The following is a 143,687-nucleotide window of genomic DNA, read 5'->3' as shown; positions in this document are numbered from 1 at the left end:
ATTTGCTCCTTTTAAAAATATAATTTTTATTTCTTTGTTGATATCTTCTATAGGGAGAAACATTGCCATCATACTTCTTTAGCTTCTTTAACCAGTTTTTTTTCTTTAGGCCTTTGAACATATTTATAATGGCTGCTTTGAAGCCTATGCCTGTTAAATGTGACTTCAGTCTCTATCTTGTGCTTTTTCTGTCATGTATGGGTCATAGTTCTTGTTTCTTTGCATGTCTGATAATATTTCACTGAGAACTAAACATTTTAGGTGTTATATGGTACACCACTCCTAGGGTTTATTATTGCAGTTTGCTTGCTGAATTATTTAGTGTCCTGCCTAGACTATTTTAATAAAGTCCAATTTCCTTGGCATGTGCACCCTCAATGTCACTCCTCAGAGACCAAATTCTTAGGGAAACACACAATCACCTTGAAGTGACACTGGTTTTAACAGGGCTCTCTTTGTCTCTTCCCCTGATTACACCCACTTGTTAAGATCCACTAATTACTAGATAACTGTTCTATTATTTTTGACAATGTCCTCGGGCATAAGTTGCTTCAAAGTCTTATCCAATTATATTTGGTTTCCTTTACAGAGATATTCTTTAAGGTAAGAATTTGAGGTTTATTCCGACCTCAGGAAGGTATTTCTTAGTTCTCTCTTTAATCCTCCCGTTAAGTTAACTGGCCCATAGTTTGCCTTGTATCTGTCATGAAGTTACCAGCCTCCTCCTTTGCTCACCACCAAAATCTTCACTGTTATCAAGAGTACCCTTCCCCACACTCTGTTTCAAATAAAGTCACTTCTTTCAGAGCTGGCTCTCCTCTTGGGAAAAATATCTGAGCCATGACTCTGGAGCTGGGGATGGGGACAGTGGTACAATTCCATGCGATAACTCTGCTTTAGTTGCCGGGCACTGGGCACTGGCAGTAGCCTTTGAACTTCTTGACTTGCCTCTCCTGCTGTGGAACCTTCATCCTACATGAGCTTGATGAAGGGTGATTAGCATTCTCAGGGTGCCACTCATAAGTAGCACTTCTGTTCTACAGATGGAAACTGAGTATTATAGAAGCAGGAAGACCCAGACCCCTTGTCTGCACTCTCCTGGAAATTAGCTTCTGCAGCTTAGAGTTGTGCAAGAGGGATGAGAAATGCTGACCACCTGCTTTTTATGGGAATTTATCATTGCCCTTGAGTTGAAGCTGGGGGAAAACAACCAGCTGTACCTGCTTGGACTGGGTTTCCATCACACTGAGTTGGGAGGAGAAGAGGAAGCTAGTGGGTCATGATTCAAGTGCCACAGACTCTTGCTGTTTAAAGCAAATTTTAGTAGATTTTCTTGATAAATATTTCTTCATTTGTATATGCCTTTAATGTAATTTCCAGAGATATTAAATGTTTTTTAAAATGATGATTCCCGTGAATTATGCCTGTCCAAGGAGCCAGTCAGTCTGAGGAGATTCCCTGAAAGTCACAGTTGTATTAGAGTCCCTCACTGATAGTTGCAGTATCTGGATCTGCTCTGAGTTTAGTTCTGTTGTTTTTTCTCTTGAAAATGGGTTGCTGTGTGTGCGTTTGAATGAGTCTCATAAGGTTTTTTAACTTTATTTTTTTTTAATTGGAGGATAATTGCCTTACAATATTGTGTTGGTTTCTGCCTTACATTAATATGAATCAGCCACAAGTATATATATATCCCCTCCCTCTTGAACCTCCCTCCCACCTCCCACCCCGTTCTACCCCTCTAGGTTGTCACAGAGTCCTGGTTTGAGCTCCCTGAGTCATACAGCAAATTGCCACTGGCTATCTGTTTTACATATGGTAATGCAGACATCTTCATGCTACTTTCTCAATTTGTGCAACCCTCAAGTTTTTATATTAAATTCTGTACATGGTATATAGAACAGTTGAGACTGAGGTTGATAGCATTTATTCCTCAAAATTGACAAGCGTTTTTTTGGAGGACAATCCACTTGTAAGTTCGAGGGGTCCAGTTAATCTGATGAGGAAGCTGAGCTGGATTGGGGGTATTTTGTTATCTTTAGTGAACTGTGCTGGAGAAGACTCTTGAGAGCCCCTTGGCCTGCAATGAGATCAAATCAGTCAATCCTAAAGGAAATCAACCCTGAATATTTATTGGAAGGACTGATGCAGAAGCTGAAGCTTCAATAAAAGACCCTGATGTTGGGAAAGATTGAGGGCATGAGGAGAAGTAGGAGACAGAGAATGAGATGTTTGGATGGCATGATTGACTCAATGGGCATGAGTTTGAGCAAACTCTGGGAGATAGTGCAGGACAAGGAAGCCTGACATGCTGCAGTCCATGGGGTTGCAAAGAGTCGGACATGACTAAGTAACTGAATAACAACAAGAACAAATACTTCAGATTTCTTTAGTGGTGGGCTGTGGGCTTGACCTTAGCGTTTCTAGAAGGGGTGTATGCATTATATAGATTTAACACAAAACAATGATTGCTTTAATACTTTACATTTGTGAAATATTAAAAATCCTCAAGTGTTATCACAGCTCTTATTGACACTGTTGATGTTTTCTTGCTCTGGCCAGATAGATATGTTTGTATGAGCAATAGTTCTGTATACCCTGGTCATTATTCTCAAACAATTGTTGCCGAGGCAGTCTGGTCTTGGTGAAACAATATTTTTATTTCCCTTTCTCTGAAATTTATTTTCTCTTGTTTCCAAGGCCACAAATGTGCTAAGGCTGCTAAGAGAAAAGAGAATAATATACATCAAAGCTGCTGTAAAAACTGTATAACACACACTAGCAGGCACTGCCTGGAGTGAATCTGTTGTTGTCTAGTCACTAAGTCATGTCTGACTCTTTTGCAACCCCAAGGGCTGTAGCCTGCCAGGCTCCTCTGTCCATGGGATTTCCCAGGCAAGAATACTGGAGTGGGTTGCTATTTCCTTCTCCAGGGGATCTTCCTTGCCCAGGGATTGAACCCATGTCTCCTGCACTGGCAGGTGGATTCTTTATCACTGAGTCACAAGGGAATCCCAGGAGTGAATCTAGAGGATGGTGAATCAGGAGATAGTTGGAATGTAGAGTTAAATAAGGGAGAGCTTGTCAATTTGGAGCTACTCATTCATCATACAGGATTAATACCTTGGCAAGTGTCCTGGGAAATGGGTCTGATAAAAGCTATTTCCTGACTCATGAAATTTTGAAAAAAAGTTACAGCCTTCATTAAGTTAATTGGTGTTGTTGTTGAGTTGCTAAGTTGTGTCCAAATCTGCAACCATATGGACTACAGCATGCCTGGCTTTCCTGTCCTTCACTGTCTCCTGGAGCTTGCTCAAACTCATGATCGCTGATTCAGTGATGTCATCCAACCATCTCATCCTCTGTCATACCCTTCTCCTCCCGTCTTCAATCTTTCCCAGCATCAGGGTCTTTTCCAGTGAGTCAACTCTTCACATCAAGTGACCGAAGTATTGGAGTGTCAGCTTCAACATCAGTCCTTCCAATGAATATTCAGCATTGATTTCCTTTAGGATTGACTGGCTTGATCTCCTTGCAGTCCAAGGGACTCTCAAGAATCTTCTCCAGCACCAATTTGAAAGCATCAATTCTTCAGTTCTCAACCTTCTTAATGGTACAACTCTCACATCCATACATGTCTACTGGAAAAACCATGACTTTGACTTTATGGACCTTTGTTGGCAAAGTGATATCTCTGATTTTTAATATGCTGTCTAGGTTTACCATAGCTGTTCTTCCAAGGAGCATGTTGTCTTTTAATTCTGCGGCTGCAGTCAATTCCCACAGTGATATTGGAGCCCTAATTAAGTTAATTCAGTTAAGTTCAGTTCAGTCGCTCAGTCGTGTCTGACTCTTTGCGACCCCATGAATTGCAGCACGCCAGGCCTCCCCGTCCATCACCAACTCCCGGAGTTCACTCAGACTCACGTCCATTGAGTCCGTGATGCCATCCAGCCACCTCATCCTCAGTCGTCCCCTTCTCCTCCTGCCCCCAATCCCTCCCAGCATTAGAATCTTTTCCAATAAGTCAACTCTTTGCATGAGGTGGCCAAAGTACTGGAGCTTCAGCTTTAGCATCATTCCTTCCAAAGAAATCCCAGGGCTGATCTCCTTCAGAATGGACTGGTTGGATCTCCTTGAAGTCCAAGGGACTCTCAAGAGTTTTCTCCAACACCACAGTTCAAAAGCATCAATTCTTCGGTGCTCAGCCTTCTTCACAGTCCAACTCTCACATCCATACATGACCACTGGAATAACCATAGTCTTGACTAGACAGACCTTAGTCGGCAGAGTAACGTCTCTGCTTTTGAATATGCTGTGTAGGTTGGTCATAACTTTTCTTCCAAGGAGTAAGCGTCTTTTAATTTCATGGCTGCAGTTACCATCTGCAGTGATTTAGAGATGCCTAGAATTTTCTCATAAGACTCCGAAGGAAGGGAGAAAAGGCATATAAAAGTGGAACTACTACTATGGAGTGTTACATAGGACCAAAAAACCCACCAGTTGGCCATGTTCTTTGGGAGCAAGGCCTGTTTGGCACTCTGCTAGCAAGTTGGTAAAAATGCATGGCTAAGGTAAACATCAGCTGAACCTGTTGTGAGGAGATGCTTTTACCAAACTGGGCTTCACAGTGGCAGTGGGAATGCAAGTAACTGGGATGCAGAGGCCCGGGGGAAGCACTTAAATTAACTGTCAGCGGCACAGTATGCCTAGGTGCTGTATTAGTCAGCAAAGTTGAAGTGGCAAGCACGAGGAGCCTGGATTTCATGGACCTTTGGGCATGGCGAGTGGTATTCATGGAGAAAGAGATAAGAGCAACCAACACAAATACTGCCTGGTGTACAAAGTTGAAAGAAACCAGTAATGAATGAGAAGAAAGCTCAGACCACCAATCCCAGTGAAGTCACGATCCCTTTGATCAGTCTTCAGGTTGGAACGAGTCCTCAGACCCAGTAACATCCAATGTAAGAATCTGAGGTGCCAAAAGCTGGGCCCCGAAATAACACGACAAGTACATCTGGTAGATTTCTCAGATTTGCTCCCAAAACCTGCAACCATTCACTTGAGGAACCATCACTGAGGAAAGGGGAATATTCATATATTTTAAGAGCTGTGGGATAGAGTATGTGAGCTGAAGCTCATACTCGGGGATCTAAAATACCGCCTATGCTCCCCTTATTAGGGAAACTTGTGGGATCTAGGTAATTAATGAAATATGGGACCAGATTCATCTCACAGTGATTCCACAGGACCCATCCATTTTTAACATTCTTTCTCCTTCTCTCTTTTCTTCTCCATTTCCCCCCTCTCTACCTCTTCTTTCCTTTCCTCTTCTACTTTTCCAGATTCCTCCCACCACCCCTGGCCCCCCACCTCTTACACACACACAAGCACACACACACAGTAACAATGAACACTCATTCTGCAGCAGCCACTGTGCTAGGTACTGAGAGAGAGATGAAATCTATATTCTTCCATCAGATCCCTCATCATGAAGGAAGGGAGAAGGCTGCATTGGTGAGCAGCACATTGTAGTAAGCTCCCCCAGAGTCATGCAAAGCAGGTATGGCAGGACAGGAGGGAAGCTCCAACTCAGCCAGGAGGGGATAGCTAAAGAGGTGCTTCTCAGATCAATCATGTCTGGCTTCATTCTTGAAAGAAAAGTGAACATTATCAGGCAGAAAATGAGGAATACTCTGTTCTTAGGGCTTCCCTGGTGGCTCAGACAGTAAAGAATCTGCCTGCATTGCAGGAGGCTCAGGTTTGATTCCTGGGTTGGGAAAATCCCCTAAAGAAGGGAATGGCAACCCAATCCAGTATTCTTGCCTGGAAATTCTCATGGACAGAGGAGCCTGGCAGGCTGCAGTCCATGGGGTCACAAAGAGTTGGACACAGCTGAGCAACTAACACTTTTACCTTCACCTGTTCCGCTGATGTTCCACTAGAACCTAACGGATTTCAAGGTTCACCTCTTGGCATGTATTTCTAATCACGGAAATAGACATTTCATGGAAGATGCAGCTGGTTTTCAACCAACAATAAGAACACTGAAAAAGACATCTTTAAGCAGGGAATTCTCTCCAGGAACTTGGATTCTAGAAAATAACTGGCTTCTACCAGGTTTTTAAAATTTCATTCTCACAGATGAACTACCTTCTTGAGGCCTCCCAGAGTATTCGATGATTTGAGCAGAAAACTACTGCTGTTCAAGAATCCATAAATGCAGAAGAGTAGCTTCCTAGTAGCCCAGATTCTTTCTCCTGAATTCCGTCTTGCCTTTGGAAGATGATTAATTGAAAACCATGGAACAGGTCCAAGCTCTGACATTACTGAGAATCTGATATGGACCTGTTCCTTCATGTATTGTACTTAATTTTTCTCCAACTGTCTAAGAGTCTGACCCCACAATACTCAGAGAGAGGCTGAATAATGCCCTAGAATCATACAACTCAGAGATGCTGGAACAAAGACTTGAGCATGAGTTTGGTTATAAGTTCCATGTTTTTCCATCCACACTTTCCTTGTACACAAATCACTGTCCAAATCTATATGGTTAGTCAGTGTCCATGATACAAATTAAACCTGGATCTTTGGGCTACAAGGCAGAAGGCAAACTGGAAACAAAAGTTATATACTCACTTATTATGCAAGTTCAGGGTAAGAAACACTATGAATTGATTAAGTTCCTTAGGGAACCAGTAGAAAACAGGAAAGATTCGTGTTCAGATCCTGAAATTTTTCCGGGGAACAGAAGCGGAGCTACAACAGGAAAAAAAGCAAAAGGGATGAATGGTGATAGACAAAGGGGTCGATTGACTACTCTCTAGACAAGAGTACAGACTCAGAGTAAGATGACTCTTCTCTCAGATCACAGATAGACATGATGGGAGCAGACAGCTGGAGTCCACGGTGCAGAGACGATGTTTACTGGTAAGCCTGGTGACGGCTGTTCTCTTCCTACGTGTCCTGAGATTTCTTTCTTTATAAGCAAGACGCTCAAGGCCCAAACCATGCTAAAAGGACAGGGAACCAACAATGTTTTCTTTTCGTTTTTAAGTTTAATTTTATTTCTTTTTGTTGAGGTATAATCAATATGTAACATTTTACTGGCTTCTGATGTGCAATGTGGGCTTCCCTTGTGGCTCAGCTGGTAAAGAATCCGCCTGCAATGCGGGAGACCTGGGTTCCATCCCTGGGTTGGGAAGATCCCCTGGAGAAGGGAAAGGCTATCCACTCCAGTATTCTGGCCTGGAGAATTCCATGGACCATATAGTCCATGGGGTCGCAAAGAGTTGGACATGACTGAGCAATGTACAATATAATGATTTGATATTTGTATATATTGCGATATGATTACCACAACAAGCTTAGTTAATATCTGCCACCATACATAATTAGGTTTTTTTCTTTTTAAAATTTATTTTAATTGGAGGCTAATTACTTTACAATATTGTGGTGGTTTTTGCCAAACATTGGCATGAATCAGCCACGTGTGTACATGTGTCCCCCATCCTGAAGCCACCTGCCACCTCCCTTCCCACCCCACCCCTCAGGTTGTCCCAGTGCACCAGCTTTGAGCACCCTGTCTCATGCATCGAACCTGGACTGGCAATCTATTTCCCATATGGTAATATACATGTTTCAATGCTATTCTCTCAAATCATCCCACCCTCGCCTTCTCCCACAGAGTCTAAAAGTCTGTTCTTTATATCTGTGTCTCTTTTGCTGTCTCGCATATAGGGTTGCCATTACCATCTTTCTAAATTCCATATATATATGCGTTAATATACTATATAAGTCAGAAAGAAAAACACCAAAAATGTTTTCTACCATGACTTGGTGACCTCTTAAGGAAGAGAGGTGGTAGTGATGGTGAGCAATGCTTCTAGAACATTGTATGTATGAGAGACAGAGTGTAAGCTGTCTAGATAGACTTCAATGAATTATGGGATGAATTATCCAAATAAGCATTATGAAAGAAGTTGGGGTACAGAAATAATGGGTTAGAAGTTTAGGGAAATTAAAAAAAAATAGAGAAATGTGATCTATGTCTATTGGCATGATAAATTGACCAATCTCTTACTTATATGTAGATTAAAATTATAATTCTTTTTCTTGAGTTAAAGTATTATGTGTGGGTATAAATTTGAATAGGAAACTGGAGAGTCAAGGAAGAGATCTGATAGTGACTAGATATCATCACTTAAGGCCATGAAATGTGTTGAGTGAACAAATAATATGGCTATGTTTAATGTATGGACTCAGTGGTCAGATAAATGAAAGTGAAAGTCACTCAGTAGTGTCCGACTCTGCGACCCCGTGGACTGTAGTTCATGGAATTCTCCAGGACAAAATACTGGAGTGGGTAGCAGTTCCTTGCTTCCCAACCCAGGGATCAAACCCTGGTTTTCCGCATTGCAGGTGGATTCTTTACCAGCTGAGCCCCAAGGGAAGCCCAAGATTACTAGAGTGGGTGCCCGATTCCTTCTCCAGCAGACCTTCCTGGCCCAGAAATCAAATGGGGTCTCTTGCGGATTCTTTGCAGGTATATTCTTTACCAACTGAGCTGTGAGGGAAGCCCCAGATAAATGAAATACCCATCTATTGAAAAACATTGATGATTTTGCTTTTTAGTATTGTAAACATTTTCTCAATTTGTAGTTGTTCAGTCGCATGAACTCCAGGGATTCTCAAGTAGGGGATATTAAAATGACCTGCTTTATAATTTTTAGTGTCAAGTGGGGGATTTTCATAATTTTTACCATTTCAAAGGGAGTCTCATAACATAAGGGCTGCATCTGCCTTTCCCAAGTCAGCCACGTTAGCCCAGGTTGTGCATAACCTGCAGACCGATAACAGGCACAGAGCATACACCCTTTTTGTGTGCAAAAAAATGTGTTGTATTCTTTACACAGGTGTGTGACTATGTGGTGCATGAGGAACACATTATGGAATAAATGACAAAGAAAGGCAAGTGGGCTGAGTCTCGATTGTTTAACTAGAACCCGAATGCTGTTAATAATAGTGACCAGAGATGATTTGAGATGTGTTTGGCTTGAAATAGTTTCTGCTTGATTATAGGCATCTTCATTATTGTTGTTGTTTAAGCTCAACATTCAGAAAACTAAAATCATGGGATCTGGTCCCATCCTTCATGGGAAATAGATGTGGAAACAGCGGCAGACTTTATTTTTTTGGGCTCCAAAATCACTGTAGATGGTGACTGCAGCCATAAAATTAAAAGACATTACTTACTCCTTGGAAGGAAAGTTATGACCAACCTAGATGGCATATTCAAAAGCAGAGACATTACTTTGCCAGCAAAGGTCCGTCTAGTCAAAGCTATGGTTTTCCAGTGGTCATGTATGGATGTGAGAGTTGGACTGTGAAGAAAGTTGAGCGCCGAAGAATTGATGCTTTTGAACTGTAGTGCTGGAGAAGACTCTTGAGAGTCCCTTGGACTGCAAGGAGATCCAACCAGTCCATTCTAAAGGAGATCAGCCCTGGGTGTTCTTTGGAAGGACTGATGCTAAAGCTGAAACTCTGATACTTTGGCCACCTCATGAGAAGAGTTGACTCATTGGAAAAGATTCATGCTGGGAGGGATTGGGGGCAGGAGGAGAAAGGGACGACAGAGGATGAGATGGCTGGATGACATCACCGACTCGATGGACATGAGTTTGAGTGAACTCCGGGAGTTGGTGATGGACAGGGAGGCCTGGCGTGCTGCGATTCATGGGGTCGCAAAGAGTCGGACCCGACTGAGCGACTGAACTGGACTGAATCGCTAAGTCAAATCCAACTCTTTGCGACCCCTTGAACTGTAGCCTGCCAGGCTCCTCTGTCCATGGGATTCTCCAGGCCAGAATACTGGAGTGGGTTGCCACGCCCTTCTCCAGGGGATCTTACCCACCCAGGGATCAAACCCAGGTCTCCTGCGCTGGCAGGCAGATTCTTTACCACCGAGCCACCTGGGGAGCCCCATATTCATATTTATCTCGTTTTGTCCAAGTTAATTAATGTTAATAAACTATTACTGTTACTGCCTATCTTCTGAATTAAGAACCTGAATCTTCAGAGATCGAGTCCAAGTATCACAGGCGTGTACCTTCTCAGAAATGTGTGTACACTCCCACCTAGTGGCGGCTCTAAATAATGCAGCGCCAGTGCTGATCTCTCAGGCAATCTTCTGCAAAGTGGGGTCCAGGGATGACGTCATAGGAAAAGCGAGAACCAGAACATATGCTCTTTTTCCGGAGTAGGGAAGGGAGCGAAGAAAAGAAAGACAATTTTATTTTTTTTTTTTTTAATTTTTTTTTATTTTTAAATTTTAAAATCTTTAATTCTTACATGCATTCCCAAACATGAACCCCCTCCACCTCCTCCCCATAACATCTTTCTGGGTCATCCCCATGCACCAGCCCCAAGCATGCTGCATCCTGCGTCAGACATAGACTGGTGATTCAATTCACATGATAGTATACATGTTAGAATGTCATTCTCCCAAATCATCCCACCCTCTCCTCTCCCTCTGAGTCCAAAAGTCCGTTATACACATCTGTGTCTCTTTCCTGTCTTGCATACAGGGTTGTCGTTGCCATCTTCCTAAATTCCATATATATGTGTTAGTATACTGTATTGGTGTTTTTCTGGCTTACTTCACTCAGTATAATCGGCTCCAGTTTCATCCATCTCATCAGAACTGATTCAAATGAATTCTTTTAACGGCTGAGTAATACTCCATTGTGTATATGTACCACAGCTTTCTTATCCATTCATCTGCTGATGGACATCTAGGTTGTTTCCATGTCCTGGCTATTATAAACAGTGCTGCGATGAACATTGGGGTACATGTGTCTCTTTCAATTCTGGTTTCTCGGTGTATGCCCAGCAGTGGGATTGCTGGGTCATAAGGTAGTTCTATTTGCAATTTTTAAGGAATCTCCACTGTTTTCCATAGTGGCTGTACTAGTTTGCATTCCCACCAACAGTGTAGGAGGGTTCCTTTCTCCACACCCTCGCCAGCATTTATTGCTTGCAGATTTTTGGATCGCAGCCATTCTGACTGGTGTGAAGTGGTACCTCATTGTGGTTTTGATTTGCATTTCTCTAATAATGAGTGATGTTGAGCATCTTTTCATGTGTTTGTTAGCCATCCGTATGTCTTCTTTGGAGAAATGTCTATTTAGTTCTTTGGCCCATTTTTTGATTGGGTCGTTTATTTTCTGGAGTTGAGCTGCAGAAGTTGCTTGTATATTTTTGAGATTAGTTGTTTGTCAGTTGCTTCATTTGCTATTATTTTCTCCCATTCCGAAGGCTGTCTTTTCACCTTGCTTATATTTTCCTTTGTTGTGCAGAAGCTTTTAATTTTAATTAGATCCCATTTGTTTATTTTTGCTTTTATTTCCAGCATTCTGGGAGGTGGATCATAGAGGATCCTGCTGTGATTTATGTCTGAGAGTGTTTTGCCTATGTTCTCCTCTAGGAGTTTTATAGTTTCTGGTCTTACATTTAGATCTTTAATCCATTTTGAGTTTATTTTTGTGTGTGGTGTTAGAAAGTGATCTAGTTTCATTCTTTTACAAGTGGTTGACCAGTTTTCAAGAAAGACAATTTTAGAAACGGTTTTTTGAAAACTTGATAATAAACTAGTTATTTCTGACATAAATTAGATTTTCAGAAATTGAGGGAGATTTATGAGCAGAGAGACTGCCTGAGAAGAACGGGTTATTTCCATGAACAGGAAAACACAATTGAACGACTTGTGGCAGCTGGACTGAACGATGGTTAAGAAAGTAGAATAACTGAAGGCGATTCTGTGCTGTTTTGATTCCCTCCAGATGAGCGGAAGAATTAGGGACTCATGTCGGTGAAATGGTTACAACTGCAAAACCCCGGGTGCTATGTCTGGGAAAATCAGCTTCTCAGACACGTACTTAACTGGGCTGGTTATAAACATGGGACTGTGGGGAGTAGAGAGCAGACTGTTTTTACTGAGCATGTTGCCCCATGTTAAGGACGAGACATGTGGAGTTAAACGGGTTCTGAACTACTTGCCTACACTCTTCTAAGTACTCAGAGGTCAACATGGGGTTCAAATTCAGGTCTGTAATACCAGATCCCATTCTCTCCACCACATCATGTTGCTTTTCCTTGAACCATATGCATTTTAATGTTTATTTTAAATTGTACTTCTTTGTTGAATTATCAATAAGCTCAGTTGGTATAAAGTTCAAAATGTCTAAAAGTATAAGAGCAAGTGAAAATCAAATGAAAACAAAAAGGGCAAGTGAAAGCAATCTCTTTCCTACCCCAACCTTCATTTCCTCCTCCTAAGGCATTCCTCTCTTGCCAGCCTGCTGTATACCTTTCCAGAGTATTTTATCCACGTATGTAATTAAGAAATGGTAACATCAAAATGATTGAGTCTTCAGTGTTAGAGCAAATTTTATGATTAATGCAGAAAGTCAGGAGGTTAATTAATTTAAGCCTCAAAATCAAAACTCCCTTGCCTGCTCCAATAGACTTTAGAATTCAATCAAAATTAAGTATAGAGTATTTTAAAAATAAAATGTAACATCATTTCATTCACTCACTTGAATAGTTTTGATTGACAACTAATGTAAGGCTTTAAAATGATTGCTTAATTTTTCACTAAAGCTTATATACATTCTCAACACCCTCTTGCAAAGCTTCCAAATCACCCAGAGTCTGTATCCCTTCTCTTTCTTTTATCAAAAATGTTCTTATTCCTGAATCCTTTTCTTGGTTATTAGATAGACCCTTATCCAATCAAGTTGATTTTGGCTAACGACACTCTCATCAAGGAATCTGAGCCCAAAATGAAGTCTGATTTTATTTCTGGATTATATTATGAGTCAGCTAGCTGGTCATTTCTCCAACCAAATGTCTTAAAGTTTTTAAGATGCTCTAAAACTCTTTTCCCACATGTTGTTTTGTCAGTATGAGTCCAGTTTTCACATGCAAAGTGAATCAGATCCACCACACTCGGCTTTACAGTACATTTTTGCAAGATCTCCCATTTTTAGCTAAGTCACAGCTGAGCTTCACTTTCAGCTAATTAGTGCTTGTTCTCAAATCGGGCAGTTCTAACCCAAGCCAGGAGATGAGATGCAATTTACTTCCCCTCTCCTCTCCTAAAATTAACTAAGCTGTAAAATGTGAGCTTCCCTTGCTTTTCCCTTTGAGCCAAGGTTTGGTTCCATCAGAAAGCATCCGACAGAACTCAGAATGTTCCAAAGCAATCTTGCCGTTCCAATTTGAGCAAGAATGGAGTGTTTCTTTTCTAAATCTCAGCTCCTTGGTTGCCAAGCAACCATTAATTTATTTTAACCAGCTAATATTTAACATAACACATGATGATTAACTAGAACAGTATGCTTTTTCATATTCCTGACTGTATACAGCTCCAGCCAGATTGGAATGAATATGGTTGGTCTTACAGAATCAAAAAACAAACCACAAAGAATTCTTGAGTTTAAAAATGAACTCTGCTCATCGTTGCCTGAGCCCTGTTCTTAGAGAACGCAGTGTATGTGGGGATTATGCAATCCAATGTCCACAAAATTGAAGGAGGCCCTGGTTCTGGAAGACCCTTGTCCCTAAAGAGGAATGACATGGACTATGAATAAGATATAAGACTCCCTCCAGAGGCCCTGACAACACTTCCATTAACTCGGTTAGGCTGGATCTTTTAATCTATGCTTTTTTTAATGCAAGGACATTTCAAGGTGTGTGTAGCTGATTTATTAACTTAACTAAACTTAATGGAATAGGAAAAGGAAATGGCTTTATTTTTCCCCCAACGTTTATTTCCTTCAGATCTCCCTTCCCTTCTGTGTGACATTATGGTAGCTTCTGCAATTTTCTAGTCACTTCGCTTATAACGACAGCTTCATATTATTCCTGAAGATCCATTATCTGGTGTTAAACCATGCGCCCCAGTCTATGTTAGAATTTCAGTGTTGCATCTCATTTAAAGTGTTTCTTCTCCCTTGGTCATGCTTGACCTGTGACTTGGAGCCTTGCAGGTGGAGAGCAGGAACAGTTTGCTCGTTCTCTCCTCCTTGCTGATCTACTTCTATTCTCCATCTCTGCCCTGAGTCTTCTGATGTCAGGACAGGGAAGAAGAGGTTAGGGGGAAGGGGACTGGAGGTTTTTTTTTTTTCACTTGTTTGGAGCTGTTTGTCCTTTCCTAAGCTACTGAAGCTGAAACTCCAATACGCTGGCCATCTGATGTGAAGAACTGACTCATTGGAAAAGACCCTGATGCTGGGAAAGATTGAAGGCAGGAGATGGGCACGACAGAGAATGACAGAGGAGGAGATGGTTGGATGGCATCACTGACCAGATGGACATCCAGTTGGTGAGTAAACTCCAGGAGTAAGCTCCAGGAGCTGGTGATGGACAGGGAAGCCTGGTGTGCTGCAGTCCATAGGGTCACAAAAAGTCGGACATGACTGAGCAACTGAACTGAACTGAAGCTACTAATTCCCTTTGTGGGGTAGGGGCCCAAATAATATGTCTTTCTTGGGCACATTTGTGGATTTTTAAATATCCCTAAAGGACATCTGCATTTCACATTGCTTAGTGATCCTCTCTGCTTCTTGTGTGGCTTGTTCAATTTACAGCCTTTCAATGCCAGGAGCTCCTCATCCCAGGAGGTAGCCCTTTTAGACCAGGAAACTTGAAGATGGTTCATATTTTCTGCAGTATCTACTTGGCCCTTTTTGCCATATCAGTGATAGGAATGAAGGCTTGCTTTCATTGCCATATTTGATGAGGCAAGAGTTTTCCCTGCTGTCTCAAACTCTGAGGATAGTTGTTCATTCTGTCAGCTACAAATTGGCATTTGCCATCTTCCTCTACAAGGATTAAATCTTGTGCTGCTGCAGCTGCTGATTTTCAACAACCCCTAAAAGGAGTTCAGGGTGGAGGGCAGAAATAAAGCACTCTGCTCGCAGAAAAACTGGCAGAACAGGTCTTCAGATAGTTAGGTATTTCCAGGAGCCGATTTTATGATCTCGGTTCTTGTATCTCCTCATATCTAGAAAAGCACTAAAGTCCTTCATGGTGACAGCTGCTCCTTGTAACTAGCAAAAACCTGCAAAAAATATATGCTTGATCGCACAAACTCTTTGCCTTCACCAAAATCACATAGACACTGACCTTCCCCTCTTTGCCTCTTTGAAACAGTTTCTCAGAGCTATCTGAGATGCTGTCCCCCAGGCTATAGTCCTCGTTTTGCCCCCAATAAAACTCAACATGCAACTCTCATGGTGCCCATTTTTTTAAGTCAGCAGTTTCTTTCTAAAACTGTCACCATGCTGTTCTAATGGCACCAGAGTGGGCCCATGAAGTTTTGCATGCAACCAGGCAGTGGGATAAATAATAGACCATGCCTGCATTTCTAATCTCCACAGTGGTTTTATCTTGGAGATTGCCTCTACTTGCCTAGGGCATGAGGGACAAGGGTGGGGGATGAACTGTAGAGCTCTATCCCTATAGATCTCTTCCCTCTAGTATAGCCTTCTCTTTATAGCCTGGATGGATGGTGAAATGAAGGTCAATGGATTGTCATTCCATTTTTAGTAAGCCTTACAGAGTTGCATCAGGCATTTCTCCTTTAAAATTTGTGATATTTAGCAACTCTTTGCTGCACATTGGCCTTTGAAACTCTGTGGAAATGACATGTCCATTCAATATGTCATTATATGGACAATCAGAAAATGAGCAACGTTTCCATAAAAGAAACAAAACTGCAGGATGGTATGATAGTTGCCACCTTAGAGTCCACTGATTGTACTCGATGCCTTTGGTTTACTTGGGCTTCCCAGGTGGTGCTAGTGGTAATGAACCTGTCCACCAGTGCAGGAGATGTTAGAGATGTTGGTTTTATCCCTGGGTCGGGAAGATCCCCTGGAGGAGGGCATGGAAACCCGCTCCAGTATTCTTGCTAGAGAATCCCATGGACAGAAAGGCCTGCTGAGTTTCTCTGAAGTGCAATTCATTATTATTTCCCCCATACTTTTCATTCATTCATTTACTCACAGCAAGATGGACCCATCACCCCACTGCATTCAAACTGCTCCAACCAAGGCAATCATTGTCTTCTGGACTGCTCTATTTCAATAATTGTGTGTGTTAGGAGCTCAGAAGTAAAGTCAACCAGGGATGATAGTTGTGGATACAGGAATGTGGGAACAGCCAAAAATCTAAGGGAGAAAAGGAGGAGATAAAAAATATGAAAATTTTACAAAAGTAAGGGAAGAAAGAGGCAGAGAAGTTAAAGAAAAGGGTAGAATTTAAAAATAGCTTTCAGGATATTGAAAAATCTTTTCAGACAGGCAGGCCAGGAAAATGTAGTTACTTCTTGGAGAAAATATTCAAACATGCCATCTTCTGAGTGATTTCATATTTTCCAGAAGAGGTCAGCAAAGACAGTGATATCAGTCTTCCCCGTCCCCTAGAGGCAAAGCAGTTGGCTAGGAAGGGATGTTTACCTTTCACCCAGCATTTACACAGGTCTTTACTTTCAGGACTTGTGTCTTTCTCTGGCCCTCTTCCCAGAGTTTCACAGCTGCCTGTGCTCCTGGTGAAGGGATGGATCAGAGGTTACATGTCTCATGAAATGACAGGCCTTAAATTAAAATTTATATACTTCCCTTGTAAGTGAGTAAGTTAATGAAAAGTTCTGGCAAGTTAGCCAATGCAATTAGACAAGAGGAAAAAATGCAGGTATAAAATACTAAAAAGGAGAGGACAAAGTTAACCTTAATTTCAAATAATTTGATTGGCTATCTGAAAAACTCAAGAAAAGAAACTAAAAACTAGTAAGATGACTCAGTGATATGGCAGGATACAAAATTGATATTCAGAAATAAAATCTTTCACATAAACCAAAAGAAAAAAAAATCTAATTAGGTGACAGGATGAAGGAAAAGGACCTCATTTACAAAAGAAACAACAACAAAGAAATATAACGATTATATAAATTTTATAATTTAAGTTCAAGGTCTACATAAAGAAATTTGCTCCTGAGAGACACAAGAAGGCTTGAACAAAGGGAAAGATGAACTCAAAATGAAAAAATATCAATTCTCCCTTAAAAGTTTATCCATAAGAATTATAAAGTTTCAATTAAAATGACAGCAATTTTTAAGCTAGAGATCTGATTAAAGTTTGTATATGATTATATAAAGAAAAAATAGCCAAAAATGTTCAGAAAGAGAGTGATGAGGAAGAACTCCTGTAGAAGAAGAGCATGTAATTATAACTAAAACACTCAACTATGATCATTTGAAAAAAGTGGATTATTCAGTATATGGTGAGGCAACTAAGTGGCCATCTAGGAAAAAAAAATAGGTTAAATCCATTCCTGCATACATAATACCAGAATGAATTTCAAATGAATCAAAGGTGTAAATATAAAAGATAAACCATAAAGTTAGCTTAAGGAATTAAAGAATGCTTATAGGAATGGACAAGCCCTTTCTAAGTGTGACATAAAACATAGAAGTCGAAAAAGAAAAGATCAACAAATCTGATTTTAAGAATTTTTAAAAATATGATTGTTGTTTTTCAGTCACCCAGTCATGTCTGACTATGCAACACCAGGAACTACAGCACGCTAGGCCTCCCTGTCCCTCATCATCTCCCAAAGTTTGCCCAAATTCATATCTGTTGTATCAGTGATGCCTTCCAGCCATCTCATCCTCTAATGCCCTTTCTCCTTCTGCCTTCAATCTTTCCCGGCATCAGGGACCTTTCTGATAAGTTGGCTGTTCACATCAGATGACCAAAATACTGGAGCTTCAGCTTAAGAATCAGTCCTTTCAGTGAGTATGCAGGACTGATTTCCCTTAAGATTGACCAATTTGATCTCCTTGCTGTCCAAGCGACTTTAGGGCGTCTTCTCCAGCACCACAATTTGAAAGCATCAATTCTTTGGTGCTCTGCCTCTTTTACCATCCCGTTCTCACAACCATTCATGACCACTGGGAAGACCATAGCCTTGACTATACAGACCGTCATTGGCAAAGTAATGTCTCTGGTTTTCAATACCCTGTCTAGGTTTGTCATAGCTTTCCTGCCAAGAAGCATCTGATTTCATGGCTTCAGTCACCATCTGCAGTGGTGTTAGAGCCTAAGATGAGGAAATCTGTCACTACTTCCACCATTTCCCCTTCTATTTGCCATGTAGGGATTACATGGGAAGTAAAGGATCCCCTGGTAGCTCAGCTGGTAAAGAATCCGCCTGCAATGCAGGAGAACCTAGTTTGACTCCTGGGCCAGGAAGATCCACTGGAGAAGGGATAGGCTACCCACTCCAGTATTCTTGGGCTTCCCTTGTGGCTCAGCGGATAAAGAACCCACCTGCAATGTGGAAGACCAGGATTTGATCCCTGGGTTGGGAAGCTCCCCTCAAGAAGGGAACAGCTACCTGCTTCAGTATTCTGACCTGGAGAATTCCAAGGATTGTATACTCCTTGGGCCTCAAACATTGGACTTGACTAAGGGGCTTTCACTTTCACTTTCAATGGGGGGGGCGGATCCCATGATCTTAGTTTTTTTAATATTTAGTTTTAAGCCAGCTCTTTCATTCTCCTTTTTCACTCTCATCAAGAGGCTCTTTAGTTCCTCTTCACTTTCTGCCATTAAAGTGATATCAACCTCATATCTGAGGTTGTTAATGTTTCTCCCACCTGTCTTAATTCCAGCTTGTAACTCATTCAGCCATCTCTCCTAACGTGCTCAGTTCAGTTCAGTCGCTCATTCGTGTCCGACTCTTTGTGACCCCATGGACCACAGCATACCAGGCCTCCCTGTCTGTCACCAACTCCCAGGGTTTACCCAAACTCATGTCCATTGAGTCAGTGATGCCATCCAACCATCTCATCCTCTGTCGTCCCCTTCTCCTCCTGCCCTCAATCTTTCCCAGAATCAGGGTCTTTTCAAATGAGTCAGTGCTCCCCATCAGGTGGCCAAAGTATTGGAGTTTTAGCTTCAACATCAGTCCTTCCAATGGACACCCAAGACTGATTTTTAGGATGGACTGGTTGGATCTCCTTGCAGTCCAAGAGACTCTCAAGAGTCTTCTCCGGCACCACATTTCAAAACCATCAATTCTTCAGCACTTAGCTGCAGGGAGCCAGCTTGAAGAACTCCGCCATGGCAAAGGTCATGAGGAAGGAGGCTTTGGCATACGCAAAGGTGGGATCGAGCCTCAGGAAACCCCCTGTTCCCGAGCATCTACCCCCAAAATCAGAGTCTACCTACTTTACTGTTTCATGCTCTCACCTATACCTCTGACTTTACAGGGGGTAAACCCCCACTACCTCTCTCGGAGAAGGAGTTAACTTACAGCTCCAAGTCAATAAAAATTTCTGGGCGTGACAAGAGTGTTTCAACTTACGAACTCCTCTGAAGGCTATCTAGCCTGCCTGTACAGGTTCGTCCGGCCACATGTGATTGTTTACAGCCTCCCAATTGTGAGAGGCATGAGATGTTTTAGACTTACTAAAGGCAGATTCTTTTGGGAAGTTAGAAATTATTAGTATAGTGGGTTGGTTAGGAATTATATTGGTGAAGGGTTTTTCATTTGTTGTGCCAATAATTGCTGCTAATTCCCTGCCCTGGGTGTGACGAGGGTGTCTCAGGCCAAACCTCTCCACCGCAGACTAGCTTGTGTGACGGGATTATCCGCGCTCCTGCCATGATTGTTTACTACCTCTCAACCATAAACAACACAGAGAGTTTGGAGTATTTTGAAAGTCTTAATTAGCATAGGGCTTTTCTCATTTTTGAGTCAATGATTGCCGCCAGGCCTCCATATCCTTAGGCACCTGGGAATATATTAATCAATGTATTTGGAATATAGAAAAGGAAATATAGTAGTTTTTGATGTTAGCAATACTAGACTTTTTGAATTAATGAATTTTCTCTTTTGTTATAGATCACTGTATTTTGTTATAAATCACTGTGTCCTTGCTATGTAAAAATGTAACTTTATCCACTATCTTAAGACTAAATAGATCTTAAGGGGAACATTGGGGAAGGGTTTTCATTTGTTGGGCTGATGTTTGCTGCTAAATCTCCACATTCCCTGCCCTTATAATGAATATAACTAGCATATAGGAGAAATAAGTATTAACCTTTAAGATTAATCATGTTAACCTTAGGTTAAATAAATTCTTTTCATAGTTATAACCCACTACACCCTCACCCTATAGGAATGCAACTTTATTTGGAGGGTGCTGCCTGGTTTAAGAAAAAACACCCTTGGAAAAAATAAGTTTTCTGGTTAACTGACCGTTATCAGAAAGAAAGGGTCGTAAAATGTCAGCAGGCCTCATGGCCAGAAGATGATGTAAAACCCTTAAGACCTTTTTTTTTATACATTTATGTGAAGCACTTGATTTTGATAACGGTCAGGACTGCTGACCCCCACATGACTCTGTATTCATCCCTATGTATAACAAAAGGTATATAAGCAAACCTAAAAAATAAAGAAATGGGATCAGTTTCTGGAAAGACTGATTCCCCCGTGTCTTTCTTTCTCTGTTTTTCTGGCTGAATTCCCTTCTGAAGCGTGGGTACTCTTGATTGGTGTTCCACATAAACCGAGTTATTCAGCCTCTTTTTCTCCACTAATATTTCCTACTACACTATCCATTTCTAATCTCTCTATATATCTGTAATTAAATAAGTTTTTTCCTAGGACACCTACTCCATCTCCCCTTCGAATTACCCTGGATCCACCAGAGCTGGACCCCAACACTTAGCTTTCTTTATAGTCCTACTCTCACATCCATACATGACCACTGGAAAAACCATAGCCTTGACTAGATGGATCTTTGTTGGCAAAGTAATGTCTGTGCTTTTTAATATGCTGTCTAGGTTAGCATATAGGAAAAAATAAACGGTGACAGCAGATAGCCCTGTCACACTCCTTTCTCAATCTGAATCAGTCAGTCCTTCCGTACAGGGTTCTAACTGTTGCTTTTCCACCCACATGCAGGTTTCTCGGGAGACAGGTGAAATGGTCTGCTATTCCCTTCTCTTTAAGAGCTTTCCTTAGTTTGTTGTGATCCACACAGTCAAAGGCTTTAGTGTAATCACCTTTGTAGACCGCCAAAAATAAAGTGAATAGGTGATGACAAACCAAAAAACATGACAAACCAAGAAACCATATCATAGGTTAATTTGCCTGATAGATAAAGAGGTCCTACAAATAAACAAGAAACTGTATAACAATCTAGTAGAAAAAAGTATTCAAAAAATAAGAACATGCAAGAATAACTTCATCTTCACTTAAAAAGGTACAGTGAAAATTAAAGCCACACTGGGATACCATTTCTACTTATTCAATTGGCAAATATCAAGGGTTCATAACACGCTGTGGGAATATAGGTAATGTAAAGTGAAATAACCTGCAAAAGGGGCAGTTTTGTAATTTGTAATCTATCAAAGTTACAAATGTACCCTGTGACTTAGCAATTCCTCTTCTAGGAATTGTCATTCAGCTGTTCTGACATGAGGACGTGAATTCTATATTTGATTATTAAATGCATTGGTTGTAAAGGCAACAAATTGAAAACAACTTAAATATTGATCAGTAGGGAAATAAATAATGGCACATCCATATGATGGAATGGTTTGGAACCATTGATAAAGCAAAAAGAAAAAGAGGGATCCTTCCATGTATGAATATATAGTAATTTGCAAGATATGTAGCCAGACGTTTGTGCATGTGTGCTAAGTCGCTTCAGTTGTGTTTGACTCTTTGCGACCCTACAGACTGTAGCCCACCAGGCTCCTCTGTCCATCGAATTCTCCAGGCAAGAATACTGATGTGGGTTGCCATGCCCTCCTCCAGTGGATCTTCCTGATCCAGGGATAGAACTCGTGTCTGATATGTCTCCTGCATTGGCAGGTGGGTTCTTTACCAAAAGCACCACCTGGGAAGCCCATAGCCAGGTGTAGGACTATGTTTAATATACTGCCATTTATACAAGAAAGGAAAATGTGTTTGCATGTATTTGCATATATATCCTTAAAATATTTCTATAAATGTACACTAGAACCTTGATAACACTGACTGACTGTGGGGGATGAGGAGTCAAATGGATAGGGACAGATGGAAGAAAAATGTTTCAAAATATTTTCTGAATTTTGAACCATGTGAATATATTATACTCTGATGCTTTAATAGTTGAATATGGTTATATCTTCCTTTGATATTCTGACAGTTAAAAATTCTATGTTTGGTATATCATGTAACCCTAGTTCTGTAGGTTTGCTAATTTATATGTATCAGTTCAGTTCAGTTCAGTCGCTCAGTCGTGTCCGACTCTTTGCGACCCCATGAATAGCAGCATGCCAGGCCTCCCTGTCCGTCACCAACTCTTGGAGTTCACTCAGATTCATGTCCATTGAGTCCGTGATGCCATCCGGCCGTCTCATCCTCGGTCGTCCCCTTCTCCTCCTGCCCCCAATCCCTCCCAGCATCAGAGTCTTTTCCAGTGAGTCAACTCTTCGCATGAAGTGGCCAAAGTACTGGAGCTTCAGCTTTAGCATCATTACTTTATAGGTATAGTAAGATCTTATTCATCCAAAATTCAACTACAGCTTCACCTCTCCTTTCTAGATTTGAGCTATGATCAGGAAATGGACAAATAAGCCATCAAGCAGGCAAATTAGATGTCTGAGTCCATATACGAAATAAAACTGAGGCATGTCACTCACCAGAAGTCTACTGGGATTCCTTCATTCTATCAGTTTAATGTATTTCGTCAAGATAATTATATCAAGCTTGATAATATGCTTTACTCATGGAAAATCAATAGAAAGGGACAGGGTCTACTGAAAGCCCTGAGATTGTTAGCTCACAGTCCAAGAGGCATGTTGAAAGGAAAAGCTCTACAAAGCTAATCTCAGGACTTAAGACCACAACATACTGGTTCATTCTGTGCAGGGACAAACCTTGGAGATCAAATCTTTGTGATAATGAGCTTCTAATGGTGGTCATGAGGGACCAAATCACATTCAGGTACTCTTAGCAGGATCTGCTGAGACTGGTTTTCATACCTGCAGTTTAAGTGAAATAGAAAAGCTTTTGACAATAAAGAGTTTAAAAGTTAGGCTCTTTGGAAAATGAGATGGCAGATTTCATATTGATGGTGTTTGGAGTATATTATTTAAAAATGCTTATTCTGTCATCAGAATGGCATAATAACTGGTCAGAGATTCCTTTCTCTAATGAACACAAGAAAATCCCAACACAAATTCTCAACAAATGAAAACATCAACATCTAAAATTCACAGTGGCTGGGTTTCCCTAGTGGCTCAGCTGGTAAAGAGTCTGCCTGCATTGTGGCAGACCTGGATATGATCCTTGGATTGGGAAGATCCTCTGGAGAAGGGAATGGCTACCCACTACGGTATTCTGGCCTGGAGAATTCCATGGACCTTAAAGTCCATGGGGTAGCAGAGAATCGGACGCAATAGAGCGACTTTCATGCAAAAATGAGACAAGATCAATATTCTAGCACAGTAAAACAGTCACATAATATGTGATAGCCCAGAAGAAATTCTAATTTCTTTGTAATGGAATGACTTCAAAAATCATGAAAGAGTGTAAGGAATGGAAACCTGTGAGCAAAGATATGAGAGGAGTTGCAGCAGTCATGAAACCGGGGCAGGTTAGAGATAAGAAGCAGAAACATAATTATTAACTATCATAGGGTAATTAAGAATATTACTGGCATACTCTTTGACCTAACTATCCATTTCTAAGAATTGCTGTTTTAGATATACTTAAACAAGGGTGCAGACATATGGTCACAAAGATATGTGTACCCTTGTTGGAAACATACTTATCCTTTGCTTTGGAATAATGAATCTAGGATAAGTCGGCTAGTAACTGAAAAGGGGCTTTACACAAGTTATGCTTTACAATAACTTTCAATATGCAATACAGTGAAATTGTATACAATACAATATATACAATAAAATAAAATTATACAATAAAATTCTGTGTAGTCATTAAATGGAATACTGTATTTACGCTGATGTATAAAACTGAGCACTTTAAAATCAAAAGATAAGTTGCAGAATATTATGTAAAACAGTATTATGTTAAAAAGGTATATCTCTGTGTGTGTATTGTGTGTGTGTGTGTATGTCCATACACTTGTGTGTTGGGATATGAATGGGAAAAAAACTTAGAAAGATACATACCACACTGTTACATCAATTGATTGGAGATTTGGGAGAATGGGCAACATACCAGAAACTGTATTTTATTTTACCCATAGCAATACTATTTGATTTTAAAAAATTATTTTTAAGTGTTTAGAAAGAAGGATGGTGTTGTTAACTCTTAAAAGTTCAATTGATGGAATAGATTAGGAAATTAAACCTGAACTATAATTGTAGTAAGATGAAGTAATAAAAGCAACTGAGCTTGAGAATGGTGTATAGTAATAAGTCTTGGCTTTAAAAAGAATTCCTGAATAGGTGGTTTTAAATCAGTTATTGTCGTTGTTCAGTCACTCAGTCATGTCTGACTCTTTGCAACCCCATGAACTGCAGCACACCAGGCTTCCCTGTCCTTCACTATCTCCCAGAGTTTGCTCAAACTCATGTCCACTGAGTCAATGATGCCATCCAACCATCTCATCCTCTGTCATCCCTTTCTCCTCCTTCCCTTAATCTTTCCCAGCATCAGGGTCTTTTCCAATGAATCGACTCTTCACATTAGGTGGCCAAAGTATTGGAGCTTCAGCTTCAACACCAATCTTTCCGAAGAATATTCAGGGTTGATTTCCTGAATTTCCAGGTTGAATTGACTGGTTCGATCTCCTTGCAGTCCAAGGGACTCTCAAGAGTCTTCTCCAGGATAATGACTTCTCCTTTAAATCAGTAGAAGTTATTATCATGAATAGGATTGTTTTGTCTGCCTAAAACTCCTCCCTCCTTTCTCTGAGGCAGCACCTCTTTCTCTTGGTAAATGTTTCTTTCCCCTTTGCAAACATTTGGCTTAAAAAATAGGCAATTTTCTTTCCAACTTCAAGCTCCCCACAAACATAATAGTCAGTCCAAAAGGCAGGTATCTAATCCAAACTGAGTCAGTCATGTAACCAACCACCTCACTCCAATTATAATTGATCATATAGGTATCTGGCTGACCCTGGCAAGGCCAATCACATGTCTTTTTCATCACTTCAAACTGGACTTGGAGGAGGAGAGTCCCTCCTTCTTTGACAGTGAGAATTAAGAGACATGCATCCTTGGAACTGTAACTACCCATGTGAAGGAGGCCAGGCCAGACAAGATCACAGAGCCAATATTAGAAAGAAGCCATGAAGAAAGATGGAGAGCAAAGTAATCCAGCTATAACTACTGCTTTGCATTCCTTCTCGCTGTTACATGGGGGAAAATTTTTCCTTTTTGATTAAGTTGGTTCAAGCTGAGTTTCTGTCCTTCACAACCAAAAACATACCATTTAACTAAAACAAAACAAAACAAAAAAGGATGGGCACAGTAATACATTTATTTGCTTCCAACTTCATTTCATTGACAATGTAGTAATGCTAAGTTGCTTCAGTCATGTCCGACTCTTTGCGACGCCATGGACTGTAGCCCGCCAGGCTCCTCTGACCACGGTGTTTCCCAGGCAAGGATACTAGAGTGGGCTGCTATTTCCTACTCCCAGGGATCTTCCCAGCCCAGGAATCAAACCCATATCTCTTATGTTTCCTGCATTGGCAGGTGGGTTCTTTACCACTATGTGAATCTAAAAAGGAGCCGATAATATTCACAACTCTACAGATTAGGATAACTATAACTTTTAGAATCTAAATCATAAAATTCTGGAATAGGAGAGTATTTGTATATTCTTAAAGAATATCTGTTTCCCCAAAGGCCATTTTTCTAGTTGAGTAATCAATCATTTGATGAAAAATAGTAGGATGAATATTCACAGGTTCAAAGACCAGAGAGCGATCTGACCACATATCTCATCTATAAATAAATTTAGAAGTTATTTTCAGCAGCTTACTGTGTGAAAAAACTAATTTGAAAACAACTTCTAGGTGAATCTCATAATTGCTACAATGCTGAGCTTGAAAGAATGTATGAGATAAAAAAAAAAAAAGGAATAAGCGAAACACACATTTAGACACGGCACAGTTAGTGCAAAGCTTCATGTCAGAGAATGGAGTCCAAAGTTCCTGTTTCTGGTGTCTACTGTGAATAGAGATAAGAATGTTTTTGTTGTTTAACCTTTTAGAATTGAATTAAATAAAGCTATTTTCAACCCATTTTAGAAAATAGTACATGTAAATGCAGTCCGTGTATAAAAAGGCATAATTGTTAAAGCAAAACAAAATGACAAGTAGAGAAGGGAGAAAAACAATTTAGTCGAGTAGATTTCAGGCTTAACTACTAATTTTCAAAAAGATAGAATTCACTTTTCAAGAAAAGTCTCATTCTATATTTAAAAGCTAAGCCAATTTATAAAGTTTAGAAATAGAAAATGGACTAAGACCTCACTACTAATTTATAGAAAAAGTGTAAATGGCATTCAATATACTAGAAGACAATGCATAAATTATTAATCATAATAGTCACTGAATACACAGTGAAAAGGCACAATAAAAGCAGAACATTTTAACAATTTTACATTCAGTCAATGTAAGCCTTAAACATGTTGTTGTTGTTCAGTTGCTAAGTTGCATCCAACTCTTTGCAACCTCATGGACTGAAGCATGCCAGGCTTCCCTGTCCTTCACTATCTCCCAGAGTTTGCTCAAACTCATGTCCACTGAGTTGGTGATGCTCTCCAAACATCTCATTCTCTGTCACCCGCTTCTCCTCATGCCCTCACTCTTTCACAGCATCAAGATCTTTTACTGGAACTTCAGTTTCAACATCAGTTCTTCCGATAAATATTCAGGGTTATTTCCTTTAGGATTGACTTGTTTGATCTCGTTGCAGGGCAAGGGACTCTTACGAGTCTTCTCCAGCACAGTTTCACTAAAGGTAACAAACTACCTCCAATCCAGCTCAGCTTCCTTATCAGATTAACTGGACCCCTCAAACTTACAAGTGGATCCCCCTCCAAAAAAGGCTTGCCAATTTCAAGGAATAAATGCTATCAACCTCAGTCTCAACTGTTCTATATATAATGTGCATAGTTTAATTTCAAAACTTGAGTGGGACAAATTGAGAGAGTAACATGGAAATGTATACATTCAGCCTTGGTGTATTCCTTTCCCTATTTGAAACCAGTCTATTTTTCCATGTCAAATTCTAACTATTGCTAGAACAAGAAGACCTGCATACAGCTTTCTCAGGAGGCAGGTCAGGTGGTCTGATATTCCCACCTCTTTCAGAGTCTGCCATGATCCACAGTCAAAGGCTTTGGTGTAGTCAATAAAGCAGAAGTAGGTGTTTTTCTGGAACTCTCTTGCGTTTTCCATGATTCAGCAGATGCTGGCAATTTGATCTCTGATTCCTCTGTCTTTTCTAAATCCAGCTTGAACATCTGGAAGTTCATGGTTCACGTACTGTTGAAGTCTGGCTTGGAGAATTTTGAGCATTACTTTATTAGCATGTGAGATGAGTGCAATTGTGTGGTAGTTTGAGCATTCTTTGGCATTGCCTTTTTTTGGGGATTGAAATGAAAATTGACCTCTTCCAGTCCTGTGGCCACTGCTGAGTTTTCCAAATTTGCTGGCATATTGAGTGCAACACTTTCACAGCACCATCTTTCAGGATTTGAAATAGCTCAACTGGAATTCCATCACCTCCACTAGCTTTGTTCATAGTGATGTTTCCTAAGGCCACTTGACCACATTCCAGGATGCCTAGCCCTATGAGAGTGATCACACCATCGTGATGATCTGGGTCATGAAGGTCTTTTTTGTATAGTTTCTTTGTATATTCTTGCCACCTCTTAATATCTTCTGCTTCTGTTAGGTCCATACTATTTCTGTCCTTTATTGTGCCCATCTTTGCATGAAATGTTCCCTTGGTATCTCTAATTTTCTTGAAGAGATCGCTAGTCTTTCCCATTCTATTATTTTCCTTTATTTCGTTGCACTGATCACTGAGAAAGGCTTTCTTATCTCTCCTTACTAGTCTTTGGAACTCTGCACTCAGATGAGTATGTCTTTTCTTTTCTCCTTTGCCTTTCACTTCTCTTCTTTTCACAGCTATTTATAAGGCCTCCTCAGACAACCATTTTGCCTTTTTGCATTTCTTTTTCTGGAAGATGGTCTTGATCGCTGCTTCCTGTACAATGTCATGAACCTCTGTCCATAGTTCTTCAGGCACTCTATCAGATCTAATCCCTTGAATCTATTTGTCACTTCCACTGTATAATTGTAAGGGGTTTAATTTAGGTCATACCCGAATGGTCTAGTGGTTTTCCCTACTTCAATTTAAGTCTGAAATTGGCACTAAGGAGTTCATGATCTGAGCCACAGTCCAGTCCTGGTCTTGTTTTTGCTGACTGTATAGAGCTTCTCCATCTTTGGATGCAAAGAATATAATCAATCTGATTTCAGTATTGGCCATCTGGTGACGTTCATGTGTAGTCTTCTCTTGTGTTGTTGGAAGAGGGTGTTTGCTATGACCAGTGCGTTCTCTTGGCAAAACTCTGTTAGCCTTTGACCTGCTTCATTTTGTACTCCAAGGCCAAATTTGCCAGTTACTCCCGGTAACTCTTGACTTCCTATTTTTGCATTCCAGGGCCCTACGATGAAAAGGACATCTTTTGGGGGTTGTTAGTTCTAGAAGGTCTTATAGGTCTTCATAGAACCATTCAACTTCAGCTTCTTCAGCATTACTGGTCCAGGCATAGACTTGGGTTACTGTGATATTGAATGGTTTACCTTGGAAACAAACAGAGATCATTCTGTTGTTTTTGAGATTGCATCCAAGTACTGCATTTGGACTCTTTTGTTGACTATGGAGCTACTCTATTTCTTCTAACGGATTCTTGTCTGCAGTAGTAGATATAATTGTCATCTGAGTTAAATTCACCCATTCCAGTCCATTTTAGTCCACTGATTCCTAAAATGTTGATGTTCACTCTTGCCATCTCCTGTTTGACCACTTCCCAATTTGCCTTGATTCATGGACCCAGCATTCCAGGTTCCTTTGCAATATTGCTGTTTACAGCATCAGACTTTACTTCCATCACCAGTCACATCCACAACTGAGTGTTGTTTTTGCTTTGGCTCCATCCCTTCATTCTTTCTGGAGTTATTTCTCCACTGATCTCCTGTAGCATTTTGGGCACCTACCAACCTGGGGAGTTCATCTTTCAGTGTCCTATCTTTTTGCCTTTCATACTGTTCATGGGGTTCTCAAGACAAGAATACTGAAGTGGTTTGCCATTCCCTTCTCCAGTGGACCATGTTTTGTCAGAACTCTCCACCATGACCCGTCCATCTTGGGTGGCCCTACACAGCGTGGCTCATAGTTTCATTGAGTGAGACAAGGCTGTGGTCCATGTGATCAGATTGGTTAGTTTTCTGTGATTGTGGTTTTCAGTCTCTCTGTCTTCTGATGGAGAAGGATAAGAGGCAGAGAGGGTGACAAAACAATGCATTTGAATCATATTTTATATTCAGCCAGTACTCAGTACTGTCAGAGTGCATAGTATCAGGACACAGGTGACTGGCAAGTTCAGTAGCAGGCATGCTAGAAGCTTCACATGTTAGATGTGGCAGCAGAAGGCAGCGCGAATTAGACTTACCAACCTAGTGACTTTCCAAGGTGAGTAGATCCCAGGGCAAACATAGATTTGGGGGAAGCAGAGTTCAGCACTTTGAGAAGGTCCCAAATGGGGCCTCAAATGCACGACATGTCAGCACCAGGTAGTAACCAGGGACACATAATGGTAATTGGCTCATCTATTCATTGGGAGCTGAGCGTTCAGGGAGCAGGATCAAGCTTCCCAGGGAACAGCTGTCCTAGTGGGTGGGGGTCACAGGCAGAAATGGACACCGAAGTTCTATGGTATTGGTCATTGTAGAGGTCCCACTAGGAAAGTGATGACCCAGGAAGCTCATCCAGCCACCACAAACCATCTGTTAGGAGCACTCCTTGAAAACTCTCATAGTACAAACACCTGTATGTAATCTTATTGGTTAGGATTACTCCACAGGATGGTGATTCTTAGAGACAGGAAAGGCAGAGATGGACAATACCAACATTATAAAATAATGAATGAAAATATTAAAGATGTAGAGGGTCCAATTATTCAGGCAATTTAAATAAATCCTTATGAAATTAGATGAGAAAATGCAGAATATACTTGAATATACTGTCACCGAAAAAATTATAAACAAGCCATAGATGTATTTTTAAAATATCAGCCACCAACCTCCTAACAGTGGGAATTCTGCTAAGAAATTCTCTAACCATAATCCATTTGAAGAAGAAATGAATAATAAAAATATTAACAAATTGTTTAATTTCTTGGTATATTAAAAAAATACTTTTAGTAAGTAGTAATTAGCTTAGGAAAGAAATTAAGAATGCAATAAAAACTATTTTAAAGTAATAATAAACATATTATTCTATATATCAAAATGTGCTGGGATGTGGCCAGAACAGTGTTTAGAAGAAAATGTACTCATTTCAAGGTCTTTAATAAGAAGAAATGTTTAAAAAGAGATATTAAAGAAAAAACACAATATGGAATTCTAGAACAGAATGAAGTTTACATTTAAAGCAAGATAGAAAAATAATGTAAAAGTATAAATGAATAACATGGAAAAAACTGGTGTAAATTATTTATAAAATTAAGAACTAGCTATTTGAAGAGGGGAAAATTAATAAACTTCTGATAAATTAAGGCATAGACTAATTCTAGTGCATAGAGAAATCTGGATAGATGCCCACACGTCTCCTGTCCCATCTCTGAGATTGTTGCAACACCTACCTATTAAAAATATCAAAGCACACACACACGAGGGCACAAGCGCACATACAGATGAAGAGTCATAACCTCCCCCCGATTAACCTTCTTTGTTGGCTTCTTCTCTTTCTGGTCACCAAGTATTGGAGAGGCCGTGCTCTCCCCTCTTAGATAGATCCCTGTGTGATGTCCTCTAGGCTCTTGGCATTAAAGGTAGTCTTTTAAAAGTCAAATTTCCAATGTGTTATCTCTATCTTTGACTTTTCTGTAGGTCTCTAGATGCTTATATTTAATTCCCTACTCAACATCTCAGCTTCTGCTCCTAATATCTTTCTCCAGGCACCCACTCACAGTTTGTTCCTCTCTCAATGCTCTTTCCCTTAGGAAATGACACCACGATCATCCAGCTATTCTGGTATCAAACTTAGGCGTTATGCTTGATACAGCTCTCTCTCTCTCTCATTTCGTTGCACATGGAATCCATCAATTCATCTTATTGGCACTGTCTTAGAATATATCTAGGTTTCAGCTGCTTCTTACCACCTCCATTGCTATCACTTTAATCCATATCTTCATCATCTCTTGCCTGGATTTTGCAATGATTCTAACAGCCTCCTGTTTCTATTCAGCACTACCTCCCCCAGGAGACTGGGTGACTCTTTAAAAAAACTTTCCAATGTCTTCCCATCAGACATAAAGGAAAGTCCAAAGTCTTCCTTCCAGTTGCACAGCTGACTGACTCCTTCAATCTAATGCCAGAACACATTATCAAAAAATGGAACTTCATCATCACCAGCCTCCCCATCTCTCCCCAATCCCTTTTCCTGCTTTATTTTTTCTCACAGTTATAGCTACCAAAAACAGTTATAGCAGTTATAACTACCTAAAAGTGAAGTATTTACTTGTATATTGTTTATTGTCTGCTTGTCTGTCCCTCTGGGTGCCATAGCATTGCACACACCCTGCCCCTGCCCCACCTTTAATACGTAAAAAAATAAAAAATCTAGGAACAGCAATTTCCAAAAACAGGCAGAAAGGTGGCATGGAAATCTAGAAGGCAGTATACGGTCTGAGGCTGTGGGAAGCCTCCATGTGTCGTGGTCAGAGGCAGGTAAAATGAGCAGTACTTTCAACACACTCTAGAGGTTAGAGTTTTTACACAAAATTAAGAAGCTATGACCTCAGTTGAAAACAAGTGTAGTAATAAATACCTCCTAGAAATATAGGCAAGCCTTGGAAGTGCTCCCTGCAATCCATAAATAAGAGAACTGGAGCTGAAGGTCATCGGCTTAGATTTTCTAGTTCCTAGGTCACTTCATGGTAAATAGATGGGGAAACAATGGAAATAGTGAGAGATTTTATTTTGGGGGGCTCCAAAATCACTGCAGATGGTGACTGAAGCCATGAAATTAAAAGATACTTACTCCTTGGAAGAAAAGCTATAACCAACATAGACAGCATATTAAAAAGCAGAGACATTACTTTGTGGACAAAGGTTCATCTAGTCAAAGCTATGATTTCTCTAGTAGTTATGTATGGAGAGAGAGTGAGAGTTGGACTATAAAGAAAGCTGAGAGCCAAAGAATTGATGCCTTTGAACCGTGGTGTTGGAGAAGAGTCTTAAGAGTCCCTTGAACTGCAAGGAGATCCAACCAGCCCATCCTAAAGGAAATTAGGGTCATTGGATAGTCACTGGAATAGTCATTGGAAGGACTGATACTGAAGCTGAAACTCCAATATTTTGGCCACCTGATGCGAAGAACTGACTCATTGGAAAAGACCCTGATGTTGGGAAAGGTTGAAGGCAGGAAGCGAAGGGGACGACAGAGAATGAGATGGCTGGATGGCATCACTGACTCGATGGGCATGAGTTTGAGCGAGCTCTGAAAGTCAGTGATGGACAAGGAAGTCTGGTGTGCTGCAGTCCATGGGCCCGCAAAGAGTCGGACACGACTGAGCAACTAAACTGACTGAGGTGGAGCTAGAATGGGTATATTTCTCTAAGTGCATCTCAAGATGTTAACAAAGTGTACCAGCTTTAACCCACCTTTCAGGGGAGAAACTTAGATCAAAGAAAGGATGAGAGAATTATTTTATGACTTCTCAGTACTCCAGGGACAGACAATATATGGAAGTGCTGGGAGAGAAGTTTGGGGGTCATCATCTTGATGGTCTGCACGCCCTCAAGGAAGTTGGCTGTATGTTTCACGAACCTCAGGAAGCTCAGGAGTAGTAGCCTGCACAGAGGTGCATGTCCCGTGGCTTCAAATATCCACAGACAGGTAGCCTCTGGATCACCTCTTTTTAGGAGAACCACAGAGTGTGGTTCTGACCCTTAGCAAGAGTGGCTAAGCATTCCAAGCACAGTTTAACTCACTAGTCTTTTAAATATAGACTGTAAAAATCCAGCAACACTCTTGCATTTCAAACATAGCATTGGCACCAAAACCCAAACTGCTGTACTAAAATCAAGCTGTATCCGCCAGTTCTATATTTATGGACCACAGGCTTTAGAAAATGTAGAGGACAATCTGGAAAGCAAAGTAAGAGAATTTTATGTCAGAATAGCATTTGGTTGGGCGACTCCAGTCCCCAGGAAAGAGCTGTCCTGAAGAGCCCTTACCAAGATAATTGATCACACACGGAGGTCTAAAGCAGGGATGGACGCAAAATACACATTTTCTTGTTGTCACATGACAAAGCTGAAAATCTTATTTTGTTGAGAAGTAAAAACCACCTGGGAGTAGACTTATGAGAATCTGGTCAAATGGTGGGATGAGGACACTTTTTATCTCTCTACTTTTAACTCCATCTCCTGAATATAAGCTCTATTTTCATATGGGCTTCCTACAGCTCTGGCTCTTTCTCCATTACACTAGTCAGACCTGGATGGTAGTAGAAGGAAAAAACTTAAAACTGGACCAACTTAGGGCATATGCTCACTCTTGAACCAATCTGTGGCCAGCACAGCACAGGTCATATGCGCTGTTGAACCAATCTGTGGCCAGAAGAATGTCTAGCACTGTTTGATTAGAACTGAAATAATCACCTTGGCGAGGCTTTGGAGTGTGTGTGTCTGTGTGTCTGTCTGTGTGTGTGTGAAAACACTCTGATTGCCTTAGGTCAAATAGTATGGTGGTAGAATTAATTTCACCTAAACTGCATTTACCGTGGGATATGAGTAGAATAGGTATTGAGGAATTCATTGAAGTTATTGCTGAATGCTAAATTTCAAATGATTTTTGTCTTCTTTCTTAGGGCCTTTTTTCTTATTTTCAAACTGGCTCCAATGACCTTGTATTTTGTAATTTAAAAAAGAGCTGAAATAAAAAATAAAACTAGAAGTAAAGAGAATCTGTAGCAATGGAAGAAATGTTGAAACTAAGAAATGTTAGGCACACTGAAATCAATCGAAAAGTTCAGTGAAATGAATGACTTGTTAATTAAAATACAATATATCAATACTGAATCAGGATATAAGGAATAAAAAGAAATGAAAGGTACAATATGTAACTTCCTCCCTCCATCTACCCTGTTCAACAGAATTTGAAAATTTTCTTTAAAATTTCAAAAAGTAAATGATCCCTTTTTGGCAGAACATGGTGTTATGATCGGGGTAGACATTTGCCATGTTTGGGTCTGACAAGTATCTTTTGAACGCCTTACTATTCAGGGAGAGTTTCCCGTATTATAAACCCCTCTTTTCTAGGGTAGAACCGAGGTCATGCTCCCCGAGACTCTCCTGCAGTCAGGCACAGCAGAGACACCTGTACCAGATATTAGTGGTAAAATAAACAATAGGAGAAGGAGTGTAGAGTGTGGATCAATTTTGGGCAAACGTTGTGAAGAGCTTCTGCTGTCTGTCCCCAGCGTCGCTCAAGGTGACCACAGGATCCTGGCAGGAGGGTGGCAGGAGCGGGTACTTTGGCCAGAGCATGGTGACCCTAGTGTCTTTGCTGCATAGACTCTGACTCTGCCTATCTCTGGTATCTCAATATCTTTGAATAGATTTTCTTTCTGACTAAATGATCTAGAATAAATTCTGTTGCTTGTAATAAGGAATCAAATTGCTTCATTAGCCAGTTTGTTCTATGGGACAACTTTGGACCTATCTTGCAACTTGGCAATCATCTTAAAATTAAATTTTGTATTTTAAGATATCTCAAGATCCACAGGTAGTTGTATGAAACAGTATAGAGAAATCCATGTACCCTTTACTTAGTTTCCCACAATGGTAACATCTTGCAAAACTGTAATAAAATTTCACAGCCAGGAGATTGATGTTGGTATGACATTGATACAATCAACATGTATAACACATCCATCACCACAGTTCAGTTCAGTTCAATCGATCAGTCGTGTCTGACTCTGTGACCCCATGGACTGCAGCACGCCAGGCTTTACTGTCCATCACCAACTCCCAGAGCTTGCTCAAACTCATGTCCATTGAGTTGATGATGCTATCTAACCATCTCATCCTCTGTTGTCCCCTTCTCCTGCCTTCAATCTTTCCCAGGATCAGGGACTTTTCCAATGAATCAGTTCTTCACGTCAGGTGGCCAAAGCATTGGAGTTTCAGCTTCAGCATCAGTCCTGCCAAAGAATACTCGGGACTGATTTCCTTTAAGATTGACAGGTTTGAGCTCCTTGAAGTCCAAGGGATTCTTAAGCCTCTTCTCCAACACCACAGTTTAAAAGCATCAATTCTTCGGCACTCAGCTTTCTTTACGGTCCAGCTCTCACATCCATACATGACTACTGGAAAAGCCATTGCTTTGACAAGATGGACTTTTGTTGGTAAAGTAATGTCTTTGCTTTTTAATATGTTGTCTAGGTTGGTCATAACTTTTCTTCCAAGGAGTAAGTGTCTTTTCATTTCATGGCTGCAGTCACCATCTGCAGTGATTTTGGAGCCCAGAAAAATAGTCTCTCACTGTTTTTATTGTTTCCCCGTCTATTTGTCATGAAGTGATGGGACCAGATGCCATGATCTTAGTTTTCTGAATGTTGAGCTTTAAGCCAAATTTTTCACTCTACTCTTTCACTTTGATTAAGAGACTCTTCAGTTCTTCTTCGCTTTCTACCATAAGGGTGGTGTCATCTGCGTACCTGAGGTTATTGATATTTCTCCTGGAAATCTTGATTCCAGCTTATGCTTCATCCAGTCCAGCATTTCTCATTATGTGCTCTGCGTATAAATTAAATAAACAGGGTGACAATATATAGCCTTGATGTACTCCTTTCCTGATTTGAAACCAGTCTGTTCCATGTCCAGTTCTAACTACTGCTTCATGACCTACATACAGATTTCTCAGGAGGCAGGTCAGGTGGTCTGGTACACTTATCTCTTTAAGGATTTCCCACAGTTTTCTGCGATCCACACAGTCAAAGGCGTTGGCATAGTCAATAAAGCAGAAGTAGATCTTTTTCGGAAACTCTCTTGTTTTTTTGATGATCCAATGGATGTTGGCAATTTGATCGCTGGTTCCTCTGTCTTTTCTAAATCAAGTTTGAAGATCTGAAAGTTCACGGTTCATGTATTGCTGAAGCCTGGTTTGGAGAATTTTAGCATTACTTTGCTAGCATGTGAGATGAGTGCCATTGTGTGGTAGTTTAAGCATTCTTTGGCATTACCTTTCTTTGGGATTGAAATGAAAACTGACCTTTTCCAGTCCTGTGGCCACTGCTGAATTTTCCAAATTTGCTGGCATGTTGAGTGCAGCACTTTACAGCATCATCTTTTAGGATTTGAAATAGCTCAACTGGAACTCCATCACCTTCACTAGCTTTGTTCATAGTGAAGCTTCCTAAGGTCCACTTAATTTTGAATTCCAAGATATCTGGCTCTAGGTGAGTGATCACAGCATAGTGATTGTCTGGGTCATGAAGATCTTTTTTGTATAGTTATATGTATTGCCACCTTTTCTTAATATCTTCTGCTTCTGTTAGGTCCATACCATTTCCATTCTTTATTGTGTCCATATTTACGTGAAATGTTCCCTTGGTATCTCTAATTTTCTTGAAGAGATCTCTAGTCTTCATGTTCCACTTTTACAGCTGTGCCCACTTCCATACTATGTCTACCCTCCTTAACTCCTGGAAATTTGCTCTTCTTTGCTATAGTTTTGGCCTGTAAAGTGTGTTATGTAAATGGAATGATATAGTATGTAATCTCTTGGGATTGACTTTTTCCACTAAGCATAATTCTTTGGAGATTTATCCAGCATGTTGTATGTATTGATAGTTTGTTGCTTTTCATTGTTGATAAAATTTCCATGGTGTGGGTTACTATAGTTTGTTTCATCATCCACCCATTGAAGGACATCTGAGTTGTTTCCAGTTTATCTATTATGAATAATGCAGCCACAAGTATTTGAATACAGGTTTTGTGTGAATATAAACTTTTATTTCTCTGAGATCCATGCCCAGGAGTACAATTGATGTGTCATTTAGGAGTTGCATATTTAATTTTTTTATAAACTGCCAACTGCTTTCTAGAATTGCTATACCGTCTTACATTCATGGGTAACGTAAGAGTGATATGATTTCTCTTCGTGCTCACTAGTGTTTGCTTGTTTTAGCCACTCTGATATGTAGTACTGATATCTCATTTAAGTTTTAATTTGCATTTCTTAAATGACTAATGATATTGAACATCTTTTGATGTGTTTGTCATCCTTATATTCTCTTTGAAGAAATGCCTTTTCATGTCTACCGCCCATTTTCTTTTTTCAAATTAATTAATTCTTTCTTTCTTTTGTTTCAAATTATGAAAGTATGATAACACACTTACAGGAGACTTGGAAAATACAGAACAAAGTTACATATAGTTCCACTATGGGTGTGTGCATGTGTGGCTAAGTTGCTTTAGTCATGTCTGACTCTGCGATCCTATGGACTGTAGCCTTTCAGGCTCCTCCATCCATGGGATTCTCTAGGCAAGAATACTGAAGTGGGTTGCTACAGCATCCTCCAGGGGATCTCCCTGACCCAGGGATATAACCCCCACCTCTTACATCACCAACATTGGCAGGGAGTTCTTTACAACTAGCATTACCTGGGAAGCCTGGTTCCAGGTATTGGAACCGGGTATGGGTATATATTGCCCATTTGCTAACTGGCTTGTTTATCTTTTTAAGGTTGAGCTTTGAGAAGTTTTTCAATGTGTGTGTATGTGTGTGTGTGTGTGTGTGTGTGTGTGTGTGATGTACAGATGACTTCCCTGGTGGTTCAGATGGTAAAGAATCTGCCTGAAATGCAGGAGTTCAGTCCTTGGGTCCTTGGGTCCAGAAGATTCCCTGGAGAAGGAAATGGCAATCCACTCCATGACTTAGCGACTAAAACAACAACAAACAAAGGACATTTAAATCTACTCTCAACAACTTTCAAATATTTAATACAGTATTGTTAACTGTAGTCACTATAATAGATCCCCTGCATTTATTCATATTATAACTGGAAGCTTTTACCCTTTGACCAACATCAATCCATTTTTCCCACCCTTTGTCACTGGCAACCACCATTCTAATCTCTGTCTCTGTGTGTTCGACTGTTTTTAGCATCCACATGCAAGTGGTACCGTATAATATCTGTACTTCTCTGACTTACTGCTCTTGCCATAATACCCTCAGTGTCTATACATGTTCTCACAAATGGCAGAATTATCTCATTTCTTACAGCAGAATAGTATTCCACATATATTCTACCACATTAATATATACTATGTATATATTTATAGGCTGCCCAGATGGTGAAGAATCTGCCTGAAATGCAGGAGCCGTGGATTGGGTCTGTCTTGTTGGTCATCGCCATTCTAACAGGTGTGAGATGATATCTCACTGTGAGTTTGACTTTCTTTTCTCTGATGATTGCTGTTGTAGAACAACTTCTCACGCATCTGATGTCCTTTTGTGTGCCTTCTTTGGAAAACTGTCTATTCCATTCCTCTGCCCATTTTTCATGAAATTATTTATTTCCTTGGTAATGAGTCACATGAGTTCCTCACGCATTTTGCATATTAACCCTTTATCTGATATACCTTGGTGGCTCAGACCATAACGAATCCACCTGCAATGCAGGAGACCCAGGTTTGATGCCAGGGTTGGGAAGATCCCCTGGAGAAGGGAATGGAAACCCACGCCAGTATACTTGCCTGGAAAATGCCATGGACAGAGGATCCTGGTGGGCTACAGTCCACGGGGTTACAGAAAGTTGAACACAACTGCGCAGCTAACACTTCCACTTTGAAAATATTTCACCCATTCTATAGGTTGTCTTTTCATCTTGTTGATTGTTTCTATTGCTGTGCAGAAGCATTTTAGGTTGATGTAGTCCCATTCACTTATTTTTGCTATTATTGCCTGTGTTTTTGGTGAAATATCCATGAAATCTTTGCTGAGACCAATGTCAAGAAGCTTCTAACTTACATTTTCTTCTGAAAGTTTCACAGTTTTAGGTGTAAGACCTGAAATTAAATTTTTAACTCATTTTACATTGATTTTTGTATGTAGTTTAAGATAAAGATCTCATTTCATTTCTTTGGTTTGCTTGTGGATATCCCATTTGTTGAAGATACTATCTTTTTCCCATTGTGAATTTTAGACTCCATTGTCTATGATCAGTTGACTATATATGTGTGGGTTAATTTCTGGCTTGGCTATTCCAGCCCATTAGTCTGCATGTCTGTCTTTATGCCAGTATCAAACTTTTTTTTTTAAGATTGTATTTTGTTAGAGCAGTTTTAGTTTTAAGTTCGCAGCAAAATTGAAACTAAAGTACAGAGATTTCCTATAGTTCCCTACCCGATCCAAGCAAAGCTTCTCCATTTTCGACATCCCCTACCAGAGTGATATGTTACCATTGATTAATCTACATTGATACATCACAATCACCTAAAATCTGCAGTTTACAAGAGTTCACTCATTGTATATTATATGTGTTTGGACAAAATTGTAATGACATGTATTCATCAGGGTTGTTTCACTGTCCCCAAATTTCTCTTTGTTCCACGTATTAATCCTACCTTCCTCTTCTGAAACCCCTGGCAACCACCGATCCTTTTACCATCTACATAGTTTTGCCTTGTCCAGAATATCACATAGTTGGAATCATACAGAGTGAAGCCTTTTCAGATTGACTTCTTTCACTTAGTAGTATACATTGAAGGTTTCTCTATGGTTTTTCATGACTTGCTAGCTCATTTCTTTTTGGCACTGAATAATATTCCATTGACTGGGTGCACTACAGCTTTTTAATCCGTTCTCCTACTGAAGAACATCTTGGCTGCTTCCATGCTTTGTCAATTATGAATAGAACTGTTATAAACATATGTTGTTCAGGCTTTTGTGTAGACATAAGTTTCACTGACTCAATGGACATAAATTTGAGCAAATGCTGGGAGGTAGTGAAGGACAGAGGAGTCTGGCGTGCTGCAGTCCATGGTGTCACAAAGAGCTGGACACGACTTAGCAACTGAACAACCACAAAAGTTTTCAACTCCTGTGAGTAAATACCAAGGAGCACGATTGCTGGATCATATAGTAAGAGTACATTTAGTGTTGTAAGAAACTGCCAAACTGTCTTCCAAAGGGGCTGTGCCCTTCCCACCAGCAGTGAACGAGAGTTCCTGCTGCTTGGCATCCTCACGAGCACTCAATGTGGTCAGTGTTCTGGATTTGGGCCATTCTACTAGGTGTGTGGTGGTATCTCACTATTGTTTCAATTTGTATTGCCCTAATGACATGTAGTCAATAAAGGAGACCAGTCCTTCGTTGGAAAGACTGATGCTGAGGCTGAAACTCCAATACTTTGGCCACCTCATGTGAAGAGTTGACTCATTGGAAAAGACTCATGCTGGGAGGGATTGGGGCAGGAGGAGAAGGGGATGACAGAGGATGAGATGGCTGGATGTGCCACTCAAATGCACATGAGTCTGAGTGAACTCCGGGAGATGGTGATGGACAGAGAGGCCTCGCGTGCTGCGATTCATGGGGTCACAAATAGTCAGACACGACTGAGCAACTGAACTGAACTGAACTGAATGATATGTAATGTGAAGTATCTTTTCAAATGCTTGTTCGCCATTTGTATATATTCTTTGGTGAAATGTCTTTTAAGATTTTGGAACCATATTTTGATCAGGTTGCTTGTTTTCTTAAGCATTATATGTACATTTTGGATAACAGTTATTTGTTGGATGTGTCTTTGGCAAGTATTTACTCCTAGTCTTTGGCATATCTTTCCATCCCATTGACATTGTCTTGCACAGAACAGAACTTTTAAATTTTAATGAACTCTGGCTTAGTCAACTATTTCTTTCATGGATCATGCATGCCTTTGGTGTTTTAGCTAAAAAGCTTCTGCAAGGCCATAGTCTAGGTCATCTAGGTTTTCTCCTATGTTATCTTCTAGGAGTTTTATAGCTTTAAATTCGATATTTAGGTCTGTGATTTGGTGTTAACATTTGTGAAGAGTATAAGGTCTGTATCTAGATTCTTTTTTGTTCTTTTGCACTTGGATATCTACTAGTTTTATCATGATTTGTTGAAAAGACTCTCTACTATATAACATAGGGAACTCTGCTCAATATTCTGTAATAACCTAAATGGGAAAAGAATTTGAAAAGAATAGATACTTGTGTATGTATAGCTGAATCACTTTGCTGTATACCTCAAAGTAACATAAAGTTGTTAATCAACTATTTCAATATAAAATACAAATTAAAAAAATTCTCTTGCTACATTCTCTTGCCTTTGCTACTTCATCAAACATCAATTGGCTATATTTATGTAGGTCTTTTTCTGGGCTGTCTATTCTGTTCCATTGATTTATTTGTCTATTCTTTCACCAATACCACACTGTCTTAATTATTGTAGCTATATACTAAGTCTTGAATTGTGTCAATCCTCTAACTTTATTTTTTTCCTTCAATATTATGATGGTGAGTATTTTGCTTCTCCATGTAAATTTAAAATCAATTTGTCTTTTTATTTTTAATTTTTATTTTTACTTTATTTTACTTTACAATACTGTATTGGTTTTACCATACATTGACATGAATCCACCACGGGTGTACATGAGTTCCCAAACATGAACCCCTCTCCCACCTCCCACCCCATATCATCTCTCTGGATCATCCCTGTGCACTCGCCCCAAGCATCCTGTATCCTGCATTGAACATAGACTGGCGATTCATTACTTACATGATAGTATACATGTTTCAATGCCATTCTCCCAAATCATCCCACCCTCTCCCTCTCCCTCAGAGTCCAAAAGTCCGCTCTACACATCTGTGTCTCTTTTGCTGTCTCACATACACGGTTATCATTACCATCTTTCTAAATTCCATATATATGTGTTAGTATACTGTATTAGCGTTTTTCTTTCTGGCTTACTTCACTCTGTATAATCGGCTCCAGTTTCATCCATCTCATTAGAACTGATTCAAATGTATTCTTTTTCATGGCTGAGTAATACACCATTGTGTGTATGTACCACAGCTTTCTTATCCATTCATCTGCTGATGGACATCTAGGTTGCTTCCATGTCCTGGCTATTATAAACAGTGCTGCGATGAATCCACGAATAAGTTGCTGGGATTTTGATTGAGATTGCACTGAATTTATAGATCAGTTGGAAAGAACTTATGTCTTGACAATGTTGAGTTTTTCTCTCCATGAAAATGGAATGCATTTTCATTTATTTAGTTCTTCTCTGATTTTACTCATCAAAGTTTTATAGCTTTCCTTATATAGATCTTGTACATATTTTGTTCTATTTATACCTATGTATTTATGGAGGCGGGGTAGTACTGATGTAAATGTTATTGCATTTTTAATTCCAAATCCCGCTTGTCCAATGATGGAGTGCCATGATGTTTTGAATATATTTTGAAGTCAGGAAGCATGATGCCTCTAGTTTAGTTTTTCTTTCTCAAGATCACTTTGATACTCTGGGTCTTTTGTAGTTCCATATGAAATTTAGGATTGTTTTTTCTATTTCTGTAAAAGAAAATGTCATTGGAATTTTGATAGAGATTGTATCTAATCTGTAGATTGCAGAGTATCAGAGGAATAACCATGTTCATCCGAAGGACACTGTTTCTAGATGATGAAAAACGTCTAAATCTCAAGATACACGTGAGATTTGTATAAGAGAAGATAGAATGTTCTTCCCAGCTTTGAGTCAACATTGACTATCTGGGCCTTGAAGCAACAATGCGTCTGCCCAGTGCCTTGCAAAGCCAATCACTTGATTCTGTTTGCAGATCAGTTACCTGACCTCTTCTGTCATTCTCTGTGTCATAAGGATCTAAGTTTCCCAAGCCTCCCTCCTCTGTGAATTTTAGGGACATTCAGCCAAGAGGAAGAGGGTGGAGGTGGAGTTAAAGCCAGGGTATTTACCTTTCTCTCTCTGCTTCAGGTATCACCTCCAGAGCCAGTTACAGCTCCCACTGGACTGCTCTTTCTCCTACTGTCCAAGCTTGCTGAGCAGATCCAACATGAATCCATTTTGCTGGGCAGCCCCAACTCCAAATCTCTGGTAACTTTCATCCCTTTGTTCTCCAAGCCTAAAGGATCGTAGTAACTTCTTGATGTTAATTTTTGGGCTGTCTCTTCCCTCCCCCACACCCTCCATTTGACTTCTTATTTCTTGCATCATCTGTGCATCCATTTACATGTATCAAATTTCCTGTTTGGAATATCTAGAGTGGTTTCTGTTTTCCTGGGAGGACTCCAAATATTAAAGGCTCTTATAAAAATAATGCCAAGTTGAACAGTTTGAACAAGGACATCAAGGTCTCTTGGTGAACCATGAAGCAGTATAGGAATAACACAGCAATATGAGAGCTACTCTCTTTCACATTATGTTAGTTGTTAAGTATAGGGTTGCTTTGTGACACAATGATATGAAAAAACATTCTATTCCATATACCTGGCATTCCCTAGCGTTGTGCAGTTCACAGCATGGTCACCTGTGTCTAACAAGCTTGGGTAGGTAGATACTACCCAAACATCATTTTTCTTGGTTAGTGACATTTGGTTATTAGTAGGACTAAAGTCAACTCTGAGAGATAGATAGAAAAAAAAAGTAATCTAAATAAAACTAATTTTCTCACATATAAAAGTGTGTAGGGTGAAGGATGCAAATGGAAAGTGCATGTCATATTATAAATGTATCCAGTAGGCAGTATGAAGACAGATTGTGAGGACCCATGGGAACAAAGAGCTGTTGAAGACGAACAAACAAGTTGTGTTTTTAAGTAGTTGTGAAACGGAAGTGGATTATTTCATTAACTGAAGTTAAACGGCAGCAACTAAAACCTCATAATGGAGCATTTTTCAAAATTATCAACTACTTTGGTGATTTCAACATATTTCTTTTAAGATTTGACCGGTTTTTAAATTTTTATTTATTTGTCTATGGCTGTGCTGGGTCTTTGCTGCTGCGTGGGTTTATCTCCCACTGTGGCAAGCAGGGGCTACACTCTAGTTGCGGTGTGCGGGCTTCTCATTGCAGAGCACAGGCTTTAGGGCAGGCAGGCTTTGGTATTTGCAGCCCCGGGTTCTAGAGCACAGGCTCAGTAGTTGTGGTGCATGGGCTTAGCTGCTCCACAGCATGTGGGATCTTCCTGGATCAGGGACTGATCGGGGACTGAACCAGTGTCTCCTGCATTGGCAGGTAGATTCTTCTCCACTGAGTCACCAGAGAAGCCCCTAAACAATTTTTAAAGTAAAGTAAAGTAAAGTAAAAAAAAAAATATATATATATATATATATATATATAAATAAACCAATGTGCCTACAGACCCGTAGCCCACCGGGCTCCTCTGTCCTTGGGATTCTCCAGGCAAGAATACTGGAGTGGGTTGCCATGCCCTCCTCCAGGGGATCTTCCAGGCCCAGGGATCAAACCAGCATCTCCTATGTCTCCTGCATTAGCAGGCAGTTCTTTACCACTAGAGTCACCTGGGAAGCCTCAAATAAACCAATATTCAGTATTAAAAAATAAGTCTGTCGGGATGCAGTTCAGGGCTGGTATGGATCGTCATCTCCACAAAGTCCACAGCCACCCAGACACTGGGTTCCTTCTAGTTCACCGATTTGCTGTGTCTCAAGTGTGAAACTTATTCCTATCCATGAAGCATGTCACTTCCAGACAGCAGACTGGAAGGAAAGACCAAAAAAAGCAGGAGGAGGGGCTAGGCAATGGGAAAATGCCAAATATCTCCTAAAGAAGATTTCAAATAGCTACCACATGGCACTTCTGCTTGGGTAACCTTTGGCCAGAACTTCCAAGAGTCGGGGTGAGAGGGCCTAGCTTGTTCCCTCTCTGGTTTCTGCTTATTTTTAAGGGGAAAAGAGAAACAGTTCCCATAAGCTGATGCTGATGCTCTGACCTTGTATCTATAGAGACGTCTAAGACCTCCAAAGAAGGAAGAAATAGAGACTAAAACAGAAACCTAAACTCACAAACTTTGAGTATTAGATTTTACAGTTGTGGAAATTTAGGTAAAAATCACACAGATAGTTTATAAGAAATGTAAGATTGAAAGCCAGGTTTTTTGATCCCTAGTTCAGTGATCTCTTTATGATGTATCACCTCACGGGGAAGACTGTTCTTTGTTTTCCCTGTGGCATGTCGTTCCGCCGCTCATTCGTGTCTGACTCTTTGGGATCCCATGACTGTAGCCTGGCAGGCTTCTCTACCCATGGAATTTTCTAGGCAAGAATACTGCAGTGGGTTGTCATTTCCTCCTCCAGGGGATCTCCCAACCCAGAGATAGAACCTGTGTCTCCTGTGGCTCCTGCCTTGGGCAGGTGGATTCTTTATCACTCAACCACCTGGGAAGCCCATAGCCACAAACTCAGCTGCAGGTCCTTTCCTCAGCTGGTGGGGTTTACTTTTCTATTCCTTGAGTCTGGGCAGGCATTGAACTTGCATTGGCCAAGAGAATACGGCAGAAGTGATACATGAATTCTAAGCCTAGGTCTTTGGAGACTTGCAGCTTCCCCTCTAGTTTTCTTGGAATCCAGTTGCCATGGGGCCTCTAGACGGGTCCCATGGAGGAGATTAAAGATGCCTTGGTCAACAACCCCAGCCAACCACCAAATAGGTTAGTGAGACCATCCTGGACAAGGCAGCCTTGAGCTGCCATTTGAAACCAAACACATAAATGAACACAGCTGACACTCTAACTGTACCTAATTTACCAAGCCGATGAATGGAGAGACAATACATTTTTTTAAGGTACCAAATTTGGACATTGTTTACTATGGAACAACAAATAACTGGTATATTCCTTAATGAGCTAATCAATCATATTTCTTGTGGATTTTTTTTTTAAGCTTCACAAAGGAAGACCACATAATATGTTCCATTCTCCTATTCTCTGTTGTTCCAAGTGGGAAAATCATTGTTCACCAATCCTTTAAGCAAAACAGAATACTCACTGAGCATTAAATAGGACTAGTCCATGCTAAATGCTTTATAGCGTTCATGTTATTAAGACAGATCAATGCATAAGTGTGTGCTTCCCTGGTAGCTCAGCTGGAAAGGAATCTGCCTGCAATGTGGGAGACCTGGGTTCAATCCCTGGGTTGGGAAGATCCCCTGGAGAAGGGAAAGGCTACCCACTCCAGTATTCTGGCCTGGAGAATTCCAGTCCATGGGGTCGCAAAGAGTTGGACACAACTGAGTGACTTTTACTTTCACTTTTCATGTATAAGTATACTTCTCTCATTCTTCACATGATAAGAAAAGTCAAGTTCCTTGTCCTTGATCATGCAGCTAATGCAGTTGGTTTAATAAAGGAACTAGACTCCAAGTACCAAGACCAATTGCCTTTATTCTCTCTTACAACTGTTCCCATAAAATCTGCTCTGTTTAGCTTTTTCATAACAACTGGGTGAAAATTTTCTCTTCTGGGTAAAATCTTGGGGAAGTCCAGTAGCTTTTCAGTTACTTTAGGTAATAAGAAGCACTCCAGTTATTTCTAGCTAATAACGAGGGCATTCTTGTCTACCCCCAAAACTTTGGACTGTTGTTGCTTTCAAAATTTTTCCCCTTCCCAAGTTTGCACTTGCCTTGAGCTTCATGGCTACAGTGGCAAAAGCAGGTCATGACCAGGCCTCTCTCTCTGCCTGTCTCCTTTCTAGCTTGAAGCTGCAGCTTTGGTTCCTTGCAGGCTGATGCTTGGGAAGGAAGGAGAAGTAAGGGATGGAAAAGGATTCACTTTTAATCTGGTGCTAGAGCCCTCTGGATGAGGCTGTTATCCAAAGCTGTCTCTCTTATGGACTCCTTTGTGGGCTCTTCAGAGTTATTTTCACTAAAACCACATGTCTTAAATCATCCAAACTGAGGACCTCCCTGGTGGCTCAGATGGTAAAGCGCCTATTTACAATGCGGGAGACCCGGGTTCATGCCCTGGGTTGGGAAGATCCCCTGGAGAAGGAAATGGCAATCCACTCCAGTACTATTGCCTGGAAAATCCCATGGACAGAGGAGCCTGGTAGGCTATAGTCTATGGGATCGCAAAGAGTCGGTCACGACTTCACGACTTCATGACCTGGCTTAAGTAAGTAAGTCTAAGTGAAAGTCGTTCAGTCGTGTCCAACTCTTTGCGACCCCATGGAGTATAAAGTCCATGAAATTCTCCAGGCCAGAATACTGGAGTGGGCAGCCTTTCCCTTCTCCAGGGGATCTTCCCAACCCAGGGATTGAACCCAGGTCTCCCGTATTTCATATGGTCTCTTTACCAGCTGAGCCACCAGAGAAGCCCCAGAATAATGGAGTGGGTAGCCTATCCCTTCCCCAGTGGATCTTCCCAACCCAGGAATTGTACTTGGGTCTCCTGCATTGCAGGTGGATTCTTTACCAACTGAGCTTCCTGCCCTTCCTGCCCTTTATTTTTAATTCCAAAGGTGCCTTTCCATCCTCTTCCTTCTGGGTGGGCCCTCTTCTTGCAGGAAGTCCTGCATCACGTACATTCCATATCAGCTCCTGGCCAGCTCCTTTCCACGGCATCCGCAGAGCACAGATGGTGCCCTGAGTCTGTAACAGTGCGCCTGTGTCCACGGCAGTGTTCTTTGCTGTACAGGCATCCAGACAAATTCTTTTGTCTTTATAATGTTCAGACACATTGTTTGCTACTTCCTGACATTTCAAGTTCTTCAAATCATTCTCTGTTATCTCCATATTTGGCTCAAAGTGAGTGGTAAACATGATTCATGGTGAGGCAAGGAAAAACCCACAGTGCCTCCAAACTCTTTTTAGAGAAGACATTCTCGAATGCCTTCAATCTCTCAGCAAATTCTTAGCCTTGTCTGATATTCCATCAGGATCTGAGACAAACCAGAAGTGGAACAATCAGGTTCAGAATCTTTTATCCCTTACTGCACAGATGATCTGATATGATTGCATTGCTCTTGGAAACTCTGAAATGATATAAACAAACACACGCAAGTGGTGATAGCAGTCATTGGTTGTTGGTCTACAATTTGCAAAGCGGTGTACAAAACAGACCTTTCTTTATTTAGTCCTTATGGGAATCTATCATGAAAGGTGTTGTTGTTAAATTGCTAAGTCCTGTCCAACTCTTCGTGACCTCATGGACCGCAGCATACTAGGTTTCTTTGTCCTTCACTATCTCCTGGAGTTTGCTCAAACTCACATCCATTTTATTCAGTGATGCTATCAACCATCTCATCCTCTGTCATCCCCTTCTCTTCCTGCTCTCAATCTTTCCCAGCAACAGGGTCTTTTCAAATGAGTCAGTTCTTCACATCAGGTGAAGTATTGGAGCTTCAGCTTCCGCCTTCTCCTTCCTTCCCATGACAGCTCCAGCCCCAATCATGGAAGGTAAGATGATTTACAGGAATTAGAGGTACGGATTTATTAAGAGATTTTCCCAAGGTTGCATGACTGTAACCAGTAGAACCCAGATTCAAATCAACTCCTGCGTGTCTAGAGCTAAAATTCCTGCTTTACAGTAGACCGCATCATTTTTATTGCAAAATACACTGAATGTATTTACTAAGGCTGTCAGGTGAAGAATGATAGAAGCAAGACAAACAGGGAGATGGGGAAGGTTAGACGACAGGAAAGATGTGACATATTGAGATGTCAACCTCGCTGCCCTGCTGCTGGGAAGGAAAAAGGGAGAGAAGATCTAAACAGTCTGTCAACAGTTCCAGCTAAAGGCAGATCTTTAAAAATAAAGGAAACAGAAAGTTACAATCCAGGAAGCGATATTTTTTAGATGATGTTCTATGTGTGTGCATGTATGTGTTTCAATAGACATAAAGGGATTAACTGAATTTTAGGGAGAAACAAAGGAAGAAAAAGAGTAAAGGGAATAGCTTCCCAGGTTGGAGATATGACTGTGATTCTCAATTTCAATTCAGAGTAAACTTCCCCTTTTGGGTGACAATGCAGGTAATCAACAGCTAGTAAATGATATTGGTAGCAGATGCTCTAACTTAAGAATCAGGTGTCAGTGAAAAAAGATGCAGCCCACACATGCACATATGAGGCTGTAGCTGTATATAGACAGATATATCTACATGTATATCAACACACGCACACACAATTGGGCATTACTCAGCCATTAAAAGGGCTTCCCTGGTGGCTCAGTGGTAAAGAATCGCCTGCAATACAGGAGACATGGCTTTGATCCCTGGGTCAGGAAGATCCACTGGAGAAGCAACCTACTCCTGTATTCTTAACTTGGGAAATGCCACGGACAGAGGAGCCTGCTGGGGTTGCAAAAAGGTCGGATAAAACTTAGGGACTAAACAACAACAAAACAGCCATAAAAAACAGTGAAATATTGCCACTTGTGACAACATGGATGGAGGGTATCATGCTGAGTGAAATAAGTCAAAGAGAGAAAGGTAAATACTGTATGATGTCGTCTATATGCAGAATCTAAGAAACAAAACTAATGAAACAAACTTAACAAAACGGAAGAGTTATAAATGCAGAGAACAAACAGGTGCTTACCAGAGGAGAGGGGTTGGGAGGAAGAAAAAAGGTAGGTGAGGGAGATTAAAACATGCAAACTTCTGGCATGAGTCATGGTATGAAATGTACACTGTAGGGAATATAGTAAATACCAATGGAATGTCTTTGTGTGGTGGCAGGTGGTAACTAGACTTGTCATGGTGATCATTTTTAAATGCATAGAAATATTGAATTATTATGTTGTAGAAAAGGAGCGAACATCGTGTTGCAGGTCAATTATACTTCAAAAACAAACTAATTTCAAAAGAGACTGAATTTCTGGTTACCAGAGGCTGAAGTGGGGGAGGGGAAACTGGATGAAAGTAGTCGAAAGGAACACACTTCCAGTTATAAGGTAGATAAGTATGAAAGGATGAGAAATATAATTAACACTGCTGCATGTTATATATAAAAATTGTTAGAATAAAAAATCCTAAGAGTTCACCTCACAAGGCAAAATTTTGTTTCCAATTTCTGTATTTTTTCCTTGTCCTTTTATTTATTTTTAAAAAACTTTTTATTTTGTATTGGGGTATAGCTGATTAATAATGTGACAGTTTCGAGTGAACAGAGAAGGGACTCAGCCATAGGTATAAACGTATCCATTCTCCCCCAACTCCCCTCCTGTCCAGGCTGCCACGTCACACTGAGCAGAGTTCCGTGCGCGATACTGCAGTTTCCTGTTGTTTTCATTCTGTATCTGCGACGTGAAATATTTTCTGCGCTATGCTCTACCAGTAAAGAAGGCTTTTCAAAATGCAGATTTCTGAACCCAGATTAAAAGAAGCCAGCTACTTTGGAAGCCACCAGCTTCTTCCTCTTCAATAAGTGCTGAGAGTTGGGGGGATTCAAGTCTCAGCCATCTGCTGCACCAGCCATCTTTCACAGCAAACAAGGAATTAGGAAGTGAACAATGAAGCAGAAATGGTCCCAGATAGCTAGATGCATACAAAAGAATGATTTCACCAAGCCTGGACACTTATCTTCCCATACATAGAAGATCGCTAAATCTCTTCACGTGAGAGATTTAGGTTTTCTTACTTAACCTTTCAATATTCAGATTACCTGCCCCTTGCTGCAAACTTGTATATAACCTGGCTTCTCCCTTGCCTCCTCCGAGTCAGCTGTCTCAGGGTCACCTGAGATACTGTCTCCTGGGCCCAAGTCCTAACATTCCCACCGAATAAAACCAAACTCTCAGCTTTTAGGTTGTGCGTATCTTTTTCCAGTTGACATATCTATATGAGATGATGGATATTTACTAAACTTGTTGTGATAATCATTTCATGACATACTTCAGTCCAATCATTATATTATACATCCTAAACTTAAGAGAGTACTATATGTCAGTTATGTATCAATAAAAACAAAACAAAACAAAACTGGAAGTGGGGCTGCAGTGGGAACCAAGTTAGGGCATCCGACCAGACAAAGGGGGTTGTTTGGACACCAAAGACACCACACACAGCTGACTGCTATCTATGCAAATTTTTCCAGGCTCTAAAGTTAGACACTGTTTTGTGTTGTCCCAGCCTATCAATAACTAATGTGGTTAAACCAGCTCTTGTGGTGCTTACTATGATGGCAAGATACTTTTTAGCAATAACTACCAGGAAGCTCTGAACAAAATAAAGGTTTATTACTTACAAGAACTGGAAATTACATAGCACACCTGGGGCCACACGGTGAGGTTGAGATTAGGAAGAGAGAGAATGCAGAAGCTTGGGGTTCTGCTTTTATTGGGGTCAAGGGCGGGGGCTCGCTCCTTGTTCTGGCTTGCTCTTTATTTGGTGAAGTTAAAACATAAAAGGGAGAATCTAAAGCATGGGAAGAGGAATAAAACAAGTAGCCCAAACGGTCAGTTACTGAAACCAACCAGGATCTCTAATACAAAGTGTCCTCAGTAGGGGAGGCGGCCTGGCCCTTTATCTATGGTTGGTGATGGTTGGCTTTGAAGTGGACATAACTTAAAATGGACACCTAGGCAATGTTAAGTCAGGCACTTGCACCACAAAAAAGGAATTACAAAAACCAAGAACTGCCTGTCAGGATACCTTCTTCTGGAGCCTAGTTTCCTTGCCAACCCCTGGCAGCTTCATTCCATCTCTAGTTCTTGAACTCAACACAGCTTACTGATGACTTGGCCTCGATTTTGGAGTTTTTCTACTCATGTTTTCCAAAGGATCTCCACCATCTGTAATCCCCACTTATGGTCCACATGGGGTATTATCCAACCAGGGCTGCAGACTGAGAATAAAGCTGTCTGGGTGTGGAATAGACTATAGGACCTTTCCTGATTCTGCCGGCAATTGAAGATCCAAGGCATGAGTGTAAGCCTAAATTCTCACAGTTTGTACAAGTTTAAATCTGCATAATCAAGCTCAGTCAACCCTGAATACTCATTGGAAGGACCGATGCTGAAGCTGGGACTCCAACACTTGACCCACCTGATGTGAAAAGCCAACTCATTGGAAAAGACCTGATGCTGGGAAAGATTGAGGGCAGGAGGAGAAGGGGGCGACAGAGGAGGTGATGGTTAGATAGCATCGCCAACTCAATGGACATGAACTTGAGCAAACTCTGGGAGATAGAGAAGGACAGGGAAGCCTGGCATGCTACATCCATGGGGTCACACAGTTAGATATAACTTAGTGACTGAACAACAAGAACAGCAAATCAGGATCAGGGATCAGCGGTGAAGGATGTGTGCTACACCCAAAAGAGGGGACAGAGCCAGGAGTCAGCAGAGAACCAGACAGAAATTAAGTGATCCAGGTCTAAATGAAATTGGGAAGTTTTGAAGAAAATGTTTTCTGCGGAAGTAGGGTGGCGTTTGCATGAGTGGACATGCTGGTGTAAAGTCTCACGGATGAAGGCATGCCACGTCACCACATGTCCTGAGATGCCCTGCAGTGCCTGAGGGCAGAACAAGAGCCACCATTTACATGGCATAGAGTCTGTAGGCTTTCCTCACGTAGAAGGCTGACCCATTTAGATTCCTGCCATTTCTTTCCTGGATAGTTTTTGCTGGTTTCACTTAGGTGTTAATATTTCTGCTACCACACAAGTGAACCAAACCCTCTCACACCAGCTAGAAAGTATGTGAGGTTTTCAATAAAGTAGGTGCAATGGTTTGGATTATTATTTGCTGCTGCTGCTGCTGCTAAGTCACTTCAGTCATGTCCGACTCTGGGCGACCCCTGGACTGCAGCCCACAAGACTCCTCCATCCATGGGATTTTCTAGGCAAGAGTACTGGAGTGGGGTGCCATTGCCTTCTCCAGTGGATTATTATTTAGCTGATATTAATTATTCTCCCTCTCCTGTGGACAAAGTATTCTCCTTCCTGGTCCATTGATGTTGACTCTGATCATATGATTAACTTTGACCAAATGCAGTTCAGTTCATTTCAGTCACTAGTCGTGTCCGACCTTTGCGACCCCATGAATCGCAGCATGCCAGGCCTCCCTGTCCATCACCAACTCCCGGAGTTCACTCAGACTCATATCCGTTGAGTCAGTGATGCCATCCAGCCATCTCATCCTCCGTTGTCCCCTTCTCCTCCTGCCCCCAATTCCTCCCAGCATCAAAGTCTTTTCCAGTGAGTCAACTCTTCGCATGATATGGCCAAAGTACTGGAGTTTCAGTTTTAGCATCAGTCCTTCCAAAGAAATCCCAGGGTTGATCTCCTTCAGAATGGACTGGTTGGATCTCCTTTCAGTCTAAGGGACTCTCAAGAGTCTTCTCCAACATCACACTTCAAAAGCATCAATTCTTCAGTGCTCAGCCTTCTTCACAGTCCAACTCTCACATCCATACATGACCACTGGAAAAACCATAGCCTTGACTAGACGGACCTTAGTCGGCAAAGTAATGTCTCTGCTTTTGAATATGCTATCTAGGTTGGTCACAACTTTTCTTCCAAGGAGTAAGTGTCTTTTAATTTCATGGCTGCAGTCACAATCTGTGGTGATTTTGGCGCCCCCCCAAAATAAAGTCTGACACTGTTTCCACTGTTTCCCCATCTATTTCCCATGAAGTGATGGGACCGGATGCCATGATCTTAGTTTTCTGAATGTTGAGCTTTAAGCCAACTTTTTCACTCTCCTCTTTCACTTTCATCTAGAGGCTTTTTAGTTCCTCTTCACTTTCTGCCATAAGGGTGCTGTCATCTCATATCTGAGGTTATTGATACTTCTCCCAGCAATCTTGATTCCAGCTTTTGTTTCTTCCATTCCACCATTTCTCATGATGTACTCTGCATATAAGTTAAATAAGCAGAGTGACAATATACACCCTTGATGTACTCCTTTTCCTATTGGGAACCAGTCTGTTGTTCCATGTCCAGTTCTAACTGTTGCTTCCTGACCTGCATACAGATTTCTCAAGAGGCAGGTCAGGTGGTCTGGTATTCCCATCTCTCTCAGAATTTTCCACAGTTTATTGTGATCCACACAGTCAAAGGCTTTGGCATAGTCAATAAAGCAGAAATAGATGTTTTTCTGGAACTCTCTTGCTTTTTCCATGATCCAGCGGATGTTGGCAATTTGATCTCTGGTTCCTCTGCCTTTTCTAAAAACAACTTGAACATCAGAGAGTTCACGGTTCACATATTGCTGAAACCTGGCTTGGAGAATTTTGAGCATTACTTTACTAGCATGTGAGATGAGTGCAATTGTGTGGTAGTTTGAGCATTCTTTGGCATTGCCTTTCTTTGGGATTGGAATGAAAACTGACTTTTTCCAGTCCTGTGGCCACTGCTGACTTTTCCAAATCTGCTGGTATATTGAGTGCAGCACTTTCACAGCATCATCTTTCAGGATTTGAAACAGCTCCACTGGAATTCCGTCACCTCCACTAGCTTTGTTCGTAGCGATGTTTTCCAAGGCCCACTTGACTTCACATTCCAGGATGTCTGGTTCTAGATTAGTGATCACACCGTCATGATTATCTTGGTCGTAATGATCTTTTTTGTACAGTTCTTCTGTGTATTCTTGCCACCTCTTCTTAATATCTTCTACTTCTGTTAGGTCCAGACAATTTCTGTTCTTTATCGAGCCCATCTTTACAAAAAATGTTCCCTTGGTATCCATAATTTTCTTGAAGAGATCTCTAGTCTTTCCCATTCTGTTGTTTTCCTCTATTTCTTTGCATTGATCACTGAAGAAGGCTTTCTTATCTCTTCTTGCTATTCTCTGGAACTCTGCATTCAGATGCTTATATCTTTCCTTTTCTCCTTGGCTTTTTGCTTCTCTTCTTTTCACAGCTATTTGTAAAGCCTCCCCAGACAGCCATTTTGCTTTTTTGCATTTCTTTTCCATGTGGATGGTCTTGATCCCTGTCTCATGTACAATATCATGAACCTCATTCCATAGTTCATCAGGCACTCTATCTATCAGATCTAGGCCCTTAAATCTATTTCTCACTTCCACTGTATAATCATAAGGAATTTGATTGAGGTCATACCTGAATGGTCTAATGGTTTTTCCTACTTTCTTCAATTTGAGTCTGAATTTCATATTAAGGAGTTCATAATCTGAGCCACAGTCAGCTCCTGGTCTTGTTTTTGTTGACTGTATAGAGCTTCTCCATCTTTGGCTGCAAAGAATATAATCAATCTGATTTTGGTGTTGACCATCTGGTGATGCCCATGTGTAGAGTCTTCTCTTGTGTTGTTGGAAGAGGATGTTTGCTATGACCAGTGCATTTTCTTGGCAAAACTCTATTAGTCTTTGCCCTGCTTCATTCCGCATTCCAAGTCCAAATTTGCCTGTTACTCCAGGTGTTTCTTGGCTTGCTATTTTTGCATGCCAGTCCCCTATAATGAAAAGGACATCTTCTTTGGGTGTTAGTTCTAAAAGGTCTTGTAGGTCTTCATAAAACCGTTCAACTTCAGCTTCTTCAGCATTACTGGTTGGGGCATAGACTAGGATAACTGTGACATTGAATGGTTTGCCTTGGAGACAAACAGAGATCATTCTGTCATTTTGAGATTGCATCCAAGTACTGCATTTCGGACTCTTTTGTTGACCATGATGGCTACTCCATTTCTTCTGAGGGATTCCTGCCCACAGTAGTAGATATAATGGTCATCTGAATTAAATTCACCCATTCCAGTCCATTTTAGTTCACTGAGTCCTAGAATGTCAGTGTTCACCCTTGCCATCTGTTGTTTGACCACTTCCAATTTGTCTTGATTCGTGGACCTGACATTCCAGGTTCCTGTGCAATATTGCTCTTTACAGCATCGGACCTTGCTTCTATCACCAGTCACATTCACAGCTGGGTATTGTTTTTGCTTTGGCTTCATCCCTTCATTCTTTCTGGAGTTATTTCTCCACTGATCACCAGTAGCATATTGGGCACCTACTGATCTGGGGAGTTCCTCTTTCAGTATCCTATCATTTTGCCTTTTCATACTGTTCATGGGGTTCTCAAGGCAAGAATACTGAAGTGGTTTGCCATTCCCTTCTCCAGTGGACCACATTCTGTCGGACCTCTCCACCATGACCCGCCCGTCTTGGGTTGCCCCACGTGCATGGCTTAGTTTCATTGAGTTAGACAAGGCTGTGCTCCTAGTGTAATTAGATTGACTAGTTTTCTGTGAGTATGGTTTCAGTGTGTCTGCCCTCTGATGCCTTCTTGCAACACCTACCATCTTACTTGGGTTTCTCTTACCTGGGTGTGTGGTGTCTCTACACGGCTGCTCCAGCAAAGCACAGCTGCTGCTCTTTACCTTGGACGAGGGGTATCTCCTTACTGCCGCCCTTCCTGACCTTCAACGTGGGATAGCTCCTCTAAGCCCTCCTACGCCCGAGCAGCCACCGCTCCTCGGGTTCCTCCTCCCGGCCGCTGCCCCTGGCTTCTGGTGAAGGGTGGCTCCTCAGGGCCACCGCCCCTGGCCTCGGGTGCGAGGTGGCTTCTCCCGGCCACCCCTGACCTCGGACATGGGGTAGCTCTTCCCGGCTGCCGCCCCTGACCTCGGACTTGGGTAGCTCCTCTCAGCCAAAGGAACCCTGATAAACCTGAGTCTTAATTGTTGTTATTGTTTAGTCATTAAGCCGTGCATTGTAACCCCCATGGACTGTAGCCCACCAGGCTCCTCTGTCCTTGGGATTTCTCAGGCAAGAATACCGGAGTGGGTTGCCATTGTCTTCTCTAAGATCCCTGCAATCTTCCCAACCTAGGGATTGAACCACATCTCCTGCATTACAGGCATATTCTTTACCACTGAGCCACCCACCTGGGATGCCCGAGTCTTAATTGCTTGTGTGGTTTGGCTTGAACCTTGCACTCCAGTGATTCTTTATGGGAAAACATGGCCTGCTTAGCTTCTGCCCCTTCAGCCTGGGCCCTGGAAGAAACACACGCAGCAGACTTACAGAAACATTTAGCCTAGATCCAGGCCCTTCCCTAATGCAGCCCAAAGCACAGATGAGCATGGCTTACATCAGTGGAGACACACTAGATCTTTGAACATGAGGACAAATGCTTGTTTTTGCAACCACTGAATTTTGCATGATTTGTTATCAGGCATTATTATAGTGTTAGTTGACTAAGACAGTAGACTTAGCAAGATCTTATGCAAATTCTTTTTGAGGACACATATATTGAATTGAAACCTGTGTTCATTAGAGTCTCCTACATCCAGAGTATTGCCCTGGACATCTGTTGAACTGCGAAGAAGAGAGTGGTGCACACGTGCTAAGTCACTTCAGTCATGTCCGACTCTTTCTGAACCCATGGACTGTAGCCTACCAGGCTCCTCTGTCCATGGGATTCTCCAGGCAAGGATACTGGTGTCGGTTGCCATTTCCTTCTCCAGGGGATCTTCCTGACCCAAGGATCGAGCCTGCATCTCTTTTGTCTCCTGCACTGGGAGGCAGGTTCTTTACCACTAGTGCCACTAAAAAGCCTGAAGAGAGTGGCAGCTTGGAGTAGATACCAAGAAAAGTGAGGATGAGGATCCCCCTTTTGAGGTGTGTCAACTTACACATTACAAACTTCAGGCTTTGGGGTGTTACCTTCAAGTTTTTGCCATATTCAATACCAACCAAACTATTACTGTTAAATATATTTTGGTTGATTTACCATTTTATTTGAATAGGGATTATGTATTCTAAAGTGAAAAGTGAAAGTGAAAGTTGCTCAGTCATGTCCAACTCTTTGCAACACCATGGACTATACAGTCCATAGAATTCTCCAGGCCAGAATACTGGAGTAAGTAGCTGTTCCCTTCTCTGGGGAATCTTCCCAACCCAGGGATCAAACCCAGGTCTCCTGCATTGCAGGTGGGTTCTTTACCAGCTGAGCCACCAGGGAAGCTATGTATTCTGCTGCTGCTGCTGCTAAGTCGCTTCAGTCGTGTCCGACTCTGTGCGACCCTGTAGATGGCAGCCCACCAGGCTCCCCCGTCCCTGGGATTCTCCAGGCAAGAACACTGGAGTGGGTTGCCGTTTCCTTCTCCAATGCATGAAAGTGAAAAGTGAAAGTAAAGTCGCTCAGTCATGTCCAACTCTTTGCGACCCCATGGACTGTGGCCTACCAGACTCCTCTGTCCATGGGATTTTCCAGGCAAGAGTACTGGAGTGGGTCACCATTGCCTTCTCCATATGTATTCTAATCATACCTATAAAAGAAAAAATATGTATACAAATTAAAATACTAACAGCATTCCATCTACTTGCCACTTAAATTGTTTTAAAAGCCATAAATTCTTCTTTACCAAATGTGATCCTCAACTCTCAATAATGGCTTTTTTTTTGAAAGAGCAGTTCAAAATGCTCCAAACTGACCCAGGAATGTGTTTCTTCCTTGTCTTATCAAACTCCTCAGCATTGCCTACAACAAGTCTTTCTCTGGCTCATTCAGAAACAAGTTTATTGCCCCTTAGGAGGTAGCTTCTCAGTTGCTAGTACCAAAATCAAGCAGTCTTAGGAAATAATTGCCACTGATGGATACACCTGAGAGTGCCATCGTGTGTAGACAAATGGCACATTCCTGATTTTGATACCTTAACCACTGTGGATGGTGGCTGATTGCATACACACAACAAAGACCACGGTTTTCCAAAGATTAGATGTTTGAGTGTTTGGAGAATAACATCCCTCAAGGCAGTCACAGAATAAAGTCAGGTCAGCAAGGATAGATAGTTCAAAGAGTTTAAACAAAAGACTGACTAGGAAGAGATTTCCAAACACTAAATCTTAGTGACTAAGAGATTTAATTGTTAAGGCTTTGGTTCCATTCCCAGCTCTGATAATTATTGACTTTACAACTCTGGGTAAGTTTATTGTACTGGATAAGGGAATGGCAAACCACTTCAGTATTCTTGCCTTGAGACCCCATGAACAGTATGAAAAGGCAAAAGATAGGACACTGAAAGATGAACTCTCCTGGTCAGTAGGTCCCTTATGATTATACAGTGGAAGTGAGAAATAGATTTAAGGGACTAGATCTGATAGACAGAGTACCAGATGAACTATGGATGGAGGCTTGTGACATTACACAGGAGACAGGGATCAAGATCACCCCCCAAAAAAAGAAATGCAAAAAAGCAAAATGGCTATCTGAGGAGGCCTTACAAATAGCTGTGAAAAGAAGAGAAACGAAAGGCAAAGGAAAGAAGGAAAGACACACCCATCTGTGTGCAGAGTTCCAAAGAACAGCCAAGGACCGGTAAGAAAGCCTTCCTCAGTGATCAACGCCAAGAAATAGAGGGAAACAATAAAATGGGAAAGACTAGAGATCTCTTCAAGAAAATTAGAGATACCAAGGGAACATTTCATGCAAAGATGGGCTCGATAAAGGACAGAAGTAGTATGGACCTAACAGAAGCAGAAGATCTTAAGAAGAGGTGGCAAGAATACACAGAAGAACTGTACAAAAAAGATCTTCACGACCCAGATAATCACAACAGTGTGATCAATCACCTAGACCCAGACATCCTGGAATGTGAAATCAAGTGGACCTTAGGAAGCATCACTACAAGCAAAGCTAGTGGAGGTGATGGAATTCCAGTGGAGCTGTTTCAAATCCTGAAAGATGATGCTGTGAAAGTGCTGCACTCAATATGCCAGCAAATTTGGAAAAGTCAGCAGTGGCCACAGGACTGGAAAAGGTCCATTTTCATTCCAATCCCAAAGAAAGGCAATGCCAAAGAATGCTCAAACTGCTGCACAATTGCACTCATCTCACATGCTAGTAAAGTAATGCTCAAAATTCTCCAAGCCAGATTTCAACAGTATATGAGCTGTGAACTTCCAGATGTTCCAGCTGGTTTTAGAAAAGGCAGAGGAACCAGAGATCAAATTGCCAACATCCCCTGGATCATCGAAAAAGCAGGAGAGTTCCAGAAAAACATCCATTTCTGCTTTATTGACTATGCCAAAGCCTTTGACTGTATGGATCACAACAGACTGTGGAAAATTCTGAAAGAGATGGGAATACCAGACCACCTGACCTGCCTCTTGAGAAATCTGTATGCAGGTCAGGAAGCAACAGTTAGAACTGGACATGGAACAACAGACTGGTTCCCAATAGGAAAAGGAGTACGTCAAGGCTGTATATTGTCACCCTGCTTAATTAACTTATATGCAGAGTATATCATGAGAAATGCTGGGCTGGATGAAGCACAGGCTGGAGTCAAGATTGCCGGGAGAAATACCAATAACCTCAGATATGCAGATGATAGCACCCCTATGGCAGAAAGTGGAGAACTAAAGAGTCTCTTGATGAAAGTGAAGGAGGAGAGTGAAAAAGCTGGCTTAAAGCTCAACATTCAGAAAATTCGGTTCATGGCATCTGGTCCCATCACTTCATATCAAGTAAATGGGGAAACAGTGGAAACAGTGGCAGACTTTATTTTTCTGGGCTTGAAAATCACGGCAGATGGTGACTGAAGCCATGAAATGAAAAGACACTTACTCCTTGGAAGAAAAGTTATAACCAGTCTAGACAGTATATTAAAAAGCAGAGACATTACTTTGCCAGCAAATGTCCTAGTCAAGGGCTGGTTTTTTCCATCAGTTATGTATGGATGTGAGAGTTGGACTATAAAGAAAGCTGAGCACTGAAAAATTGATGCTTTTGAACTGTGGTGTTGGAGAAGTCTTGAGAGTCCCTTGGACTGCAAGGAGATCCAACCAGTCCATCCTAAAGGAAATCAGTCCTGAATATTCATTGGAAGGACTGATGCTGAAGCTGTTGCTGCTGCTGCTGCTGCTAAGTTGCTTCAGTTGTGTCCAACTCTGTGTGACCCCATAGATGGCAGCCCACCAGGCTCCTCTGTCCCTGGGATTCTCCAGGCAAGAATACTGGAGTGGGTTGCCATTTCCTTCTCCAATGCATGCATGCATGCTAAGTCACTGATGCTGAAGCTGAAGCTCCAGTATTTTGGCCACTTGATGTGAAGAACTGACTCATTTGAAAAGACCCTGATGTTTGGAAAGATTGAGGGCGGGAAGAGAAGGGGATGACAGAGGATGAGATGGTTGGATGGCATCCCCGACTCAATGGACATGAGTTTGAGTAAAGTCCGGGAGTGGTGATGGACAGGGAGACCTGGTGTGCTGCAGTCCATGAGGTCACAAAGAGTTGGACACAACTGAGCGACTGAACTGAACTGACCAAAGTTTACTGTACTTCCATGTAGCTCAGTTTTCTCATCTATAAGATGCAGGGTTGGGCTGGGGGGAGATCTTATCTCCCTCATGGAATTACTGTGAAGACTGAATGGGAACATATATGGAAACAAAGCGTTCATTGTAGCCCCTAAACGATAGGAAGTGCTCAGTAAAAACTGTTCTGAATGTGGCTGCTATGATTTTTGACATCATTATAGTATCAAACAAAAGATCCTGGGATTGAAATGCACAGAACCATGAAAGCAATCCAGAGGTAGTGTCAGTGAAGATAAGTGAGCGTCTGCTCCCTGGGCTTTGCGTTGGTTGTGAGCTGGAGCTGCCTTGCCTTGGAGTTCAGTCGGGGGTGTGGAGGGAGGGGGCGTGGCCAGGGAGGCGTGGATGCTGGTGATGATGCAAGGTGGAAGATAAGGTGCTTTAGACTCCAGAGGCAGCAGCCAGAACAGAGGCTTCTCCGCCTTCACTAAGGCAGCGGGATGGGGAGGGCTGGCCTGGCAGCCTTATCTCTGAGGTTGGCCCGAAGCCTAAGTGGCTGTTTACAGGGCTGGTTATAGGGCACGCTTGTGCCTCAGCTTGCTCTTATCTAATCTGAATTGTCCTTGTTATCATTTCCTCGAGAAACTGCAGCCCAGAGGACTTGGTTGGTGGAAAAAGATCGGGGAGGGGGGTAGGTGTGAAAGAAGCTAGAAGTCCATCTGTAGAGAATCGGATTTGGGGGGAAGGGAACAAAGAAAGCATGGTGGATTTGTATCTAAACAGACCAAAACCTCTCAAAGTCCTGAGTCATCATTTTGTTCTCAATCCTGAACCTGCTGGCATGACTGTTCTGCAGGTGTGCTCAGGCCCTCAGTTGTCTGACTGTGAACCCACGGACTATAAGAGCCAGCCAGGCTCCTCTGTCTGTGGGATTTTCCAGGCAAGCGTACAGCAGTGGGTTGCAATTTCCTCCTCCAGGGGATCTTCCTAACCCAGGGATTGAACCTGCATCTTGCGTCTCCTTGCATTGGCAGGCTAATTCTTCACCACTGAGCCAGCTAGGAAGCCCCCTAACGTAGACAGATGAATTTTAAGACTCAACTCAGTGGATCACTGTTCTCTTAGACATTCAGAAAAAAAAATGGGGAAGCTCATATGTGGCTGCTATGCACTGATTCCCACCCCTTTCCACCCCACCCCACCCCCATTTAATTGGTTTCCATGACTTTGTTTTCCTCTGTAGATGTTTTCTTTCCATGTGTTCTCCCCTCTGCCCTCACCCAGCGCTAGGCCTCTCTATATCACTCCTGTTCCATAGCACCAGCACTGTGTCTCTTGTCTTTTATCAATCCAGAATCCTAGCACCAGCCATTTGTAGGGGTTATTTTCATCATGTCATACTCTTCCTCAAAAGCCTTTGGTCACTTTTTTTCTGACGTTGAAGTTGTGACTTTTCTTCAAAGCTTTCATGATGCTTTACAATATGGTGTCCGTCAATATAGGAACTTTATTCCTCATCTCCAGCCATGGAGCTGACCGTCCACATTCCAACAAATATACCATAACACAGTACTGGTCAGGAAATACTGCCGAGGTATCATTAGTGTGACTGTCCTAGTGAATCCCATTTTGCCTGAGATGGGGAAACAAAGAATGATGATGAAATACTTTCTTTCAGAAATGTGCTAAGACCCCAGGTGAGGACTCAGTACGATGTGGGAAAGAGAATTTCTGGCTTAGAATGCGGTTCATTCCTACAAGTCTTCACAAAACATCTTATGAGGGTATGAAAGAGAAAGGAACCTTGTTCCTGTTACCAAAAAGTTTGTAATCAATAGAGAGATGATATACAAGTTTGCAAAGTCACTTCAGTCATATCAGACTATTTGCAACCCTATGGACTGTAGCCCACCAGGCTCCTCTGTGTGTGGGATTCTCCAGGCAAGAATATTGGAGTGGGTTGCCATACAAGACAACTGGGTAATAGCATAAGAGGGTCAGTCATGCCTCTCTCAACTGGGAAAAAAAATGCACACCTCGAAAGTTGAGAATTATGTATTATCTGGTGGACTTAATGAGGACTTAAGTCCAGGGTACAGCCTCTTAGATAGTTCTGAGGGACTGTTCCAAAGACGTAATGGAGGAGCCAGGTTATATAAGAGTTATTGCAAAAATAGCAACAACAAAAAAGGTAGTAGAATATCAAAAGTATCTTAGTCACCCAGTTGTGCCTGACTCATTGTGACCCTGTGGACTGTAGCTCGCCAGGCTCCTCTGTCCATGGAATTCTCCAGATAAGAATACAGGAGTGGGTAGCCATTCTTTCTCTAGCGGATCTTCCCGACCCAGGGATCGAACCTAGGTCTCCTGCATTGCAGGTGGATTCTTTACCACTGAGCTACCTGGGAAGCCCATCAAAAGACTACTGCTAATTAAAGAAAAAACCATACATCTCAAGTTCATGACTTTAATGCTTGTCTATGTATGGGAAGATGCAGTCGTCAGGACTTATTGACATTATTCCTTTGATATGTACTGTGCTATCTAGGGCCAGTATCCTATTTTTCCTCCATCCTGAATCCTCTCAGCATGCACCATTGGGGCAGCTGCAGTGGCTGATGGCTTGATGGCTGAAGCATCCTTTGCTTACCGATATGACAGGTGACATTCTTTGTCCACACTTCATTCTTTGTGGAAGGATGTGAGACCAGGTGAGGTATTCAAAGGGAAATATCATCCTCATTTTCCAAATGGTGAAACTTACCTGCCTGAGAGTTTAAGTGGTCATTCACAGGCACAGAGCTAGTAATGAGCAGGTTAGGGTCTCCTGGCTTGTTGTTCTTTTTCCTGGACTGTCCTGCCTGCATCCTGCAGGGCTGTGATACTCCCAGGGAAGCCACTAAGCATGCTTGGGAGCAGAGGGAATGGGCATGGAGCTGGAAGGCCTCCCAGGGGAGGGGACATTTGACCTGAGAATTAAAAGGCTCAAGATGTTTCCATCATATTAGAAAGGAGAGAAGAAAGAATATTCCAGAAATAAAGAAAGTCTGTGAGCAGAGGCATAGAGCAAGGCAAGAGGAGCCGCCTAGGGCAGGATTGCTTGGGGAATGGAGACTGCCTCCTTTTGCCTCCCCTGAGAGGCTGAGATAAAGGAGCCAGGAGAGGCTGGGGTGTCTCCAGACCGATAAACAGGCTCCACCCAGAGGCCAGTAGCATGTGTGTGGGGTCAGGGACTGCGGGTGGCACATGCGCCCTTTCTCCAGGAAAAAGGAACTGGGGTGGGGGTCAGAGCGAGGTTATTTCCTGAATCCCCGTGCTCAGACTCAGCACCTAGAGCAGAAGCGGGACGGATTCTGAGAGCAAGAGAGACGGCCAGACAGACGGCAAGTCCCCTGGAGAAGCCCATTCCCTTTGGGAGTCAGATGCCTAGGGTGGGAGGTGGAGCCAGCTGGTGTGTGTGTGTGTGCGTGTGTGTGTGTGTGTGCGCGCGCGCGTGTGTGTGTGTGTGTGTGCATTCTCTGTCCCCCTCCAGAGAGGAGGGATGTGGGGACTTGGAGAGTAGGAACCGGGGAGGAGAGGCAGGTGATGGGAGATCGAGGGATGGGGGGAAGCCTCAGGAAGAGAATTTCATTCTGAAGCCCGCCTAGGAGCACTGCTCTGGGATGAACATACATGTATGTGTGGCGGGGGGGGAGGGGGGGTGCAGGTAGGGGGGTAGGTGGGCAAGAGAAGGTCTCAAAATGACCTGATATAACTTTCTGTGATGTACCCCCTTCCTGAACCAGCTTCACTGTCCTGCCTCCTCCTCATCCAGTTCAGGAGGGTGGACACAAAGAGTTGGTGGGCAAAGCCATGTGGACTGAGCAAGCGAGTGGATCGGGGACAGGCAGGAGACGGGAGGTAAGTGCGCAGGGCAGCATTCTGACAACTCTTCCAGCTCCCAGGGGTCCAAAGAAGGCTGGATTTGGGAGAATAAGGGGCATTATCTCTGTATCAGGGGGTCCCAGCACCAACTAGCCGGGCAGAGCTCTGACAACCCTTCCAGCTCCCAGGGGTCCAAAAAAGACTGGGTTCAGGAGAATAAGAGGTGTTATCTCTGTACCAGGGGGCCCCAGCACCAAGTAACTGTTCCTTCTTCCTCCTTTCCCCTTCCCTCCCCCATCCCAATTCTCTCCATTGTGTGTTTTTTATTTCCCGGTTCTCGGCACAGAGATCTCCAGAAGAGGAGCCACCCACCGCACAGTATGGATGGTGGCAAAAGACCTTGCGGGCGCTAAAGACCCTTCTGCTCTTCAGTATAATCCTTGGTCTTTCTCTGCTGCTTTGGGGCTACGTGTTCCAGGGCTGTGGTCCTTGTAAGCAAGATCCTAGATCCCCCCACAGCCCACTCTCCGTCCACCCATCCATCCTCCCAAGATCCACCATACATCCTGACCCCTGGGGGCCCTGGGTTCCCAGCCTCGTGCCCCGTGAATCCCTCTCCTGCCCATCAGTCAGACCATTTCCTCCTCATCAGGGTCTCTGTCCCTTTCCCTAACCAGACACTTCTTTGCTTAGCCCCTTGGGGGGAGTCCTCATTGCTTCCTCTTTCGCAGCTCTGAGCTTTTCCCCACAGCCCCTTGCAAGACGTCTGTGTGTCAGGACATCCTGGATCTCTACCTGGCTTCTGGGAACACCAGCGTGGCCCCCTGCACTGATTTCTTTAGCTTTGCCTGTGGAAACATCAACAGGACTGGCAGTCCTTTTCAGGCTCTTGCAGAGGAGAACAGGCGCCTAGTTCGAAGAATCCTGGGTAAGGGAATCAGGATGGAAGGTTCTCGTGCTGGAGGTGCCGTGGAGCCTGGAATGATCATGACTGTCCCTCCCAAGCCTGTGTGGCTGGGGAACAGCCTGCCTGTGCCGTGCTCCACTGGCTCCTAGGGAACTTCTGGGTTTGCCTCTCCATCCCCATGCATTTCACGGCAGATCCTGCCTCTCTTCCATCTCTTCTGGTCCCTCTCCTCCTCATTTCTTTACCTGGTCCCTACCCCCTCACCTTTCCCATGCATCCACAGATATCTGTGTTATCTCCCTTAAAATTTCAGTCTCTACCCTGTGCCCGATGTCTTCCCACACTGGCGTCTCCCCACCACCTACTGCACTTTAATCCTTCTCCCCATCGCCCTCATTCTCCAGCCTTCAAATCCTTCTGTCCTCAATGCTCCCTTGTGGGTGTTACCCTCTCACTCCCATCATCCCCCAGATCCCCACTCTCACAGTTATCTCCTGTCCTCCCTGAAATCTTAGACCATGGCATGCCAGTTGAACTGGAAGGAAGCTGAAACTGGGGTGCCAGAGATGGGTGATTGGAGATGATGGTGGGAGGAAAGAAGGGGCAGAGTGGGTGAGACGTGATGGAGGGGCTTCATCTGATTGTGTGTAAGGGAAGGAATATCAGTTCAGTTCAGTTCAGTTCAGTGGCTCAGTCGTGTCCGACTCTTTGCGACCCCATGAATCACAGCACGCCAGGCCTCCCTGTCCATCACTAACTCCCGGAGTTCACTCAGACTCACATCCATCGAGTCCGTGATGCCATCCAGCCATCTCATCCTCAGTTGTCCCCTTCTCCTCCTGCCCCCAATCCCTCCCAGCATCAGAGTCTTTTCCAATGAGTCAACTCTTCGCATGAGGTGGCCAAAGTACTGGAGCTTCAGCTTTAGCATCATTTCTTCCAAAGAAATCCCAGGGCTGATCTCCTTCAGAATGGACTGGTTGGATCTCCTTGCAGTCCAAGGGACTCTCAAGAGTCTTCTCCAACACCACAGTTCGAAAGCATCAATTCTTCAGCACTCAGCCTTCTTCACAGTCCAACTCTCTATAGAAGGACACAAAAGACATGCTGGAGGAAGGGGAGGACCAAGTTAGAAACCCTGGAGGTAGGAAGATTTCTGTAGCTGGTGGTTCTTTTGAAAAGAACTGAGAGGCGAACCGTCAGGCAGGAACCCAGGCCACCAGGAAGTAGGAAGGTGATCTCAGGATGTTGGTGGATGGTGATGCGGACTGAGGAATGACAATGCAACCAAGGAGATGCATTTTCTCTATAAAGGAGCCCAGAGACCCTGTTGAGAGTATCAGTTGGAATTTGGAAGAAATAAATGTATCCCTTTGCCCTCCTTCTTCTGATGGAAAAGAGTGGAGGTGGGTGTTCCCCGCATAGCAGAGGGCCAGGCTTTCAGGTAAGGTACAGAGATAAAAAGAAAACGTACCCTTCAGACAGATTCTGTGGCCCACAATAGAACAAAAAGATTTCAGGGGGCCTGAGTGAGTAGGGTTAGATAGGAGAGGGTGGAGGGTTCCAGTGGTGTGTGTTTGGGTAATTGTCACGTGTGTGTTTGTTTCCTGGGATCAGAGAGAGGGGAGAGTCTGGACTAGGGGAGCCCGCACTGGTCTCTTGGCTTTGCCAAACCCTTCCTTATGCTCTTCCGCTCCAAGCCCTTGAAAGTTCTCTGATTTCCCTGATTTTTCTAATTCCTTCATTCATCTCCCTCTTGCCTCTCGTTTCTACTCTTTCTGCTTTTTCCATACTCCAGTTATTCCATCTCTTCCCCCAACACCCTTGTCTCTTCCTCTTTATTGCCCTTCTTACATTTCCTTTCCTTTCCTTTTTTTTTCTTTTTCTTATGGTAGCCATTCCACTCGTCTTGTGGAGTATGAGATCTATCTTACTCACACCCACCCCCCAAACCGAGGATTGAACCTGGGCCCTTGGCAGTAATAATGCAGAGTCCTTACCAGGGAATTTCCTCACCTTTCCTTTATCTTCCTCTTTTTCTTCTCCATGTTCTTATTCTTCCAACAAATTGATCCAGCTCATGACTTGCCTGGTGGTGCAGTGGTAAAGAATCTGCCTCCCAAGGCAGGGAACGTGGGTTCAATCCCTGGTTTGGGAACCAAGATCCCATATGCCATGGAGCAACTAAAGAAGCTTACACACCTCACGAACTCAGCAGAGCAAAAAAGGAAAAAAAGAAGTTGTTCCCCTCATCCCTGGGTTCCTCCCCTTCCTTCCTTTTCCCTGAGAATCCTCCCTTCCTTTCCTATAACCTTTCCATCTCCCACCTTCCCTGCTTGTTTCCAAGCTGCCTCAGTCCTTTAATTCCCCCCCACTTCCTTTCTAGAAACCCCGGGTTCCTGGCACCTGGCCCCTGGGGAGGAGAAAGCCTTCGGATTCTACAACTCCTGCATGAACACGGATGCCATTGAGGCAGCAGGGGCCGGTCCCCTCAGACAGGTTATTGAGGAGGTGAGACTGGCACGTCTACTTTTCCGGATGCAGAAAGCACGCAAGACCAATGTGTGCTCAGGGCTGCCATTGTTTCTTCCCCATAGAGGATGGATCTCTTTCCTAGGGGTTTGGGAGGGGGGTGGACATGGCAGTGATCTGTGGACATATCAAGACCTTGGCTGAGGGTAGGAAAAGGGGGACAAAGCTGGAGCCCCAGAAGGAACAGGGGACTCGGGGTAGAAGTCAGGATGCAGCAATGGTGGTGAGGGCTGTGTTGTGAGAGACTGTATCCCTGTGTTGAGCGCTGTTTCTTTTCTTCCCAGCTTGGCGGCTGGCCGATCTCCGGTAACTGGACTGTCTCCGGTAACTCGACTCCGTTAGATTTTAACCAAACTCTGAGCCTTCTGATGAGTCAATATGGTCACTTCCCATTCTTCAGAGCCTATTTGCAGCCTCTTCCCACCCCTCCATACCTGCCAGTCATCCAGGTGAGGGATGCGCTGGCAAAAATGCAGGCCCGCCTCAGATTTGTTCTAGGACCAAAAAAATGTGCAATCCAGGAAAGCGACTTAACTTTGTTGTTACTGTTCAGTCACCATGTCCTGTCTGACTCTTGAGACCCCATGGGCTGCAGCACACCAAGCTTCCCTGTCCTTCACCATCTCCTGGAGTTTGCTCAAACTCATGTCCATTAAGTCAGTGACGCCATCCAACCATCTCATCCTCTGTCATCCCCTTCTGCTGCCCTCAATCTTTCCCAGCATCAGGGTCTTTTCCAATGAGTCAGCTCTTCCCATTAGGTGGTCAAGGTATCAGAGCTTCAGCTTCAACATCATCCTTCCAATGAATATTCAGGATTGATTTCCTTTAGGATTGACAGGTTTGGCCTCCGGGCTGCCCAAGGGACCCTCAAGAATCATCAGCACTGCAATTCAAAAGCGTCAATTCTTCGGCATTCAGCCTTCTTTATGGTCCAACTCTCACATCCATACATGACTACTGGAAAAACCATAGCTTTGACTATATGGACCTTTGTTGGCAAAGTGATGTCTCTCCTTTTTAATACACTATCTAGGTTTGGCAAAGCTTTTCTTCCAAGGAGCAAGAGTCTTTTAATTTTGTGGCTGTAGTCACTGTCCACAGTGATTTCAGAGCCCAAGAAAATAAAACCGGTCACTATTTCCACTTTTCCCCTTTCTATATCCCATGAAGTGATGGGGCCAGATGCCATGATCTTAGTTTCTTGAATATTGATTTTTAAGCCAGCTTTTTTACTCTCCTTTTTTACCCTCACCAAGATACTCTTTAGTTCCTCTTCACTTTCTGCCATTAGAGTGGTATCATCTGCATATCTGAGGTTATTGATATTTCTCTCGGCAATCTTGATTTCAGCCTGTGATTCACCAAGTCCAGCATTTTGCATGACGTACTCTGCACATAGTGAAAGCAGCAGGGTGACAATATATAGCCTTGACATATTCCTTTCCCAATTTTGAACCAGTCAGTTGTTCCATGTAAGGTTCTAACTGTTGCTTCTTGACTTGCATACAGGTTTCTCAGGAGATAGGTTAGGTGGTCTGGTATCCCCATCTCTGAGAATTTTCCAGTTTATTGTGATCCACACAGTCAAAGGCTTTACCACAGTCAATGAAGCAGATGTTTTTGTGAATTCTCTTGCTTTCTCTATGATCCAATGAATGTTGGCAATTTGATGTCTGATTTTTCTGCCTTTTCTAAATCCAGCTTGTACACCTGGAAGTTCTCAGTTCTTATACTGTTCAAGCCTAGCTTGAAGGATTTTGAGAATTACCTAGCTAGCATGTGAAATAAGCACAATTGTGCAGTAGTTTGAGCATTCTTTGGCATTGCCCTTCTTTGGGATTGGAATGAAAACTGACCTTTTCCAGTCCTGTGGCCACTGCTGAGTTTTCCAAATTTGCTGGCACATTGAGGGCAGCACGTTAATGGCCTCACCTTTTAGGATTTTAAATAGCTCAGCTGGATTTCCATCACCTCCACTAGCTTTGTTGGTAGTAATGCTTTCTAAGGCCTACCTGACTTCACATTCCAGGATGTCTGGCTCTAGGTGAGTGACTGCACCATTATCTTTAGAGACATTAATTAATGTTGGAACCAGGGACCTGAGGTGAGATTAGGTAAGAGAGCAGCAGGGCCAGTTCTGGGAAGACCATCTTTCTGGTCTTCCTGGTTGCTTATCTGAATCATCCCTGGAACACTGGACTCGTTCCTCCTGTGGCTTGTACTGCTCTTCTCTTATTTACTTTCAGTTTCCCCAGAGGGAGCTTTTTAAACCAAGAGCTAATTATGCTATTGTCTCTGTTTAAATGCCTTAAATGGCTCACTGGGTCATCAGGATCTGGTTCTTAATCCTTAAGGAAGCCTTGCAAGTCTCCCTCTTACAAACTCCTCCAGCCTTATTTCCTCCTTATGCCCAAAGGCAAGTTCGTGCACTTATAGCTCCGAGGATAGTTCTCAGTTCTTTGCGTGTGTGGCTCCCTTTGACTGCAACACCACTCCTCAATTTGTACACTCAGCCTGGAAAATGCCTATTTTTCACATTTTGGTTTTAATGACTATCCCTTCCAGGATGTCCTCACCCTTCCCCTGACTGCAGTGGAGGTGGGCCTCTCTGTTCTCCCATTTCACATGTTCTCAGCCTTGAACCCTGTGTTGAAGACTAAGCCTCTTAAGGACAGGTTCACACTTTATTCATCTCTGGCCCTCGAGGCCTGGCACAGGGCCAGACATCTGGAGGCCCATGCCGGGTGTTTGTTGAGTGGGTTAATAAAACCTTGGAGGCAGCGGTATTGTGGGAGGCAGTGTGATGCTATATATTTGGCCCCTACTTTCCAAAATTCCACAAAATTACACTAGCATGGATATACAAGAACTGATAATCCTTGTGAGGTATTCTCAAGTTCAGCTCTCAGGGCGTGCTGAGGAGTGTAACTGGTGCAGCCTTGAGAAATTAGCTAAGATCTGAAATGGTTAAGGAGAAGCTCAGAGTGGAGAACTGGGCTGAGCCCTGAAGCCTGGTTGATTCACCTAGGTGACAGTGAAGCTAAAGGGACTTAAAAGGGCTGTAGGGAAGTCCTGAGGCTAGGGAGGAGCCAGGAACAGTGTGACCCCTCCGCGGGTCAGCGAGGAGACTGGTCTCTTAAATAGAGGATTTGGGGTTGTGGGGTGCGGGGGGAGGCAAAAGTAAAGCTGAAGACAGGAGGTTGAACCTGACTCTTCCCAGCCTACAACATCAGACTGAGGTGATAACTTTTGACATAATAAGCAGGGGCCGGGGGTTGGGGGGGGGGGGGAGAGAGTTATGGAGTCCTTTCAAATGTGATGGTTTTACATAATGCCCAGGTAGAGTCAGCGGTTTTTGAGGTCAGCCCGGAGGTGCTGAGGAATCTAGTTGAGCAACCTTGATTCCAAATGGAGATGATTATGACAGAAATGGAAACTGGGGCCAGGAGGATGTAGACAACTTCATCCTAGTGGTGACTGACGGTCCATGGTGATTCAAGAGGACCTGGTGACTGGCTGAAAATCAATAAAAGAAGTGGAGAAATTAGAAAAGGACTCCACAGAGTTGGTTTGGTGTGCATGGAAGGAGGGTGGCTCCCGTAACCTTGAGACTAGGTGGTCTCTGAGGGGAAATGCAGGTGGAGAAAATGACTTGAAGAGGGACACCCCAGTGAGGTGGGGTCAGACAGGAGGAAGAAGGGCCAGAAAGTGGGAGTCAAACCAGTTCCACTGAGTCACAAAGAACAGGGGAGAGGACAGTTCGGGAGGGAGGAGTTATCTTTGATTCCAGACACTTCTGAGCTCAGAAAAGTAAGGAATGAGGAGACGCCACCGGAAACCTTGTGGTTGCTGTCGTTCAGTCCCTAAGTCTTGTCTGACTCTTTGAGACCCCGTGAACTGCAGCCCACCAGGCTTCCCTGTCCTTCCCCATCTTCCAGAGCTTGCTTAAACTCATGTCCATCGAGTCGATGATGCCATCCAACCATCTCATCTTCTGTTGCCTGCTTTTCTCCTGCCCTCAGTCTTTCCCAGCATCAGGGACTTTTCCAATAAGTTGGCTCTTCCCATCAGGTGGCCAGAGCATTAGAGCTTCAGCTTCAGCCCTAGTCCTTCCAGTGAATATGCAGGGTTGATTTCCTTTAGGATTGGCTGGTTTGATTTTCTAGACATAACATCAAAACAATCATGGAAATGGATTCAGCTTGTATGGAGTTAGGAAGGAGGAAAGTTGAAGTAGCCACATAGATGACTTTTAGTTTTTTAAAGTTTGGACATGAAATGTGACAAAGGAGTCAAGTGAAAGCTTTTTTCAAGATAGCAGAAAAGTTTATAGCTCCAGGTAGAAGTAGGGGATTGAAGTCAGATAAGACAAGCCAAAAACATGGGAGAAAAAACCTTCAGGACAGAGATAAGGACACACCAGTGCCAGAACTAGGGTGAGGCACACAAGGGGAGTGGGCTATCATCCTGGGGTGCAGAATTTAAGACAGTATCAAAAACTCACTAATCAAATAGTATTTCAATAAATATTTTTAAAATGTCAAAATCAATGCAAAACCACAATGAAAAAAAATCGCATTTTTGTTCATTGTGAATTTAAAAAAAAATTTTTTTTTCTTCCCCAAATGGATCAAAACTCTATTGCAGACTTTTGGGGAGATATCAATGATTTTTAAAAATGATCAAAAATACATTGTGGATTTTAGGGGGAAACGCATGATGAGTAAAGTTTTGCTGTTACATTCTGTATTTTTTTTAAGCATTAATTTAGATTTTAAAAATTTCAATGAAAATATGATTGATCTTGATTACTGAGTTTTCAGTGCCTCTCTTTTTTTATGGAGCATAATTGCTTTACAATGTTGCGTTAACTTCTGCTGTACAACAAAGTGAATCAGCTGAATGTAGACATATATCCCCTCCCACGTGAGTCTCTCTCCCACGGCCCCCATCCCACTCCTACAGGTCATCACAGAGCACCGAGATGAGCTCTCTGTGCTGTGCAGCAGGTGCCCAATAGCTATCTGTGCTACGCATGGTAGTGTAATCATGTCAATGCCAGTCTCTCCATTTGTCCCCATCCTCCCCTTCCCGCGCCCCCACCAGTATCTGCTTGTCCATTCTCTATGTCTGCGTCTCTGTTCCTGCCCTGAAAACAGATTCATCTATAACAGTTTTCTAGGTTCCATATATATGTGTTCATAGATGATATATATTTTTTTCTTTCTGATTTACTTCACTCTGTATGACAGACTCTAGGTCCATCTACATCACTACACATGACCCCATTCCATTCCATTTTTGTGGCTGAGTAATATTCCATTGTATATATGTACCACTTCTTTATCCAGTCCTCTGTCGATGGACATTTAGCTTGCTTCCGTGTCCTGGCTATTTGCACCCAATATGGGCATCTCACACCATTTGTCCTAGACCTGGCTCTGGCACAGGCAACAGTTCCCTATAGGACATGGGTTATTATGCTTCTCTCTTGCTGAGCACCCCCAAGCTGGTTGAAATACCTTCTTTGTACATTTGCATGTTGGTACATTTGCATGTTGGTCCCTTAGCCCCAGTCTCTCTCTTTTTTGGCTTTCCCACTCCTCCTCTTGGCCCCCTGCAGTCCATTACCTGAGTCTCCCTTCCTGGTCCATCCCCATAGCCCCACACCTGGCCTCTCCTTCCTCCACATTCCCCACTTCTCTCAGCCTCTCTTGTGTCCAGATAGACCAGCCAGAGTTTGACGTTCTCCTCGAGCAAAAACAGGAAACAAACTATGCCCAGGTAAGATGGTGCCGCAGACCAAGGTCCTGACCTCTGATGCTGGAGAAAGGCAGGGGTCGATGGTGTCTGTGACTGAGGTTGCCTTTCCCCCAGATCCTGCGGGAATACCTGAATTACCTGAATCGCCTGGTAACCTTGCTGGGAAGAGACCCAAGCCAAGTGCATGACGACGCCTCCTTTTTCATCTTCATTAACTCACAGCTGAACCAGATGCTGAAGTCTGGGGAGCAGCAGCGGGCCCAGGGCAAAGTCTTCAAGATGGTCACGATTGACCAGTTGCAGGTGCCGCGAGCCCGGGGCTGAGGGAAAATGGGCATGAGGGTCTCACTCCCAAACTTTTTGATCTTCATGTCTTCTTTCTCCTCACTTCTTTAATTCTTGTCCACCCCTAACTTTCCTGACTCCATCCTTTCCCCAGCAGCTCCCCTTCCCAATCCCTCTTCTATCCCAAGGGAGGGGAACCCCCCTCTCTTTTCCGGTCCCCCCTCAACCTCTGTCTCTCTCCTTTAAGAGAGTGGCCCCTGCCATCGACTGGTTGTCCTGCTTGCAAGCAACGTTCGCACCGATGTCCCTGAGCCCCTCTTATCGCGTCGCAGTCCATGACCTGGAGTATTTGAAAAACATGTCACAACTGCTTGAGAAGCAGCTGTTGAAGCACAGGTTTGCCCCACGTCGGGGGTGGTGATGGAAAGAAGGTCTGAGGACCTGGAGGTCTCAGAGACAAAGGACACTGGAGGAGGCAGGCTAGTAAGGGCCTTGCAGGAAGATAGGAGCAATCCAGGGCCGTGTGAGGGCAGGGAGTGGGTGGGTTGGACAGCCTAGGAGGGCATAGAGGAAACAGGAAGAGGGGCTTGGAGGGCATGGGTAAGGAAAACGCACACGAAACGAGGGATCCAGGTAACCAGCAAGACACAGGGTGTGCTGAATGGAGCAGAGGATGGTTTCGGCATTTGTGTCTTAGCAGCTGAGGGGTGTAGGAGGGAGGAGGCACATGGAGGAGTTGGTGGAGGAGACGAAGGCTGGGAAAGCTGGGGAAAGGCTGCTTCTCAGCTGTATTTGAGGATTCTGGGCCCGTTGTGGGAAAGATCAGGAAGTTCTTGATGGACCCTGAAGGTCGGGAGAGGCAGGGTGAGGCTCCGTGTTGGGCTCACTGCTGGCCCTGAGACTGTGTGGCCGCCCCTTGGATACAGTGGCTTCCTCCCGGGACCTTGGACTCTAAGGCTTTCTTCATAGTAACTCAGTGGCAGCAACACCTAGACGCTTCTTCAGAGGGAAGCAAACAACCATTCACACGGATGCAAACAGGTCTGTGTGAGGATAAAAGTCAAATCCAGTGAGAGAGTTGCCAGCAGGGCAGAGAAATATCCTGGGTCCCAGCTTTGGTGTTCTTAAAAGATGCCTCTTAAGAGGAGCTGAGGTGTCTCGGTTGTGGAAGTATTTGAATCTGTTTTGTTAAATCGAAGTCCAGCCTTCTCCCCACTGTGACTTGAGAGGTCTCATCCTTCATTTGGTTCTTTCTTCCGTCATTCTTCACCATCAAGCCAAACTTCAGCAAGCAAGTGTTAGTGTTAGTCACTCAGTCATGTCTGACTCTCTGTGACCCCATGGACTGTAGCCCACCAGGCTCCTCTGTCCATGGGATTCTCCAGGCAAGAATACTGGGGTGGGTAGCCATTTCCTGCTCCAGAGGATCTTCCTGACCCGGGGATCAAACCCAGGTCTCCTGCATTACAGGTGAATTCTTTATCATCTGAGCCACCAGGATAGAAAAACTCTTCTTAAAACAGACAAAAGTTTTGAACAGTGGTTGCCAGGGCCTGAAAGGTGGAGAAATAGAGAAAGGTTGGTGAAAGGGTGCCAACTTTTAGTTATAAGATGAACACTCTCAAGATCCAGTGTATCGGGTAGGTCAAAAAGTTTGTTCTGGTTTTTTTGTAATATAGTATGAGAAAGATTGAGGGCAGGAGGAGAAGGGGGCAACAGAGGATGAGATGGTTGGGTGGCCTCATTCATTCAGTGGACATGACTTTGAGCAAACTCTGGGAGATAGTGATGGACAGGGAAACCTGGCGTGCTGCAGTCCATGGGGTCACAAAGAGGTGGGCATGGCTGAGCAACTGAACAACAACTATGAAAAAACCTGAACGAACCTTCTGGCCAACCCAATATAATATGGCAACTATAGCTGATAACGTATTACAGGCAGAGCTCATTTAATTTTGCTTTGCTGTATTTCACTTTGTAGATACCGTTTTTGCTTTTTTTTTTTTTTTTTAACAAATTAAAGGTCTGTGGCAACCCCGTGTCAAGCAAGTCTGGGGGCACCATTTTTCCAATAGCCTCTGCTCGCTTCATGTCTCTGAGTTACATTTGGGTGATTCTCATGATTTCTCACCCCTTTTCACTATTATTTTAATGGTTAAAGTGATCTGTGATCCGTGAGCTTTGATGTTACTATCCCAATCATTTTGGAATTTTTTTCACAATAAAGTGTTTTTAAATTAGGGCAAACAAGAAAAAAAGAAAAGCCTTTCTTGACGTGTTCACTTGTCAAGTAGTTATTCTCTATAAATAAGGTTTCCTTCGTAGCTCAGATGGTAAAGAATTTGCCTGCAGTGCAGGAGACCTAGGTTCAATCCCTGGGTCAGGAAGATCCCCTGCAGAAGGAAATGGCAATCCACTCCTGTATCCTTGCCTGGAAAATCCCATGGACAGAGGAGCCTGGTGGGCTGCAGTCCACGGGGGCTGCAAAGAGTCGGGCACAACTGAGCGACTAACACACACACGTACAAAGGGAGGGTTTTCTGGTGGCTCTCCCAGAGCCTGGGGGTACATCATCAGTCTCTTTTCTCTCCACAGGGACTTCCTGCAAAGCCACATGATCTTCGGGCTGGTGAGGACACTTTCACCAGCCCTGGACAGTCAGTTCCAAGAGGCACAAAGATTGCTGAGCCAGAAAGTGGGGGAACTGACAGGACGCCCACCCATGGTGAGGAGAGCAGGGAAGAAATTCTCCCGGGTGGGGCGCTGACGAAGCATCTGCCATCTGGCGGGACACATGTGGACATAGCTCCCTGGGAAGGGGCATGGGAACTAGATGCCCCCCAACATCTGGGCCTTCACAGAAGCCCTCAGCTCTTACGCTGAGAGCTGGGACGCCAGGGAGCAGACCCTTGGGCACATGTCTGGCTACCTCCAGGGGCTTTTTGCTGAGTATTAAAATCTAGATAGAAAGCTCTAAGCTGATCAAGAACTGCTTTTCCTTTGTCATGATCTCTAAACTATTCACCAGGCTATCCTGAGCGCTGTGACTTAAGGAGCTGGACATACAGGGTTCACTAGAGTGAGACGCGGTGTAGCTGGCAGGAGGTTCCCTAGAGCAAGAGATGGTGTGGCGGGCAGGAGGTTTGCTAGAGTGAGACGCGGTGTGATGGGCACGAGGTTCGCTAGAGCAAGACATGGTTTGGCGGGCAGGAGGTTTACTAGAGCAAGACATGGTGTGGCGGGCAGGAGGTTTACTAGAGCAAGAGATGGTGTGGCCGGCAGGAGGTTCGCTAGAGTGAGACGTGGTGTGATGAGCAGGAGGTGCCCTAGAGCAAGACGCGGTGTGGCGGGCAGGAGGTGCCCTAGAGCGAGAAGCGGTGTGGCGGGCAGGAGCCTTCGCTCTGTCTAGGTGACTCCAGTGTTCCGTGTCCAGATGTGCTTCATCAAGAGCTCATCCCTGATACCCCTGGGGTCTGTCAGCCGCACTGTGGGCTTCGTGGTGCCGATTCTGACATATCAGAGCACAGGGCTGTGTACCAAACATGCTCCACTAACCAAAGTCCACTCTGACCGTACTCAGGACCGTGAACTTTGAAATCCTAGGTGGACACATCCCAATGTAAGTGGAAGCATCTAGAACATTAGATGGCCTCCAGCCTCTGTGACGCTTCAGGGCAATCTTGTTCATCACTGGGTTTCTTTTTTTAGTAATTTGTGGATCATTTCTCTGCCTTGGAGGAATTCGTGGCTTTAGCAAATCTGAACTATCTATAGAATTTGAAGAAGGGAATTGTAAACACAGGGAGTGGAATGTAGTTATTGCCTATGGAGACTTTAAACTGTGCTAAGCATTTTTCTAAGCCTTTTAAATGTAGGAGTTGATTTGATCCTCACAGCAGTTCCATGAGGAGGGCAGACCATGCCGTCCTCGTTTTACTGGTAGGTAAACTGAGATCCGAAAGTTAAGGATCTCATTCAAGGTAGTATAGATGCTAGCTCGTTAGAGCTAGGATTTGAACTCTGGCTTCAGCATCTGTGTGCTTAATCATTGCAAAAAAACAAACAAAAAAACCCAAAAAACACAAAACAAAAAAAATTCTCTAGGATATTCTCTCAGGTGGGCTAGTCCCCAAGAGCCTTCTGCCCAGTCTTTCTCTTGACTCAGATGAGACAGTGCCCCAGGCCCTCATAGTTAGGATTGCTAGAAAATCCCTGGCAACAAACAAGTTCGTGTAAATTCCAGAACCTAGTCCTGGTAGTACTTTTGGAAGGGTGTAAGAATGCCAACGTTGACATTGACATTTAAAAAATTTAGAAGGCTCACAAATTTCTAAAGTCATCACCCTTTATACACACATATACCCTTCATATATATATTTTATAATCCTTATCTCTCCCCATTTTTTGCTGGTTAGTCACTAAGTCACGTCCAACTCTTTTGCGACACCATGGACTGTAGCCCACCAGGCTCCTCTGTCCATGGGATTTCCAATGTAAGAATGCTGGAATGGGTTGCCATTCCCTTCTCCAAGGGATCTTTCTGACCCAGGGATCGAACCCATATCACCTGCATTCAACAGGCGAACTCTTTACCGCTGAGCCACCAGGGAAGCTTTTAGGATATGTAATTGTCCTTCGACTTAAAAGCTGAGTCAGACTCTACCAACAGATAGTTCTGTGACTTGATGAAGCCCCTTCCCTGATCTGGAATGGTACCAAATATGATGCATAATAATGATAGCTGAAATATGTTGAGTAGTTACTCTATATCAGGCAGTGCTTATTTTATTTACTACTCTCAGAAATGCTCTGAGGGCCTTAAAAGGACAAGTAACTTTCCCAAGACCAAACACCTCGTAAGTGAAGAAACAGACTCCAAAACAGGTCTGCCTGACCTGTGAGGTCACATTTTTAACAACAAACTGCAGGGTTGAGAAATAGTGGGTGGTAACAAAAAATGCTTTGGCAAATTCTTTCTATAAAGATCAAGATAGTAAATTTTTTTGGCTTAGTGGTCTGTGTGAGCTGTGTTGCAACCACTTATTTCTGTCCTTGTAACATAAGAGCAATCATATGCTCAGTAAATGAATGGGTGTAGCTGTGTTCTAAGAAAGGTCTTGTTTAGATGCTCTCTGAATTTCCAAGAGGGAGCGATCAGGGTTTAAATGGTCAGTGAGATAGCTGAGCAGGAGGTAGGCCATAAGGAAGCAGTGTCTAGGGAGAGGAAAGTGTTTTCCGGGAAAGGAAAGAATGTCGTCTCATTGCGACAAGGGAAGGCTAGTTGAGGTTTGGTGCAGTGTGAGGGACCCTCTTGGTGGCTCTGGCTGAGAAGAGGTGACAGGGCTTGCTGGAAGGCTGTCCTGCTTGCCTGGAGGGTTGAGAATCAGCCTGGAAACCAGTGCAACTGAAGCAGAGAAAGCAAAGTGTAAGAATAGGGAGGAAATCAGTGCTTCCCAGGTGGCTCAGTTGGGTAAAGAATCTGCCTGCAATACAGAAGACATGGGTTCGATCCCTGGGTCAGAAAGATCCCCTGGAGGAGGGCATGGCAACCCACTCCAGTATTCTTGCCTGGAGAATCCCATGGACAGAGGAACCTGGGAGGTTACAGTTCATGGGGTCACAAAGAGTCAGACACTACTGAAGCGACTAAGCATTGTGGAGGGTGGGGTGGAGGTAAGGAGGGGAGGAGGAAATCAGAGAGGGGCTGCTGCTGCTGCTACTAAGTCGCTTCAGTCATATCTGACTCTGTGTGACCCCATAGACGGCAGCCCACCAGGCTCCCCCGTCCCTGGGATTCTCCAGGCAAGAACACTGGAGTGGGTTGCCATTTCCTGCTGCTGCTGCTGCTGCTGCTAAGTCGCTTCAGTCGTGTCCGACTCTGTGTGACCTAGGAGGGGATTATACCAGGCCCTGGTCTGTCACCGTAAGGTATTGGGTTTTTCTCTGCAAGTAACAGGGGCCTGTAGAAGGATTTATCTGTTTTATGTTTTAAAAGAACATATTCTGTAGGTAAGCAGCAGTCTCCTGATGGATGTTTGGTGTGAGAGGGGGAGTGGAGTCAAAGACACCATGCAGCTTTTGGCCTTAATTGGACCAAAATGCATATTTCCATCCGATGGTCATGAATTACAGATGTCTCACTATGTTCTCCTGAATGAATTCCAATTTGTAATGCTCTTATTCAGAAGGGCTGTCAGGTCTCATCTGACCATATTTTGTTTATTAATTTTGGGTATATGTAGTCAGCGAAAATGGCTGTTAAGCCAAGTTTTTCTCTTATTAAACTTGAGAAGCTGAGTTTGGGAAATTAAAAGCAGAACTTCACATTTGTGTCTGTTAAGGGTAAACTATTTAGGTTTACGCCAACATCTGTGTTTACTCAGGGGATTTTAGCCTTTGTTTCAGTGATCTGTGATTTCTGCCTTGAGTCATTTGTGGTTTTATTTACTGAGTCTTCATCTGGATTACTGGTAAGATTCTGCAGAGGAAAGAGTATTAATTCAGGTTATTGAAGACCAGTGTAGTCAGCAATCCATTTATGCAACAAATATTAATTGAGTCCCTATTTTATGCCAGACACTTCTCTAGATTCTTCGGATTCTTCATGAACAAAATAGACAGAAATCTCTGTCCTCAAATGCTTCTATTCTAATAGAGACAGAAAGACTCTAAGCTAAATAAAACACATTGGATGGTATTGAAAAAAAACTGAAAGTGTTAGTCGTTCAGTCACGTCCCATTCTTTGTGACCCCATAGACTTGCCCGCCAGGCTCCTCCACACATGGAATTCTCCAGGCAAGAATACTGGAGAGGATAGTCATTCCCTTCTCCAAGGTATCCCGACTCAAGGTTCAAACTCAGGTCTCCTGCATTGCACACAGATTCTTTACCATCTGAGCCACCAGGGGATGGTATTAAGTGTTATGAAAAAATAAACAAAGGAAAGCGGGAGAGAGATACCTAGAGTGGACATGTTACAATGTTCAGTGGGGCAGTCAGGGAAGCTTGTACTAAATTGGAGACATTAATCACTGACATTCCCTTCTGGGTCAGCCAGTTCAGAATTCATTCAAACAACACTGTTATTTAACATGGATTTTTCCATCGATTTCACAAGGACATAACTTACGGTTGTACCAGATGGTATCTTGAAATCAAGATAGCACCAACAGAATGGAATAGAGCTTGAGAATTTACAGAGCATGTTCTGTGTGGTATTTCCCCTGTTCTCCCAAGCAGCTCTGTGAGCTAGACGGAACAGGCATTAGGCTCCTACATACAGCTTGTGTAATTGAAGTGCGAGGGTGTAAGTTATTACAGTAATTCACATTTAGTAAATGCTGAATTCTCTATGCAGAGGGAGAACCACCGTGATCCTGGAGGATGAATCTGGCTCATCGGTGTGTTTCGTTGGACTCTAAAGATTTTTACAAACTTGTCTTGAATGGCTGACTTTCAAAAATTAGGCAATAACACACAAAGAGAGTTCCAGCCCTTTTGGTTGTTGTTTTCAACGTGAGTGCTGAGTTAGCCTCTTCCCAGGGCAACAAATGACTGGAACTGAGGGATGCAGCCAGGAGGGATGAGGCCTGGATATGGGGTTGCCATCACCCCTTCTGGTCCTGGGGTTCTGATGGTGGGCTGCTTCTGTTATTCATGGTACCTCACGGCCCCTATTTGAGTTTCTGACTCTTGATCAACTGTTCATTCTAATTTAGTGACTCTTTAAAAATGATGACATTTATTTTTAGTGCTATAAATATATTTATTCTTATAGTCACATTACTTTTAAAAACTATTTTATATTGAACTATAGTTGATTAACAGTACTGTGATAGTTTCAGATGAACAGCGAAGGGACTCAGCCATACATATGCACGTATCCATTCTCCCCCAAACCCCTCCTCCCATCCAGGCTGCCACATAGCACTGTTCACACTTTCCTGTTCTATACAATAGGTTCTTATTGCTCAGCTGCTCAGTCGTGTCCGATTCTTTGCAACCCTGTGGACTGTGGCCCGCCGGGCTCCTCTGTCCACGGGATTCTCCAAGCAAAGACACTAGAGTGAGTTGCCATTTCCTCTTCTAGGGGACCTTCCCAACCCAGGGATCCAACCCACGGGTTGAACCCACGTCTCCTGTGACGCCTGCATTGGCAGGCAGATTCTTTACTACTAAGCCACCTGGGAAGCCCTCAGGTCCTTGTTGGCTACCCCTAAAAATGATGACATTTGAAAATAATTTTGACATTATTCATCCCCAGTTACCCTACACTGGCCCTCAGAGTGCTAGTCACTCAGTTGTGCCCCGGATACTGAAGTGGGTTGCCATTTCCTTCTCCAGGTAATCTTCCAGATCCAGGGATTGAACCTGGGTATCCTGCATTGCCAGTAGATTCTTTACTGTCTGAGTCACCAGTGACGCCACCAGGGGCCCCAGAAGTTACACATGATTTTCCAGGTGTTCAAAAATAATTGGTTTAATGATTCATTCTAGATTTGTGCTTCAAAATGCGCATTAAGGATTCCTGGCTCACCTGTAATCTCTAAAATCTACTTTCCCCTTACTGAAAATTGCACAGAAGTCCACTCCCCTCCAGACTCTTGGAGTTTTTCTTGATTTCTTTCATGTTTGTCATTACCCATGGTTCCAAGGTTCTATCTGCAAATATTTTTCTTTCTTTTTTTAAAATTTATTTTATTCAAGTAGAGTTTTTACAGTGTTTGTTAATTTCTGCTATACAGCAAAGTGATTTAGTTATATATATATATATATATATATATATATATATATATATATATATATAATTTGTAGAGCACATTCTGGGTAGTATTTCCCCTGTTCTCCCAAGCAGCTCTGTGTGTATATATATACACACACACACACATTGTTTTTGATATCCTTTTCCATTATGGCTTATCACAAGACGTTGAATATAGGTCCCTATGCTATACAGTAGGACCTTGTTCATACACTCTCTGTATAATAGTTTGCATCTGCTAATCCTGAACTCACAATCCATTCCTTACTCACATCCTTACAGGTTTTTTTTTCTGTCTCTTGACCTATTGAGCCTCATTATCTTGGATTTGAAGTATTTCTTCCACCCTTTATATTTTAACAGTGATTTTTTTTCTTTCTCTACAATTAATATGGTATACTCTATCATCTCATGTCTCGAGAGACAACTCAGATACTGATAACCCCCAGCAGATGAATACATAACCTGTCAACCTCCACCCCTGAGACTTAGCATTCATTTATAGATCCTGGAAGTTACTTTCCTGCATATAGAACATACGACTCAGCACAGTTGTGACAAGAAGAGTCACAGAGTGGCACAGAGACAGCCGTGAATGGTCCAAGGTGGTCTCCGTATGCTTCAGGAACCAATCAGGGTCTACCATGGCCCAGGCTACGGGCTCTAGCGTGGAGCTGACAAAGGCTGCTAAGGGCAAGTATAGGCAAAAGGGATCAGAAACAACTCAAGAACCAGGAGGGGCAGACAGGGCAGGCAGATCCACATGATCAAGCCCAAGGCTCATGTGCTCGCTGCTGTCCTGGGTGCAGCCCTCCACCTGCTTCAGCTGTCTGCTGAGAAGCAGTCTCAGAACTGAGCTTGTCCTCAGGAGGCTGCAGGAGATGAACCCAAAGGTGGCCAGCAGAGTCTGCACCTGTCCCCAGCATTGCCGTCAGATCCAGGGGCCTTTCTATTTGTTTTTCATGTTTGTGGGCTTCAGAGCATCAGCTAATACAGTATCAAAAGTGTCTGAGTCCCTTCTCACCAGGAGAAGGTCCTTAATAGACCTCATAGCGAGGGGGCAGACAGGAACACAGAGACGTGGGCAACTGGGCCTGGAGCAACCTCCAAAAAGGCAACCATTCTAATAGGCAGGCCCAGGAGTGTCTTCAACAACAGTAGCGGCTTTCCTTTCTCTTTCCTCTTCCACTGGAAGCCCCATGAGCAATCTCCAACCTTAGGACCAGAATGTATGGTGGCAGCCTATGTCACTTTCCTGCCAGGAGACCCTGGAGGGTAAAGAAGCAACAGGAATGAAGTCTTGCAACTTCATCCCACTCAACCCAAATTAGCATATTAATATGTTTTTCCTAAGTCCCCACTCAGCTTTCCTTACTCTTGCTTCCTTCAATTCATCTCTCACATGCCCTGCCTCATCTCTTCAACACCATCCACACCAGCATCTCTCTCTTGTTCCTTATTCTTTCCATCCTGCTGTTTAAAACCACCCTGATCGCCAAAGTCCTCTTTGAGTTTTTATCTATCTGTTTCTCCACCTTTGAAGGTATCCATCATCTCATCCTATATTCTTTTTTAAAAAATGTATTTCTTTTGTTTTATTTATGTGACTGTGTTGGACCTTAGTTGCAGCACATGGGACCTTCGTTGCATCGTGTGGGATCTCTAGCTGTGGCACTTGGATTCTCTGGTTATGGTGTGGGCTCCAGAGCACATGGGCTCGGTATTTGTGGTATGGACTTCATTGCTCTGTGACATGTGGGCTCTTAGTTCCCCAACCAGGAATCGAACCCATGTTCCCATCCCCTGCATTGCAAGGCAGAGATTCTTAATCACTGGACCACCAGGGAAGCCCCTCATCCTATATTCTTTTCCCTGATTTGGCAGAAATCTCCTTAGCTCTCTGAATTGCATATATTTAGTCTTTTCTTTTTTCCTCTGCTCCTACCAAGCAATATGGTATCTAAAACTCAATTTTGCTCTGATAACTTTCTGCTTTATAAGAGAAGGTCTTACCATTTGCGGAGTCGGGGAGGAAGGCAGGAGGCAGGGAAAAATTTCCTTCTTCAGTTCCTAGTTTAGGTAAAGAAGCTTGGGAGGAGGGGTGTCTTCACTGGGATCCCTGAGCCGTGCACATGGTGGGAGGGGTGTGTAGTAGGCAGGGACGAGGTGGCAAGCAGATCTGCCAAAGTGAGAGGGTTGGCTCTGTGTGTGTGTAGTAGTCGCTCAGTCGCATCTGACTCGTTGTGACCCCCTGGACTGTAACCTACCAGGCTCCTTTGTCCATGAAATTATCCAGGCAAGAATACTGGAGTGAGTTGCCATTTCCTTCTCCAGGGGATCTTCCTGAACCAAGGATCAAGCCAGGGGTCTTCTACATTGCAGGCCGATGCTTTACCGTCTGAGCTACTAGGGTTGAATCTAGTCCTGTCCTTCCCAGGAGCCCTTTAGTTATCCAGAGGGATGCTTCCCAGAGGCCTTGCTTTCGAATTCAGTAGGCAATAAACAAGGATAGTTTGCCCAGCCCAGCCTCATGACTAGTGCTGGAGAAGTTCTGAGCCCCTTTGTGCTAAGCAGCAAACCCCCCATCTGTGTCATCAAAACGGTTTATAGACCAAAGGGAGACAGACGCAGGAAGTCCAGAAAAGAGAACATCCCCTGGGGGAGAGGGTCTAGGCAAGCCTGGCCTGGAAAAGTGGATGAGGAAGAACTCTTGACAGGAGCCGCTCATTTCAGCTTTGTCTCTGCAGCCGGTCCACCCTCGCTGGATGATGTGCGTGGAGAAGACAGAAGCTTTCTTCGAGCCCACACTGGCCGCCTTGTTCATCCAGGAGACTTTCAGACCCAGCACCCATAGTGCTGTGCGTGAGGGCTCCTCTTCAGCCGAAGTCCCCCCACCTCTTCCCACCCAACCCATCTTCTCGACTTTGCCCTTCCTGATGGTTTCCATGGTCAGAGAACCAGGCAGTTAGAGAATCCAGAGAGGGATACGCAGCACCCCTAGAGTCTGCATGGTTCAGTCCGCACAGAGTCCGCGCGGCACACACCACCCTGAACAAGCCACCCGGCTTTACTGCTCATGTGTTTCTTCAACCATAAAATGAGAAAACTGAACTCTATGACCTCTCAGCCTACTCCTTGTCTGTCTATGATTTTTGAACTACTTGTAAAACTATGTAAGAATGGCAAGCTATCACTGTAAGAACCACCCATGGTAACTACTGAATACCTCGCAGTGCCTACCATGTGCGTGGTACTCTGGTAAGCGATTCACACGAACTGCTTTAATTCCTGGTATCACAGAGGGGTTAAGTGATTTGCCCAAGACCACACAGCTACCCCAAATAGTGGAGTCAAGGTTTGAACTCAGGTTGCCGATGTTGTCATCTGTTTTCCTCCATCTAGAAAGGAAGTACGCAGGATGGTAGACGGCGGAGAAAGTAGTAACTCCACAGTCAGGCTGCACAGCTGGGACGGCTTTAGCTTGTTGGGAAGCGGACGAACCCGGGAAGATGGGGAGAGGAAATGCAGGCCTTCAGAAAGATGGCTGAGGAGGGCTCTTGAGAGCAGAGAAGGGGATGGTGGTCCTCTTCCTCCCCCAGCTTTCTGAACGGATTGCCTGGCCAAAAGGATGTTGTCTCCCCTGCAGGCTGAGGTCTCCCCACAGACAGGAACTGTCTCCCCTGCCAGTTCTTAGGAGTCACCCGTCCCCACCTTCCTGTTCTGTGCTTGGTACCTCCTTTCCATCGCCACAGCTCTCTGTGCCCTGAGTTTTTGCTCACCTAGCAGATACCACTTCCTCTTTCTGAGGTCTTCCTCCTCCTGGCAGCTCCTCAGGGCCAAGGCCCCTTCCTGGAGGGCTGGTGGGCAGGACCCAGGACTAAGACTGATCCTGATCCCATTTTCTTCTCCCTGTGCCCCCCTGCCTGCAGGCCATGGAATTATTCACTACCATCAAGGATACCCTCATCTCTCACCTTCCTACAGTTCCCTGGATGGATGGAGAGACCCGGGCAGAGGCCCAGGACAAGGTAAGGCCAGGAGAAGGAGACAGCATGGGGATGTGCAGTGGGTGTCAGCGGGGCTGGGATCAGGACAGCACAGTGACTGGGGAAGGGTGCTCAGTCAGTGCACCAGGCAAGTGTCACCGCTGACGTGCCGCACGGACACCCTGGTGACACCACCAGAGGAGGGGACAGGGCAGTGAGCCGGAGAAAGCCCCTATGATGGACCCGAGGTCATTAGAGTCCTCTGCCTTCATGCCTTCCCAGCTTACCCAACTGCAGGTGAAGATGGGGCCCTCGGAGTGGGCCCTGAAGCCAGACCCGGCCAGACAGGAATACGACGACGTGAGTACCCCCCGGCCAGGCCCTTTCTAATCCTCAGCTTCCTCATCCTCTGCGCTATCTGAGTAGCAGACAGCCATTTTCCCTGGTTGACCCTAACCCACCCCTTCTCTGCCCTGGTAATGACTGGGCTTAACGGGTGAGCAGCCACACAATGGGGCTTCCCTGGTGGCTCAGTGGTAAAGAACCTTCCTAGCAGCGCAGGAGACATAAGAGACACAGGTTTGATCCCTGGGTGTGGAAGATCCCCTCGAGGAGGGCATGGCAACCCACTCCAGTATTCTTGGACAGAGGAGCCTGGTGGGTTATATAGTCTGTGGGGTCGCAAAGAGTCAGACATGACTGAAGTGACTTAGCACGCACAGCCACACTGTAGGTTTTGCCAGCAGAACAGAACTTTTTCAGGTAGTGGTGTGTGTGTGTGCACACTCACACCCATGCATTTGTGTGACTTGCTTGAATGGGTGTGTGTGTGTGCTGATATACGTGAAGCTGGTTTGCAGTAACACACAAACTGGTGTGTTACTGCAAACTTGAGTGTGTGTGTGTGTGTGTGTGTGTGTGTGTGTGTGTGTGTGTGTGCTGATGCACGTGAAGCTGGTTTGCAGTAACACACAGTGGTGTCCTGGAGCCAGCTTTCCACCGTTGTGGGGATGTGTCTGGGTCAGGGCTTATCTGCCTGCCTCAGACAGCCACATCAGGGTGTATCAGTGTGTGTCTGCATTTGTCTCCATGTATTTGAGTCACGTCCTGGCTCCTCCCAGGTGCAACTTGGACCCAGCTTCCTCCAGACCTTCCTGAGTTGCGTCCGCTCCCGCCAAGCCAGAGTCATCCAGGGGTTCTTGCAGCCTTTCTCCAGTCACAGGTATGAAAGCCAGGGAGACACAGACACCACATCCCAGAGACAGCTGTCCATAATTCCCAGGAAAGACACGGAGGTTCAGGGGAACAGCAGCAGCCCTTCAGGAAGGGCTTCAGGTAAATGATGGAGCTAGAGTTTGGGTGTGCTCTTCCCACAGGTGGCAGGTGCCTCCCTGGGGCCTCAAGGCTTCCTATTCAATACCTGACAACGTGATGGTCTTCCCAGCCGGGCTCCTCCAACCCCCATTTTTCCACCCTGGCTACCCCAGGTATGGGCCATTCTCTGAGGTGGGCAGGAAGTCTCCTGAGAGTCATGGACCAGTGTTACAATGAATGATGGACGGGACTTGTGGTTGGAGAACTGGGGCCAAACCTTGGAAGGATTCTGAGGGTCAGACGAGCCCTTGTCTCCCTAGAGCTGTGAACTTTGGCGCTGCTGGCAGCATTATGGCCCGTGAGCTGTTGCACATCTTTGACCAGCTCTGTGAGTAGCAGCAGGCCACTGGCAGGACTGGCAGGTGGGGCCATCAGGAAGGTGGGTGAGGTCCCCAAAGTTGGCCCAGAGGAGGAGGCAGGGAGGCTGTGCCAGGGCTCCAGCCCTGGGTGTGTCCTGGAGCTCTTGCAGCTCTCCCAGGAGCCAGCACGGTTTGCAGAAGCCCCACGTCTTCATCTGGGCATCACTCCACAGCGTTTCCCCCGCTTGCCCCATTTTCAACAGTACTCCCCGGGGGCTGCCCGGCCTGTGACACCCGTGCCCTGCAGAAGGCACTGCTGTGCCTGGAACGCCTCTATGCTGCCTTTCCGTCACCCAGGGGAACCTCCTTCGATGTCTCCCACACGCTCCTGGAGGATGCTGCAGACGCCGGGGCACTGGCCATCGCACTGAAGGTAACACATCCCAAGGGCTGGGACCTAGTTTTACCAGTAGAACAGACGGCCTGTCACTGGTGTTTCCTTCCACCATCCCTCATGCAAACATGCAAAGCTTTCTGCCCTTCACATCCCTACTGAACCGCTGGCAACTTGAGGACTCCCACCCCCACTCCACAAGGCCTCTTCTCGAGGCTATCCACAGGTCTTACAGCAAGAATGTCTTCTCCTGGTTCAGATCAGTGTGTCAGTGCTGAACTTGGGAAGGACCAGGAGCTGGTTTTGGATATTGTATATAGGGCATCAGACTTCCAGCTGGCTACGGGTCTGGAGCCTAAGGGCAACTCTCCATCCCACCCCCATATCCAGGCATACAAAAAGAGGCTAGTACTGTTCCGTGGGGAAACCATCCTGCCCGGCCTAGACCTCAGCCCCCGGCAACTCTTCTTCCGAAGCTATGCCCAGGTAAGCCGCCAACATCTCCCACCAGGGCTTAATCCACGTCAGATAAATACCCTCCCATTAATGCTCAGAGAATCTCTCCTGCCTGAAACATCTCCCCCCAGTGTCAACCCTCTGCGGCACAAATCCACACTGTCACCCTTTCACACTTGTGCCTTGGGGAGCATCCTTCATCCTACTATAAATTCTTCTACCGAGTCTAGCACTCTCCTCAAAAAAAAAGAGAGAGAGGAAAAAAAAAACTTCATTCCTAAATTCCTCCTTGAGATGAGACCAACTTTTGTCTTCTCTCATTTCTTCTAGAAATACAGATGCCTTCCAAAAGAGCCTTAACAGACTATCCACTGATCATATTCCTCCTTGGAGACCCCACCCCTAGGTGGGGTCCCCACCTGACATATCCCCCCGCCCAGTGCCCTGTATTCCCTCAGAAGACACTGTCCCCAGTTCCCCAGGACGCTTGAAGACCCCCACAGAGTTCTCACAACAGACCTGCCTCTAGGGCACTTTTAGATGTTATGACGACACAGTTCCGCCCTCACCAGATACCCGCTGCCAGACTAAATGACCTGCAAATGGCAAATATCTTCTTCCTCCCCGAGGCTGGGAGCACTCTGTCCCTGCTTCTGTCTTTGTCTGCTGTCCCTGGTCACCAGGCCTGCTGCGTCCTGCTCATCCAATGCTCTGCTGTCCTCCTCACCCTGTGTGGACCTCTTTTTCTCCCCAGGTGATGTGTAGGGACCCCAGCACCCAGGATCCTCAGGACATTCACAGCCCTCCTACCCTTCGAGTCCACGGTCCCCTAAGCAACAGTCCAGCCTTCACCAGACACTTCCGCTGTCCCCAGGGGGCCCTCCTGAACCCCTCCAGCCGCTGCCAACTCTGGTAACCTGGCCAGTTCCCAAAGAGATCTCAGTACAGGTGTATCGGCATCTCTGTGCCCCAACCCGGAAATCAGGGCAACAGGTCCTCTGCCCTTCCATTCCAAAAATAAAAGCTGGCCCTTGGCTTCTGCCTGTCTCTTAAGAACATTGTCCTGCTATGCCTTGTGCCTGTTGCTGCTACTGCTGCCAAGTCGCTTCAGTCATGTCCGACTCTCAGCGACCCCATGGACTGCAGCCCACCAGGCTTCTCCATCCATGGGATTTTCAAGGCAAGAGTACTGGAGTGGGGTGTCCTTACCTTCTCCATCATTACTCTCAGACATGCCTTGTGCCTAGAAGTCAGAAAAAATGAGAGCAGACCAAGCAGAGTTCCATCGACGTCAGCTAAAGAAGCAATCACTGAGCTGAAGGTTGGTGGGCCAAAGGTCGCGCCACTCAGCAGACCGCTTAGAAACAGAATGAAGCTGCCCCCAGCTGCTTACAGGAGTTGATTGTTATTACTTTCATTGTTGCTGCCTCCTCTCCCTGTTGAATAGAGCCAGGAGAGGCTAGGGCAGAGAAGGGCAGGGGTCTGGTGTCTCAGCTCTTGGAGATGGCACTCAGAGCATGGGGAGGCAAGTGGGCAGTGGCCGTGGACGGCCCACAGGCCAGCAAGGGGTCTCTCTGATGCTGCGACCTCAGGGAGAGGGCCGCTGGCGGGAGCCAAAAAGCCACGTGTTCGTTTCCCTTGGGAGAAGCGCCCTGGAGCCCCGGGGGGAGAGGGTCAGTAAGCTATCATAAAGCGGAGGTAGATGTCCAGGTCTTCATCCAGGAACCAGGCCACCACCTCTGCCTCAACGTCCCTCATAAAAAAACCATGATGCTGGCCAGGTTAAAGCAGAAGGCGAGGTCGAACAGGTGGTCACGGATCGCCGCCACCTCCGAGGTCTCGTCGGCCTCCTGCTGGGCCATGTCCACCACCTGCCACGTCTCGCCCACTGAGGAGGCCATGAAGTGCTCTTCGAACTGTTCTCGATCTTGGTCTGGAATGGCGCAAGGGGACGGCATGAAAGGAGGGGTTCTGACTGCCCTCCCGTGCTCCTGCACTGCCCTGGAGACGAGAAGGAGTTGGGGAACGTGGGTACCCCTCGGCCCACACCCTTGTCCTTGACCACAGAGGTGATGCTCCTGGCGAGGGGTGGGGTGCAGTCTCTCCTGGTCTGTGTGCCGTCATAGTCCCCACTCAAGGACACACACATCCCACTGCCAATGCACACTGCGTCCTCCAAAGTGTCACCTCATTTGGGGAGTGAGGGGCCATCTTAGAGAAGGATGAACTTCAAAGACCCTTTCTCCACCTCCACAGGGCCCCATGCGCATCAGCTGGCCCCGCCATGCCCTGAACACGGCTCTGGCCAGGAGCCATGCCTCTAGACCATTTATGGGACACTCGCGCTGCAGTGGTGCAACAGGGCCTGGGCGATCGCCCATGATCCAAACCCAGCTTAGCTTCCCCTCTGGCCTGACCAGTGATCTGGCTCCACAGAGCCCTGATCCCCAGCTCCAGGCGTCCTCCTCCTTCCCCTACCTGTAGAGGGTGTCTTCTCTTTCTGACTCCTCTCATCTAGGCCTGGGCTCCCTCTCTGGGTCTTCACCCCCTTGACTCGCAGCAGCAGCAGGAGGGCGCCCAGGAATGCTGCCCTGCAGAGCTGGGAGCCCAAGGAGCTCATGGGCCTGCCCAGCCGCTGCCGTTGGTCTTTGCTTGTCCCAGTGCCCAGCTGGCTCCCCCGCCTCCTCCCTCCCCTGTCCGTTGTCCCGGCCCTTCCCCCTTCCCAGCACCGTTTTCTCCCTTCCCTTCCAGAGGACCTCTGACATCACGAGCTCTGTGACATCACAGCTGTGGGCTCGACCCTCATCCCAGCTCCCTAGAGAGTTCCACTGGCAGGCAGGAGCATGGAGAGTAGTCTGCAGGGGACAATAGAGGCTCCAGGGAGGACCGCCGTGGACCTTGGCAGTGGAGGGCCACGGCAGTGACCGAAGAGTCCATGCAGTCCTTTCACAGCCATTATGTCACGAGATCCGCATCGCCATACCCATTATATAGATGAGGAAACCGAGGTTCACAAGAGAAATGGCTTGCCCATTGAAGGTCACACAGATAATAAGGTGCAGAGCAGGGCTCTTGCTGATTCTTTAGATTTTAAAGATCACACCTTCCCACCCCACTCTTCTGTGCGGCCTTTCCCAAAGGAAAGCAACTTGCATAAACTGAGGCCCAGATCCATGTCCAAACGAGTCTCTTCAAGTCCTGGGCTGTGCGTGAAACTCAGTCCATCCAATATGAGGGCAGGGGAGGACCTAATTGGAGGAGGAGGTAGGTACCTGCTTTGGGTGTGAGAACAGAGTACTCTGGACCCAAGTGGAACCGTCCTCCCATTCCTTGTGCTCCCCTGGACTACCCTCAGTTCTAGCTTTGCCCTCTTGTGCTGATACACTGAATGCGTCCTGCCTCATTTCACATCCTCCTGTCCTCAGACAAAGTCTTTAAAGACTCAGTGTCTAATCTCAGTCTCTAAAGGGCAGAAGGAAGAGAGTCTTCACAGAAAAACCGGCATGGCAGAGGTGAGGATCCCAAGGAATGGATCTCAAGAAACCTGCCTTCACGTCCCAGTGCCTGCCCTGCCCGTAACCCTGCTGGGCACAGACCCGTTGGCAGTAATAGGTTGGGGCTAACTGACATCTGCTTCCTGGAGCAGAGGGCTGGTGAGACGGGATGAAGGCCAGCTCTGGAAAACCAGAGTCAGATACAGGCCATGAGGGACAGCCGGGTGCCAGGACCGTGAGCTCACATCACTCCTGGCATCCACACATGCACGCCTGAATGAACCGTCAAATGTGTCCAGAAATGTGTGCTCTTCCTCAAAGGGGGCAGATGGCCGAACGGCAGGGCCAGCAGAGCCTCCTTCCCAAGGATGTCGCCTGTGCCAGCCGACAGGCTTACTGGGAGACTCTCTCCTGGACGGCCAACACAGCCTCCTACATACTTCCGTGATCCAAGCCCGGTGACAGGGTGACTGCGGAGCAGTACAGGAGGTCACCTGATGATGGGAGAGGCAGGTTTCAGTAAGCGGGTGACCCTGTTCACCCCTCCCTTGCACTCCTTGACCTGCAGGTCCAGGAAATGCTGCTTGCATGGAAAGAAATCACTAACCTCCTCCTGGCTATTTGGGGGAGAAGCTTCTGTGTTCCTGGCTAACTGAGAAGCCATCTCCAACTCTGTGAGTTTGGACTGGTTGGATGGATGGGGTTGGGCCTGCCTTAGGGGAGCAGCTAGAGCCGAAAGGACCAACTGGCTGGCACCGACCACCACAGCTCTAATTTCCTCACCAGACACCTGCCCGATGCCCTGTGCCTAGGAGATAAATCTTCGTGGGAAACCAGGAATCCCTTCATGTTTTTTTTTTTTTTTCTTATTACAAAAGTATATTTTAAAAATTATGGAAAAACAAATAATTCCACCATCCAATGACAATAAGATAGTATTCAAATTCTTTCCCTACAGGGCTGCGGGCAGGTAGGGTGGGAGTGCATGACCTAAATATTGAAATCCAGGTTTACATGTTGTCCTCCTTTCTGGGCTCCTTTCTTCTGGGCTCCTCCTTTCCGGACTCAGACGGTAAAGAATCCACCTGCAGTGAGGTACACCTGGGCCCAGTTCCTGGGTTGGGAAGATCCCCTGGAGAAGGGAATGGCTACCCACTCCAGTATGTATAGCCTGGAAAATTCCAAGGACAGAGGAGCTTGGCAGGCTATAGTCCATAGGGATGCAAAGAGTCGGAAACAACTGAGTGACTCACACTTTGCTCCTTATCATATCAGAATAAGAGGTCTGGTGCCTTTGATGCCAATGGGCTCTGAGATAAAACAGTGAGGTTTTATCAGGGGCCCTGGACCAGCTCTCATCTACTCTCGCGAGACCCTGGGGCATCACCCTCGTGAAGGGAAGCATCTGCCTGCGGGAGGGAGGTTGTAGGACTCCTGGTTTGCAGAAAGCTCTCAGAGGGTGAAGACTGATGAGAGAAGGGAGGGGAGGGTGGCCATGCAGGACCTGACAAAAGGAATAAAGGACTGGGGAGAGAAGCCAGAGGACAGAAGAGGAGAGAGCTCCCCGAAGATAAGGAAGCTAAGTGAGAGTCATTCAGTTGTGTCCAACTCTGTGACCCCATGGACTATACAGTCCATGGAATTCTCCAGGCCAGAATACTGGAGTGGGTAGCCTTTCCCTTCTCCAGGGGATCTTCCCAACCCAGGGATCGAACCCAGGTCTCCTGCATTGCAGACGGATTCAATACCAGCTGAGCCACCAGGGAAGCCCAAAGATCAGGAAGTCATTTCTAAATCTCCAGCTTGCCGGGTGGGATGAGGGGACAGTTTGGTCTCCTTCAGGAGGCTTGTTCCTGTTCTCCCCACCCCTCCACTGAAAAGAACAGTGCAGACAAAGGCGTGTGCAAGTAGGAAGGGAAGACCCAGAGGTGGAGGGCCCCTTCCCTCCTCCGGCACCCAAGGATAGTGCCCTTGGTGGCAGCCTGCACGCCTGCTCTGTGCGGATTGGACCGGGCCCTCCCGCCCCCACTCCCTCCAGGACTAGCATTATAGGCTGAGTATTACTAGGCAGGCGCTCCTTTCCTCTGCAGCCCTGCTTATCAGCATATCTACACCCCCACCTCACCCTTATCGCTCCCTCCATCTCCTTAGACTGGAAGTCTCAAGGCTTGGAGATCATTACAGCCCCACACTGCCCCACCCCCAGCAAAGCAGAAAAATGTCCCGCAAGGTGACCCCTCCCCCTTCCCAGCCGGCATCTGCCCCCTCCCTGGGGGAGCCCATGCTTCCTGCTGTCTCGGGCACCTCCTCTTTCTTTCCATACTTATTTTCCTTCCACTTCTCATCCTTCTCGAAAGGTGGTTTTGCCCATCCTTCAGTCTCTAGAGAAGCGCTCTCTCTTTCCTACAGCAAAGGAAGTGAGGGGTCCCTGCCCCGGAAGACCCCCAAGGCAGAGGGTCCCCAGCCTATCTCCACCCACGCCTCTCATTGTTATAAGCAGAAGGTTCCTAAGGAGCAGTGAGGTCTGATGGGTGACTTGGACCTGAGGTTCCACCTGGCAAGCCAGCTCCAGTTTTGCCTCTCACCGGCCGTTGGGAGTCACACGCATCTCTCTCTGCTCCATCTTCTCACTTAGGAGCTAGAGAAGCTTCGGCCTGCACCCAGGGAACGTGGGGATCTCTTGAATGACTACGGTTCAGGGGATATATCTGAATATATCTCTTTGAAAACAATCAGGAAGAAAAATGGAAACTGTTATATCATAAAATGATTTAACACTGTCTTATCTTTACTCCTGCTCCTCCTGTTGACTCACTCTTGGAGGGAGTCCTGTGATTTCCTCCACCGCCGCTCAGTCCCTGCTGCCCAGCCTCTGTGGACGTTCAGGGCTCACTGGGGTCTCCTCTGCCTGGAAGGGAGGAGCTGGAATGGAAGAGGAGGCCCTGGGCTTCTCCAGGAGGAGGGGCAGCCAGAGACTTGCTGGATGCGGGGCTGTGGGGTACTAGGCAGAGCAAGCCGTTCTGGGGGGTTTTGAGCCCCCTTTGTGGAAGAAGAATCAACTGTCCTTGAGCTGTTATGACTATGCTTTACAGACTCTGCTGTGAGAACATGTAAGTATCACCCCAGTTTTACAGATGAGAAGACTGAGGCACAGAAAGCTCACCTAACTGACCTGCAAGGACTGAAACCCAGGATTCAAACCCAGACCTGCCTGACTGCAGAGCTGGAGGGCTTTGCTTCTCTACTGTCCTGCATCTGAGGTAATTGCTCAGCGGGCTTGTAGGACCCACCTTTGGGCTCTATCCCGGCTCCCAGGTCAGATTCCTGGGCCCCACCCCTCCCCTGGCCCGGTCTCAGCTGCCCTAGCTCACTGATAGGAAAGAGCTCCCTCCCCCCCGCTGGCTCCGAGGCAGGCTGTGTGCCTCAGGGGCTTTCTCTAGAAAGAGCTCCTCCCCTCCAGGTAAAGTCTCTCTCTCCTGGCAGGGCCCCCAGTCCCCTCCGTGCACGTGCAAACCCCGCACAGCACCACGCCAGATCCACTTGTGACCCATCCCTCCTCCTCGTCTCTGCTTTAGCTGCCGTCTGAGTCCTAGCCCTGCTCCCTTGAAACACCTCCTCCTCGCGACTGGCCACTGCCCAAAAGGAGAAGACATGGGAGCACCTCCGTCCAAGGCTAGGGGTCTCTCGATCCAACTTCAGAAACTGCTGACCTCCTGGCTGGTGGGACAGCAAGACTGGGATCAGCGTCTGGACGAGATGTACATGTTGCAACAGAAGAAGTAGGCTGCCCCCTTCTCCCCGAGCCTCAGGCCCTCAGCCCACTTGGGTCAGTCTGCCCTGCCCACCAGAGCACCCCAGAGTTCAGTGCCCAGTGCTGGGATGGGCCCGTGCATCTGTTATGGAAGCCGAGCTCCTGTGTCAGCAGTGGAGGAGGGGTGTGGCATTGGGTCCCGGGAAGGCTGGGGCAGGGTGATGCTTGGGCTCTCACCTAGTGAAGGGGGGCGGGGGGGGGGCGGCGGGGTGGTGGTGCTGGGAACCCAAAGATACCAAACAGGAGAAGCCAGCATGTATGGCAGGGGTGAGTGGGGCAGGGCGGGTACAGGCTGGTGGAGAACGGGGTGCTGGGGGAGGGTTCAGATCCTATGGGTTTTAGGACACTCATTGGGTGAAGAAAGAGTGAGGAGTTACTGTTAATGAGAATGAAATTGATGGCCTGACAGTGGGACAGCTCTGGTTTGTGCAACAGCTGGAACTGACCAGCTGACTGTGGAAACCAGGGGACCCTGAGGAGTCCCAGTGGGAACTCCTAGAGCCCATCTGTGTTTCCCGAGTCTCCTGTGTGCAGGCTGTACTAGATCCAGAGCAGACAGTGAGGCTGAGCCTGTCCTGGCACACCTCCGACGGGACTGGTGACTCCGAGGAGCTGAGCATTTCATGGTCAGCCCTGGCACACCTCCCCTGGGACTGGTGACTCCGAGGAGCAGAGCATTTCATGGTCAGCCCTGAGGTCTAGACCCCTGGAAGACTAATGGGGGCAGGGACCCATCCTGAAGGCAGGCTTCTCCCTCGGGATGTTCAGGGGACTTGGCTCCCATCAGAGAGCTGCCATTAGCAGATCTGAGCGGGCAGCCAGGGCTAGACTCACGGGCAGTGGCTTCTCCAGGCCAAAGGCCGGAGCACGGAGGCTGCGTGCAGGGCCTCTGGACTCTGCAGTCCTGGCTTAGTTGCCCTGAGCTGGGTGCGCTCACACGGAGGATCTGGGTGAGATGGGCAGCAGGCTTGTTCCCACTTTACCCATTCTCTCTGGAAAGAACTTCAGTGAGGGGCGGACCTGAGCCCTACCTTGAGATCACAAGCTTCTTCAGATAAAAAGTTTCTTTCCCCTGGCTTGGGGGGACCATTGGAAGAGAGGAACTGGGGGCTAGGGGTCATCACGGGAACTGCCCGCCATCAGTCTGTTTACCGGCCTTTCACCTCTCCCCTCCTGACCCTCAACCTGCTATCCGTGTGTCCACCTTCAGAGCCAACACATACTTGCCCAGCAGGAACCGGCTTCGGCATTATCTCTTGTCTGGCTCACCCAGGCAGGGGAGAGACAAAGATTAACCCGCAGAGGTACCACAGGAGGAGTATCTCCGTGGGGCTCCTCCCACCTGCTCTGAGATGCACACGCTCAGAGAAGCTCACAGCCACGCTGTGACAGCAGACAGCGCGTTCAGACTCTTGAGTCGAAGGGTGACACTCAGGGAGGGATGGATCCTTCATAGTCCATCTCAGAGCTCTCCCTCCCCGCAGCAGGAATGTGCGTCTGGACAGCCCCCAGGGAGTCAGAACAATAGCTGGCCTCTCTCTCAGCCCCCTCCCGGTCTCTCCAGCTCCTCTTGGCTAAAGAGAGCCGGTTCAGCAGGCCTGGGAGCAGGGATGAAACCAGGCAGAAATTCCCTCTCCTCCACCTGCTCCTGATTCCCAAGTTCCTAAAACATGGACTCAGGTAGAATGGCTTGGCCAGGCCCACCAGGACCATCCATTCCCTCCCCTGGGGCCCCTCCCTCAGGCACTCTGCTGCTTAGTCAGCTGAGCCAGGAGTCCCCCCACCACCGGTGGGAAGAGGTAGCGATGCCACCCCACGGGGACCCTGAGCCAGACTCTTGCCCCCATCTGACCCCAAGCTAGAGTCCAGAAGACAACGCTGCAACGTGTCAGCATGCATTCCATGTGGCCGCTGTCTGTCCAGGTGGACAAGGACTCTCTTCCTCTCTGCTCTTGGCCTCTCTCCCATTCTGTCTCTGCCTGATTCCCGTTCATCCTCTTACAGGATTCGAGAGTCTCCTCTGCTTCGGGCAGCCAAGGACAACGACCTGTGTGTCCTGAAGAAACTTCTGCTGGATCGAAACTGTGATTTCCGCCAACGAGGTGGGATCAGAATTTGAAGTGTTGCAGATGGGGCAGAGGCCCCGGCCATGCCCTGCAAGGCACTCTGAGGGTTTCTGCTGAGGGGCGGTGGAGCGTGTCTCTGGGAAATGTTGATGCTCCTATCTCCTTCGCTCCAGGGGCCGTCGGGGAGACGGCACTGCACGTGGCCGCCCTCTATGACAACCTGGAGGCTGCCATGGTGCTGATGGAGGCTGCCCCCGAGCTGGTCAAGGAGCCTGCCATCTGTGAGCCATTTGTAGGTGAGGCATCTCCACGGTTTTGCAAGGCGGACCCAAGCAGGGGAGAGTCTGAAGTCACCTCTTACAATGAGCCTCTGAGAGTAGGTCGAGGGAGGAGTGATGGGTGCTCAGGAGTGTGGGAGGAAGGCAGAGGTCCTGGTCTTGGCTGTGAGTGTCTGGGACCTGCTTTAGCCACTTGTTATTTCCCTTCAACTCCTTTCATGTTCCGTGAAGAGCAGAACTCTCTCTCTTTCATAGCTGCACTAGAGTGATTACCCTTGTATGCCATCCCCAGTAGTCAAGAGGCCCCGACAGCTAAGTGAAGCTGCCTGGGGGACATCTGGGGTCAGTCTCACACTATTCTGCTGAGTCAAGAGAGGAAATCCATGCAAGGATGTCAGGGATCTCCTGGAAGCCAGGGGGGATGCTGTGTCTCCAAGAGAGCTGGGAACAGACACCCTGACGGAGCGCTCTCTTGTCCAGGTCAGACGGCCCTGCACATAGCGGTCATGAACCGGAACGTGAACCTGGTGAAAGCCCTGCTCGCCCACGGGGCCAGCGTCTCTGCGAGGGCCATAGGCTCCGCCTTCCGCCTCACTCCTCACAACCTCATCTACTTTGGTGAGAGCAGACCCGGGGCTGGGAGGATGAGGAGGGGGACACCAGTCAAGGCAGGGCGGGCTGAGGAGGCCCCATGCCTGGGGCAGCCAGAGCCAAGCCTCCAGCCCCACCCCAGGGCCCCTCCAGCATCCCTGCCTCTGGTCCTGCTGACAAGGGTCCCCAGGCCCAGAGCAGAGATGGGGGAGGGAGAGGCGGTTGCTTGGAAATACTGCCCCTCCCTGCCCGCATCTCACGCCAGCCTGCCTGGGCCTCTGCCTCCCCAGGGGAGCACCCTCTGTCCTTTGCCGCCTGCATGGGCAGCGAGGAGATTGTGAGGCTGCTCATTGAGCACGGCGCTGACATCCGGGCCCAGGACTCCCTGGGTAAGAGCTGGGCTGGAGGGGGCGCTGGCAGGCTGGGGGTGGCAGGGGAGAGGGGAGGGGCTGGGACCGCCCTCAGGCCCCCTCGGGGTGGGGGGTGGTCCTGGGGAACAGCAGGGACTCTGGTCCCAGGGCTCATGTGACACCCCGTGTCCTCTCCCAGGAAACACAGTGTTGCACATCCTCGTCCTCCAGCCCAACAAAACCTTTGCCTGCCAGATGTACAACCTGCTGCTGTCCTACGACAGGCGAGGGGACCACCTGCAGTCCCTGGACCTCATGCTCAATCACCAGGGCCTCACCCCCTTCAAGCTGGCCGGAGTGGAGGGCAACACTGTGGTGAGGGACCCGTCCTCAACCCCACGGGGGTCCTTCTCCTGATCCTTCTTCCCAGCCTTCCCCAAAAGGTGGTGGTCCCTTACCTTCATCTCCATCACTAAAGTCCTCAGCATCAGGAATTTCTGACTCAGGGGGATTACAGAATCTTACCTGAGAATATCTGCTATGGTAACCCAAAGTTCCACTCCCCTTGCCTATTCTCTCCTTTCAGATATTTATAGGATTTGTGGGAAGGAAAGACAGCCCCAAATTAAAAGGTTCAGGTCAACGGAGGCTTGTCAGTTCCCAGCTGTCCATCAGATCCAACGAGTAAGCAACCGTGCTGTTGCCCTGGACCTGCTCCTTACATGCTGACCCCCGTCTCACTCCTGTGTCCACCCAGATGTTCCAACACCTGATGCAGAAGCGGAAGTACATCCAGTGGACATGCGGGCCACTGACCTCCACTCTCTACGACCTCACAGAGATCGACTCCTGGGGAGAAGACGTGTCCTTTCTAGAGCTTGTGGTCTCCTCCAAGAAACGGGAGGTATGGGCAACATGGAGGATTAGGGGCTGTCAGGCGTCTGTGCAGAGCCCGTCTATTTACCAAGATCCTCGGCTCCAGAGGCTTCCCTATAATAGATGAGGGTGAGGATAGACTCCTGGGACTTTGGGAGAAAATGTTGATCAATACCCCTTCCCTAACTCTGCTCTCTCTGCTTAGCTTTGGTCCCTTCTGCTTACCTTTCTCATACTAACACTGCATATGAGGAGTCCTGCAGATAGATGTTGCTTCCTATCACTTATTTGTTCAGCATATTGAGCTTCTTGCTGGGTCCCTGACACTGTACCAAGAACTGAGAATACAGAAATAAATTAAAAAACAGTTCCTTGCAGACAGCTTTGTCAATTTTCCATCCCTGTTCTCAGTAACTGTAATAGCCTTCAAGATAAACATTGGGGTCTATACTATGAATGGTACATAGTGGTGCAACAGAATGGAGGTTGGTTTACGTTGGCTTGGATGGACCAGAAAAGATGTCACAGGAGATGTGCTTGAGCTGGGGCTTCTAGGAGGAATTGGGAATCACCAGGCAGATGAGGAAAAAGAGAGCTTTCCAGAGAGGGAAAAACACATAGATCATTCAGACAGTATTAGATTGGGTGATATGAGGGAAAGGAAAGTTTGTTGAAGATTTATAAAGAGAAGAAAATACTGATGCTTTCTGGAACCTCCAAGATGGTGGCAAAATACAGTTCTTATTGTTTATCTGCCACCCAACAATTTCCTAGGAACCCTCTAGAGCCACAAAGTCGCAAAGAGTCGGACACGACTGGGCGACTTCACTTCACTTCATTTAAGAGCCACAAAACTCAGATGATAGCTGGTACTAACAAACAGAGGATCTGGTTTATCAGAGGATCTGATGAACAAAGTGGCTGGTTGGCATGAACTTCTTCAGAGCAGGATTTCTTAGGGATTGGAAGCCCAGCCTTCACCTTCAGTTCTATCGGGCAACCAAGATTTGTTCATTATGATGAAAATAGAGGCTCCCTCACTGGAGCTTCTTCAGCTTCCTGCCTTGTTCTGCCCAGCAGGTCTAGAAACTGCCCCCCACCCCCACCACCCGTCTCTCTCCTACTCTGTAGGCTCGATGGGAAAAGGTACTTTTTCTGCTCGTGGGAAATCCCTCTGGCTAAGCTCTGACTTTGCCTTTTCCTACTTTCTTAGATGCATCATGCCATCTATCATCCTCTTTCAGGAGCATCTTTAATGTCTCATTGGCTACTTAGATCTGAGCATTAACCCACCCAGCTTAGATTATGGCCTCTCCCGACTCTCCGAGTCCTCTGTTGCTCCTCTCATGTCCATAATACTTGTGGAGCGAATCTGACTACCTGCTTGCTTGAACCTTCCACTGCTTTCCATTGCATTCAGAAAATAAAGTCCAACTCCTTAGCTTGGCATTCATGAGGTACCATGATCTGGCCCTCAGCCACTTCATACAGGATAATCCCTGCACCCTCCAAAAGATTCTGCCATATCCCCCTCATGTGCCAATGTCTTCTCACCCCTTCCCGCCTTGGCAACTGCTGCTACTTTATAAAAGAACTTGCCTAACTCTCCATTCACTCAGCTATCTCGCCCATCTATGTCTCATCCTTCAGAGTCTCTGAGGAGCTCAGAGGTCCTGGTATTTGCTTCTGCCATGGTTTATCTGCAGCACTAGCATGAGGCACCGCATACAGTGGAAACTGACTCGTCGTCTGTAAAAGAGATGAATGAAAAGATGAACTGAATAAATGACACTTGTGCTGATCGTGACGCTGCCTGTCTGGGACCCGGTGGGGAACCTGGTGCTGCAATTCACGATGGTGGTCATCCCCTGCTGCCCTCTTCTTCTACCGCAGGCTCGTCAGATCCTGGAGCAGACCCCAGTGAAGCAGCTGGTGAACTTCAAGTGGAGGAAGTACGGGCGGCCCTACTTCTGCATCCTGGGAGCCTTGTATGTGCTCTACATGATCTGCTTCACCATGTGCTGCATCCACCGTCCTCTCAAGGCCCGTAGTGACAACCGCACAGATTCCCGAGACATCACCGTATTCCAGCAGAAGCTGCTCCAGGTGACTCTTAGAGGGGGTAAGAGGGGCTGATAGCATGGGGTGATGGCTCTGGAAACCAGAGCCACGCTGCCCAGGAAATATGCCAGTCCCTTGACTCTGGCAGGGGCAGGCTCCTGATCACTTGGACAGAAATTAGGCAGGAGTTAAGGGGACCAAAGCTGGGGCTTAATGAATACAAGTGGATTTGTCCAGGGAGTGATGGCTTTCTTGTGAACTTTGGAAGAATGCTTAGTTTACCTGTACCTTTGTAAAATCCCTTGTTACTCACCAAGGTCTGTAGACCAGATCTTTGTAAATGTGACCTTCAACAGAAGCTTTGTTGTTCTAAAGGGAGGAAGAGTGTGCTCCAGGTCCATTTTCTGAGTGTGCCTGTAATCTGTTAGGGTAACACAGACATTCTTGTGACCCGCATTCACTTCTGAACACAGTCAATATGAGTGCATTGAAAGTGAGGTATCAGCTGTCTGACCACCTGTCAAATGTGCTGCAGAGGATGCCTAGATTGGGTAGCAGTTAGAAGGAAATAGTCTCTGGGGTCCCTTTTACTCTGGTTAGCTTGCCATTCTGTGAGTCACCTTCAGAGACCTGGGGTGAGGACAGCTGGATAGAGATGTAGAGTAGATGTCCAGGTCTGCTGTTGAAAGGAGACTCCTTGGTGTAACAGAACGAGCAGGCTCTCATGAGTGCTTCTAGGCATATACATTCAACACTGGGTTCATTTAATAGGTAACCAAAATTCTTGTCCTAGTGACCTGAAAATACCTAAAAGGGAGTGCAGGCATGTGGGCAGAAAGCAAAAGACACAGGGGGAACAATTTTGCCAGGCAAGTAAGAGCTCAATGGCTAGAGATTTACGCTCAATGCAGAATGGGTCCCCTACAGGCATAGCTCAACCTGGACTTGGAGAGGGGCAGTTTGGAGGAGTTAAGGAACAAATAACCTGAGTCGAGTTAGCTCAAAGGCAGTGGATACTCAAAGAAAGGACAGGGCAAAGAGCCTTACTAAATGCTGAAGTAGGTCAAATCACTCTAAGCTTTTAGAATTGCTTCTTGGTGTATATACAGTGTGCCCATTTGTCCAGAGCCTCTGACTGTCACACAGCAGGGTTTGCTGCCTGCAGAACACAAGGCTGAGTATGGTGGGGCTGCCTTGTTCGAGGTGGGCATAGGTGCATTCCAGGGAAGCTGGGTTCCCTGCATCTCAAATGGGACATGAAGATTGTCCCTGGTATGGAGACCATACACCAGGAAATAAGGACATGGAAGGGATGGCCAACTGAGATGGGCCAGCGATAACAATGAAGGAAATGGATAAACATGGGGGTGGCTGGACATTTCCAGTGTTCCTGACTCTGATTCCTCAGATGCACTCTTTGCCAGCCTTCCTTTGTTTCAGGCTGACTGGGGGGATTTTCTGGATCTAGAATGCAGATCCAGAATGTAGATAGCCTTCTAGCCAAAGAGTTGGGTGATGCTGAGCAACTGATTATCACCAAGACTTCTTCTTTCTTACCTTGTTCTTACCACTGTGTCTCTTTCTCTCTGGGGGAGGACTAGTTATGTCCCTATGAACATAATGTTCCTTTGACCCAGATAGTCTAAATTATTAGCAGCTACTTCCCCTTGCCTCAGGACTAGATGAAGCATAATTATAGCTAAGTGCTCTAACTTTCTTTCCATCTTCTCTCTTTTTCTTCTCTTTTCCCCCTTCAGCATTTTTACCCTTTTGCTCACTTTGATAAAATCTGCATTAGCCCAAATAGAAGACTCATGACTTTCAAATATTCTTTTCTTGGTTGGGTAGTGGGGCTTAAGAAAGCAGCTGTGAGCAGTTTGAATGGGGAAGAGCATCAGCGAAGGTCTGTGTTTTTTCGGCATGAGCCCTTGGGCCTTGGTCCTGAGCTGATGGGGCCCATATGTTCCTCTTAGTAGGAAGTCAATTCAGATTAAATCAGGAGCTCCCAAACTTATCACCATGACTTGAAAGATTCTGCTTTCATGATGCACCACATTTATTGAATAATATGGAATTCTTTTTTTCTACATTTCTATTACTTGAGAGTCTTAGAAATATGAAAATGTACCAACATAGGGTCTTGACTTGATTAATGCAGTTGTTGCCATATTAATTAGCCTACAGAGCTTTTTCTCAGATAAATGAGTACTATTGTATTTAATAAATCTGGACACACAGAGCCCTCAGTCACTGTAGGATTTTCTCTGTGGGTCTCATGGGATCTAGAAGAGTCACTGGACTCCACAACAGTAGCCCAGAGCACCATCTCAAAACACTGGAAAGGAAAGAAAATACTCCTTTATTTATACAAGGTGGCATAAACTAGGCAAAAGCAGTCATGGGAAATGGTGGAGTTTTGGAGATATTCTAAGAAATGTCTTCACTCTAGGATGCTCCATTGCTCAGCCATAAAATTTATGCTATTCCCGGACTTCCCAAGAACTCTCTAAATTAATGAGTTAATTTCTTGTCTTCATTCAGTGTTTACTTGGCTTAGGCAGAACAAAGTGCCTTGTAATCCTAGTTCTCCTAGACTGCCAAGTGAGCAGAAAGTTCGAAGTCTGGGATTCGGTGGCTTAGATTTAAGCCCTAACTCTAAAACAAAATAGCTGTTTGACTTGAGCAGATCCTATGTCTTGCTAGATCAGTAGTTTTTTAACCAAGACTACTTTTAAGGCTTCCTTGGTGGCTCGGTGCTAAAGAAACTGCCTGCCAACGTGGGAGATGCAGGTTTGATCCCTGGGTTGGGATGACCCCCTGGAGAAGGAAATGGCAACCCACTCCAGTACTTTTCCCTAGGAAATCCCATGGACAGAGGAGTCTGATGGGCTACAGTCCCTGGAGTCACAAAGAGTGGGACACAGCTTAGCGACTAAACAACACGGACACATTAGAAACACGGAAATCTGGTTAAAAAAAAAAAAAATTATGGATCCCTAAGCTGCCTCATACCTGAGGCATTAGAATGTCTGAAATAGTGGCCCCTGGCAGTGGTATTTTAAAGAAATTCCTTGGTTGATTCTCAAGCTCAGCTTGGCTTGAGATCTGCTAAGCTTTCTAAGGTGAAACCGATCACTCTGATTGTTTAGACCCTTGATTTGCTGTTCAGCAAGAGGGTATTGATCTCCCATCATCAGATTTCCTTTCTACATTTTGATGATTTTCCTTGATCTCTCCAATGCCCTTTGCTTCAAATTACTTTGCTAATTCATTCATTAAACAAACCACTACTGAGAGCCTTAGGGTGCCCCAAGCATTATTGTAGGTACTGGAAACTCAACCTGGTCTGAGCAAAACACACTTCACCTCTGCCTTTTGGCATTTGCAGACTGATTGACATTAATTAAATGAATAGATGCTGCTGCTGCTGCTGCTGCTAAGTTCCTTCAGTCGTGTCCGACTCTGTGCGACCCCATAGACGGCAGCCCACCAGGCTCCCCTGTCCTTGGGATTCTCCAGGCAAGAACACTGGAGTGGGTTGCCATTGCCTTCTCCAGCGCATGAAAGTGAAAAGTGAAAGTGAAGTCGCTCAGTTGTGTCCGACCCTCAGCGACCCCCATGGACTGCAGCCTTCCAGGCTTCTCCATCCATGGGATTTTCCAGGCAAGAGTATTGGAGTGGGGTGTCACTGCCTTCTCCAAAATGAATAGACATTTCAATGCAAACTGACTGTTAACAATTCGCATGAGTTTTTCTTATGATCAGAAGACAGGATGCTGAGAGACTCCTTGAAGGAGGAAATGGCAACCCGCTACAGTATTCTTGCCTGGAAATTTCCATGGACAGAGGAGCCTGGCAGGCTACAGTCCATTGAGTCACAAAGAGTCAGACACAACTGAGCATGCATGCACTGGTGAATTCAAGGTGGAAAGTGAATTCAAGGCAGAGACAATGCATATCCAAAGGCCCTGGGGCAGGAAGAGTCTTGCGAATGTCTAGGAACCGAAAGAAGGCTGGCTAGAACAGAGGGAGCTGGGGCAGGAGCCTCCAGATTAGGCTGTCCAGGCAGATCTTTCCCCAGTCATGTAGGACGTTGCTGGCCATCCCAAGGATTTTACTTTTTATCCTAAAGTTAATGGGAGGCTCAGGATTTTAAACAGGGGAGACACTCGATAATATTTTTGTTTCAGAACAATGTCTCTGTTTGTAGGGTGGAGAACAGGTTTGAGGGGGCCAGGGAAGATGTGGGGGACCAGCTAAGAGGCTATTACAGTTCAGTGAAGGAAGAGAGTAGTGGTGGATTGGCCTTAAGGTGTGGTGGGGAGACTTGAGAGAAAGGGCTGGCATCAGGGCACTTACTGAAGGTAGAATCATCACTACTATACAATGGATGGGATGTAGGTAGTCAGGGAGAGGGCGTGGCCGGAGTGACTCATGGGTTCTTTTTATCTGAAATCATTCTCTACCTGTACTGGTCAGGGAGACTGCTTTTCCTACATGTCACAATTCCTCACAAACTCCGCTATTCAAAGTACCAGAGTTATTTGAAACCCAGCTGTACGCCAGCTCGACACTGTTTCACTTGGGGGTCCTACCCAACTCCCTTTGGAATAAGTACAGCAAATTAAAGAGAAGATAGAGGTGGGAGAAGCAGAGAGCCTAGGAGGTAAAAATAACATCTATCGGGAGCTGGCTTTGAGCACTTGCCATGCGTTTGCTGGTGCTTCTGAGATCTTGGGAAAGGACAGATTCAGAGAGGAAAACTGATGTAGGCCCTGAGTTTCTGCTTTTCTGACTCGCTGCTGGGTGAGGCTGGTGTTGTGATTCTGCGGATCGCATTTTGGTTGCTAAAGTATTATACTGGGTGATCCTCATAAGTAAATGAAATTCTTATAACCATTTTAAAGATCGTGAATCTGAAGTCATGAGAGGTTAAGTACTTTGGTAAAGATGCTTGGCTAGTAAGGGCAGTGCTGGTTGGGCTTCTGGTCTGCTTCACTTCAGAAGCTTCAACTTTAATACAAAGCCAGGTCATTTCTCCCTCCAGAGAAATATGCTGAATTCCAGGTTTCTTCCTCAGAGGGACCCACTGCTTGAGGAACTCCTGTTTCCAGGCTTCGATAAGTAGCCAGCTCCTGCCACACTCACCTGTACCTGGGCACACCTGATATTTCCCCCGCAAGATAAGAGGTGCTGTGCTGGAGTGCAGGAGTTGAGAGTTAGTCAGACATGGAGTTGCCTCTGACCTCTAGCCACTGAGCTACTGCCTATGCTCTAGTGTTGATCATCAGTTCAGTTCAGTTCAGTTCAGGCACTCAGTCGTGTCTAACTCTGCAGTGCATGGGGTCTTTGTGACCCCATGCACTGCAGCATACCAAGCTTCCCTGTCCATCACCAATTCCCAGAGCTTGCTCAAACTCACGTCCATTTAGTCGGTGATGCCATCCAACCATCTCATCCTCTGTCATCCCCTTCTTCTCCAGCCTTCAATCTTTCCCAGCATCAGGGTCTTTTCCAATGAGTCAATTCTTCACATCAGATGGCCAAAGTATTGGAGTTTCAGCTTCAGCATCAGTCCTTCCAATGAATATTCAGGACTGATCTTCTTTAGGATTGACTGGTTTGATCGCCTTACAGTCCAAGGGACTCTGAAGAGTCTTCTCCAGAACCACAGTTCAAAAGCATCAATTCTTCAGCTTGTTGTTGATCAACATGGGCCCCAGTTTTTATGTGATTAACCTTTTGGTGGCTAAGGTAAATCCTGCTTCTGTGGGAATGGATAAGGATGTCTCCGTAGAGAGAAGACATCTGCTGGGTTAATCTTCCTGAAAAAACACAGAGATTAAGACACAAAATAAGCCCCTGGAAGGTAGACTTATAAGGTAACCATGAGATCTTCCTCCCTTTTTGGCCCAGTGGTTCTCACATGGGGATCTGCATCTTAAAAAAAGAAAGATGCTTGATTCTTACACCAAATTAGAGTCTCCAGGTTTGGCCAACGCATATGTGTTGCGACAAAGCTTCCCAGCCAATTCTTGTATGTATGTATGTATGTATGTATGTATGTGTGTGTGTGTGTATGTGTTTGTGTGTGAATGTGTGTGAATGTATGTGTATATGTGTGTGTGTTTGTGTGTGAATATATGTGTATGTGTTTGTGTGTGTATGTGTTTGTGTGTGAATGTGTTTGTGTGTGAATGTATGTGTATGTGTGTGTATGTGTTTGTGTGTGAATGTATGTGTGTGTATGTGTGTGTATGTGTAGGTGTAGGTGTGTATGTTTGGCTGCACCGAGTCTTCACTGTCGCGCCCGGGCTTTTCTAGTTTTGCAGTGAGCAGGTGCGGGCTTAGTAGTTGCAGCTCATGTGCTTGGTTGCAGTTGCTTAGTTTCCCAACCAGGGATCGAACCTGAACTCCCTGCATTGGGAGCATGGAGTCTCACCCACTAGATCACAAGTACCACCACCCCCCGCCCACAGCTGATTCTGATGGATAAGCTGGTTAGGAATCCCCGCACAGTTTAGAAGATGAGATTAATGATTGTATGAGTGATGACCAAGCATGTCTCTTTCTGGGAGCTTCATTCCTCTGCAAGAATCTTGGGGAGAAGGAGAGGGTCTCAGATGGGGTCTGACAACTGTTTCCAGTGCCTTCCCCCTCCTAGTGGTTGCATTTGCTCCCCATCCTTCCCCACAGTGGTACCTGGGCCCTGCTAGGCCCACCCTTCTCTGGGCATTTCCTTCAAGACAATGAGCTCAACCAGCTGGTGAGCAGGACACTCTCTGTAAGCAGATTCTTAACAAAGTAAGGCTGGTCAGCCTCCAAGGGGCTCTGGCCGTTGACAACTCCTGAAATTCTAAGCCATACAAAGAGGTTAAGAACTCTAGTCATTGTTGAAAGACGCTTATTTTTTTAAAGGAGCTGGGGGGAGAATTTTTTCAGTGCATTATTAACTAAGCCTGCTTAGGTGACCTTGAGCTAGGAATCTGGAAATTCCAGGCGAGCCCAGTTCGTCATCATCCTTTCTCCATTTACCTCCCTGCCCTTGCTTCCTGGTTCCCCTCTGCCTCCCTCCAGCTCTTAGATCATGCTCAGCAAGCGCCTGTCTGTTTACCTGCTTTCTTCTCTCCTTCCATCCTTGTGAATGCAGCATCTACTGTGTGTGCATTGTGGATAAAAAGAAGGAATTAGAGGTCCCTGCTTTAAGGGAACCCTAAGATTCCTGGAGAGACAGAAAACATCCAGATGACTGCAGTGTGCTGGGGAAGGGCTATGACCGGAGGCTGACATCGTGTTCCTGCAGGGAGACAGCTGATCTGGGCAGACGGGCAGGGAAGGAGACCCAGGTGGAATGCTGTGACCTGGGTCTTAAGGTTAACAGTGAATCAGAAAACTCTGGTGGAGGAAGGCATTCTGAGAATAGGGCACAGTTCATATGGGGACCTGTCTTACCAGTTGAGGACCCTAGTAATCAACATGGCTGGAGCTGACACAGAGTATGGGGACCCAGGGCAGGAACCAGGCAAGCAAAGCCATTGTGCTGAGTCTTATGTTTTAAAAATAGAGGAAAAAGAGGAAACTTTTTTTCCTCTTTTTTTGCCTCACCTCATGGCATGTGGGATCTTGACTCCCAGACCAGGGATTAAACCTGCGCCCCCTGCAATGGAAGTGCAGAGTCTCAACCACTAAACCTGCAGCGAAGTCCCTTAGTTTTTATTCTTATCTCACAAAGCACAGTTCTAACTAAAAGAACACACGTGCAATCCCAGCAAGGGTTCTGGGCATCATGCTTGGTAGTCTGAATATTTTTCATTTCTGTTTCACAGTGAGCACTTCTAAGTAAAGAATACATGCCCATGACTTAGAAAATCCAGTGGCAAGTATAATGAAGACCACCAGCGCACTGGCCTGCCCACCTCACTCATGCCTTACTTCTTGGAGGCAACCAGTTGTTACCTCTTTAGGGTCCCTGTTGTTACCTCTGTACCACTGAATAATATACTTCTATCTCTATTCATTAACTAAATTTAGACATTAGCTACTGAATTTCTACTATGATACAGATTTAAAGAATACTCATCACTCCCATCTCCCCCCCCTCATTTTTATTCCAAAGACATGCTGGAACTAGGAAAGGTATTAAGCAGAGAAACCAGGTCGTGATATATGCAAAAACAAGGTAAGGAATGGGCAGTGGGTACAGGGCACCATGAGTTTGCTTTAAGGCAGTGGTGCTATGGATTGAGAGCCAGCGGAGCATTTGAGAGAATTTGGGAGGCTAAATGAACAGGACTTTAGTAAAGTGAATTTACAGTTAGTTCACTTTGCTAAACATACCCTTGGTCCCCAAACCTTTTCATAAGCACCACGAATCTAGACAGCTGCAGATGGGTCTTTCCTTGTAGATAGGAAATCTTGAATGCAATCCCCAAAGAGTAAAATTCTGAAAAATTCAAAGAAAAACTTATTACCACTTTGAGTTTAGGGTCTAATTCTAGAAGTGCAAACGTGGTTGATGAAAAGGAGATTCTGATTGTCAGTTTAACAGACCTCAGAAAGTCATTCATTATAATTCAGTGCCCCTGTCCATTTTTAAAACACTAAAACCTTTCTCCACTTTGTAAAAGAGTATCTCTTCCAAACAAGAGCCAATATTACACATGAGTGTGAGATACTAGAATTCCTCTCGAAATCAAAGAAAAGGAAAATGTTTTAAAAGTTCACTACTATCATTATTTTTCAGCTTTACTGTGATATAATTGACAATTGATATTGTAAGGTATTTAAAGTGTTCATCGCAGGGATTTGATATGCATATACATTGTGAAAGGATTCCTCTCATCTATTAACACATTCATCACCTCACATGTTTATTTATTTTTGTGAGAATAATTAAGTTCTGCTCTCCTAGCAAATTTCTGTTGTATAATGCAGTGTAATTAACTATAATCATCTTGTTTTACCATCAGACCTTATTCCTCTTATAGCTGAAATTTAGCATCCTGTTACCAATCTCTCCTTATTTTGTCTGTGCCCCCAGCCCTTGGCAATCACTTTTCTACTCTCTTTTTCTAGGAGTTTGCCTTTTTTTTTTTTTTATTCCACATGTAAGTGATAACCATGAAGTATTTGTCTTAATCTGATGGGCTTATTTCACTTAGCTTAATGCCATCAAGTCATCCATATTGTTGAGAATGACAAGATTTCCTCTTTTCTCATAGGTGAATAATATTCTGGTGTATGTATGTACATATATACACACATATATACGTGTACCTGTATGTATACATATGTATGTGTGTGTGTGTGTGCATGCATGCTAAGTCACTTCAGTCGTGTTGGACTCTTTGCGACCCTATGGACTTCAGCCCACCAGGCTCCTCTGTCCATGGGATTCTCCAGGCAAGAATACTGGAGTGGGTTGCCATTTCCTACTCCAGGGGATCTTCACAAACCAGGGATCAAATCTGCATCTCTCATGTCTCCTGCATTGGCAGGCGGGTTTTTGCCCATTCACACCATCTGGGAAGCCCATATGTGTGTATGTGTAATATATATATCACATCTTTATCCATTGTTGATTGATGGACACTTAGGTTGTTCCTAGAGCTTTGCTACTGTGACTAATGTTGCAATTTACACAGAAGTGCAGATATCTCTTCCAGATTCTGTTTTTGTTTCCTTTGTTTATTTTTTAATTTATTTGTAATTGGAGGATAATTGCTTTATGATGCAGCTCCTTTGGATATATACCTAGAAGCTGGATCATGTAGTAATTCCACTTTAACTTTTTGGGGGGCCTCCCTTCTGTGTTCTACAGTGGCTGCACAAATTTACGTAGTGTACAGTAGTATGCAAGGGTTCCTTCTTCTCTGCATCCTTGTCAACAATTGTGATTTCTTGTCTTTTTGATAATGGCCATCCTAGTCAGTCTGAGGTGATCTTTCACTGTGGCTTTGATTTGCATTTCCCTGATGATTAGCGATGCGGAGTATCTTTTCTGTACCTTTGGCATACAAATGCCAGCCCTTTGTATGTCTTCTCTGGGAAAAAAGGTCTGTTCAGGTGCTCCGTCCAGCTTTTAATCGGATTGTTTGTTCTTTTTGCTGCTGAGTTGTATGAACTGCTATTCTTTTCATTCCAACTTTCACACATGCATGTTACTCTTTGTTTTCCAGAGAGCGTGGTTTTATTAAAAAAAAAAAAACACCTTATGAAAGGGTCTGTGTGGTGGTCTTGGAGAGCAGCAAGGAAGGGGGCTTGCAGGAGAGTGTGGTGCTCTGCAGGCTACTTTAAGTGACAGAGAGGTGGAGACAGCTACTTTAGGGCAGTCGGACATCAAGTGCGTGTGTATGTCCAGTCGCTGAGTCATGTCCGACTCTTGGCAACCACATGGACTGTAGCTCACCAGGCTCCTCTGTCCATGGGATTTTTCCATGCAAGAATACTGGCATGTGTTGCTATTTCCTTCTTCAGAGGATCTTCCTAACCAAGAGATCAAACCCACATTTCCCAGGTCTCCTTTATTGCAGGTGGATTCTTTACCGATGAGCCACCAGGGAAACCCCAAACCAAGTGGAACAGAGGCCAAAGCTTGGCATCTCTGGACACCTCTGTTACTAGTGAACTTGAGCAGGGTAACTCCTGCTCGGAAAGGAATCTGTTGAACAAGCAAAGCGGTGCTCATGAAGGGCAGACCCAGGAGGAGTATATGGTAAACAAAATTGTTCCTAGTATTCTTCATTAGTTGGATTTTTACATTTTCATCCCAAGAGTGTTGATACCATTCTCCTGCTGTCCTCTAGGGGTACTCTAATCCCCACAAAGCTCCTGGCCAACAGGTATCCTCCTCTTCTTAGTAGAGCCAAAGAAAAAGTTGGTGGCAATTTTCCAGCTGTATGCAACCAAGGTCCTGGATTCCCTGGTGGCTCAGATGATAAAGAGCCTGCCCACAATGTGGGAGACTCGAGTTCTACCCCCTGGGTTGGGAAGATCCCCCGGAGAAGGAAAGAGCAACCCACTCCAGTATTCTTGCCTGGAAACTCCCATGGATGGAGGAGCCTGGTGGGCTATAGTCCATAGGGTCACAGAGTCAGACACGACTGAGCAACTTCAATTTCATGCAACCAAGGTCCAAAGTTTTCTTAAAAATTGTGTATAGACACATACATGGCACAGATGCCATTATTTTATTTCTATATCTAGTGTTATTTTGTCCCTACAATTAACAAACTTATTATTTATCCTACCACCTGATTCTCCAAAGGAGTTGGCCTGTTTTACAGTGAAAGTCAGATGCAACAAGAACATTAAGATAAAGAAAAAGAACAAGATCTATGATCTGAATCTTTGGATGGAGGAGAGGGTATTCAAAGAGAGTTGCTAGAGCTGGAGATTAAAAAAAAAAAAAAAAAAAAAAGAACTCTGAGCTTCCTTGAAAGCAAAGCAAAAGGGAAACTGCTCACTATATGATAAAATAAAATTGTCCAGTTTCTCAAGAAAAGTAAACAGCAGAAAAGTTGGCAGGACATCAGTTCTTTAAGGAACAGCAAAAGCAAAAGAACTGAAGTCTATTCACAGATTGTTAGAGAACGTTGTTTACTAGAGGTACATAGTCACCAGTTCCTTCCTGTTCTTCCCTGGTCCCATACGATTTATCTGAAACATTTCTACCATCTCTTAGTAACTCTGGTTCTACTCTTCCCGAAAGACTATATCCTTGGCTTCTTCTGAGCTGATACACACCCTCTTAGAGGCCACAGGATACTTGATGGGTGCCTTCTGTATACCTAGAGCACCTCCTGAGGTGGTGATTTAGTTGCTAAGTTGTATCTGATTCTTGTGACCCAACCCCCATTGACTAGCTGTCCAGGCTGAATTCTCCAAGCAAGAGTACTGGACTGGGTTGCCATTTCCTTCCCCAGGGAGTCTTCCTGACCCAAGGTTGAAACCCAGGTCTCCTGCACCGCAGGCAGATTCTTTACTGACTGAGCCATGAGCACCTCCCTACTACATAGCATCTCTTCCTGTTTCAAAAGCTATGCTTCTCATTGGACTAGTGAGTACACTACTGAAGTAGCCCATAGAGGTTCTGTTTATCAGTAGAACAGAGATGACTGGTGATTCTCATGCCTAACAAGGGATCCCATCCTTTTCAGCGGAGATCATCCCCAGGGACTCTCAAGTCCTATCTTGAGTGCACAATTCAAAGACATGACCTTGGAGAACAGAATTCCCAAAAGTCTAAGGGGTACTCACATGTGTTGAAGTTATTTGTATAATTTCATCTGGAGGTTATATGTATGTGATCAGTTTTCCAGAAAGAGGGCCTGTGGTCTTCATGATATTCTCAGATGGGCTCATTACTTCAAAAAAGTTAAGGAGCATTATTGTAGAATTTGATTGCTGCATCTGGGTAACACTGCAAGCTTTTAACTGTGAAGTAAGGAGTGCAGAGGAGGATGGTTTTTATTCGTGTTGACCTTAGGCCTATATCTTTGACACCTACCATCCAGGATAAGACAGAGTTCCTCCTTAGAATTGAAAATCATAGAGTGTCTCTAGCCCTTTTCTATATTGCCAAATCATAATAAAACCACAATGAATTTACCTATGGGGCTTCTCAGGTGGCGCTAGTGGTAAAGAACCCACCTGTCAACACAGGAGATATAAGAGACACATGTTTGATCCCTGGATCAGAAAGATCCCCTGGAGGAGGGCATGGCAACCCACTCCAGTATTCTTTCCTGGAGAGTCCCATGGACAGAGGAGCCTGGTGGGCTACAGTCCATGGGGTCACAAAGAGTCAGACATGACTCAAGTGACTTAGCACAAAGCATGAATATATCTATAGTGCTCTGTGGCTTATAATACGTCCAAATACATCATCTGATTTGGTCTTCACAATAACCCTAGGAGGTAACCATTATAGTCTCCATTTTACAGATGAGACATCCCATGCTCAGGGAGTTTTAGTGACTGATTCAAGGTCTCACTGGAGCTAGCAGGGTCTAGAGGTCCATCCATTCTACCTGCTGGGAACCACAGCAAGTTTGGAAAAGCTGGCCTTTCAGGATAGCTGAAACCAGCCCAAGCCACTAATAACTTAACTTTCTTAACTTGATGCACATAAATGTGACCTTAGCCCCTCAGTACACACATCATCGTTAGTTATAATTCAACAGCATAAGAAGTGAGTTATTAGGTGGTAACTCAAGTTGTTGGCATATGGAACATATATATACTGTATTGGGTTGACCAGAAAGTTCATTCAGATTTTCCGTAAGATGGTATGGAAAAACCCAAATGTATTTTTGGCCGGCCCAGTATGTTGCATCTTGGTTTACTTAGACTCATGCCTTGGTCACAGACTGAGCTGCAATGACAAATACAGTGGGGGTGGGTGGTGATGGTGGTAATGGTGGTGGTAAGGGGAGCTCTTATTCATCTCGGATAGAGTTGAGTCGCTTTAGACCACTTACTCAAAAAGATTTGCCTCTCAGTCCATCAGAAAGCACTTCTGATCCTGAATATCTCACCACAGGAAGCCTACGTGACTCAGCAGGATAAAATCCGGCTGGTGGGGGAGCTGATGACGGTCCTCGGGTCAGCAATCATCCTATTCCTAGAGGTGAGGTGCAGCTGAGCCGTCAGACTGAAGTCTTTTATCTTTTTTTTTTAAACACCAAAAACATTTTTTATTGGGGTATAGCCAATTAACTACAGAGAAGGCAATGGCAACCCAGTCCAGTACTGTTGCCTGGCAAATCCCATGGACAGAGGAGCCTGGTAGGCTGCAGTCCATGGGGTCGCTAGGAGTCAGGCATGACTGAGCAACTTCACCTTCACTTTTCACTTTCATGCATTGGAGAAGGAAATGGCAACCCACTCCAGTATTCTTGCCTGGAGGATCCCAGGGACAGGGGAGCCTGGTGGGCTGCCATCTATGGGGTCGCACAGAGTCAGACACGACTGAAGCGACTTAGCAGCAGCAGCATAACCAATTAACAATGTTGTAGTTTTAGGTGAATAGCAAAGGGACTCAGCCATACATAGACATGTATCCATTCCTCCCCAAACTCCCCTCCCATCCAGGCTGGCACATAACCTTGAGCAGAGTTCCTTGTGCTGTCCAATAGATTCCCATTGGTTATCCACTCTAAACACAGCAGTGCATACATGACCTTCCTGAAGTCCCCAACCACCCCTCCAACCACAGTGACCATAGTCTGTGGATCTCTTTCTGTTTTGCAAGTAAGCTCCTTTGTATCATTTCTTTTTGGATTCCACATATAGAGGATGTCATATGATAGTTCTCTTCCTCCATCTGACTCACTGCACTCAGAATGACACTCTCTAGGTCCATCCATGTTGCCACAAATGGCCTCATTTCATTCTTTTTAATGGCTGAGTGATATTCCATTGTGTGTGTGTTTATTTATATACTCCACATCTTCTTTATCCATTCCTCTGTTGACAGACTTTTAGGTTGCTTCCATGTCTTGGCCACTGTAAACAGTGCTGCAATGAACAATGAGGTACATGTATCCCTTCAGATCCTGTTGTTCTCTGGATATATGCCCAGGAGTGGGATTGCGGGGTCATATGGTAGTTCCGTTTTTGTTTTTTTAAGGAACCTCCACACTTTTCTCCACAGTGGCTGGACCAGTTTACATTCCCACCAACAGTGCAGGAGGTTTCCCTTTTCTCCATACCCTCTCCAGCATTTATTGTTTGTGGATTTTTTGATGATAGCCATTCTGATCAGTGTAAGATTATATCTCATTGTAGTTTTGATTTGCGTTTCTCTAATAGATAGCTATGTCGAACATCTTTTCACATGCCTATTGTCCTCTTTAGAGAAATGTCTATTCAGGTCTTCTGCCCACTTTTTGAGTGAGTTGTTTGTTTTGATGCTGCTGCTGCTAAGTTGCTTCAGTCGTGTCCGACTCTGTGCGACCCCATAGATGGTAGCCCACCAGGCTCCTCTGTCCTTGGTATTCTCCAGGCAAGAATACTGGGGTGGGTTGCCATTTCCTTCTCCGTTTTGATGCTACTAAGTATCATAAGCTGATTGTAAATTTTCAAGACTAATCCCTTATCAATCACATCATTTGCAAATATTTCCTCCTAACCTATGGATTGTCTGTTTTTTGTTTCCTTTTCTCTGCAAAAGTTTTTGAGTTTAAGTAGGCCCCACTTGTTTATTTTTGCTTTAATTTCCATTATTCTGGGAAATGGATTTAAAAAGATGTTGCTGTGATTTATTGAACTGACGTCTACAGTTTTCTTTCCCCACCCCGCCTTTTTTCAGATCCCGGATATCTTCAGGGTCGGTTTCTCCCGCTATTTTGGACAAACTGTCCTTGGGGGGCCATTCCACGTCATCACGTGAGTGTTCTTCCTTCCGGGCCCCTGCCTTCCCTTTCCAGAAGCATTTCAGGTCTCCCTACCCCTCTCTGGGACCCTCGACTCCAGGGACTTTTCTCCAGTGGGTTCATGGGTGTGATTGTGTATGTGTTTAGGAGGTTGCGTGGTGGGTTCTGGGCAAGGTAGCACCATGCTAGAAGGGACCTAGAATATTCCCAGTCCCTCCTCTCATGGCCCCCTCCCCTCTCTCCTCCCAGAATCACCTATTCCTTCCTGGTGCTGGTGACTATGGTGATGCGGCTCACCAACACCAGCGGGGAGGTGGTACCCATGTCCTTCGCCCTGGTGCTGGGCTGGTGCAGCGTCATGTACTTTGCTCGAGGATTCCAGATGCTGGGCCCCTTCACCATCATGATCCAGAAGGTCAGAGCTTTCTCCAGTTTCTCTTGCTTTCAGACATCAGACTTTTCCCAGACCAAGGGAGGGAGTGGGAGCAAAACTTAAAAAAAAAAAAGTGCTTTCCCCACAGTTTCTACTTTCAGACATTGGACTTTTCCCAGACCAAGGGAGGGAGTAGGAGCAACAACAACAACAAAAAATGAGGCTCCTACTAGATCTGGTGGAACTCTGGTGACTTGCCATCTAGCAGCAGTAGCTGCTAAAAGGCAGGTGGAGATGCCGTCCCCCATCCTCCCTCCCCTCTCTGTTCTCTGTAGATGATTTTTGGAGACCTGTTGCGTTTCTGCTGGCTGATGGCTGTGGTTATCGTGGGATTTGCCTCAGGTGAGAACGTCACTCTCTTCTCCAGAGCGTGGGATTCAGTTCTCCAGAAGGTTCTCTCTCATCTTGCTCTCACTTATTTCTTGTTTGTACTCCCTTTATGCTTTTTTTTCCCCTCCTAGTAGAAAGTGAATTGAAAACATGCTCATATGCTTAGGATCAGGGTCACTAAGGTTGGCCTAGAGCATGAACTCATGTGCTCTGAAGTTCTGGGTCAATCATGTTTATGTTGACTAACTGCCCTGCAGCCTCTTTAAAGGAGAGATAAATAAAGGGCTTGAAGAGAGACGGATATGAAACAGGAAAGACGGGCCAGTTGTGAAAGGTGCCATAGGCAAAAAGTTCACTATTTAATTCTTCTATGTTGACACTTCAGAAGAATAAATGAAAAGCACTCAATAATGCCTCAAGTGCCCCCCTTTTTTCATTTATGTAGTCAAAGGTTAAAGAAAAGAAAGGAATTCGGAGAAGGAGGTACAACAAAAGGGTTTGGAGGGTTTGAAGAATGAGGGAGGAAACGGGTGTGAAGAGAGGCTTGAAGCACAAGGGCCAGTGGGGACCCAGTCATGGCCCAAGGAGCAGGGAAAGGAGGAGAGGAAACATCCAGAACAGGGAAGATGAGACAGAGCGAGGGAGGGAGAGCACAAGTGAACAAGGAGAAGAAAGTTCTTTGGAGAAGGCAGAGAGGAAGGAAAAGCAAACACTGGGGCCTCTAATCCAGTTCTCCATGTCTGCGGCTGAACCCCTGGAAGGCAGGTGGATGTACAGGGTGACGTGTGAAGACCCCAACCCTGGGCTCTAAGTACAAAGGATGCCATTCCTGTCTTAGGCATTCCCTTGCTTAATGGGGGTTCCCAGAAAACAGTAGATGGAAAAACTACACCAAGATGGGAACTCTGAGAGGGTAAAACTTTGTCCGTTTGGAGGATTCCTCATGTTCCCTTCCTCCCCACCCTCACCTATGCGTATGCAGAATGAGGGGATGTAGCAGAGCCATTTTCTACAGACCTCCCAAAGCATCTGTTCTTGATTCTTGCAAAACCATGCTTTGTCATAGACCCTAGCTCTGCTCTCGGGGTCCCTTTATTTAGATCTCCATTCCCCACACAGGGATGAAGCTTTCAGAGGTTCTGATGTTGTAGTAAAGTTTCCAGGGTACCTAATACCATCCAGTAGTCTACATATCACATTTTTTGCAATGCTCCAGAACACTCAGGAAATCTCAGGGTAATGGATGATTATCTAGAGAACACTGAGATTTTTTTGTCTTAGGTTCTTTTCTTTTAGACTTTTCATGTGCTCAGTTCTTGAAAGCTGTTGGAGATTTCATGCATTCTTGTAGCAATTTTCCTTTTAAATATTTGGTTCTAAAAATGTAAAAACCAGTTAGGTGACATATACTATATATTTCTATTGATAGATAGATAGATAGATGATAGATGTTGGCTAAATTCTGAGTATTGCCATTATCCAGAGTGATAAACTTGGTCATAGTCTCAGGGTTAGCCAAGTACACAGGAGAATTGTGACTTATATAATATGTATAATTTATACATCTACATTTGTGTATGTGTGTGTGCATGTATGTGGTCTTCCCAGGTGGTAAAGAATCCACCTGCCAATGTAGAAGACATGGGTTCGACCCCTGGGTGGGGAAGATTCTCTGGGGTAGGAAATGGCAACGCACTCCAGTATTCTTGCCTGGGAAATGCCATGAACATAGGAGCCTGGCCAGCTTCAGTCCATGGGGTTGCAAAGAGTTGGACACGACTGAGCAGTTGAGCAAGCATGCACACGCATGCGTGCATGTGCGTGTGCGTAATTGTATGGAGATATAGATTGGAGGTAGAATGAATACTGACCAGGCCCAGGCTTACTGTGATAACTCCCTGTTTCCTGATCTCCATGCCCCCTTCCTGGGCGGAGCAGCGTTCTATATCATTTTCCAGACAGAGGACCCATCCGCTCTGGGGGAATTCTATGACTATCCCATGGCGTTGTTCAGCACCTTTGAGCTTTTCCTCACCATCATTGATGGGCCCGCCAACTATGATGTGGACTTGCCCTTCATGTACAGCATCGTCTACTTTGCCTTCGCCATCATTGCCACATTGCTTATGATCAACCTGTTGGTCGCCATGATGGGCGACACACACTGGCGGGTGGCCCACGAACAGGACGAGCTCTGGAGGGCCCAGGTAAGTTTGCTGGTGTCAGTCTTACTGAGGGTCAGGGGCTGGAGAGAACAATCAAAGTGGAATATGTCATGGTAGATGACTCCTAGGAGAGTTATGGAACAACCCAATGGGGGTGGTCATCTCAACAGAGGAATTTTTGAATAGACGGAGGACAAGAAGTTGATAAGATGGTAGCATAGGGTTAGGATCAACACCCAGGAACTGTGTGTTAACCACAGGAGCAGGGTAGATTCAAGAGTCATCCTTGACTCCAGAGGCAACTAGAAACTTTCTTCTTCTTATGTATTCTATACTCTGATTTCTCTTCAGATCATACAAATCTTTCACCTTTTAACTTTCTTGTCTTTATCTATTCTAGTTTTTCATTTGAACCTTATCTTGTATTTGCTTTTGTAACTGTTTTTCTATTATCTTTTCTTTATATCACCATAACCTAATAAAATCTTAGAGTTGGTAGTATCTTTAGTGGTCTTCTAGTTGAGCTCCTACCCAACATATACTTGTATACTCATTTATTGGTCAGAGGGTAATTCAGCGTCTTCTTTAATGCTAAGTAAGACCTTATTATCATGTGGATTTGGGTAGAGGTTGGGAGGAGAGAGCTTTTTCATATTTCAAAAGTTTTTGCTATTAGAAAAGTCCATACTGTATTGAGCTGAAATCTATCTTTCTATAAGACAGAAAAACCGGGCCACTCTTTGGCCCCCGTGGTTTCCTCTTGTATAATGCACAACACATTCTCCCTTCTGTGCACCATTAAAATATTTGAAGAGAGACATTGTTTGTCCCCTCAGACTTTCCATTCATTAGCACTAATTATTTGGAGGCTTCTCCTGTGCTGGGAAATGTCTGGGATTTGGCGGCACAAGCAAGATGACGTAGTCTGTGCCCTCATGGGGCTTACAGGCTGGCTGGAAAGACAGACATTAAAACTTCATAGAAAGTCATGTAATTAGAAGAGTAAACGTGTTGTACCGAAATGAAGATGCTAAGAACAGGAGGCAAGAGAAGAGTTGGACTGGAAAGTTAGAAAGTGCTTTCCTGATTGACATTTAAGATGAGCCTCTAAACATGGGTAATAATTCATCAATTATGAAGAATAAGGGGGTACTTCCTGGGTGGTCCAGTAGCTACGACTCTGGGATCCCAATGCAGAGGGCCAGGGTTAGATACCTGGTCAAGGAACTAGACCCCACACACCAAAACTAAAACCTAGTGCAGTCAAGTAAATATTCTTTTAAAAAAGAATATGGGGAGAAAATGGGTGTTAGAATTTTCATCCACTGGGACACTTGGCTATGGGGACAGAAAACCAAACTCAAATAGACTTGGGAAAAAAGACAGTGGGAAGATGTGTTGATCCTAACTGGAACATTTAAGAACCCCATCTCACCCGATACATGAGCTTCTCTGTTGTTCTCTTTTGTCCTGACTCCTCTAAGTCAGTCTCTTGCATCATGTTGCTGAGATAGCTTACAGAAGCTCTAAACTGACAAAGGAGTGAGTAGATACGCCCATTCCAGTGGCCCCACTCTTTTTATTTATTCTTTTTCTGTTTTTGCTACACTGGATTTTTGTTCTGGCATGGGGGCTTCCTCTAGTTGTGGTGCATGGGGGCCTCTTTAGTTGCCAGAGCAAGGGTTCTAGAGCTCCAAGGTCCAGTATTTGCAGTGACCTTAGTTGTTCTGCAGCATGCAGGATCTTACTTTCCTGACCAGGCATCCAACCTGAGTCTCCTGCACTGGAAAGCAGATTCTCAACCACTGGACCACCAGGAAAGTCTCAAGGGGCCCCTTTCTTACTGTATTCTAGGTGACTCCTGATGCTGTGGCTCTGTAGCCTTCTGTCCGCTGAACCCATTTCATTGCAACAAGTTTGGTCATAGGTGGATCCTTCCATTTAAGCCTAAGGCCAAGGATTGGAGAACTGGTGGTGGTGGTTAGAGTTTTGGGGAGAATAGATGAATCAACCAGGACTGTGTGAGGTCCAGTCTGTTCTAACTGATGGACTGACAGTAGAGAAGAAGTGATTTCCTAAACATCAGATGGGCTCTGTTCCAAGAAGAAGATGGGGAGGCTGAATGATGGTGCAGGAAGAAAGAATAAGTGTCCCTTTCAAGATAAAGAAAAAGCACTATCTAGGGAAAGGAAATAGAATGATTGAAAGTCCTGAGGGTGGGGGGAACTTGGCACAACTCAGGAGCAGAGAGAAGACCAAGGAAATCATGGAGTGCTGAGAAAGATGGGAGCAGAAGTAGAGAACTAAGTTATTTTAGGGATTCCTAGTTCATTCCATCAGTCAAGCTTCCTGGACCCAATCCATCCTGAATGATCCTCTGTTCAGACCTAGACCCTTGATCCTGGGCCTTTCAAAGCTAGAACGATCTTGATGTGATTGGAGGAAAGCAACATAAAGAGGGATTATCCCTTTTCTGGCTTTGAACACTAAACTATAAATAGCACCTAAAATGGAGTCAGGTCTTTTTGTAAATATGCAGTTGGCTGTTATCAAACATGCAGTTGGCTCATGACCAAACAGAACCCTCACTTTGTTACATGATTGATTTGACTAAGCCCCTTTACCAGGTTTTCCTATGCTTAACACTGACACTTTAGTCCTATAAATGTAGGACCTGGCATTGGGTTTACTTAAACTTCACATTAGTGGTTTTTGACCAGCATTCCAATCTGCTAAAATCATTTTTATATTGCTTTGTCATTGTGCCTAATACATATCACTCCCAGCTTTGGTTCACAGGCATATTTGATAATCTTGTCTTATGTTTCATCTAAGTTATTAATGAGGGCTAGGTAAAGGACAGGACTCGTGCCATGCCACTAGAATTTTCCTTGCCAAGTTTGGAGTCATTAACCCACTATTTTCCTTCTTAAGATATGGGTGTATTTTTAATTTCACTGCCGATTCCCTCAATATCAGCAGTTATCATTTTATCCCCAAGATCACAGAAATTCTATTTAATCATTTTATTTAAATCCAAATAATTGGTCTATGGCTTTCCTCTGAAAAAGGAAAAGATATTAGTTTGGATGGGATGGCTCATTTTCCATGAATCTGAATGGTAATTCAGATTCAAAACTCTCATAAAATAGTCTCTCCTTTTGCAGTGAGTGATGAGGAAGGAAGCAGCACAGCACCTCACACGGGCAAGGGGGTGGATGGTGGCTGTCACGCATCCCTTCTGATCTGGTGCCCTCCTTCCCCTCTGGCTTCCCTCTGTCAGTAGCCCCAGGGTCCGCTCAGACTCATGGCTCTTTCTGGGTTCTTCCCCTGTCTCTCATCTCCTTCTAGGTTGTGGCCACCACGGTGATGCTGGAGAGGAAGATGCCTCGCACCCTGTGGCCGCGCTCTGGCATCTGTGGGTACAAGTACGGGCTGGGGGACCGCTGGTTCCTGCGGTGAGTGACCATGAAGACCTGTGGACTGTCCACCCATGCGAGGCCGTGGGAACCAGGGTGCCCGGTTCTGCACGTATGACCCTCCTCTCCATTCTCGGGATCCCAAATTGGACCCGAAGGGGAAGTCATCACCCCTTGAAGTGAGACTGTGTTAGCCTGTTTGGGGGAGGGGTGCGAAGAGGTAGCGCCAGCCATGAGGTCTGAAGGGTAGTGATGTGTGAACCGCGGCGAACACGTATTCACGCTCCACTGTGGGCATGCGCTCCTCAAACGGGTCTAGTCTTGTTCCCACCTGACCCCCACTTCCAGTAGTTTTTTTTCTAATTAATTAATTATTTTTTTCTGGCTGTGCTGGGTCTTCATTGCTGGTGGGCTTTCCTCTAGTTGCGGCAAGCAGGGGGCTACTCTAGTGCAAGGGCTTCGCACTGCGGGGGCGTCTCTTGTTTCGGAGCACGGGCTCCAGGGTGTGTGGGCGTCAGTAGCTGCACCCCCCGGCCTTTAGAGCAGGCTCAGTAGTTGTGGCACACGGGGATTGTGCCGTGTTGTGCCGTGGCACTGGGGATTCTTCCCGGACCAGGGATCAAACCCGTGTCTCCTGCATTGGCCGGTGGATTCTTTACCGTTGAGCCACCGGGAAAGCCCTCTAGTGTATTTTTAGAGCTTCTAGTCTAGCCTGCAAGCTAAGCAGCTCCTTCATACCCTACCTTCAACCTCCTGACGTGGCTTGCCTCTCTCATGTATTACCTGACTTGCATCTCCTCATCTTTATGACACGCTTATCTTTTAATTGGCTGCTTTCTCTTTCATACTCACTCACATTCCCCCCGCCATCACCGCCCCCCCACCCCACCACAGGCCCTACTACCCTCCAAGTCCTGAAGGCGCAGCACTTCCGGTCTCTCTCCCAGTTTATCCTCCACTTTCCTTCATTTGATCCTAGCAGGTCTTCCGGCTTCAACGCCGCTCACTTCCTCCGGCTCTCCTCTCATTGCCGGTTCCTACCTGTGCGGCGTTCGCTTTGGCTTCTCCTCATGGCCCGGTCTCTCCCCAGATCAGCTGAGCCTTTCTCCCTTTCCACCTCCTCAGAGTTGAGACCAACCAAGACCAGAATACTTTGCGAGCGCGTCGCTACGTGGAAGCTTTCAAGGGCTCAGACAAGGAGGAAGGACAAGGGCATCCCCCTGAGAAACGGCCCTCGGTGACTGAAAGCGGGCTTCTAGCCAGAGCCTCCCTGGCCCCCCCGACCCCTTCCCTGTCCCGGACCACCTCTCGAAGCAGCGGCAGTCACCGAGGCTGGGAGATCATTCGTCGCAACACCCTGGGACACGTGAATCTCGGACTGGACCTTGGGGAGGGGGATGGAGAGGATCGGGTTTATCAGTTATGATCAGGACCCTTGTTACTCTCGTCCTGACTCCAGGTGGGCCTGGGTGAAGGCAAAGAGAGAGAGAGAGACACTGCTTGTGAAGCATCCTCCCTTCCTGCCTGTTAACCCTGTGAGGGGTGGACAGAAGAATTCTCCCAGGCCATCCATACCTCACCTGTCACCTCAGCATTCCCAGGAATGAGTACCTTCTGGCTTCTTGGAAGTCCCACATCTTGGGAAAAGAGGGTATCTGTTCAATCAGAGTTAGGCATGGCAACGAAAGACGCCAGGTAGGGATGCTAGGCCAAAGCCTGGGTCATCATCTCCTTTTCTGCCCCACGGGGCACTAGACTGTGAGCCGTGACGTCTCCCAGGGCTTCAGGAAGCACGAGCCGGGCATGGCCCTGAGGTTGTAAGCCTCACCTCTTCCTGTACCTCATAGGACCCCCTCCCCACCTCACAGCCAAACCCACACTAGAAAACTACAAGAAGAACGGTTATTTATCCTTCCTTTATTAAAAAAAAATGTATTATGATATGCAGAACATAAAATTTACCATTTTAAGCTTTTTTTAGCTGTACTGTTCAGTGGTATTAAGTTCATTCGAATTGCTGGGCAACCATCACCACTATTCATGCAGGGAATTTTTTAAACCAAAAATCGTATACTCATTAAACATGAACTCCCCATCATCCCTTCCCCATGGTCCCTGATAACCAATATCCTACTTTCTGTCTATGATTTTAAGTTTTCTAGTTACCTCGTAAAAGTGGAATTATCCAACTTTAGTCCCATTGTGCCTGGCTTATTTGATGTAGCATAAGGTTTTCAAGATTCATCCATCCTATAGCATGAGTCAGAATTTCATTCCTTTGAAAGGTCAAATATAATATCTCATTGTATGTTTAGATCACTTTGTGTTTATCCCTCCCTCCACTGATGGACAGCTGGGTTGTTCCACCTTTGACTGTTGTCGTACTGCTGTGAACATTGGTGTACAATTATCTTTCCAAGTTCCTGCTTTTAGTTTCTTTGGATACTGAAAACTTCCAAACTTCCGTTGATCATCTAAGGATCAAATGAAGGGAAGTGGAGGGAGGCGGAGGATAAACTGGGATAGAGACCCAAAGGGCTGCACATTGAGGATTTGGAGCAGCAGGGCTTGTGTGGGGGCGTGATGGTGGGAGGAATGTGGGTGAGTAGGAAAGAGAAGACAGCCAATTAAAAGATAAGTGAAAGCAGTTTTGTGAAACTTCTAGCAGTTCTCTAGAAGTGGAATGGCTAGATCTTATGGCACGTCTTTATTAAACTTTTTGAGGGACTACCATCCTGTTTCTGGCAGCAGCTGTACTGGTTTACATTTCCTGAAGGAATGCACAGGATTCCAGTTTGTCCACATCCTCACCAACGTGACTTTCTGATTTTTTTAAAAATTTATAGTAGCCATCTTTTTATTATGCAGTGGTATCTCATTGTGGTTTTGTGCATTTCCCCAATAACAGGGCTTTCCTGGTAGCTCAGTTGGTAAAGAATCCACCTGCAATACAGGAGACCCCGGGCTACCCCCTCCAGTATTCTGGCCTGGAGAATTCCATGGACTATACAGTCCACGGGGTCGAAAAGAGCTGGACACGACTGAGCGACTTTCACTTTCACTTTCAATGAGTAACAACATTGAGCATCTTTTCAGGGCTCACTGGCATTTGTATATCTTTTTTTCTTGGGGAAATGTTTTTTCAAGTCCTTTGTCCAGTTTGTTTTGGGGGCTTGGGGGTTGCTATTTTTCAGTTGTCTTATCCTTGTGTTTTGAGACTTAGAGTCTAAAGTGTATCTCATTTGCATCCTGGTGTGTTTTTAAATATGGATGGCAAAGTATTCCTCTCTCTGCGTGGATGGCCCCATCAATTATTTTATGGGACCATCCCTGGCTTGTCACTCAGGTTGCCTGTTGGTAGCTGTTCATCCTTGTGTCTGGAGGTAGAAGGCTTCCAGCTATGTATCCTGCAACAGCTCCCCTCTGCCCCAGCTCCGTTGCCCCTGCACTGAGGTGTGGGGTGGACAGCAATCACAGAGCATGGGCCATCCCTTTCCAGGAAGGAAATTGGAAATTAGGTATCTGGGGTACCCATCACAGCCTCGCTTCTGTCTCCAGCCCTTCTCATCCCAGCCCTGTCAACATCCTCACCACAAGGCCGTAGCAACTTTTTAAGAGGACTGTGATCTGGAAGAGCAAAAAGGTAAGTGGGATTTGTGAAACTGCCCCTAGGTTCATCCAGATACACACGCAAGGCCCAGGTGAGTGTGGAATGGTGAGGGATAACATTCTCACACACACACACATGCACAGGATAACTCATACACACACACAGAGGTTCACAGGTGGTATCGTTTCTAAATGTGCTCAGTCAGCGTGATTCCTCCTATCTTCATTCACAATGGAAGCTCTCCCTCTCCTGTGTAAAACTAAACTCCCATCTGTATTCCAGATACAGTTTTCTTTCTCTTCAGGCAGATCTGTCCACCACTGTATCCTCTAACTCCTCTCATTATTCTAACTTCAACCTCTCTCTCTCCCCAAATGATGCTAGTCAGCAAATAACCACGCTCTGCTCTTTCCTATCCTCAAAGAGATTATAATTGCCTTCCTTCGCCTTCCAATTTCTCCTTTGGACTCCTGCCCTATATTTTTACTCCCTTTTCAGGGCCAAACTTCTTAAAAGGAGACTCTGTTGTCTGCTGAACTCACAGTGAGTCCCCACCCCATTGTGGTTTGACCTTCCCCCTCCAGCTACTAACAGGACTCTTATCAAGGTCATCTCCCCATAGCTGACCCCGTTGAACCATCTGAGTCTTGCGCAAACTCTGTAGGGTTCAATACCACTGGACCACTCACCCCCTCTCAGCACACCCCTAGTGCCATGCCCGCCTCCCACTCTGCCTGCCTCTCTTCTCCCCATCTCTTAAATAGTTTTGGTCCATGAAGCTCTCTGTTTTCCTCACCACCTGGGAAGTTCCTGCTGCCTCCATGGATGATATTGACACACATGTCTGTGATTCAAGACTTCTTATCTTGGCTTTAGTTCTGTCTCCTGAGCCCCAGGAGACAGCTCAGATGCCTCTCCATTAGACAACTCTACCTGGATATTTGACAGATAATCTGGAACTCGACATGTCCCAAACTGAACAGCTTTTCTTCCTCACCAAACCTGCTCCTCCACCAGCATTTCCAATCAAATAAAAGCAGGTGAAGTTGCCTAAGCCCCAAACCTAGGCGTCTTCCTCCACACACCCATCTCAACTCTCATCTGCAGTCTGTCTCAGGTCTGGTGGATTCTACTCCCTAAAACATCTCATTTGAAAAAGAATAACTTTTGAGTAGACGATACATCCCATGGCCCGAGATTCAAAGAGCACATAAGACATACAGAGAAAAGAGCATTCTTGCCTCTATTCCAGCCCCTCAGGTATCCACCTCCTCAGGGACATTCAGTAGTAAGTTTGTTCTTTATCCTTCCGAAAATACTTTATGCATGTCCAAGCCTACCTATGTATGGGCTTTCCTGCTGGCTCAGAAGGTAAAGAATCTGCCTGTAATGCAGGCAACTTGGGTTTGATCCTTGGGTTGGGAAGATCCCCTAGAGAAGGGAATGGCCACCCACTCCAGTATTCTTATGTATACATGCCTTTAAAAACATATGCAATATAGTACAATGTAGTAAAGAAGAACTGTTCTTGCTTTTTTCACTTCTTTGAAGACTGTTGCACTTGTCTCTACTCTTTTGCTAATCTTCTGAAACAGGCCCCTGTGGTCTCCCCACTGCCTTCCAGGAGTGGGTTCCTGTAATCTTGTTTTTTCCCACTGCAGTCTTGGTTTTTTCCACTCCACCATCCACACTGGAGCCACACTGATCTTTGTCAGATGCAAGTCTTGCCTCAACCTGTGGTCTGGAAGCCCTTCCCTGAGCTGACACCTGGCAACCTCCCTAGCCTCTTCACCCTTGTCTTCTCTGGGCCTCTCTTTCATCATGATAATCATTATTGGTTCCTCCTCTTTTTTCCTCCTTTACAGCGTTCACAGTTTCTGGATCTTTCTACCTCTCTGCACCCATCCTCCCTTCCATCTTTGTAACTTCTGCTCCTCCTATGAGTCTCAACAATTGTATACTGTGTGTGTGTGTGTGTGTGTGTGTGTGTGTGTGTGTGTGTTGGTGGGCAGGGGGTGAGCGTGGGAGACTGGCTCAGAGGCTAGATTGGAGTCTGCCTGTTCAATTTCCAAGCCACCTATATTTTCTTTTCATTATACATCCTGAACTTCGGGTGCTCATTTTTTTTAATCTTTTCCTTAATAGACTGTAAGCTCCACAGAGGAGAATGTGATGCCCATATTATTAAGTATTGTGTTCCCAGTGCTTGGCATAATTTCTGGTACAATGTAGTCTGTAATAAATATTCATTAATCAAATCTATGAATGAGTGACCTGTTTTTATTCTAAGTTCTTCTATGGACATATTTCAGATATTTCTTTCACCTGTCAAGGGTAGTAGAGAGAAAAATTCTGGCCTTTGTGTAGGATTGTAATAGTTAAAGACATCATAGGGGTGGAAGCACATTGCAAAGGATTAAAAAAAAAATGCTAACATCAGTCATCACTGGGGAATTTTCCCTGCTTATATATACTTTCGTGTGTTCAAGAGACAGACAAAGAAAGAGAAAGGGAGCGGGGGAAAGGAGGGGATGTGGAATATTATGAAGAAGGAGAAAAAGAGGGAAGGATTTCCAGAAGCAATGCTCTGAGGCAAAGGTTGGGAAACCCGAGGCATGTGGTACCCGCTGTAAGAAGTAGTCAAGGCATGAGATTCTTGAGATTCTACATCTATGGGATTCTATTCTATGAGCTTCTGCATCTGCCTGTGGGAGCCCAAGTATGACATGAAAAGAGAGACACCCAGGCATCGCTGTGCAGCAAGACAGATGCGGTAAGAGAATCCCCTTGGTGCTGGAGGGTTAAAGGAGTGTTTTGGACCCAACACGATGGGGTGACGCTGCCAGGCTCATGGGCTACAGAGACCGCAGAGACTGGACCAGCTGGGGGGACAGAGGAAAGGAAATACCAGGGTCCCTGCTTTGGGAAGTCTTCGGGTCCCCCCACAAACACTCACCGTGTTCCTCCTTCTCTGCCCCTGCCCTGAATAGAGGAGCGGAACAGTCTGGCTCCCATGCACCTGACCTGCCAAAGGCAGGCAGCTGATGGGAGGACAGGTAGCTCTGGATTTTAAAAACGCATCGCCTCTCAGCTGTTTGCTAAGTATTTGATTAACAGGGTTCTGAGTTCTGGTGACATGGTGGCACAACCCTGGGGAAGGACTCTGCCTGCAGCCAGAGAAGAGTGGGCAGGGGCCAGGCTTACCATCCCCATGCTGGGCTGCCCCTGTGGGCCCTGTGAGCACAGATCAGAGGCACAGGGGGCAGCACGCAAGGGTCCTCCTGCCTCGAGATCACTCCACGAAATTGGAGAAAACGCCTTGGCTTTGGCATGGGAGCTAGCACCATTGACCTCTCAGGGCTGGGCCCACCTGTTTCTGTTTAGTTCAGTTCAGTCAGTCAGTCATATCCGACTTTGCAACCCCATGGACTGCAGCACACCAGGCCTCCCTGTCCATCACCAACTCCCAAAGTTTACTCAAACTCATGTCCATCAAGTCAGTGATGCCAACGGTTGTCTCATCCTCTGTCATCCCCTTTTCCTCCTGCCCTCAATCCCTCCCAGCATCAGGGTCTTTTCAAATGAGTCAGCTCTTCATATGAGGTGGCCAAATTATTGGAGTTTCAGCTTCAACATATCCAATGAATATTCAGGACTGATTTCCTTTAGGATAGACTGATTGGATTTCCTTGCAGTCCAAGGGACTCTCAACAGTCTTCTCCAACACCACAGTTCAAAAACATCAATTCTTCAGTGCTCCGCTTTCTTTATAGTCCAACTCTCACATCCATACATGACCACTGGAAAAACCATAGCCTTGACTAGATGGACCTTTGTTGACCAAGTAATGTCTCTGCTTTTTAATATGCTGTCAAGGATGGTCATAACTTTCCTTCCAAGAAGTAAGCGTCTTTTAATTTCACGGCTGTTGTCTCCATCTGCAGTTCCTTAAGGCTCATAAAAAATATGACAATGTGCCAGGAAAGAAGTCCTTGACACTGAGTGGTGTCACATCGACAGGGAGCTTGGGTCAAGGGGCCCCTCTCTCTGCCCCCAGGAGGGCAGCCAGGAGGGAGCCGCCTGGGCGGGACTGGACACACCGGTCTCCTGTGGCCTGTACCACTTCTCTGTTGTCCGTGGCATCAAGGAGCTGCCCGCAGGGCCAGAGTGGGGCTGTGCGAGGCCAGGCTGCTGTCCAGGGTGGGGCCCAGGTGGGGGTCCCACTCACCTGTGCAGTGTGGCGGGCATCTGAGGAGGGGTCTGCCACGTGCACGCAGGTGCCAGTGGTTGCTTCTCTTCCTCCTGCTTGTTGCTTGCCTGACCCCTCCCTGATCAAGCGCTGGAGTCGACTGAGTGGGACCAGCACAAGCTTCCTCCAAGAAACACCACCTCTGCTGCCTCCCTGCCCCCCACCACCTCCACCTCCATTGACCAGGGCCAGCCTGCCTTAGGTTCTGAGCTAACCTAGGGCCATTCCACTGTCCTCTGCCGACTTCCTCATCCCCAGTGGAGAGCCAGAGCCCCTGCAGGGTGATGGGTGCAGGTCAAAACCCAGTCTCAGGGGCCCACTCCACCATGGGGCTAGCTGATGGCTTCTTTATTGACTTTACCTTTGGGCTGTGCTTGGTCTTCACTGTTGCACGAGGGCTTTCTCCAGTTGTGGTGGGTCGGCTTCTCATTGCAGTGCTTCCCTTGTTTCAGCCCCTGGGGCTCTAGAGCTCAGGCTCTGTAGCTGTGGTGCGTGGGCTTTGTTGCCCAGTGGCATGTGGAATCTTCCCGGACCGGGCATTGAACCCATGTCCACTGCATTGGCAGGAGGATTCTTAACCCCTGGACCACCAGGGAAGTTCTGCTGATGACTTCTGACTTGTCTACCTGCCATGATGGGGACCGTGACACAGCAGCACACACGTGGAGGCACAGGCATCTCAGCAATGGAGGCAGTCATGATCGCACTATCTTTGCCTCCCCCTAAGTCTCTCTCAGGCCTTCGCTCCTCATCTCTCTCTGGTCAAGGCCCCCAGATTCAGAAATTAGAAGGTAAGGGAGCCAGACAGATGCTTCAGAGAGTGGTATGAAGCTGACCTCCGACCCAGGCCTCGCAGACTCTTTCCTGCCCCTGGGTCCCAGCGCGTGCTTATGGTGGATGTCTAGTTTCTCCTCCCAGGGACTCTCAGGCTCCCACCACCCTGGTCTCACAGGTCTGGAGGAAACAGTTGCCAAGTGGTCCTCCTTTACCCAGAAGTCTCTGCCCTTCATCTTCTCTCTCCCACTGAGGGTGAATCCGGTAGGCAAGACAGGGTGGCTCCCAGGCCCCATGACTTTGCTCAGCTGTCAGCACCCCTGGTCCCAGGCTCAGGACTTGCAGGCTGCAAGCATGCCACACCCTCCCTTCCTCCCAGCTGCTGCCCACTGCCCACCTTCTGTGGGTCCGTCACCCTCTCAGGGGGCTCAGTCATGTCCGACTCTTTGCAACCTCATGGACTGTAGCCCTCCAGGCTTCTCTGTCCATGGAATTCTCCAAGCAAGAATGCTGGAGTGGGATGCCATTTCCTTCTCCAGGGGATCTTCCTGACCCAGGGATCAAACTCAGGTGTCCCACATTGCTGGCAGATTCTGACCCCATGGAAGCCCCTTTGGTGGGGGCAGAGGCTGTTTTCTCTGTGTTTGTCTGGGGTCTGATGTACCCCACCCACACACTCAGGCCCCTGCCACCTTCCCTTGTTCCCCTACCACCTCTGGCCCTGTTTCTTGCACACTGAGCCCAACATTAGCCTTTGAGTCCTGAGAAATGAAATAGTTTGCAATGTCCTTTGTACCAGCCACTGTCCATAAAACACAGTCCAACATATACTCGAGTGGGGCAAGAGAAGAGCATGGTGTAATTAAACCTCTTCCTCCAAGGCTCTGCATGCAAGAAGCAGGGCATGGTCAGGTCAAGAGATGGTTTTAATTCAGTGCACTTCTTTGCAAGAAGGGCGTGAAGAAGAAAAGATGGGCTGGGACTTGCCTGGCAGCGTGAGGATGGATCCAGAGAGAAGAAAAGGGAGAACATGACATTGGAGTTGAGCTTCAAGCCATGAGCTAGAATTTAAGAATCACATAATTTCTAACGTGATAGAGTTTAAGATCAGATAACTCCTAATGTGATGTGAGAGTTGGACTATAAAGAAAGCTGAGTCCCATAAATGGATGCTTTTGAACTGTGGTTTTGAAGACTCTTTAGAGTCCCTTGAACTGCAAGGAAATCCAACCAGTCCATCCTAAAGGAAATCGGTCCTGAATATTCATTGGAAGGACTGATGTTGCAGCTGAAACTCCAATACTTTGGCCACTTAGTGTGAAGAACTGACTCATTGGAAAAGACCCTGATGCTGGGAAAGATTGAAGGCAGGGGGAGAAGGCAATGACAGAGGATGAGATGGTTGGATGGCATCACTGACTCAATGGACATGAGTTTGGGCAAGCTCCAGAAGTTGGTGATGGACAGGGAAGCCTGGCGCTCTGCAGTCCATGAGGTCACAAAGAGTCAGACATGACTGAGCAACTGAACTGACTGAATTCCTAACGTACGGCATCTTCCTGAACTGGGGCAGGACTGACATGGTTACGGAGATGGTGATGGGGGAATGCCACAGACCCTAATTCCTCCCTATGTAGTTCATTGGTGAACAAGAGAATTTGATGTAATCAGTCTCTCTTTAAAAGTATTCTATTTATTTATTTTGACTATACTGGGAGGCACGTGGAATCTTAGTTCCCCAACTGAGGATTGAATGGAGTCGTAACCACAGGACTGCCAGGGAGGGCCTGATTACACAGTCTGTTGGGAGGGAGAAGGGATGAGGTCCATCGGATGAATGATACAGAAACCTCACTGTGTGGGGAAAACAGGCAGCGGTTGGCTGGTCTCTGATCCCAGGAGGGAATGTGGCCATGGATGGGTAAGCTGGTCACTGAAAGGGCTCCAGGACACAGAGACAACAGCAGGTGAGAGGAGTGAGAGGATAAAAATAGAGGCTGTGACTGTACATTTACCTCTGGCCAGGCATCCCCCACGGCTGCCCGCTGAGTCTCCTAACCTGTTAGCTGCTGCTGTTCCTCTACAGAAGGTCACTAAAGCCCAGAGGGGCATCCCTGACAGTAAACGTTTTGGTTCATCCACCCACCACCTGCCGTGGTGGGCACAACCTTGGCCACAGACCACACACCAGCCCCTCCAACGTGCACTCCTACACGCACACCAATGGCAGCCCGGGGCTCTGTGTTTTCCTGCACTCCGGCTCCTGTGCAAAGATTCCCAGGACAGCCCGGACTGCCTGCTGGTTTCTGGACTTTTTCCCGTAGCTTGGGGACAGATCAGAGTTAGCTCTTGGAGTTGGAAATCAGCCTGTCCTAGAGAAGTGGGGAGGGGTCAGGGAGGGAACCAGTGGCCTGAGAACTGCCCCCAGGACAGCCTGCTGATGCTAGACTGATGCCCCCTGGCCTGTGAACTGATTGTATCAGGAGCTCACTGGATACTCTGCCAGGGCCTCTAGCGGACGCCAAACTGGGAGGAGATTGCCAATAAAATGTGCCCCTGAAGGACTGCTGGGAAGGCTACCATTCTCGGTAAAGGAAAGGGTTTGGCTTTAGGCTTGGGTTTTCTACTGCTCTTTTTAAAAAATTGTTATTGGAATACAGTTGATTTATAATGTTGTGTTAGTTTCTGCTGAACAGTGAAGTGAATCAGTTATACGTATACGTGTGTGCGTGCCTACTCACCTGTCGTCTCTGACTCTTTGCCACCCCGTGGACTATAGTCCGCCGGTCTGGATTCCCTGCCACATGCGCTGATGCAGAGCCTGTGGCCACCCTCTACGGGAGGGGCTGGTGGGGCTCTACCCACTCATGGCACTGGGTCCTTGAAGCCTAGGTATTTGGGCAGGGGAATGGAGGAAGGTGAGGTGGTGAAAGTCATTTTCTCTGTTTTCTAGTTCTTCTTATTGCTGTGGCCTGACCAGGGGACCTGCCTACGGAGGGTCAGAATTGCTCAAGAGCCGTCTGTCTAGACAAGGCACTGTTTGGCTTCCATCCATCCATAGTAGCCGCTGGCTACCTCCGGGCCCTTGGTCTGGCCTCTCCCTCTTTCCCTTAGCCTCCCACTGCGCACTGCCCCCTGGCTCACTCAAGTATTTGCCTTAGAATATGCCCAGTTCCTAGTGCCCCTGCCAGGCGCTGCCCTACAGTCCTTAAGGGGAGCCCCACCCCCTCTCCTGGTTGCCTCTCCATCAAGAGGTGAAGAGGAGGCCCAGAGCTCCTTATCCCCAGGTCAGACCTGCCTTTTGGGTGGGATCTTCAGGCGCTGGCCCCCAGGGCCCTCCCTTCATACCTGTTCCGACTCAGGCAAGAGTGCCCACCTGCTCCAACTGTTCCTCCCCCGCTTTCAACTGTGGTCCCTACTTTTATAACCAGTCTGGCATTTCACTTGGTTTTTCTGACAGATGGAGAAGGAAATGGCAACCCACTCCAATCCTCTTGTCTAGAAAATTCCATGGATGGAGGAACCTGGTGGGCCACAGTGCATGGGGTTGCAGAGTTGGACATGATGGAGAGACTTCACTTTCATGAAAGTGAAAAGGACACAGGCGGTAGGGTGTTTGGGTGAGTGGTCACGCTAAACAAATAGAATCTGAGAGTTCTTATCATCACCATGTTTGCTTTTGGGTGGGGAGAGAGAGAGACCAAAAAGTGCAGGTGGGGACAAGTTGGGGGAAGATTGCCAGTAAAATGTGCCCCTGAAGGACTGTGGGAAAAGGCTACCATTTCTGGTAAAGGAAAGGGTTTTGCTTTAGGCTTGGGTTTTTTTATTGTCTTTTTAAAAATTTTTATTGGAATATAGTTGATTTATAGTATTGTGTTCATTTCAAAAAAAGTGAATCAGTTATATGTATGTGTGCGCTTTGTCGCTTGTTGTGTATAGCTTGGTGACCCCATGGACTATACCCTGCCAGGCTCCTTTGTCCATGGGATTCTCCCAGCAAGAATACTGGAGTGTGTTGCCATGCCCTCCCCCAGGGAATCTTCCCGACCCAGGGATCCAACTTGCGACTCTTGTGGCTCCTGCATTGAAGGCAGATTCTTTACCCACTGAACCACCTGGGAAGCCCATATACATACATATATCCACTGTTTTTTAGATTCTTTCCCTGTGTAGGTCATTACAGAGTATTGAGCAGAGTTCCCTGTGCTATACAGTAGGTTCTTATTCATTATCTATTTTATACGTAGTAGTGACTTCCTTGGTGGCTCAGATGGTAAAGCGTCTGCCTACAATGTGGGAGACCTGGGTTCAAGCCCTGGGTCGGGAAGATCTCCTGGAGAAGACAATGGCACCCCACTCCAGTACTCTTGCCTGGAAAATCCCATGGATGGAGGAGCCTGGTGGGCTGCAGTCCATGGGGTGGCAAAGAGTCGGGCTCGACTAAGCAATGTCACTCACTCACTCAATGTGTATGTGTCAATCTCAATCACTCATGGGCTTGGGTTTTTAATAGCAATGATCTGATCAGAGATATCATCTAGGTACCATCTCTTGGGCCCCAAACAAGTGCTGTTTCCTTGAAACTTGGTGGGTTCGTGGCTCTTTATCCCATACACCCCAAACCCAGCATCTCTGGGACTCTGCCCAGAGCAGAGAGGTCAGAAGAACCACGCACCTGGCCCCCAGCCCCACCTCTGGCTGTCCACAGCCCTGGGAGTCCTGGGGTTGGGAGAACGTCACCTTCTCCCCGCTCAAGACCGCAGAATCCTACCACAGATCAGGTTAAGGGTGATCAGAAGCCATGTGTCCCCGTGTTCTGCCTCCCTCTCCCCTCTGCTCTCTGCTCAGTGGAGCATCTGGCCCCGGGGTTCAGAGTCAGATCTCACCTGAGACACAAGAGCCTTTTCTGAAAAGGGGTCCTTTCTGACTTCTATTCTCTCTGTGTGTGGAAGTTGAGAGGGCTTTCCTGGGGGAGCAGAGAGGGTTGAAAGGAACAGGAGATCTTAAAAACTCAAGTGCTCAGTTTTGCAGATCAGGACACTAAAAAGGTTACGTGCCTTGGCCGAGGCCCCACCATGATTTCTAGTCGAACAGGAGCTGGAGCACAGCTGTTCTGATTACACATCAGTTTCTCTTCCAGAAGCCAGGCATTCTTGGACACATTTGGAAAGTCCTTTGCGAGTGGCACACGCTTCAGTGGCTTCGCTCCTGGGTGACTTCCAGGTCTGCAGGCAGAGTACCTCTGATCAGGTAAGGTGGGTGAGAACAGATAGAGGGAGATGACAGAGCAGAGGGGTCTGGCTGTGGAGGGGAGAGGTCTTGGGGTCTGGATAAGAAGAGAGGGAGGGAAAAAAGGCTTCAGGAAACTGGGCCAGCAGGACGAGAGGCATTGCCCCAGGAAGGCTCTGGACACCCTTCTGTATCCTTCTCAGTTTCCAGAGGGGCCACACTGGGATTACGAGTCCTGACTCCAGCCTGTAGAGACCTCCAGAGAGAGCTGGGTTTGGGTCAGAGCTCGGCAGGGCTCCCTCTAAAGCTCCAGACCTCTTACAAACCATGAGAGCCAGAACCTACTTCTCCCCAGACTAGCACCCACTTCCTGGATGGGTGGTTTAGGAAACAAGACATTCAGAATCACTGAGGGGCAGGAGGAGGTTGCAAATCAGGTGAGAACTTTCAAGGCTGAACAATTTTCCTCCAGAGGTGGGCAGGAAGGGCGAGAACTGACCCATGCTGGAGGGAAATAGAAAGGAAAGGAGAACAGGCTTATGTCCATGTCACCACCTATGCCTTTTGGGCACCTTCTGCAAAAGGGTGAGAGTCCAGGAGGATCAATGCCTGTGAATTTTTAAATCTACAATTTCAAGGAAGCCAGGAAACAGACACATCAGTTCAGTTCAGTCCAGTCGCTCAGTTGCATCCGACTATTTGCGACCCCATGGACTGCAGCACGCCAGGCATCCCTGTTCATCATCAACTCCTGGAGCTTGCTCAAACTCATGTCCATTGAGTCAGTGATGCCATCCAACCATTTCATCCTCTGTCGTCCCCTTCTCTTCCTGCCCTAAATCTTTCCCGGCATCAGGGTCTTTTCCAGTGAGTCAGTTCTTCGCAGCAGGTGGCCAGAGTCCTGGAGTTTCAGCTTCAGCATCAGGCGCGTATGCACATGTGCACACATAAACGACTGCTGTGAAACATTGCTATGACATATTGATTTAGTTAATGTATAACACGGGCTTCCCAGGTGGTGCTAGTGGTAAAGAATCCGCCTGCCAGTGCAGGAGACCTGGGTTTGATCCCTGGGTTGGGAAAATCCCCTGGAAGAGGGCATGCACCCAGTATTCTTGCCTGGAGAATCCCCATTGTCAGAGAAGCCTGGTGGGGTACAGTCCATAGGGTTGCAAAGAGTCAGACACGACTGAAGAGACTTAGTACACACATATGCACGCACACACGCAGTGTAAAACATGTCCTGCAGAGACGTGTCAAATAATGTGCACATGCCTATCCGGGAAAGCGGGACCAGCTGAAAGTCCTTCCCCAGGTCCCTACAAGAGAGCAGATGGTCAGCAGGTCCTACATGATGACCCCATGGTATGAGCGCACAGGTGGCTCTGAGGAGGGAAGGGTTGTGAGAAGGACAGGCAAAGAGATGGAGCTGCAATCAGCAACTGGAATGAAAAGAGAGCACCAGGGATTAAGGTCACTAAGTGGGGAAAAGTGCACGCGGGCTCTGCCACAATTCAGACCCCTTAACCTGTGGAGGCCAAAGTGGCTGTGTGTACACGCCGAAGCCCGCTTGATTCACTTCTCTTCAGAATCACAGGATGTTTGAATTGAAAAGGACCCTGGAGGGTTATTCACACAAACTGCCATCCAGGCAGCCAGAGAGATCCAGCACCAGGCCCGGCTCACCTGATTCTCAGTTAAGACACCAGATCTGAACGCCATCCTGGCCTGGGTGGAGTTTCTGACATGTGTGTGGGTGTGTGTGTGTGTTCACCTGCTGACATGTCATCTGCTGCCGGTTTTATGAGCTGGCACACAGGGGGGCTTGCGAACCCAGTGACTGGATCAAACTCCAAGCTGAGTGAGCGGTGGCTTTGATCTCTATGCCCCAGCCCGGCTCCATCCTCGCAGCCTCTTGGTCTGCCCTGCTGGCCTCCCACTTGACAACTCAGCTAAGGAGATGCCTCCTGAAAGGACTCAGGGGGCAAGGACGCGCTGACGAGTAAGCTGGACGGGGAAACAAACACAGGGGCAGAGGTCGAGAGAAAGAAAAGAAAGTAACCCAGGTTCCCACAGAGAGATCACTCAGGGTCACAGCCACAGACACACCCCATAGCATCCACCACAATCCCCAACCCACACACACACACAAGCACACAAACCCCACACAGAGATGGAGGGAGCAGACCCAATTGTAGAAAGAATAGTAGGAGCAAGAGAGGGAAAACCAGATGGAAACACAGAAAATAAAATGATATGTAGACACTTTGGGGCCCTAAATCAGTTGTTCTCAAGGGAAAATGACTTTGCTTCCCTCTGGGGGGGATCCTCAGGCAATGCCTAGAGGTGCTCTTGAGGGCCACAGCTCAGCAGAGCAGGTTCTGCTGTCAGCCCGTGCACGGACCCTATGACAGGCAGGACAGCCCCCACACAAAAGGATTAATTGTTCCAAAATATCAGTCGTGCCAGTCTGAGGACCCATGTCCCCAAGAGAGAACCCCGTACCCACGTTGCCCATGCTCCTGGTCAGGTCAGGTCAGGGCTGGGCCACTGCCTTCCACACCTGTTTGGAGTCTGTACTGGAGTCCCATTGGCCCTGGTGACCCTACAGAGTTGGCACTGGGTGGCGGGAGGTGAGAAAGGAAAGGAAAGTTGGTAACTGCAGCCACGTCTTCCTGCAGCTCCCCAACCCCACCCTCCACCCCCCCACCCCATCCCATGAGACAAATACCTCAACGCCTTATCGTGAATGAGGGTCTCTGCCTGGAGCCTGGTGGGACAGAGAAGGTGGGTGGGTCGGCAGGCAGGCAAACATTGGCTTAATGGGCACAAAGGTCCGGGGTTCAAGGTTTGGGTTCCAGCGTCTTCCCCCGCCACCCAGCCAGAACCTGCTGACCCCGGGGTGGGTGGGGAACTCAACTAATCAGCTGTACTGTTTGCTCAGGCACCGCCGCCTGGCACAACTGCTTTCTTTCGAGATTTGAGCGTGGCCCTCCTCCACTCCTCTCCGTGGAGACACCCAAGACCTGCCCCCGAGCTTGCCTTCTCCCCTACACATAGCACGCGTGTGCACACGCACTGCACAGACCACACACACACACACACACACTCTTTGCTGCTCCCTCCAGCTCTCTGAATCAGAGACAGGCAGGGAAAGACTCCAAAGCCTGGGAGTGATCCACACATACCTCTCCGTCTCTGAGCCTGCCGCCCATGCCCCAGGCCACTGGGTCCTGGCCCGCTGTGGGCTGGGCTGAGGCCAGGTCCTCCGTTCCTCTTCTGTGGGAAGAGGATCTTCCCAGGGCACTCAGCTTGCTCTGGTCAGAGTTCTGGCAGGACCAAGAGGGGCTGGGCTTCCTGTCAGCACTCTCCAGTGCGACTGTGCAGGCCCTTTCCTTCTGGAACATTCTTTGCCAGCTGTGGTCGGAAAGACAGAGGGCTCCGGCATCAGGGGAGTGGGCTTGAATCTGGCCTTGGCTATAAAGCTGGCTCTATGACATTGGGGGACTTACTTTACCACTATGAGCTTCGTTGTTTTTTTTTTTTTTTCCCCCTTCCATTGGTAAAATGCAGATACTAATGCTTGCCTTGCAGGTTTGATGTGAGGTGACATGAGAAGACTTGGTTAAGGGCCCCTGCCAGGCAGTAGTGGGTAAATAAATGCTGTCTCCACTGGAGGCTGCCAGGGAAAATATTTGCGACATAATTACCCTAAAAATATATTTGCTGTTTATCTGAAACTCAAATTGAATCGAGCATCCTGTCTTTTACTTGGCAACCCACTCCTTGCAAGTGTGTTAAGTCGTTTCAGTCGTGTCCAGCTCTTTGCCACCCCATGGACTGTAGCCCGCCAGGCTCCTCTGCCCATGGGATTCTCCAGGCAAGAGGACTGGAGTGGGTAGCCATTCCCTTCTCCAGGGGATCTTCCCAGCACAGGGACCGAACCCAAGTTGCCTGCATTGCAGGCAAATTCTTTACCGCTGAGCCACCGGTGTGGGGTTGGGGACAGTCTCTAGAATTCTGGAGTAGGCGTCTGAGAACTGTGTTTAGAGGGGCCACACACGGTCCAGGGGTGCCATTTTATGCTCTAGTTTGTGTGTTCAGAATGGATTTTTCACCTCTTAAGGGCTATAAAAGCAAGAAAAGAAGGATGCGTATCAGACGCTCTATGCCTGTGTGCAGCTTGCCAAGGCCAGAATATTTGCATTTACTATCTGGCCTTTTATAGGAGAAGTTGCTGACCCACAGTTGCTGAGGGGGCTGAGAGTTTTCAATATTTATGCACCTGTCATGGGCCAGGGGAGAGACGAAGCAAAATCATGCCTGTGGGACAGAGAGGTTCAGAGACACCCTGCGGGGAAGGTGGGCATCCTGG

General features: G+C 45.7%; 3 protein-coding genes across 7 annotated transcripts; 2 read left to right on the top strand and 1 right to left on the bottom strand.

Moving 5' to 3' along the window:
* The first annotated feature begins 64,788 nt into the window (after positions 1-64,788).
* KEL (Kell metallo-endopeptidase (Kell blood group)) lies at positions 64,789-91,252 on the top strand. 5 transcript variants are annotated; one of them, XM_060415180.1, is made up of 19 exons: positions 64,789-64,957; positions 65,389-65,474; positions 65,785-65,929; positions 66,190-66,366; positions 68,732-68,856; positions 69,162-69,326; positions 74,605-74,664; positions 74,758-74,946; positions 75,176-75,324; positions 77,524-77,653; positions 86,438-86,548; positions 87,620-87,718; positions 87,959-88,036; positions 88,798-88,898; positions 89,053-89,163; positions 89,311-89,378; positions 89,613-89,782; positions 90,134-90,229; positions 90,954-91,252. In XM_060415180.1, the coding sequence occupies exons 2-19, from the start codon at positions 65,427-65,429 to the stop codon at positions 91,113-91,115; spliced, it is 2,184 nt and encodes a 727-aa protein (XP_060271163.1). In that variant the 5' UTR covers positions 64,789-64,957; positions 65,389-65,426; the 3' UTR covers positions 91,116-91,252. The 5 variants fall into 5 exon arrangements, with proteins under 5 accessions (XP_060271163.1, XP_042104888.1, XP_042104890.1 ...); XM_042248954.2 differs by having other exon boundaries at positions 65,360-65,474; XM_042248955.2 differs by lacking the exon at positions 64,789-64,957 and adding an exon at positions 65,105-65,248 and having other exon boundaries at positions 65,360-65,474.
* A 632-nt stretch (positions 91,253-91,884) lies between these two features.
* Positions 91,885-96,316, bottom strand: LLCFC1 (LLLL and CFNLAS motif containing 1). Its single transcript, XM_004008321.4, is given in 3 exon segments — positions 91,885-92,132; positions 92,678-92,850; positions 96,279-96,316. Coding segments are annotated over 3 exon segments (459 nt in total).
* Positions 96,317-96,419: 103 nt separating this feature from the next.
* On the top strand, positions 96,420-131,322 carry LOC101120825 (transient receptor potential cation channel subfamily V member 5). Its single transcript, XM_027969122.3, has 16 exons — positions 96,420-96,953; positions 97,269-97,472; positions 99,509-99,606; positions 99,744-99,866; positions 100,329-100,466; positions 100,730-100,828; positions 100,989-101,164; positions 101,547-101,693; positions 103,559-103,771; positions 117,270-117,356; positions 119,040-119,116; positions 119,353-119,518; positions 119,812-119,878; positions 121,805-122,073; positions 125,383-125,489; positions 126,576-131,322. Exons 2-16 carry the CDS (start codon positions 97,345-97,347, stop codon positions 126,874-126,876), a joined length of 2,196 nt encoding a protein of 731 aa, XP_027824923.1. The 5' UTR covers positions 96,420-96,953; positions 97,269-97,344; the 3' UTR covers positions 126,877-131,322.
* Positions 131,323-143,687: the final 12,365 nt, after the last annotated feature.

This window comes from Ovis aries, chromosome 4 (assembly GCF_016772045.2).
Source record: "Ovis aries strain OAR_USU_Benz2616 breed Rambouillet chromosome 4, ARS-UI_Ramb_v3.0, whole genome shotgun sequence".
Lineage (NCBI taxonomy): Eukaryota > Metazoa > Chordata > Mammalia > Artiodactyla > Bovidae > Ovis > Ovis aries.
This window is presented reverse-complemented; position numbering and strand designations above follow the sequence as displayed.

What these genes read in the sequence shown, in the direction of transcription:
- KEL (XM_060415180.1), top strand. Translation starts at nt 65,427, where the DNA reads ATGTGGACTGAGCAAGCGAGTGGATCGGGGACAGGCAGGAGACGGGAG. An exon ending in TCAGACAGGTTATTGAGGAG is followed by an intron (nt 68,857 to 69,161) that starts GTGAGACTGGCA and finishes TTTTCTTCCCAG; the next exon opens with CTTGGCGGCTGGCCGATCTC. An exon ending in GGGCAGAGGCCCAGGACAAG is followed by an intron (nt 87,719 to 87,958) that starts GTAAGGCCAGGA and finishes ATGCCTTCCCAG; the next exon opens with CTTACCCAACTGCAGGTGAA.
- LOC101120825 (XM_027969122.3), top strand. Translation starts at nt 97,345, where the DNA reads ATGGGAGCACCTCCGTCCAAGGCTAGGGGTCTCTCGATCCAACTTCAG. An exon ending in TACATGTTGCAACAGAAGAA is followed by an intron (nt 97,473 to 99,508) that starts GTAGGCTGCCCC and finishes ATCCTCTTACAG; the next exon opens with GATTCGAGAGTCTCCTCTGC. An exon ending in TCACCATCATGATCCAGAAG is followed by an intron (nt 119,519 to 119,811) that starts GTCAGAGCTTTC and finishes TGTTCTCTGTAG; the next exon opens with ATGATTTTTGGAGACCTGTT.